Here is a 137,215-nt window from a genome sequence, read left to right on the forward strand (position 1 = left end):
TATCTATCTGGGGTTCTGAGCAGACGTCTGGGCTGAAGATAGAAATTTGGGAGCCTAAAGAATCTGCACTGTACAAAGAACTCCTACAAACTGATATGGAAAACAAGGTGAGATAAAGGGGCCAAGGATTCCAACTGGCAATTTTATAGGAAAAGAAGTGCAAATGGCCAATAAGCAAGAAACTTCATTGGTAGTCAGAAATGCAATTTCCTGGGAAAACGAGAACATTTTTTTCTGCCCTCAGATTTGCAACAAAATTAAAAGATTTTATCTATTGCTGGTAAGGGTGTGAGGAAAGTACACTCGCATATTGCTGATGATGATGTGAACTCTACATCCTTCTTGAGAAGTATTCGGGCAATATCAAAACTTTAAACCTGGTGTGCCTTTAACATAGTAATCCTACTTTGGAAATCTATGCTACAGAAAACTCACCAACAGGGACATTGGTATAAATTTATTTGTTGTAGCATTGTTCGTAGTAGCAAGCAATGAAAGCAACCTGAATGTTTATAAATAAGGGAATTAGGTATTGCCTTATGATGGAATATTATGTTGCTATTAAAAATAGTTCAGGGCTGGCCCGGTGGTGCAGCGGTTAAGTGCACACGTTCCGCTTTGGTGGCCTGGGGTTCACTGGTTCAGATCCCAGGTGCGGACATGGCACCACTTGACACGCCATGCTGTGGTAGGCGTCCCACATAGAAAGTAGAGGAAGATGGGCATGGATGTTAGCTCAGGGCCAATCTTCCTCAGCAAAAAAAGGAGGATTGGCAGCAGTTAGCTCACGGATCTTCCTCAAAAAAAAAAGTTCAGAATTTATTGATATGGAAGGATGACCATAATTTAAGACGGAAAAAATACAATGTAATTGTACGTTGTTACACCTTTCAAGCTATAGGGGTAAAAACCTTCCATATATGTGCATATGTTTTTTTCAGCATGGAGAAATAACATTGGTTACCTCAAGGGGGTGAGATGGGGGGTAATTTTTTTTATACTCTTCTATATCATTAGACTTTTAACAATGAGCTTCTAATTATTTTATAATTTTTTTACATTCTGTTTTAAGGAGGGAAAGAGGGGCACCACTTTGATACCACTTTGATATCTGCAAATCCAAGATGGGTGGGTATCAGCAGGCCCCTAGCCACCCAGTAAGCATAGCCATTTTAAAGGTATCATGGGGGCTGGCCCCGTGGCTGAGTTGTTAAGTTCGCGCGCTCCGCTGCAGGCGGCCCAGTGTTTCGTTGGTTCGAATCCTGGGCGCAGACATGGCACTGCTCATCAAACCACGCTGAGGCAGCGTCCCACATGCCACAACTAGAAGGACCCACAACGAAGAATATTCAACTATGTACCGGGGGGGCTTTGGGGAGAAAAAGGAAAAAAATAAAATCTTTTAAAATAAATAAATAAATAAAGGTATCGTGGCGGCAGTTCCACATTTGTTCCAATAATACTGGTAGGAGTTAGGGTCAAAACACTGCAACAAAAATATGATGTGAAACTCATGTGCTTTTAATTTTTCTGGTATCCACTTTAAAAGATGAAAAGAGACAAGATAATTTTAACAATGTATTTTATTTCACCCAGTATATGTAAAACACTGTAATTTCATCATGTAATCAATATAAAAATTATTACGATGTTTTACCTTCTTTTCCCCGCACTAAGTCTTTGAAATTCATTGTGTATCATACACTTACAGTACATCTCAATTTGGACTGGCCACATTTCAAGTGTTCAGTAGCCACATGGGGACAGTGGCTACCATATTGACTAGAGTGGGTCCTTCTCTCAAAATGGCCTTTAGATCCTGAAGAGACATCCTAAGAAAAGCAGAACTTCAACGTTGGGGATGCATCTGATTTTTTAAAATAGTCCCATGTTCTTCAGAGCCAAGTGTGGGGAATGAGAGTGAGCAGGAAGATCAAGCTCAGAAATACCCATCAACAAATAGTGTCAAAGCTGCAAAGCGTTCTGGGAAATGAGCTAAGCCAGGCCAGGCCAGCCAATTGATCACTTTACAGAGGAGAGACCCACTCAGAGCTGGAGAAGACAAAGGAGTTGCCCACCATCAAGCTGGTGGTAGAACTGACGTTGCTTTGGTGCTCTTTCCATGATCCCACGTCAAAGAGTTAGATTTATGTTCAAATCACGTTTTTCCAGCTGTGTGAACTTGAGCAAGATTCTTCCTATCTGTGAGCATCACCTCCTTTACTTATAAAATAACTTGGCCTTCCTACAAGGATTTTTGTGGGTTTTTTCTTTTTAAATAAGATTTTTTTGTATTATGGTGAAACATACATAGCATAAAATTTACCATTTTTACCGTGTTAGCATTTTTAAGGGTAGAGTTCTGTGGCATTAAGTACATTCACATTGTTGTGAAACTGCCACCACACTCCATCTCCAGAACTTTTTCTTCTTCGCCGGCTGAAAATCTGAACCCATTAAATACTAATTTCCCCATTCCTCCCTCCCCTCGGCTCCTAACACCCACCATTCTTCTTTCTGTCTGTATGAATTTGACTACTCTAGGTTCCCCTTCTCATATAAATGGAATCATACACATTTGTCCTTTTGTGACTAGCTTACTTCACTCAGCATAATGTCTTCAAGGTTCATTCGTGCTGTAGCATGTGTCAGAATTTCCTTCCTTTTTGAGGCTGAATAATATTCTGCTGTATGTATATAGTGTATTTTGTTCATTCATCTGACAATGGACATTGGTGTTGCTTCCACCTTTTGACTATTGTGAATAATGCAGCTATGAATATGGGTGTACGGGTATCTGTTTGAGTCCCTGCTTTCACTTCTTTTCAGTAGATACTCAGAAGTGAAATTGCTGGATTTTATTTATTTGGGTTTTTTTTTTAGGAAGATTAGCCCTAAGCTAACATCCACCGCTGATCCTCCTCTTTTTGCTGAGGAAGCCTGGCCCTGAGCTAACATCCGTGCCCATCTTCCTCTACTTTATACGTGGGACGCCCAGCACAGCATGGCTTGCCAAGTGGTGCCATGTCCGCACCCTGGATCCAAACCACCGAAGCGGAGCATGCGCACTTAACCACTGTGCCACCGGGCCGGCCCCTGAAAAATTTTCTTATGCTATTCTTTTGCAGTCATCCTTTTCCCGCCCCCAAGTCCCTGGCAAACACTGATCTGTTTTCTTTCACTATAGTTTTGTCTTTTGCCAAATGTCATCTAAATGGAGTCATACAGTATGTAGCTTTTTGAGTCTAGCTTCTTTCACTCAACATAACGCGTCTGATATTCATGAATGTCCTTGCCTGTATCAGCAGTTACTTCCTTTGCATCAATGATTTACCTTGTATGGATGTACCACAGTTTGTTTTCCCATTCCCCAGCTGAAGGACATCTGGATTGTTTCCACTTTGGGGCAGTCATGACTAAAGCTTGCATGTTTGTTTGAACAAAATTTTTCTTGGTAAATACCTGTGAACCACAAGGTGGTTTGAGCATTAAACAAATACAATAAAGTGTTTGCCACCATGTAAAGCGCATAGGAAGAAGCTCAATACACGGATCTATTAGAAAAGTTTGCTACAGAATTCTGTTGTAAGTCAAATAAAAAGAACCTATAGTATGTCAACTAGAATTTTATTAACACCTACTATCTGCCAGGCATTCTTCTAGTTTCAGGAACAACATTCAGTTAGAATTATAATGTCCTGTATGTGCTTAAAGACAAAAAATCTCTCTCTGTTTTCGCCATACCTCGTACCCACAGTTGGTCTGTTTCTCTCGTAGCGATGCTAGACTTCCCCTGTGCCTCACCTCTCCCCTTGTTGTAGTCCCGCGACATAGCCCATCTCGGCTGCTCCAAATGGCCTTTAACTGTAACAAAAAGCAGAACTAAGAGAAAAGGCATCTCTAATACAATAACATGTCATATGAAATATTTATAATGAAACATGTCTTCTGGTCAGCTACAAATGCAGACTGATCCAGGGCACTGCGTTGGCAACTCGAATAGGACCATTGCCATTACCACGGGCAACAGCACTCTCCAAAATAGGGAAGAACTCTCAGTAGCATTCCAAACCTAACAAGAAACAGGAAAATTCAGTGTCTATGAAAACTGCACCAAGAACATTTTGTTGTTTGTAAATAAAATAATAAATAAATAAAATGAATTAGGTTCTAGTTATAAACATGTTTTTCACCTGCAAGGCTATCTGGTGGGACATTTGAAAGGGGACAGTTCTTCATTGTGCTGGACCATCCTGCACATAGCAGCTTGGCAAGGATCCCTAGCCTCCCCCCCAATAAATGCCAAAGCATCCCCTACGTGGCATTGTCACAGCCAGAAAAATCTCCCTCACAAACTCCCGACAGTCCCCTAAGGGGCAGTAGCACCCCCATTGAGAACCACTGATCTAAACCAAATTTTGTAAATTTGAAGTTAACTTAACTTTGGGTGACTTTGAATTAACTCTGGGTAAAACCCAATTTCTGTAACAAAGCAATCCGATAGGAAAAGTCCTTATCTCTTTACAATGAATGGAAGAGAAACATTAGAAATTCTATCCTGTAAGCAAGAGAACAGAGCCCAGTCAAATTTACTTATAAGACCTTCGCCTCTGTTAATTACATTTGCGAACCCAAAGTTCTTTAATTGAATAGGTCACTGTCATAGGCCAAAGATATCAGGTCCTGATCCCTGGAACCTGGAAATGTTACCTTATTTGGGAAAAAAGGGTCTTTGCAGATGTTATTAAAGACTTTGAGACAGAGAGATTATCCTGGATTATTCGAGTGAGTCCTAAACGCAAGCACATGTATCCTTGTAAGAGGGAGGCAGAGGGATATTTGGCACAGAGAAACAGAGGAGAAGGTGATGGGAAGACAGAGCAGAGAGAGATTTGAAGATGTTGGCCTCGAAGATTAGAGTGACGTGGCCACAAGCCGAGGAATGCCAGCAGTCACCAGAAGCTGGAAGAGGCAAGGGATGGGTTTTTCCCTAGAGCCTCTGGAGAGAGCGTGGCCCTGCTGACACCTTGATTTCGGTGCAGTGATACTAATTTTGGACTTCTGGCCTCCAGAACTGTGAGAGAATAAAGTTCTGTTGTTTTAAGCCAATCAGTTTGTGGTAATTTGTTATAGCAGCCACAGAATACTAATACAGGGGCTGGCCCGGTGGTGCACTGGTTAAATTCACACATTCTGTTTCTTGGCAGCCCAGGGTTTACTGGTTCGGATCCCGGGTGCGGACATGGCATTGCTTGGCAAGCCATGCTGTGGTAGGCGTCCCACGTATAAAGTAGAGGAAGATGGACATGGACATTAGCTCAGAGCCAGTCTTCCTCAGCAAAAAGAGGATTGGCATAGTTAGCTCAGGGCTGATCTTCCTCAAAAAAAAAAAAGACAACTAATACAGTTATAAATTATGTTTTCTTAAAACACAGATGAGGACATTTTCACAGCATGGATTTATATGATTTTGTTCCATACATGTTCCTCCCTGATAAAGGGCAAGAGCTTTTCCCTTTTCAACCCCCTTCCTTCCTGCTCTCCAACCTGTTGTGTGTGAGCATGTGAGGAGGGGAGGTTTGGGGCTGCGGCAGCCACCCTGTGACCAAAAGAGGAGAGGGGTGCTAAGAGAAACACACAGAGCTAGGCCACAGATGGCCTGGCAGTTAAAGTGTAGCGCACACCGCTTCTGTGGCCCAGGTTCAGTTCCCAGCTACGGAACCACACCACTCGTCTTCAGTAGCCATGCCGTGGCGGCGGTTCTCACAGAAGACCTGGAAGGACTGACAACTAGAATATGCAGCTATGTGCTGGGGCTTTGGGGAGAAAAAAAAAAGACGAAGATTGGCAATAGATGTTAACTCAGAGTGAATCTTTTCCAGCAAAAAAACAAAAGAGAAACACATACTTCAGGGTGACACAGTGTCCTGACACCATCGAGCCACCGGACCTGCTCTGACTCCTCAAACTTCCAGACTGCTGACCTTATGAAATAATTCAATGTCTTAATTGCTTTGGCCACTATTAGTCAAGACTCTCGTTACTTGCAGCAGACTTCACCCTAATATAAAAACCAACAGACAACATCAAGACTGCACAGGGGCCGGCCCAGGGTGTAGTGGTTGGTTGCGCACATTCTGCTTCGGCGGCCTGGGGTTCACTGGTTCATATCCTGAGTGCAGACATGGCACCGCTTGGCAGGCCAGGCTGTGGCAGGCGTCCCACATGTAAAATGGAGGAAGATGGACATGGATGTTAGCTCAGGGCCAGTCTTCCTCAGCAAAAAAAAAAAAAAGAGAGAGAAGGATTGGCAGCAGATGTTAGCTTAGGGCTAATCTTCCTCAAAAAAAAAAAAAAAGACTGCACATAAGAAATGGCAATATAGTCATGTCTAAAAATATGGAGGTAATTCCCGGAAGGCTAAAGGAGTGGAAAGCTGTTGCCTCCAGGAAGTGGATTTCAGAAAAGATGCGACAGAGATTGCTGTTTTTCACTATAGTCTAATAGTACTATTTGACTTTTTAAGTTATGTACATATATTACTTAGATAAAAATAAAATGTAAAGTGCTTTGAACAGTCGGCAAAAATAAAAGAAAATCGATAGGATACAAAGGGTATTTGAAAAACCTTTGAATTTAAATTTTTGTGTGTATGTGTGAGGAAGATTGCCCCTGAGCCAATATCTGTGACAATCTTCCTCTATTTTTGTATGCGGGGTGCCATCACAGCATGGCTTGATGAGTGGTGCATAGGTCCACGCCCAGGATCCAAACCTGTGAACCCCAGCCCACTGAAGCAGAGCATGCGAATTTAACCACTATGCTGCCAGCTGGCCCCTGAATTTAATTTTTAAAGTACTCTACTAAGCACATTATCAAATGAGACAAGATTGGAGAATATTTACATTCTGCTCACCTAAGGGAGTAGCAGCCGGCTAGCACCTTAGGAATTACTAGCTCCTCATCAAGAAGTGGGTAAGGGGTTTTAAAGGTTTTGAGGAATGTTGCTGCTTGTAGGGAGGGGGAACCTGTGGCCTTGCTAGTTGGTGCTTTCCCACCAACCTGCATTTGGCCTTGTGAGGCTGCTTATAGACAAGAGGATGGCAACATAAGGGAATCTGTATGTAGATATCCTTGGTTGTCTGTCTCCCTGGTGGGTGGCGCATTCTGGTGCCAGGAAGCCAGGGAGGAAGCAGGAAAAGGGGATGAATGTTTTGATTTTAACCCCATACATGCTGGGTTTAATGTAGGGGAACCAATGTCAGGGCTGGTATCAGAACAGTGGTTGCCAGGGGCTGGGAAGAGGGGGAAATGGGGGGTTGGTGTTTAATGGGGACAGAGCTTCAGTTGGGGAAGATGAAAAGTTCTGGAAATGGATCTTGGTGTTGGTTGCACAACACTGTGAATGTACTTAATGCCACAGAAATGTACACTTAAAAATGGTTAAAATAGGGGCCGGCCAGTGGTGCAGCAGTTAAGTTCGCACGTTCGGCTTCTCGGCAGCCCGGGGTTTGCCGGTTCGGATCCTGGGTGCAGACATGGCACTACTTGGCATGCCATGCTGTGGTAGGCGTCCCACATATAAAATGTAGAGGAATATGGGCATGATGTTAGCTCAGGGCCAGGCTTCCTCAGCAAAAAGAGGAGGACTGGCAGTAGCTAGCTCAGGGCTAATCTTCCTAAAAAAAAAAAAAAAAAGGTTAAAATAGGGACTGGCCCTGTGGCCGAGTGGTTAAGCTCGCCCGCTCTGCTTCGGTGGCCCAGGGTTTTGTGGTTTCGAATCCTGGGCTGGGACATGGCACCACTCATGAGGCCATGCTGAGGAGGCATCCCACATGCCACAAGTAGAAGGACCCACAACTAAAAATACACAACTATGTACCGGGAGGCTTTGGGGAGAAAAAGGAAGAATAAAATCTTAAAAAAAAAAAAGGTTAAAATAGTAAATTTTATGTTATGGATATTTTGCCGCAATAAAAAAAAATTGATGTTTGATGCTAAAATCAGTGAGCAAAAGTTTGATGAGAAACAGGATATTTACACAGTCTCCCAGCAACTCCCCACAAGATATTTACTAATTGCAAAGGGAAAAGTCTTAAGGTTACAATGCAAAAACTCAGAAGACCCCATCATAACCACATGATCCCGGATACCAGTAATAAGATATGTCGACATGATGGACTGTAGAAGGCACAACGTCACTTCTGCGGTTTCAAGCCAAAAATACATAACCTCAACTTAATCACAAGAAAACACAGACAAATCCAATTGAAAAGCATTATACAAACTACTTGACCAGTACTCATCGAAGTGTCAAGACAAGGGAGGGAAGACAAGGGAAGTCTGAGGAACTGTCACAGATTGGAGGAGACCAGGGAGACACGACAGCTAAGAACAGCCGTCCAGAATTGGGTCCAGAAACAGAAAATGACCATTACTGGAAAAGCTGGCAAAAAGTGAATAAGGTCCGAAGTTCAGTTACTTGTATTGTCTTAATGTTAATTAACCGCTTTCGATAACGGCACTACTCTTACATAAATTAACATTAGGGGGAGCTGGTGAAGGGTACGGTGAACTCTCTACTGTTTTTTTCTATGTAAATGATTTTTTAAATATTGAGATATAATTCATATACCATAAAATTCACCGTTTTAGTGTACAATTCAGTGGTTTTTAGTATTTTCGCAGGGTTGTGAAACTATCACCATTCTCTAATTCCAGGACATTTTAATCACCGCCAAAAGGAAACCCTGTACTCATTAGCTGTCACTCCCGGTTCCCTCCTTCCCCCAGACCCTGGGGACCACTAATCTTTCTGACTCTGGATTTGGCTGTTCAAGACATTTCACATAAATGGAATCGTACAAATATATGGCTCTTGTGTCTGGCTTCTTTCACTTAGCATGTTTTCAAGATTCATCCACATTGCAACTTTTTCTGTTAATCTAAAATAATTTCAAAATAAAAAAGTCTTTAAAAATTGATTTTAGGGTTATGATTTTTAGCTAAAATGCATAATTTTTTTTAAGTTTGGTAAATGGTAGTTGAATAGTTTCACTGTATTTATAAGTTTAAGACTTACCAGCAAGTTTTTTGGGAAGTTTACATTCAGGCCAGGTACTGTGATATGTAAGAAAATTAAATATATTAAATATCCAAATGCAATTTTAAAAGTTTGAGGGAACTTGCGTTACAAATGGGTATCATCATTTAAGGGAGTTCAGTGTATCCAACCTGAGTTTTATCAAAGAAAAAGTAAAGATAATAGTTCTTATTTTACTAGATTGATAAATAGAACAAAAAATTTTGTAATTCGTACTTAAAGGCTTAAGGAAAACCAGGTTTGAAATGTACTACTTTAATAAAAGTGAATCATCATTGCATTCGTTTCTCGTGGCTGCTGTAGCAAATTACCACAAACCCGATGGCTTAAAATAACAAAACTTCATTCTCTCAGAATTCTGGAGGCCAGAAGTCCAAAATTAACAGCACTGGGCTGACATCAAAGTGTCCGCAGGGCCTTGCTCCCCCCCAAGATGCTAAGGGAGCATCCGTTCCTTGCCTCTTCCAGGCAGCTTCTGGTGGCTGCTGGCATTCCTGGGCTCGTGGCTGCATCTCTCCAGTCTTCCAGGTCAGCAGCATCTACTCTCTCTCTGCTGTCTTCCCATCACTTTCTCCGTGTAACCGTGTTGAAACTTCCTGTTTCCTTCTTATAAAGATACATGGGCTTGCGTTTAGGGCCCATCCGGATATTCCAGGATAATCTCCTCATCTCAGAAACCTTTAATTTAATCACATCTACAAAGACCCTTTTTTCCAAACAAGGTTAACATTTATAGCTCCCAGAGACTAGTATCCGGTAACTTTGGGGACCATTATCAGTCTATCACAGTAACTTTTTTTGTTTTGAATATTGGCCCTGAGCTAACATCTGTTGCCAATCTTTTCTTTTTTTCTTTTTTCTTCTTCTTCTCCCCAGAGCCCCCCAGTACATAGTTGTGTATTCAAGTTGTAGATCCTTCTAGTTCTACTGTGTGGGACGCTGCCTCAGCATGGCTTGCTGAGCGGTGCTAGGTCCGCGCCCAGGATCTGAACAGGCGAAACCCTGGACTGCCGAAGCAGAGGGCGTGAACTTAACCACTCGGCTACGGGGCAGGCCCTTATTACCATAATTTTTAAAAAATAATAATCATTAATTGTCTTTTTCAGTGCACCAGTACCATTAATGTGCATCAGAAACACATGACAGGATTCTTTCCTGCTGAAATTGTTAGTGGTATCATTAGGCAATGAGGCCAAGGGAACACAGAGCACTTTCCTCTTTGCCTTATGGTGCTTCCCTCGCCCAGGTTTTTAAGTATAATCTCTCCATCTCTGGCTAAGATACAGCAAGTCCTTTTTGGAAGTAGGGACATATACATGTTTAAGTTAGAGGGGAAGTTTCAGGGAGGAAGGTCCTGATCTCCACCTCAACCCCAGGATAGGGAGCGGTGGGCAGACACACTGCTCTGAGAGGATGGCGGGCCCTGAGCTAACCATTTTTTAAAACTTGAGACTTGTAGTTCTCAAAATTTAGCATGCTTCAAAATCACCGAGAAGGCTTTTAAAACAGACTTCTAGGCTTCACCCACAGTTTCTGACTCAGTAAGTCTGGAGTGAAGCCCCAGAATTTGCATTTTAATCGCTTCCAGGTGATGCTCACGCTGCTGGTCCAGGGACCACAAGCGCTCCCACTTGAGAGCCACTGGTGGCGGAAAAGTTAGAGGAGACAGACGAGGAACGGGAAGAAGGGTTTTCAGAAGCCGGAGCTGCACTTGCCATCACACCTGGGGCCATTTAGAAACATCCCCAGCTCTTTCAAGGACCCCCACCTGCTGCCAGGAGTCCTTGAGGAGAGCCTCTGCCACTGCTCCGAAGAGGGACCCCAACGGGGCCCCTCTGCTAGGATTCAGCTGGGGAGAAGCTCTCCTACTTGGGAAAACAGAATGTTCTTTCAATGTTCGCAGCACTGCAAACCCACCATGTGGCATCCCAGGCAGAACAGAGGATGGAGTGCCAGGAGGGGAAAACCCAAGGAGAAGAGGGCAGAAGAGATAGGAGGTCCCTAAGCATGAATAATGAGGCTGGGGGCCACTGAGAAAGAAGCTGCGGCAGAGGAAAGATAGTAAACGGTGGCTCAGAGAACAGGGGGCAAAACAAAGCGTCTGGGTTCCCTGAAATGCAGTGCAAAAACCACTGGAGGGGCGGGCCTGGTGGCACAGCAGTTAAGTTCGCACCTTCCGCTTCTCGGTGGCCCGGGGTTCGCTGGTTAGGATTCCGGGTGCGGACATGGCACTGCTTGGCAAAAGCCATGCTGTGGTAGGCGTCCCACCTATAAAGTAAAGGAAGATGGGCACGGATGTTAGCTCAGGGCCAGTCTTCCTCAGCAAAAAGAGGAGGATTGGTAGTAGTTAGCTCAGGGCTCATCTTCCTCAAAAAAAAACCACCACCACTGGAGTTACACACAATTTGGGGCAGTTAACGGACGAACAAATTTTATTTTAATAGCTATGCATGTTCTTTTTCTAGCAAACTTCTATTTATGACAAATGAATCTTGCTTTCTGTATTTTACAGTGAAGACCAATATAGTGTTTAAGAGCATAGACTTGGAACCAGACCGCCTGGGTCTGAATCTGGACTCAGCCATGTTACTAGCTGTGTGGCTTGTGGCAAGTTACATAACCACTCTGAGCTTCAGTTTCCTCATCTGTAACATGGGATAATAACAGAACCTACTCACAGCATTGTCACGAGGATTAAATGAATTACTGCACGTAAAGTGTTTAGAAATAGAGCCTGGCACTTAATAATCCCTATATCGGTATTAGCTGATATGATTAAAATTTCCTTTTTAAGCAAGTTTAAAAGTGAATCAATTTAAAGAGAAGTATTTGCTAAATGATAGTACAGATGGTTTGTGGACATGGCAGAAGTTGAGACGTAACACAAAAATGCCTGAATTTGCCAAGATTTTCCAACTGTGTTCCCTGGAGTACCAGGACTTCTGGGAAGCCCTTAGCAGGGTTAAGTGCCTTTGCCTGTGGTTCCACTTCTGCTTTACAGATGGGGCCTCCAGATGTTTGTGTTCTGTGATTTAAAAACAAAGTTTGAAAACCACATGGCTAAGAGTTTAGAAGAGAGAAAAACCAACGTGGATGTTGATCTCTTAAGAGTGGAAACAGAGTGGTAGCGGGTGGCAAGCAGCTTAGCCACAAAAGGGTTAAATCTGGCTATAATTCGAGAGCCAAGGTACGAGGAGGTCAGGGGCTGGTTGCGGGCAGAGTCCAAGGGGAGTTCCTGTAATGATCTGGAGGTGAGGAAAGACAGCCTGAGCTCCAGGCTTAAAAGGATTTGGTTCACCAGGAACCAAGTGGAGCTGGAAAACAACCAGTGAAGGTTTGGCTGAGCACAGGAATGATGAGCAGCGTCCAAGGGCTGGGGTGAGAGGCAGAGCCAACGGCCTCGAGAGGAAGCCGGCAGGGCCTGGGCAGTGGGAGCAGAGCCAGGCGCAAGCAAGCCAAGACCAACTCGCTGGAAAGCCATCAGCCTGGTTCCAAGCAGGCAGGGTAAGGGGCAAAGTCTGTACTCTGACAGGCCACCGCGTCATCAAAGCAGCTTTGTCATGGATGAGCAAGCCTGACACAGTCCAGTGGGGGAAGGGTGGGGGGCAAAACAGATGAGTGGGGAGGCCTAGAACCCCTGGCCCCAGACACGAGTCCCTGGATACTGGCCATCCTTGTGAGGGGAGCTTGGCTGCAGCTGCCTCCAGGGGCCCCGCTTGGCTTCAGACTCACAGCCACTGCTCCTTTAACTTACCATGTGCCAGGTCCTGTGCCAAGGACTTGACTTATTAGACTAATTATGAGGCTTTTACTTGTGAGTAAAGAAATCAACTCAAGCCAGACTAATTTTTAAAAAGTGGGGGGATGCATTGGGAGGATACAGGAATGTCTCTTGACCCCCAGGTCAGGAGGTAGCTGGCCTCAGGAAAGGCCCAGACTGGCGACTCTGGAGCATCTGGCATTCTCCAGCAACTCTTGGGTTCTCCCTGTGCATCTGCCTCATCCCGCCTCCTTGGCAGACAGGCTTTTTCTGATATTCAGTTGATAAGGCAGGGAGAAGAGGGCCACCCGCAGTCCCCATATTCCCACATTACAGATCCAGCCACAGGGAGAAACTAAAGTGGGATCTGCTCTGATTTCTCAGGGAAAGGAAGGCCCTGCCTGGGTCAGGTGTCCATGTTGGTTACAATCAGCCATAGTGACGGGGACAGGCCACAGACATAAATATGGCTGCTGTGGCCCTTCACTGTGACCCTGAGGAGGAGGACGTGGCCCTCATATGTGTATGGATTTGAATACAGTTTTGTTTGGCTCCAAGGCCAAGAGGTGGCCCTTGATGGGGATGACAGAGGCAGAAGGACTGTGTTCACCAAGCCCATTAACGGACATGAGACATGGACGAAACACAAAGTTCCATATGAAAATAAAACTTTAATTTGTCAAGGGAACGTCACAGCAGCCCCTATACACCCCTTACCCTATTTCTCCCAGGACGGGGCCAAGGAGGGCCTCCCTCTGCTCCCTCTGGAAGTGGACGGTGCTCAGCTGGGAGGACAGAAACAGACCCGAGGCTGAGGCTGTGCTCAGAGGTGGGCAGCGGGCTGGGCCGGCTCCTTTCGTCCCTTGCCAGCGATGGGCCGGCCTCGCTCCTCCCAGATGGTGAGGCCGTCGCAGGTGCAGAGCTGCTTGGGGTTCTGGAAAAGGCCAGCGGAGCGTGCGATGATGCCACAGGCCAACCTGTAGAAGGATACATAGTCAAGAGTGGGCACCCGTCCGGGCCCCTGGAGGGTTCCGTGTGCATTGCTGGCAGAGCACAGCTTCCTGCTGGGGCGGCATTCCTCACCTCTCTCCTGAGTTCCCCGTGATCTTGGATAAGGGATGGCCGCCCTGGCCCAGGTCGTCTTCGCCCTCATCGATGACCAGGCTTCGGCCAATCACATCCCACACCTTTAAGAGAAGACAACGGCCTCAGACAGTGGACCTGTTAGGAAAGGTGCCCGCCTTCCTCTCCACCTTACCTTCAGCTGCTCATCCTCTATCCTGAAGACGGCTCGGCCCTCAGCGTCAGCGTGGACATTCCCCAGGTCTCCACGGTGCTGCAATGAGGCCCAGGGAGAAAGGGGCACATGGGACACAGCTGCTAGCTTCTGGCTTCCCAGTATCTTATTCCCCAAAAGTACCAGTGTCCTCCTGTGGGTGCAGCCCAGTAGGACGAAGGGACAGCCCAGGACACAAGGAAGACAACTGGATGCTCCCTCCCTGGAACTGAAATCCTGGGCAGAATGACAGTGCTCTGAAAATAGCCAGTGACCCCCCTTCCTAGGAAGTCATGCCCACTGGACCACAGTGTTTCTCCTACGAGGCCGCTGCCCAGCCCTGCATCCTGGCCTCAGAAGCTAGCCCGGTTCCTCCTTCTTTCTAAGCCTAGTTCTCAGCCTCCTGATGACTCTATGAGCCCTTGGCAGTCTGCAGTCTCCCTGGCCTTAAGTTGGCCAAGCTTGGCTTCTTGACCATCAGAGGCAGCCAGCATCCTTTCCCTGACGTCCAGCCTCCAGGAGCAGAGAAAAGAAACACACAGGGCAAAGGCTCCTGTTGCCCCCCCCAGGGAGCTGGCTCTGCCCACCTTCTCCCTTGGAGATAGCGAATGTCATAACACATCTAGGAAGCACCTCCTACATCAAATACCCTCTGCCAGGCACAGTGGCGGGGGGAGGTGCATACGTGGCGACCACCCTCAACAGGCTTGCGGCATGGCGGGGAGCCAGATGTGGAACAGACTAGTGATTACAAAACACAGGGTCAGGACAACAGTGAGTGTGTTTTCTGGTGACAAGACCTTACTGGTGAGTCAGAAGCCCACGTCAGTGCATATAAATTATCCCAACCTGACACTTCAGGCAGAAGCCAGTGCCTGTGCCAATGTGGGCTGGTACACGTGGCCTTGCTGCAAAGCACACTCACAGAGCATGTCTCTGTGTGATGGGGCTGACAAGCAGCAAGAAGAGCCACTTCTGCTTTATCTCGTTTTCCACAGAGCCATCTGCTGCTTACACCTGGCACTGTTTGTTACGCCCTGTGTTGGGGGCTTTTATGGCAGAAAGTTCAAGGAGCGGGAGGCCACGATCCAGAGCCTTGAGGAGTGTTTTCAGGACTGGGCCGAGGGAGGGAGCAGCCTGGCAGTGTGGCTCGGAGGCAGGAGCCAGCAGCAGCGGCTCACGAGAAGCAGCATTTCCAGTTCCTCCCCTGCACATGGGTGGGTGGAACTGGGCTGGGTGGCCTTGAACGTCATACCAAGTAGCCAGGCAGGCCTTGTACCCTCGGGCACTGGGGAGCCAAGGAGGGTTTCAGGCAGGGGCATGACAAGGTTACTCCATGCTTTGGAGCAATCCCTCTAATACAGCATATGAAGAGAAAGGATTGGAGGGGGATGGGGAGAGATGGGAGGGGAGCTTAAAGACCAGTTAGGAGACGTGCAAAGGGACAACCAGGCCTGGATGTAAATTCTCACACTGAATTCACTTCCGTCTGGGCAAAACCAGAGCTGAAATTCAAAAGAAACTTGCTGGTCACCATGGTGGCCTTGGCCACACAGCTCTTCTCCAGTCTTCCTCTGTCTGTCTCAAGGGCTTGAGACAGCAGAGCAGCTGGCTCCAGCCTCTTTGGATTTCCTGCCAGAGAGGGGCCCGGGCCAGGGCACAGGTCGCCAGGTGGTCTCTTGCCCTTCAGAAACCTCCGCTTCATAAGAGCCACAGGGCCGCCAGTTAGCAGAGGCTCCGTGCTGGTTCAGGCCTTGAGGGCTTTGCTACGGGGCTTCCTCTGCTGAGCCCACCATTCCCACTCTTCCTTCTTCCCCTGCCTCATTCCTGCTCAGCACGTTTCAAGGCTCAAAGAGGAAGACAGCCTCTGAGATGCAGAGCTCCTGTATTCACAACCCTTTGTGCCCCATAGTGAGTGTGGGCTGGACCTAGTGTCACTTCTAGGATTAGGTTACAAAAGAGTGTGCCTTCAGTCTTGGATGCCCTCTCTCCCTCACTCTCCCACTTGCTCTGAGGGAAGCCGGCTGCTGTGTTGTGAGCTGCCCTGGGGAGAGGCCCATGTGGCAAGGGACTGATGTCTCTGGCCAACAGCCAGGGAGGCCCTGAGGGGCTTGCCAACAGCAACATGAGTGAGCGTGGAAGAGATTCTCCCCACGTGGGGCCTTGAGATGGCTGCAGCCCCAGCCAACACCTTGATGGCAGCCTGTGAGAGACCCCCAGCTAAGCTGTGCCCAGATTCCTGCCCCAGATAAACTGCGAGATGATATATGCTTGTTGTTCTAAACCCCTAAGTTTGGAGTAATTCCATTCACAGCAACAGACAACTGATCACCCTGAACACAAGTGTGGCACTGTGCAACGGGCCCACAGAAAGCCTTCTCCAACTTGCCGGGGGCGGGACAGGGAGTAAAAACTTTTGACCGTTAGAAATATGACAGAGCTGTCAAAAGTCCACAAAATCAGTTACATGAATTAAGAAATACATACCAAAAAAAGGGAAATACATACCAGATTTTCATTTGTTTCATGGTGGAAAGTTCCAAACTTTCATCAAGGTAGAAAATCAAAACCAAGAAAGCCTGAGAGTCCTGGGAGGGTGTAAGGAGGAGTCGCCAGTTCCTAGGACCAGGACCCTGGGCCTTCCTGGTACTGAACCTCCAAGGAGGAGGAACACACACCACCAGAAGCAGGGGAAATGGTCTTAGGTATGTGTCAACAGTGCTTTAGGAAACATTAAATCACTGAGAGAGAAGGCAGTCCTCCTGGGATGACATCCAGGACAAAGTTTCAGTTTGGTGTTAACAGGTCTTTAACACCCAACATTGGCTAATCACTTTAACAAAGATATAGCAGGCCTCAGTCCCTAGTGGGACTCTAACAACCCTTTCTAGGCCTGCACTGATTTATTTATTTATTTTTTTTTGCTGAAGAAGATTGGCCCTGAGCAAACATCTGCTATCAATTTTCCTTTTTTTTTTTTTTTTACTTGAGGAAGATTAGCCCTGAGCTAACATCTGTGACAATCTTTCTCCATTTTATATGTGGGTTGCCACCACAGCATGGCTGACAAGTGGTGTAGGTCTGTGCCCAGGATCCAAACCCACAAACCCAGGCTGCTGAAGCGGAGTACATCAAACTTAACTACTACGCCACAGGGCTGGCCCCCATTGATTTATTTTTACAATGATCCGATCCTCCTCTTATGGCTGCAAGGACTGGTTTTCCAGTCTCTGTGGCAATATCAAGTTTCTTGTTAAAAATAAATCTACCTTAATTATATGAAATGATATCTTGATTTGCTTCAAAACAACAGTGGAGAAGGGCCAGGGGCGCAGATGAAACAGGACCGGCCATGAGCTGGTAACTGTTAAAGCCGGGTGAAGCGGACAAGGAGGTTCAGGACACCAGTTTCTCTACTTTGGAATATGTTTGAAAGCTTCTGTGATAGATGAAAACGTTAAAAATAACTAAATTTACCTAAGGAAAAGAAGTGAGTCCATTTAAATCAAAATATCGAGTAACTAACAGAAGAAATAGTACTGAGATAAGGCGAAAATCACTAAGGCAGGATGTGACTCACTGCTGTTGGGGAAACAATTCTCTGGTGAAAAATGAAACCAGGACCAGGAGTTGGAGCATCAGCAACAGCCTTGTTAGTATAGGTAAATCTTTCGACTTCCACACCGTCACCTTCTCCAGGGAGCTTCCTCCCGCTGCCCGTGCCCCTGGGGCTGGATCAGGTGCCTGCTGGGCTCCCGGGCCTCCCACAGGCTCCTCTGACTGTCCCGCAGCCACAGAGTCCTCAGTGGTCTCTCTCACGGGACTGCGAGCTCCTAGCGGGCAGGCCTTGGTCACAGAGAGTGTCAATAAATGTTTCTAAACTGAACCAAATAAAGTGAGGAGACAAGACGCCACCAAAAAGTGTCTCGGACTCGGAGGCCCCCAGAGCTACCTGTCCTGTCTCTGAGACCCTGGGTCCTCTCTCAGCCCAGGCCTTGCTCAGATGGACACTTACCCGCTCAGAGTCCTGGGGGCCCCCGTGAGACGTTCCATCAGGGTTAAAGTGGTCCCCACAGCTAAGAAGAAAAGGCAGCCAGCGGTCAGCGAAATAAGAGCCCCTGGCCCGGTGATCTATCCTCTTACGTAAAGTACATTTGTTTCATTCTCTCACTCATTCGTTTACTCACTCATTCATTCACTCACTCATTTGTTTACTCACTCACTCATTCATTCAACAAACAGGCCCACTATGTGCCAGGCTTTGGATTGAGGGCACTAAGAATTGGACGTGGGTCCTGCCCCCAGTAAGCTTCCAGGGGAGTCACAGATGCGTAAACAACTAATTGCATCACAGTGTGACAAACACCATGACACGGGGACCTGCCCTTCCTGTGTCCAGCAGTCAGCTTCCATCTCAGGCAGTAAGGTGGCTAAGAGCAGGAGCATCAAAGTAAGATTTGGGTTCAAAACTCCACTCTACCATTTATGCGCTCTGGGGCCTCTGACAAGTCATTTCATGTCTTTGTGCCTCAGTTTCCTCATCTATAGACTGGGTCTGTGTCTATGTGACTCAAGGGTACCTGCGAGAACCAAGTGTGTGTGTGTGTGTGTGTGTGTGTGTAAAGGGCTGAATACAGTCCCCTGCACATAGTGGGGACACAACTGGGGTGATGAGGATGCCAAAAGGGAGGGTCTAGATGATTTACCTGTTGCAGTTCCTTGTGAGGTCCCCGAACTGGTGGACGTGGAGCCCGTGCGGCCCAGGCTCCAGGCCGTCAATGGTCCCCTCGATGAGGCAGCGCTCTGGGGTCAGCTGTAGGAAGCGCACCACCCCCTGCACAGGGCCAGGCCCCCCGAGAATGGCCACTGCTGCCCCCAGATTCTCTGCAAGGCATCAGACACCCGGGCTGGCTCACCAACTCACCCAGCCCCACCTCCTGCATCAGCTCAGGAAGGGCACGGAGAGAGCCCCACAGAACTTTCACGCCTTGCCCAACCCAAAGCCCCCAAAGCCTATGGTTAGATTTGCAGTAGCCCCAGGCCACCACCCCCACAGAGAGGCCAAGGCCAGGGCCACAGTGGTTACTTACCCAATATGCCACTGCCCATGCCCTTGAGTACTGCCTGCCGCCCCGTGCCTTCAAGGATGGCCTGCACCTCCTGGCTGGGCAGTGTGGTCTGCACCACAACCATCTGGTTCTCCAACTGCACCTCCACACTCTGGACACCTGGGAGAGGAAGTGGGCAGAGGGCAGCAGAGGGCTAGCACCCCTGTGCTGGGAGCAGGGAAGAGAGAAACAGATGGCGATCCCCCATCCCCACCTTCATCCATCTTCCCACGGCCGGAGGCAAGCTAGGGAGCTGCCTTCTAGCTGTGTGAGGCTCTTAACCTCTCTGGGTCTGTTTCTTTATATATAAAGCGGGGATAATACCACCTCACCCCCACGATAGCTGTGCGTCCTGATTACATGCCAGGCATTATTTGTAACTTTTGAAACACAGATAATTCTTTTAAAATGTTTTTACGAAAATGGGCTATCAATCACTGCATTATACATGATAGCCAAAAGGTGATGCCCGTCACGTGACAAATGGAAAAAAAAACCTGTGTAGCCACACAATGGAGCACTACTCAGCCATAAAAAGGAACAGAGCACTGACACCTGCTACAACATGGGTGAACCTTGAAAACTAAGTTAAGCGAAAGCAAGTCACAAAAGACTACATATTAGATGATGCCATTCTGGATGAAACGTCCAGAACAGGTAAATCTCAAGACAGAAAGCAGATTAGGAGGTGGGACAAAAGGAAGGTGATAGCTAAAGGGTACAATTAAAATTGATAGTGGTGATGGTTGCACAACTCTAAGAACATACTAACAACTAAGAATACACGAAAAATGACTGAATGACTGGAATTGAAATTCCAAGCCTTTTAAGAGAATTCTCGAATCCTTAGCCAGCACACAGGGGATAGGTTGGGAGCTATAATGCTGCTCTCCCCTGGAGGGCTTACACCATCCTGCTTTGATCTTAGTGTGTTTGTTGCCGTGCAGGGCAAACCCAAGGGAGCCACGGGCGTCCAGAAGACACAGGCTACGTGAGGAATTTCACCCTCTGTTAAGCTGGTGCTCTGTGAACGGATGGTTACGCTGACTGTCGGCTTCATCCTTGGCTTCCCTCCTCCATATTCTTACGACAAATGCGTGCTGGGTGTAGAGGAGGCCAGAGTCAGGAAAAGCACCAGCCCTTGTCCAAGGGAGCTCACAGGCTGCGGGAGAACCCAGACTGTGCCCGGATCAACCATCAGGCAGAGAACGGCATAAGAGCCCCCGAGGTACAGACAAGGTCCCTCAGCTGTTCAGATTCCTTCCAGCTCAAAGGAGGCAAAACCGGGACTTCCTACTGGGAGGAGGGAGCACTGAGACAGGAATATTTGGTCTGTGGTTACAGAGGTCTCATCGGCTTGCTTCTTCAGCTCCCCTGTGGCACTGGGGACACCGTTGGGGGAGGGGCGCAATTTGTAACAGATCAAACAGACACACCTATCTCCTCCCCTGCAAGTACAGGGCGGGCGATGCTGTGAGAAGAAAACCCTGCAAATAACCAAACTGCCCCTCACTTCACAGAACATCTCATCCGGGGCCACCCGGCAGCCTGCGAAGCCTTGGGGCTCCAGGTCGACCTGGAGGAGCCAATGGCCGCAAAAGGAATGTAGGCAGGACGGCAGGGAACTCTTGTGGCCTGAGCCTCCAGACTATGCCAAGAACTGCGTGCTCCGCTTTGCACACATCAGGACAGTGATACTGTCCTCAGCTGGAAACAAGACTAGAAGGTTACACAACTGGCTCAAGGTCACAAAGGCTGGAAGGCAGCCTGTCCAAGCCCCAAACTGATGCCTGTTCCCCTTGCCCCACAGGAAGTAGGGTTGGGCCCCAAAGGACTGATTGAGTTCCCAGGCCTCGGATAAGCATGCAGTGTGGGAGGTTTCAGTTATGCACCTGTCTATCCTTCATTTAACAAACGTACACTAAGCACCTATCATGGGCCACGTTCCAGGCAGTGGGGACACAGCAAGGAACAAATCAGGTGATGTCTCTGCCCCATGCAGAGCACGTGTTCCAGGGCAGGGATGTAGATATCAAATACACGCACAAGAGAGATTCAGAGAGTGAAAAGTGTGACCAATGAATCAGGTGTCAGGAACAACGGTGGGGTGACCACTTAGGCTGGTCAAGGAAGGTCTCTCTGAGCCTTTAAGCAAAGGCCTAAATGTAGCTAGGGAAGGGCATTCCAGTAGAGGGAACAACATGGGCAAAGACCCTGGGGAGGAATGACATCGATGTGTTCTAGAAAGAGAAAAGAAGGCCAATGTGGCTGGAGCTGGGAGTCAAGAGAATGGGAAGATACGAAGCTGTAAGTGGAGATCAATCAAGCAAAGCCCTGTAGGCAACAGGGAAGAATTTGGACTTTAACTTTAACGCAATGGGAGGCCATCGGGAGAGGCCATGAGTGTAGTGCTTGAGTGTGTGGGCTCTGAAATTGAAATCCTGAGTCTGCCACATACTAGCTGTGTGGTCTTAGACAAGTTATTCAACCTTTCTGTTGAGTTTTCTATTCAGTTTCTTCAGAGGGTTACTGAAGGTCTAAATGAGTTATCTCATACATAGCACTTAGAGCAGTGCCCAGCCCACGGGAAGCTCTCAACGCTGTTACTACAAGACTTAAGCATGGGAATGACATTATCCAGTGTACGATTTTAAAAATCACTCTAGCTTTTATATGGAAAAGCTATTGGAGGGGGCAAGAGAGGCAACAGGGAGCCCAAAGATGAGGACCTTGTGTGGGTCAAGGAGAGGTGAGGTGGCTTGAACCGGTGTGAGGGCTGAAGTATGGAAAAAGAGACGCTGGATTCTGAGTACGTTTTAGACAGAGCAGACAAGACTTTCTGATGGACGGGCTTGGGCACAGGTGGGTTCCTGCTCTGGGGTCTCCTAACAAGAGCTGATTCTCTGCTCCTGAAGTGGGAGGGCCCCGAGTGAGAAGCTCCCGGTGACTATGAACTTCCTGAACTCTGGAGCTGCGTCTGAACCAAGAAGAAGGCCGGCTCTCCAGTTGAACAGTTCACTTCCGCTGGGTTGGTGGAGCGTGGCCAGGTCAGCCTTTGTTTAGCTCAGAGTCCAGCGAGGGAGAAAAGATAAGGCCACAGGGAACTCTAGGGTACGTGTTAAGGGTTCAAGGAAGCGAGGCTTGGGCTGGGAGCTCCTCCCACCCACCCCTAGGAGGAGAGCTGAGCCCTCTTCCCCAAAGGCCCAGGCCTCCTGGAGAGGGCAAATCACTCACTCATTCAATCTCTGTCTGTCTCTCTCTCTCCCCGCATTCTTGGAAAGTACAACTTCCCTGCCAGCCCCCGAGAAAGCCAAGCTGGTTCCAGTTACCCAGACCAGAAAACCCGGAGTCACCAGAAGTCTTCATCTGTGCCTATCTAGCCTGCCGAGGGCTAAAAACAGAAAGCCCAGCTGTCTGCTCTCCCAGCAAGAACGTTTTATGGGAAGTGGAGAGCCCAACATCCTCGAAGGCTTTGGTCAGAACACTCCACTCTCAGAGGAATGGCTCAATCTTCTCAGACCCTCACCCACCATCCCCAAACACATAGTCTAAGCACACCCAGCTTCGAGATCTGTCCGCTCATGCCCCGGGCCAACCACGTTACCACCTGTAAACCCTTCGTCTCATAACTCCTAAGATTTAGCGGGCTCTCACTACACGCTAAAGACCTCCCCTCCCCCGCTCTGTCTTTCTTTTAAATATTTTAAGCACCGTGTGGGAGCTCCTGCCCCGCCTGGTTCCCTCCCACCCAAGGCGGCTGCAGAGGTGGGGTCCTGGACTCCGCTTGCCCACGTTCCTGGCACCTGCAGCCAACAAGCGCTGGAGAGCTTGCACGAGACTTTTCTAAAGCGCTTTATACGTATTAACTAATCTACTCTTCACGGCTATCCTCCAGAGTAGCTTCTGTTATCACACCCACTTAAACGCTGAAGAAACAGAGGCACAAAATGTCACATGCATGAGGTTTCAGTGCCTTTAAGTGGCAAAGAGGGGATCTGAAACCTAACGGTCTAACTCCACAGCACATACCACTAACGACTACGACACACTGCTGCCCTGTACAGAGCCAAGCGGGACCACTGTCCCAGCCTCAGAACCCACCTCATCTCGTCTCCTCCCAGAACTGCTTCCAAGAGCAATGCTTGCGGGCTTATCTTCACCTGAGGGCAGGGTCTGTGCCTGAAACACCTGTGAACCCTTCTCCCTAAAAAGCCCCCAGTGTCTGGTCCATTCCTGCTGGATGACTAGAGGGATATTTAACAGAACCAAAGGAAGGCAGTTCCCAGTGCCATGCTGCTAGCTCTGCCTACTCAGATCTTTCCAACTTTGCCAGGTCGCCTCCAGACCAGCTAGGTGGCTAAGAATCAGGACCTGCTTAGGATGGAACTTGGCCAGGGCTGCCATTTGCTTTGTCAAGATTATGCTGTTTCCCAAGCAAGAATTGCCTGCTTTCCAGGGAACTCCCTCTGCAGGTGGGGCCGTACTCTCCCTTGCCCCACATTTTCTGGGCCCCTGGGGTTTAAGACACCAGGACAGGCAGTTAGAGCCAGGAGAGGGTTCTGACAGGGCAGACTTGAGACCCGTCCTCTAGGCTCTGCCTCTGGGTCTCCGCGTGGCTCTGAGAACATTCCTTCCTCTCTCTGGGCCTCAATTCCTGCGTCTGTAAAATCGGAGTAGGGTTGGTCTGAGAGATTTGCCTGCCCCTCCCAGAGGCCTCTGGACTATCCGCAGAAAAGTTTATCTGGCTCTTACCTGCCACCCCTTGCAGGGACGTGCGCACCGCGTCCACGCAGCTCTGACAGGTCATCTGCACCGCGAACTCCAGCTGCAAGGGCGGCAGGGACGGGCCGATGAAAGCTGGGGACCCCTCTTGCTTGTGGCCCTATTTCACTACCTCCCCTTGTGACCACCCCAAACACCTGGGGAAACGCCCCACGTGACCCCTCCTCAAGCGCCTTCTTCATTATCACTCATGATCATTCCAGGTCCAACACCCCTCAACATTAACGCCCAGGGCCCTGCTACTGTCGCACCCCACTTTCACGCCCCCGCCCCAGGCCCCGCCCCGGGTGCCCGCTTCTCCCCCACTTCCCGAGTTGATGATCACCCCAGGGCCCGAGGCTCTCTGCCGGCGAGACTCCCACACGAGGCCTCGACCCTCACAGTGCAGGCGGTCCCGCTGTCCCCTGACTCCGACGCCATCTCGGACCCAGTCACCGGCCGGAGGACCTCTGCTGCTCGGGTCCAGAAGCGCAAACCCGGAGCAGCGTCGCGGGAAGGCGGAGCGCCGGAAGGCACACCTTGCCCCGCCTCCTGGTGCGTGAGCACGCAAGGCCCCGCCCCCAACACCCTCCGACTCGTGAGCACGGACCGCGCAGGCGCACTCCGGCTGTCCGGGCCTGGTTGCCTTAGTAACCGTTCGGCTTCCTCTGCGCTGTCTGACCGCGCCGCCGGCGCTGAGATGGAGCCCTACAAGCCGGAATCCGAGCTTCAGCGGTTTTACCACCGGTTGCTGCGTCCGCTATCGCTCTTCCCACCCCCGGCGACGCGCCCAGAGTCTCAGAAGCGCCTCCCGCAGGAGGCCCCGTTGCTGCTGCCCCTGCCGGTCTCGCGGCTGACCGTGGCGTCGCTCTGCCGCCAGGTGGCCCAGCGGCTGGCGAGCAGCGGGCTAGCGGCGCAGCTGCCTCCTGAGGGCCGACTCCGTTTCACTGAGGTCATCCTGGACGAGCTAAAGTGCAGCTGGCAGGAGCCTCCCGCCGAACCTAGTCTGAGCCATTTGAACAACCAGAGGCTGCGGAAGCGGCTTCAGGTCTACGTGCTGCTCAGCAGCGAGCAGCTCTTCTTACGCTACCTGCACCTGCTGCAGACCATGTCGACCTCCCGAGGTGTCTTTACGGAATCAGCCACGCTCACCCGGTTGGCCGCCAGCCTCGCCAGGGACTGCACGGTCTTCCTCACCAGCCCCGAGGTCTACCGTGGCCTGCTCGCTGACTTCCGCGCGCTGCTGAAAGCGGAGCAGGCCCAGGGCGGCGTGCACACACTGCGTGCCCTCGGTCGCGGCGGGGCTTTCAAGCTCTCCCCGAGCCTATGGCCTCACAGCACCGGCTTCGCCCAAGTGCCATGCTCCAGCCTCAATCTGAACTACCTCATCCAACTCAGCCGCCCGCCAGAGTTTCTCAGTAGGCCTGGGTCGGATCCAGTGAAGGAATTGATGTCTATCCCCCAGCTGAAGAGGACAAAGCCTGTCCTCTGGCTGCCCTCCTTGCAAAAGAAGAGAGAAAGCGACTTCAGTTCCTCACAGGTTGTGAAGTACTCTGTGGCTCCCACCAGCGGGCCCCCGCCCACCTCCCACTTGCCCCTCTCTTCCCAGCCCCGGAGGGGCCAGTCCATGCCCTCTTTGCGTGAGGGCTGGAAGCTAGCAGATGAGCTGGGCCTTCCTCCTCTCCCCCCTCGCCCCTTAACCCCGTTGGTCCTGGTTGCAGAGAGCAAACCAGAGCTGGCAGGGGACACGGTGGCTGAGGACCTGAAGCAGCTGATAAAGAACATGAAATTGGAGTGGACTGGCTACTCGCCGCTGGACTCAGGCCTGCCCCCGCTCCTGGGGGCCCTGACCCGCCGCCCAGCTGCAGCATATCGCATGGAAGAGCTGCAGAGAATGTTGAAGGGCCTCAAGGAGGAAGAAGCCTTGGGGCAGTGGGGCCTCCAGTCCCCCAAAAGCCCTCCACTTCAACCACAGCCAATGACTGTTCCTTTGAAGCTAAGAAATCAGGCCGTGGTCCAGGCAGCTGCTGTCCGGGTCTCTGAGAGGAACTTTTTGGACTCCTTCCATGTTGATGGGGCTGGAGTCCTATACAACCACCTGGCTGGTGAACTGGAACCCAAACTTATTGAAGAAATGGATATTGATCTCTTTGTTGGCAGTAGCATCAGGGAAATCTACAAGGAGTTGATGAGCCGTGTCTCTACTAACCACTTATCTTTTAACCAGGGACCCCTGGTTGAGCCTGCAGCAGAGAAAGACTGGTCGAGCTTCCTGACCTCAGCCTTTCTACGTCAAGAAAAACAGTATCGTATGATCAACCCCAACCTGGCCGGACTTTATTCCCAGAGAGAAAACACTGCACAGCCCAGCTCTGATAGGATGGTCTCCATTACGTCACTCCACGGAGGGAAAAGCTCGGAAAAGCGGTTAAACAGGGCGTCGTGGATGAACTGGTGCAAAACCACCACGACTGTGGATGATTACTTCAAGTACCTCACCAACCAGGACACAGATTTCCTCCACGTCATCTTCCAGATGTATGAAGAGGAGGTGCCTGTGGAGATCGTGGCCCCCGTCAGAGAATCCCTAAAGATTCAGCACCCACCTCCCTTGCTAGAAGATGAAGAGCCAGACTTTGTGCCAGGAGAGTGGAATTGGGACACGGTGCTGGGGCAGAGGCTAGGAGCTAGGAAGACCAGCCTCCCGAGAGAACCCCACAAAATCCTGAGCCTGCAGGAGCGTCTGGAGCGGTTGTGGTCCATGCTTGAGGTCCCCGACAAGGACCGGCTGGACATGGCTATCAAATACAGCTCTAGTGCCCGTCTGAGGCAGCTGCCTTCGTTGGTGAATGCCTGGGAGCAGGTCCTGCAGCCCATTCAGTTGCGGGAGGGACTGCTGGGGAGACTGGAGTGGTTTGAGCGACATGCCTCCGACCCCAACCGCTTCTTCCAAAAGACTGACCCGGGTCTGAGTCGCTTCCTGGAGGAGAGTCAGTTCCGCAGCCGTCTACACAGGAAGCTCAATCAAGTGGAGGCTCCTTTGGCTTCCCTCCTGGAGGAGATCGAGTTAATCTTTGGCGAGCCAGTGACCTTCAAGGGGCGGCACTACCTGGACAAGATGAAGCGCGACAAAGTGGAGATGCTCTACTGGCTGCAGCAGTGGCGGCGGGCCCGCCACCTGGTCCGGGCCCAGAAGGCATCTCGCCAGTCGGCCCTGTTCAGGAGGCTCAGCAGCCAGTCTTTGGTAGCTCCTGGAAATAGTCCCAGTAACCTTTGACCGGGCCAAATGCCCTCAGATCCCTCCCTCACCCCCCAATACCCAGCAGCTCATCCAGACCTCTTGAGTGCTTTGGAAGAAGAAATATCTGGGAGTGCAGGGTGCAGGAACCTTGTGCTTCCGACTAGAGTAGGACTGAGATGAACACTTTGTTTTGACTGTGAAGTTCTCATAAGAGAACCCCCAAGCTCAGAATTTCCATTTATGTCAAGCCATGCACAATACAGCCAAAAATCTCATACGTCAAAAGAACTGAGGTGGTCCCTTGGAGTTCAGTGTAACGGGAAATGTCAAACAGAAGGAACCGTCACCTTGGGAATCTCTCAGGTTCGCATCTCTGTCACACGACATTAAATTGGCTGATTCGAGCCCCAAATCAAGAGGCTCTCTGGCGTCATGATTACGAGCTAGGGCTGTGAAGGTAAGATGTGGGTTTAGATCCTGGCTGTGTAACCTTGGGCAAGTTACCTAACCATTCTGCACCTGGACCATCAAATGTCAGCTGCACGGCTTGGGTCCAGGTTGTCACTTCTTGCAGTTCTAGCAGACTGTTGGTAGAACTGAAAAGATTTATTAAATTTTTACCAGTTTCTACCAGCACGTGGTAGGAAGTACAGAAGGGTATGTACTGAAAAGTAAGCTGCCTGCACATCCCTGCCTGCACCACTTCAGTTCCCCTCCCCGGGGTCACAGCTGTTACCAGTTTCTTGTGTATCTCTTGACTCCCTCATTCAGCAAATATTTGAGCACTTACCAGATGTTACATGCTTGGTCTACAGCTCGGAACACAACGAAACTCCTTTGTAGCGTTTACATCCTGCTGAGGAGACAGACCAGAAACCATAAACATAGTGCCAAAGCACACTTAGGGAACGGAATGTTGGGGGGTCATAGATACTGTGGGAAAAGGAAAGAGTAGAGTAGGGTAAGAGGAAATAAGGGGTGAGGGAAGCAGTTTTAATTAGGGGAGTCAGCGTAGGCCTCACTGGGAAGGTAAGCTTTGAGCCAAGGCTTGAAGGAAGGGAAGAAGTGAGCCCCGTGGACATCTGGGACAACTTTCCTGACAGCCATTGCAAAGCCCCGAGTGCTGGAGTGTTCCAGAAAGCCAGTGGGGGTGGAGCAGAGCAAGGAGGAGAGATGAGTCCGAGGGGTCATAGTGAGGTGCCAGAGACAGGTTAGATTACATCAGGCCTCATAGGCCATTGTATGAACTTCTGAGGTAGCCTATGCATATACGAGCATACATGTATATATCATCTATGCATATGTTTATAACTACACCAATGGTAGCACACTCTAGCCCTCTTTTGCCCTTTTCTTTTTTCACTTAACATTCCTCAAGCTCATTCCACATCAATACACATGGAGCCTCCTTGTTCTTTTTGATAGCTGTATAGTATTCCACTATGTGTATTTTTATTTTATTTAACTAGTCCTTTATTATTGCCCTTTATTACATTCACAAACAAAAACAATGTTCTAGAAAACATCCCTGTTCTTCTATTTAGGATGTGCAACTTTCTATAGTGTAAATTCCTGGAAGAGGAATTATGTCTAAGCATAAGCATTTGTAATTTTGACAGATTATTGATTACCTTCCACAAAGGTTGTAATAATTGACATTATCAACCACATTTCATGAGTATACTTGTTTCCCCACTCTCACCAATAGAGCGTTGTCAAATTCTTTGATCTTTACCATCTGGTAGTGAAAAATAGTATCTCATTTGGCTTGTGTTCTTATTTCTCTTATGAGGGAAGTTGAATCTTTCATATGTTTAAAAGCTATTTGCTTTTCCTTTTCTGTAAAATGCCCATGCCCTTTGCCCACTTTTCGATTGGTTTTGACTATATTCTTGATTTTTCAGAGCTCTTTATATATTCAGGAAATTTAGCTAATATGTTAGCAGTTAACACTTGTTAAGTTCTTACCTTCTGCTTGATTTCTTGACTCCTCACAACCACCTTAAGAAGTATGTATTTTAATCGCTGTCTTACAGATGAGCAAATGAAGGTTCAGATAGGTAAAGCAACTTACCCAGGGTCATAAAGGCAGTGAGTGGGAGATCCAGGATCTGAGCCCAGGTCTGTCTGACCCGGAATCCTGCATGTGTCTTCTTGGTGCACTGATTCTCAGAGAGATGGTAAGAGAGCTCTTAGACACAGCCCCCCTTGCCCGTCTACGTGGGTAACGTGAAAGCCCCAGGTCTCCTCCACTCACCATTTGCTGGCACACAATCTTCCACTTTGTTTTGTTTTCCCAATAAAACAGCACTTCTCAAACTTTTCCACCAGTGCCCCTTAGAATGGAGGAACGGAAATAAGCATCTTGGTCAGGTGTGAGGGATTGGGGTGGGTAGGGGCTGGCTGGGGGATGGAGGAAAGTAGTTCTAGCCTGCCTGAGAAATTTCTTTAAAGTCTTTTACTTTTGAAATTTATGCAAAATTTGCTTTCTACTCCATAATATGTCCATGTTTGTTTTAATATAAAAATGATACTTGAAATGACTTACCTTCAAATTAAACTGGCCCTCCAGGCAGATATGCCACATTTAGCATTTAGAGTGCGGCTTCCCGTCTCTCCTGGCATACTACCGAATTCCCCAGAAGTCACACCGAACCCAGGTGAGAGACGCTGCAGCAGGGGTTGAAACTTTCTGTAAAGGGCAACAGGTAGTAAATATTTTAGGCTTTGTGAGTGATATGGTCTCTGTCACAAGGCTCAACTTCGCTTTTGTTGTGTGAAAGCAATTATAGACAAGAAATGGGCAGGGCTGTGTTCCAATAAAACTTTATTTACACAAACAGGCAGCTGGCCAGATTTGGCCTCCAGGCTGTGGTTTGCTAACCCAGGTGCTACCACATCAGCCCCTTTAAAAAGCAAACACACGCAGGAGGAGTACTACAGGAAGCTTGGTGCAGCGTTTCCCAAAGTGTGTTGCATGGTAAATTAATTCTGGGTGTTAGCCCTGGAAAAAGGGTTCCATGGCCAAATAACTTTGGGGAACATTGCACACTGCATTCCCTTAGCATATTGAAAGCCCTGCTGGGTCTTGCAAAAAATACGCCTGTTTGACTTTGACCAAGAACCCTTTTATTCCTTCATAGCCATTATGGTTAGTGGGCAGTAAGCTTTGGGGGACAGTATCTCGCTGTGAATTAGTCCGTTGGAATCCCCGCTGACAGTTCTGGATGAGGTTAGTGCACAGAGACAGGACAGGGAGGGTACGTTCCTAAACGCACAGGCCTAGTTGGGGTATCTGGGCCTCAGGTGGCATGAAAGGGCATCATGAAACCCAGGACAGGCTCGAGAAGGGAAGCCACAGGAAACATGGAGACTCAACACACTGCCTCAGTGGGTCCAGGTCTGGGGACTTCAAATCCTTTGCCCTGGATGTCTGGCTGCGGCGGGGGCCCCCGCTTCGTGCCAAGCCTCCGTGCAGCCAGAGGCCCCTGGGCCCATCCCAGCAAACTCAGCCGTGCTGAGAACCATCTGTCTGCTGGGTGTCATGCTCAGGTGCTTTAAGGATATTATTTCATTTAATCTTCACAACAGTCTTGCAAGAAAGAGAAGGCATTGTTACCTCCCTCTGGGGAAATTGGACTCTAGGATAATGGGACAAAAATCAATTCTCTAAATTACTGAGGATTTTTGTAGACACTTTAGTTTTGTGCCTGCCCTAGATCCAGAGGCCACCCGACATATACTTTATATCCGGGCTGGGGTGACTTGCTCAGCCCTTGTGCTACCCAGGCAGGGGCAGGGCCCCACCCCTAAAAGTCCCATATGTTCTCCATCTGCTAGGATATGACAGGGATGGCTCGTTCATTTGCATACTCAAATATATATTTATTAGTTATTTAAATTAATATTAATCCCATTATGTGTTAACAGAAATAATGTATTTTTATGAAAAATAACTGTTTCCCAAAACAAACAGATGTAGTGAAGAGTAGCCATGTTACGCTTGGGCAAATCTAGCGTCTAGCTTACGAGGAGAAGCTGGATTCTCCTGTCTGTCTCTGCGGGCGTCTGTGCAGTATTGCAGTCCCACAGCCTCTGGAAAACACTCTACTCAGGATAGAGTGCGTTAAAAAAGGCAAATAATGTCTTAGCAGGATTGTGAGAGTAGCTTTGACACCGTGAAACCCCAGAAAGGGTCTGGGGGACTCTCTATTTTCTTTAAGTAGAGGAAGGGGCAGAGATAGGGGTGAGGGCAGAAGAGAGAGTTGTGGGAGGGGCAGTGGGACATGTTGGGTCAGAGGACAGGGCAGTTGCTGGGGCAGCAGCAGTAAAGCGGGGGAAGGGATGGTTGACCAAGGACACATGTTTGCTCATAAAATGTCAAGGGCAAGGCCAGAGGTAAAACTACAACTTTAAAGAAAACAATTGACAATTCTGGAAATTGGGCATCTAGCTACTGGACAAGCAGATTGGCCTTTGGTGATCTGGCCGTTCTGAGCAGCTGAGACCTGTGGAGCTGAAGCCAAGTGCCCCCAGGCTCACAGGTGCCGGCGGACCGGATTTGAGCCCAGGTGTTTCTGACGCCACTGAGCCTGCAGCCCCCATCCTCTTGGCCTTGGGATTCCTTTTTTTTCAGGAAGATTAGCCCTGAACTAACTGCTGCCAATCCTTCTCTTTTTGCTGAGGAAGACTGGCCCTGAGCTAACATCCATGCCCATCTTCCTCTACTTTATATGTGGGACGCCTACCACAGCATGGTGTGCCAAGTGGTGCCACGTCCGCACCCGGGATCCGAACTGGTGAACCCCGGGCCACAGAAGCGGAATGTGCTCACTTAACTGCTGCGCCACCGGGCAGGCCCCATGCTTTGGGGTTTCTGTGTTTGACCCACCTTTTCCTCACACTATCGTTTACCACACGCTTTTCTTTATATTGATTCACTTTTTTTTCTTTTGAGGAATATTAGCCCTTAGCTAACATCTGTGCCAATCCTCCTCTTTTTGCTGAGGAATACTGGCCCTGAGCTAACATCCGTGCCCATCTTCCTCTACTTTATATGTGGGATGCCTGTCACAGCATGGCTTGCCAAGCGGTGCATAGGGCCGCGCTTGGGATCTGAACCGGTGAACTCTGGGCCACCGAAGCAGAGTGCACAAACTCAGCTGCTACACCACCCAGCTGGCCCCATATATTGATTCAATTTTTTTTAATTTTTCCTTTTTCTCCCCAAAAGCCCCCCGGTACGTAGTTGCATATTTTTAGTTGTGGGTCCTTCTAGTTGTGGCATGTGGGATGCCACCTCAGCATGGCTTGATGAGCAGTGCTGTGTCCGGGCCCAGGATCTGAACCAGCAAAACCCTGGGCTGCCGAAGTGGAGCGCACAAACTTAACCACTCAGCCATAGGGCCGGCCCCTTGATTCACTTTTTAAACTTATTCTAAAAGGCAATTTTAATCATATTGTCCAGTTTATGTTTAAGGAGGTCCCTCTAGCTGCTGCGTGGAGAGGGAATTATTGGAAGCAAGAGTGGATCCAGTCCGGCAAGCAAGGATGGTGTGGCCATGAGCGGTGGCCAAGGGAATGGAGATAAGTGGACGAATTTGGGCGATGTTGGGACATGTAACGCAGAGCACCTGATGACGGGTTCGACGTGGGACATGGAGGAAAGGGAAGAATCAAGGACACTTCAGGTCTCTGGACTGAACAGCTGGAGGAATAGTGATGCCATATGCTGAGATGGGGGATTCCTGAAGTGTGCTGGGGATGAAAACTGTATGCACTTTTGGCTGAGTCTGAGATCCAAGAGTTGATGTCAAGTAGGTGGTGTGAAGCTCAGAGGCCTGATCTCTGCTTTAATTTTTAGCTGCACGTAGGGGATGTAGATTAGGGCTGATTTTCGTCCAGTGATGCCGGACTCTTCTCTGGATCTGACCTCTGGCCCAGCGGTCGTGCTTTGGAGGGCAGTGTCTGCATGGGAGGTGAGGGCACAGTCAGCACGCCCCTCAACTTCCGTCCAGGGCTCACGACACTCGGAATGTCCAGGACCAGACTCAACAGCGCCACCGTGTGTCGGGAGAAGTCATAACAGCAGTGGGCTCCCAGGCTCGCGCACCCCGCGTGGTAAGAGAGCTCAGACCACAGCCAGCGCCCTTAGAATCCAGTTCCCACCCCTCGCTCTTTCGGACTAAATAAATCACTGAAGATTCTGGACAACTTAGAGGTAGGAGAGCAAGGAAGAGCCTCAAAAGAAAAAAGGTAACTAGGCAATGGAGTTTGAGGAATTATTTAAAAAAGGTAAAGCAGTGTTATTGTACCTGTGCCAAAAAGGAATCAATCAACATAATAAAAATGTCCACCGCTACCTTTCAGTGAGCAGATGTGAGAGGCCGCGTGATCTTATGCAATCTACAAGGAAGCTGAGGTTCAGGAAGGGAAAAGATGTGTCCCAGGTCACGGTGGAGTTAGGATGAAAACCCGGGTGAGCCTACCAGTGAATCGCCAACTGTGTCAGATCCAACACGCCATTTAACGACAAATATTTTACAAGGCCCTCTTGACATCCCCAGCATCTAGATTGTGCCTGATGCATAGTATGCACTTGGTGAGTATTTGTAAAAGAATGAAATGAAATTCGTAGCTAATATCCTACCTAACCACATAATTTTAAAAATCAAGGAAAGGGGCCGGCCCTGTGGCCGAGTGGTTAAGTTCGCGTGCTCTGCTTCGGCGGCCCAGGGTTTCGCTGGTTCGGATCCTGGGCGCGGACATGGCACTGCTCATCAAGCCATGCTGAGGTGGCATCCTACAGGCCACAACTAGAAGGACCTACAACTAAAAATATACAACTATGTACTGGGGGGATTTGGGGAGAAAAAGCGGGAAAAAAAAAGAAGATTGGCAACACTTGTTAGCTCAGGTACCAATCTTAAAAAAAAAATAATCAAGGGAAAATAAAATGAAAGTAATTTGTGCAAAAGAAATCTGCATTTCCACATGTACATGCTGGGTCAAAAGACATAATGAACTGATCCTTGTGATCACTGACACCGCTCCAAATACAGACTGACCCGGCATGCTGAGACCTGACCTTCCGAAATGGTGAACGCCCTTTGTAAAGATCTGAACTCATGCAAGGAAAATTCTCCCCTTGATTTATACTCCAGTAGTGTTTCTGGAAAATTCACCAAAACCGTGAACATGATATCATGTATTTACATAGACAACAGAGTTAGGATTCTCGGTGCAGAGAGTTATAAACAGGTTTTTCCACTTAGGTAGATGACCAGCAGGACATTAGAAAGTTTGGCAGGACATGGAACCACTCTTGGTAGTGTGGGGCTGTCCCAAACACTGAAGGATGTCTAGCATCTCTGGCCCTGTCTGCTAAGGACCAAAAGAGCCCCTATTAATGTGATAACCACAAATGCCCCTCCAAGTTCAAATCCAAATTTCCAGGAACAGTAGGTCTCCCTTTGAGATCTCCGGTGTATGTGGTGTGTGTTAAAGCCCAGCCACCTACGCTTTGCTCTATTGGCCTTTCCTTCCTTCAGGGCCCTCCCAAAGCCCTGGGCTTCTATACTCTCACTTCTCATCCCTCCCTTTAGGACTCTCTCTGCAAGGGTTTTGTTTTGTTTTGGTTTGGTTTTTTGCCAGAAGGCTAGAACTGATGTGATAAATGAGGTACATTTCTGACCTCTCCTTATTTCTACCAAAAGGCTCAGAGGGGTGAAGTAACTTGCTCATAGTCACACAGCCAATTTGAAGTGGCAGAACCAGAATTAGAACCGAGGCCAGTCAGTCGGACTCTAAAGCCTGTGATTTTGCCATCTTTTCTAATCTATCCCATCTCCCAGCCCCAGAAGAAGATTTCTGTTATCTTGAGGAACCGAGGCTTAGAAAACAGAAGTATCTTACTTACCGGGTAAAATTTGTATTAGTTGTCCGCCATTCTCAAAAGTCAACAGGTGAGTCAGAGTTGTCTGGAATGGATTCAGACCATACAGTTGTTAACCGTCATTCTCATCCATCAGGTGAGCGTTCCCAGGCAAACCTTCTGCCATTTGCCCCACCTTGTCCCAGGCAGGTCATTTCCATCTGGCCATGTGCTAGGTTTGGGGCCATCCCCTAGACGTTTTCATTTCTAGGCAGCATTTACCTCCATGTAAATGGCACAGGCCTTCTCAAACCCTAGTGGCAGAAGAGGATGAAATCAACCCATTACCCTGGGACCTGAGGGTGAGCTGCAAGCAACTGCCATCTCATTGGAAACAGGTCTTAAAAGTGTAGCAAATTTTGCACACCATCCCGATTACTCTGGGGGCATATTCCAGTAGAAAATAAATTTCAAATAAACTTCATCCCAGCGTAGAAATTGATGTATAAGGGCATATTTTTCAAACACAGGTGCTCATCTTCCACGTTCCTCACCCAGACCTCCTGAACCAGAAGCCGGGACTATGCATTGTCGCCCACTCCCCACCCGTCACAACCCCCAGGCCACTGGGAGACTCATCTATTTAGTCCATTGCATGTGCTTGGAGAAACAATGCTCTCTTTATCATTTGGCTTTAAATGGCATGCCTTGTGTACCCCCGGGGGGTCTGCAGAGGCCAGTTTGAGACGCAAAATCTTTACCACTATTGGAACTGGATTCAAATCCTGCTTCTATCCTTCACCGCTTCTGCAATTTGTGCAGGTGACTGACTCTCTTCTTGCTTTAGTTTCCTCCTCTGCGTCACACCTGTCTCATGAGGTTGTTGTGGGGCTAAATGGGCTGATACATGGACATGCTGAGAACACGGAGTGCCTAGCATGTAGTTAGTGCTCATTAAATGTTAGCCGCTAATCTTGCTGTGGTTAATATTTTTGTGTGCTGGGCACTCTTCTGGGGAGCAGCAGGGGCAGACACACACGAAAGCAGCCCCCATGATCCCCACCTCCTGGTATTCACATCTTTGTGTAAGCCCCTCCCCTCGAGTGTGGAAGGGACCTCTGATTGCTTCTAACCAACAGATCACAGCAGAAGTGATCCATACATGGGATTATGTGTACGTGATTCTATTGTATGAGATTGTAATATCTTCACTTTCCTTTACTGGCTTTGAGAAAGCAAGTGGCGATGTTGGGAAGGCCCACATGGCAAAAAACTGAGGCCCAAGTCCGGCAGCCCACCAGGAGCTGAATGCTGCCAACAACCATGTGAGCTTGGAAGCGGATCCTTCCCCAGGCCAGCCTCTGATGAGACTGCAGCCCTGGCCAGCACCTTGATTGCTAAGCTGGGCCTGACCCCTGACCCACAGAAACTGATTTAATAGATATGTATTGTTTTAAGCCATTCAGTTTGTGGTAGTGTTTTACACAGCAGTAGATAACTAGTATACCATCCCTGATCTTTCAAGCTCTTTGTTCTTGCCATTCTTCCCTCTCTCTCCTGAATCATCACTATCTCCCTTTCTATTTGGTCATTCCCATCAACCCGTAGGCATGTAGTGTCTCCCTCTTAAAAACACTATTTTTTTTTATTTTTAATTTTTTTTGGTGAGGAAGATTGTCGCTGATCTAACATCTGTGCCAATCTTCCTCTATTCTGTATGTGGGATGCCGCCACAGCGTGGCTTGATGAGCAGTGCTAGGTCAGTGCCTGAGATCCAAACCCACGAACCCTGGCCGCCAAAGTGGAGTGTGTGAACTTAACCACTACACCACTGGGCCAGCCCCTTAAAAACGCTCTTTAGATGCCCACACCCCACAGTTATCACTTTGTTTTCTATTCTCCTCCGTGGCAAAACTTCTTGAAATCTTTGTCCCCATTGTCCACACTTCTCACATTCTCTCCTTAACCCAACACTCTTAATGAGGTCCCCAGTGACATACTTGTTGCCCAATCCAAATGTCACTTCTCTCTCCTCATCTTACTTGCCTCCTCCATGGCATTCAACACGGCCAACCACTCCTGCTTCTTGAAATGCACTCTTTTCTTCCACTTTCTTGGCATCACCCTCTCGTAGTCTTCCGCCTCCTCAGCGTCCATTTCTTCCCAGTCTCCTCTGCTGCCTCTCTCTTTTCAGCTCAGCTTCTGAATGTTGGCATGCCCCTGGTTTCAGCGTACTCGTTTGTAATTGTACAATTTCTCTCTCGAAGGTTGTTGTGAGAATTGCCCAAGGTAACGTGTGGCTTTAAAAAATATTCCTCCTCGGGGCCAGCCCTGTGGCCTAGCGGTTAAGTTCCGTGCATTCCACTTCAGCAGCCCAGGTTCGCAGGCCCAGACCCGGGCACGGACATACACCACTCGTCAGCCATGCTGTGGCAGCAACCCACATATGAAGTAGAGGAAGATTGGCACAAATTAGCTCAGGGCTAGTCTTCCTCCAGCAAAAAAAGGAGGAGGATTAACAACAGATGTTAGCTCAGGGCTAATCCTCCTCACCAAAAAAGAAATATATATATAAATATATTCCTCTTCCCCCACTCCATTAAATATAACTACGCTCTCATGCCTCACTCTGATGAGAAGGTGAGCCACCCTTTTCCCCAGACACTTGTCAGGTGGCTCCAGTGCCCAGGAGACAGACTTTGGGAAAGATGACCGTTTCCCACAAAGGGCAAATATGACACTAATGGGGATCTCTGGAAACCTGGATCTAAGAAAAGTCTTGCTGCCTCTGCTGGGGCCTTAGAAAGTCCTATTTTTAATTCATTCATAATTCATTTCATTCATTCAGACCTTTCAGGAGACGAAGTGTACTGTGTGGCTAGGTAGCCTTCCACAGACACGAGTAGGGGTCCTGGGTCAATGATGGAATGATGGCAGGCTTTTCGGAGATTCTTCTGCCAGGACAGTGAGAGCCATAGTCACAGCCTTCATCCTTCTAGAAGGTGAAACTACACATTAAACAATAGTTGGGTAACATTACGCCAACTCCAGGGCATGCCAAGGGAGTCACTAATTCATTCAACAAATGGTCATTAAGCAGGTACAAGTGGGTCAGGCACTGTGCTAGGTGCTAAGGAAACAGCAGTGAGCAGAATAACAAGGAGTCTGCCCTAGCAAGCTCCGGACTTGGCGGAGGACACCCACAAGTGAACAGGAAATTGCAGTCCAGTGTGAGAGGAAGTTCCTGGGGCTAGGGGTCTGGGAGTACAGAGGCAGTGGCATCGAGCCTAGACAGGGACCGTGGGGATGGGCCAGGGACACATTCCTGAGATGGTGACCTCTAAACTGAGAGCTGAAAGGTGTGTGGGAGTTAGGCCAAGGGAAAAGTAGTGTGAAGCTTCTGAGGTGTGCAAGAGCTTGAACTTCTGAGGAGCTGCAAAGAGAGCGAGGCTGGAGTGTCAAGTGCATAGCACCGGGTGAGGACCGAGTTGAGACTGGACCTCGAGCGGGTGAGGGAGCCTCATTAAGGACTTGGGACTGTGTCCTGTAAGAGAGACAAAGGGTGCCCCAAAGAGCTTAGACTGGGGAGAGCCCCAGCAGGGAGGGGTCAGCATCTGCTGGACTCCCTCGGGGCCTCTCCTCTCACACCTCAGCCGGGAGCTGAGCTGGCTCTGCTCTGGCTTCAGCACGAATTTCCAGGCAGCTGGAAAGTCATTTCATATTTTCAGACCTCTTCTGGGGTAAGAAGTGAGCTTTGGACTAATATCAGTTCTCTCCACTCTCCATCCCCAAACCAACCCTCCACCCTCCTCTGTGATTTCCCCAAATCCCTGAAACTCTCTCTGCCCTGTTTCCTCTCTGCCAGCTGCTAACATCTTGCAGAAACACGTCTTTTTCTCATCTGTCTCCCTAGACTGTGAGCTCCGAGGAGGCAGCGCTGTCCTCGTGCATCTGTTTGTGCCTCTTCCTGCTAGGCGCTGGAACACAGCAGTGAACGCTTGAAAGAACACAAGCACAGTCCCAACCCTCTGCACATTGCTTTAGCGATTACCTAATGCTTGCGTGTTTGCCTTTGGTCCTCACAACAGCAGCTTGAGGCGCCGCCAGTCCAGGGAATATTATCTGCCGTTTTGCAGATGAGAAGAGGGGCCTCAAAGAGACAATCGAGCTGTGAACTCAGGCTCTGAAGCCAACTCCCAGGGTTCAAGTCCAGCTCTGTCACTTACCAGATTTCTGGTAAACCACTTAATCTCGCTAAGCCTCTATTTCCTCAATTATAAAACGGGGATAACACTCACTTCACGGGGTTGCGCTGACGATTAAAGGGAGACGGCATATAATGCGTAATATATAATAAGGATGCAATAAGTGTTAGTTATTATTTTTATTCTCCGCCCAGCGCCCTTTCCCCTCCCCAAACAGCAGCTCCAAGATCTAAGAGGATTACTCAAGGTCGGAGTCATCCCATGGGCCGCGCCCCGCCTGCCCGCGGGGCTGGCGCCGTCCCGCCTGCGCCGCCTGTGCGCCCCACGTGCCTCCCGTAAATAAGCGAGTGCGCAGGCGCCCCCGGCCGGCGCCCATTGGCCGCTCCCCGCGGCCAGGAGCCGTGAGAGGGACGCGGGTCCCCCCGCCGCCGCCGGCTCCGCCCCATCGGTTGGTCACCGCGTCGGGCGGTCAGTGCGTGCGGGCCGCGGCTTCGCCCTCGCCATGGCGCCCTGGCTGCAGCTGCTGTGGCTGCTGGGGCTGCTCCCGGGCGCTGCCCCCGCCCCGCCCCGCCGAGTGGCCGGCGCTCAGGCCTGGGAACCGGCGCCCCCGGAGCTGCTGGGGCCCGCCCGCTTCGCGCTGGAGATGTACAACCGCGGCCGGGCTGCCGGCATGCGGGCGGCGCTGGGGGCCGTGCGCGGTCGCGTCCGCCGGGTGAGGACGCGCCGGGGACGGACCCTTCCCGGTTCGGGGTGCGCGGGGCCCTGATCCGAGGGATGTGGGAAGTTTGGCCTTGACTTGGGGTAGGGGGTGCTGGATTCCTGAGAGAATCGAACCTCTGCTGATTGGGGAGGGGTGGGGACACGGGAGGATTGTGGGCCCAAAGAAGGACGGGCTGAGGAGGGAGTGGCTGTGCCCGCCTTACCCGCCCTTCCATCCAGGCGGGCCGGGGGTCGCTGTACTCCCTGAAGGTGACGCTAGAGGAGCCGCCCTGCAACGACCCCACGGTGTGCCAACTCCCTGTGTCCAAGAAAACCCTGGTGAGTGATGGGACTGCTGCGATTCCCCGCCCCCAGGCTGTGTCTGGCAGCAGTTGGGATGATGGGTCAAGCCAAGAGGAAGGGGTGGGAGGAGCAGCTACCCCACCGAGTCATTTCCCAGGCCCTGAGGGCCAGAGACACTGTGGTTAAAGGGGCCTCACTCTCCACTATGGGGGTGATTGCCTTAGGGGTAATCTTAGAGGCTCTGAGGAGCCAGCCTCCAGCTCCATCTTGCCAAGGCCCCCAGACTGGCTACCTCCTCTCCCTCCAGCTCTGCAGCTTCGAAGTCCTTGATGAGCTAGGAAAACATATGCTTCTGAGGCGGGACTGTGGCCCAGTGGATACCAAGATTACAGGTGCTGGGATAGCCCAAGGATGCTGGGATAGCCCAGATCAGACTTCACTCGGGTTCAGCCGTGATTTCTTTGTTCTAACCCTATCCAGATGACAAAAGCGAGTCTTTCAGTTCAGTCTTTCCGCTGTTGAACAAGTCCCAGACCCAGGTGAGGAGGCTGTCTGTCTCTGGGGAGCAGGCTGCTGCCTTATTTCCCCTTCCTTCCTCTCACCCTAGCCTGGGGCTCCCTTGTCAGTCTGAGAAGGACCCCTTGTAAAGACCCCTCTGCCTTTCCAGGACTTTTCTGTGAAGATGGCTTCAATCTTCAAGCACTTTGTCACCACCTATAACCGGACCTATGAGACGAAGGAGGGTGAGGACCCAGCCTTGGCTGTACCTGTCCCAATCAGATCAGGGCCTTCCCTCCAACTTGGCACCTTGGTGTTGGGGAGGGAAAGGACGCAAAAGGCAGTGCGTCCTTTCAAGGACTCCTGAATCCCCAAGTTCTTGCCCAGCCACCCAGGACTGGGCAGCCACTTCAGGTACCTGGCCCCTTCTCACATCTGATTTTCCTGGTCAGAAGCCATGGGCCTCCATCATTCTGGGTAGAGTGGGATGGGACACAGGCCAGATTTTCTCTGCTGGAGGCCTCCCCACCACCTCCTGTCTGGGGATGCCCGTTGGAGCCCATTTTGGTTCTGCCATCACACCTGGAAAGTCATCACCTCAGTTTAGCCACAAAAGTTGATCATACTTCCCACTGTTATCGCGTGCAGGTCTGGCCCCCCACCCCTCCCCATCCCAGGGTTCTATCCTTCTTGAAAAGCGCTTCAGGCCTGATCCAGAGCCCACCTACTCCCCAGGAAAACCTCTGCCTGTTAGCCCCAAGCCCCTCTTGTGATCTGCCTGGGGTCCAAGCCCCCCTTCTCCTGCTCCTTGGTCCTCAGAAGCCCAGTGGCGCATGTCCATCTTTGCCAGTAACATGGTACGAGCGCAGAAGATCCAGGCCTTGGACCGTGGCACAGCTCAGTACGGCGTCACCAAGTTCAGTGACCTCACAGGTAGGGGTGGTGGCCAGAGCCCTCATGGATCCTGGAAGAGACGGGACCTGCTCCCAAGGCCCCTGGTCAGGGCTGGCTTAGAACATTCTTCCCCACATGCCCTGCCCACCTTTGCCCACAGAGGAGGAGTTCCGCACCATCTACCTGAATCCCCTCCTGAAAGAAGAACCAGGTGTGAAGATGCGCCGAGCCAAGTCTGTCGGCGACTCCGCCCCACCTGAGTGGGACTGGAGGAGTAAGGGGGCTGTCACCGAAGTCAAGGACCAGGTTGGACCCCTAAGAAGTGAGGGTGGGACATAAGGACTGCCCTGGGGTTGTTGAGAGGACCCAGCCCTGACTTTGCCATCTCTCTGCAGGGCATGTGCGGCTCCTGCTGGGCCTTCTCAGTCACAGGCAATGTGGAAGGCCAGTGGTTCCTGAATCGGGGTGCCCTGCTCTCCCTCTCTGAGCAGGGTGAGCATCCCGCTCCACCTCCCTGTCCCCAGCCCAGCCCCTCCAGAGGGCTCCTCGGGACTGGCCTTCTGTCTCCTAGAGCTCTTGGACTGTGACAAGGTGGACAAGGCCTGCATGGGCGGCTTGCCCTCCAACGCCTACTCAGCCATAAAGACTCTGGGTATGCATTAGTGGGGTCAGGAGGGGCATCGGGAGCCACTGCTCCCTCCACAGGAAGTCACCGTGTGAGGGAGAGAGACAGAAGCCTGGGAATCGTGTGAACTGGGTTGACGTCTTAACGCTGACCGTGGTTGCCTGAAGACCCTGGGCAAGTCAGCTCTCTCAGGGCGGTCGTTGCCTCCTCTGTGAAATCACGCCCACCTCATAGGATTGCCTTGAGTAGCAAGTGAGGACAGAAATGTGTCAGGTTCCTGGTGCAGGGCAGGGGGGTCTTAGTATTTTCGCTGCTCTGAGGTCTGTGTTTCTGTAACGCTGCTAAACCAGGTAGTGACACGCCTCGCCCTTGAGGGGAGGTATTGACCTAAACTGGCAATTCAGTTCAGCAGCGGGCTGCAGTGGCAGAAGGCCGAAGGGCTGAGGGACTCAGATAGCTGTACAGAGACTGGTCCGGGAGCCTGGCAGGGGTCTGGGCCAGATGGGGAGCAGACTGTCAGAGCAGGACGAGCAAGCCAAGGTCAAAATCCCAGGAATGCTGGGACGAGCGAGGAGTCAGAAGTTGGGACTTGAGTTCCATCTCTGCCACATTTCTCGCCGGTTCCTCCCCCGTCCTTCTCAGCCTCAGTTGTGTCACCCCTAGAATGAGGCTGACCCTCTGAGGGGGTGGCCTGTGGCCTGGGGTGGATGAGGAACATGAGACTTCGTGTATAAGGGGCTTAGCACAGCCCCTGGCTGGGAGAAGACGAGTGTATGGTAAATGGGTCCGTGTTTTCGCTAACCCCCATCCGCCCCACCATTCCCTAGGAGGGCTGGAGACAGAGGACGACTACAGCTACCATGGCCACTTGCAGGCTTGCAGCTTCTCTGCAGAGAAGGCCAAGGTCTACATCAACGATTCAGTGGAGCTCACCAAAAATGAGCAAAGTGAGTGAGGGATGGGGTGAGGACAAGCCAAGGGGGTGGGCCTGGGGCCTGGGTGTCCCTGATGCTGCCCCTCCCCTGTCTCAGAGCTGGCGGCCTGGCTGGCCAAGAAGGGCCCCATCTCCGTCGCCATCAATGCCTTTGGCATGCAGGTAAGGCCCCCACCCCGCTGCCCCTGCTCCGTCTCTGGGTGCCTCCTCCCCCACTTCTCCTTGGAGTTGGCTCCCCACTCCTTTATTCTCCCCCCACCCAGTTCTACCGCCACGGGATCTCTCACCCCTTGCGGCCCCTCTGCAGCCCTTGGCTCATTGATCATGCTGTGCTGCTCGTGGGCTATGGCAACCGTGAGTTCTGCTGACCCCCTTTCCCATCCACCCCAGGTCACAGGCAGAGGTTAGACCACAGCATCTCAGGATCTCTGGAAGGGGACATCAGAGGAATGCCTAGGGACCCTGTCCTTACCCTGCCTTGGGCTCTGGGAAAGCTGAGGCGGTGGAAGGTTGACCTTTTAGGGGCGAATAACCTGCTAGAGGTAGGGGGTGGGTGCCGTCCGCAAACCCCAGATCTGCACCAGGTCTCCGGGAAGGTGGCGGGTGGGCCTGTCTCGCTTTCTGCTCTTTTCCTAGCACCTGTCCCCCGGTAGGCCCCCAGCAGATATTTGCAGAGTGCCTGGGGCCCTGACTCCGCGCACTCTGCACCCCCCCCAGGCTCTGCAGTCCCCTTCTGGGCCATCAAGAACAGCTGGGGCACTGACTGGGGTGAGGAGGTGAGTCTTGCCCCCTCGGCCCCCGGCCCTCCAGCCCGCGTCCCGCCCTAGGGCCCTCACCACCCCCCTCTCTCCCAGGGTTACTACTACTTGTATCGTGGGTCCGGGGCCTGTGGGGTGAACACTATGGCCAGCTCGGCGGTGGTGAACTGAGGAGCGCCAGCTCAGGACGTGGTGCTGACCAGAGCGGCCCCTTCCCCAGCCTACCCTGCATGTCCAGGCCCCTCCCCAGGAGGCACAGCTGGCTGGGGGACAGGGTACCTCAGGGTGAGCAAAGGGCACTGGGCTAGGGGCACGGCCCCTATGCCCTCCACCCAGCTCCTACCCTGAAGTTCCCCAGCTGCACCTTGGCTGAATTGTGGTAGCTAGGAGGATCCTGGGAGAAGGATGATGTCTTGGCAGCCGAAGCTGGGCAAGGACGCTGCGCTCCAGTAAGGAGCAGGTGGGAAGAAATCATTCTGGTCTTAAACCCAGCTCTGTCCTTAGCAGGGTCTGGCTTCCCGCCCCGGCTTCCCTCTGTGTGATGCTCTAAATTTTCTGGTCCCCCTGGATCTGGGGACAGTGTTCCCTTCCACGGTGTAAGCACCCTTTTCTAACAGCAATAAAGTGGTGTCCTGGGACCTAGTGTAGTGTGAATGCTCAATCCCTGAGGGCAAGGAGAGGTGGTGGGAGCCGCTTGAGGGTCAAAGTCGGGTAGCTGGTCCTGCCCCGGAACCTGAGGGCCCACCTTCTGCTCCAGGAACCAAAAGGAGATGGAGAGAGGCCCCTCGATGGATCTTTATTCATAAGCACTTGGCTGGTCATTCTCTGGGGCCCTTGCTCTGAGGGATGGATGGGATCAGCCAGAGGGAGCAACCTCGCTCCTACTTGTGTGGAGAACCTCAGGGGTCGAGGTCAGAGGTCAGAGGTCGCTCTCCCCGTAGAGGGCACTGGAGAAGGCCACATAATCCAGGGCCCCAGCCGGAGCCCCAGGCCCCTTGTAGGGTGCCATCCGGCGGATGCAGTACTCAGCCTGCTCGGCCGGGAGCTCCCTCCGCAGCTCCTCAGGGGTGATGTAGTTCTGGGGGAGAAGAGGCATTGAGGGCCACAGGTTCTGTTCCCTGCCCCGGCCCCCCAGCCCCCTCCGCCGCCAGGGACTCACCTTGTCTCCCGCCAGGATCTTGAAGGAGGCCACAACTTGCTCAGCCGTGTCAGTCTCGGCTGTCTCTCGGGTCATGAAGTCGATGAAGGCCTGGAAGGTCACGACCCCGGCTGCGTTGGGGTCCACCATGGTCATGATGCGAGCAAACTCCACTTCCCCCTGCAGGGACAGAGGGCAGGCACCATGCCCATGGGTGCTAGAGCCAGGAGGGCTCCTGATGTCCCCTCCTGGGGACTGTCCAGCCTTGGCTTGACAACCCCGGTGACAAGGTGCTTCCTTTCTCCATAGACCGTCTGCTGCAGCCTTAGTCAGCTCTGGCTTCAGCAAGTCCTTTCTACTAGGCTGAGATCTGCTTCCTGCCCGTGACAATGCCCCCTGTGGCCCATTGGTTCTGATCTTTTTTCTGGGGCTTTCTGTAGTGCCCTTTCTCTGAGGTAAAAATGTTGCAAGCTCAGGCTTTGGAGTCACACAGAACTGGGTCCAAATCCTAGCTGTGTGTCTTTGAGCAGGTTAATTTCTCTCCCTCAGCCTTTGACAGCCCCTATGTGAAATGGGGTAATTCTACCCAGCCCCAGTGGGCGTGATGAGGAGGAAGTGAGATCATGTATGTGAAGGTGGGAAGGACACAGTAGGTGGTCAGTATGTAGGAGGGAGGCACTGAAGGGACTCCTGGGATGGGACTGGGGGACACTCACCAGGTCGTAGCCCATGGAGATGAGGCAAGCCCGGAAGTCATCGGGCTCCATCATACCGTTCCGCTTCTGTGATGGGTGAGCAGATGTCAGGCTGGGTCCCAAACCCCACCAGCCCCCAAGTCCACCCCGCAGGCCTGGGCCCCTGCTGACCCGGTCAAAGTGGTTGAAGGATGCCCGGAACTCGTTGAGCTGCTCCTGGCTCAGGCCCTTGGCGTCTCGGGTCAGTACCTGGTTCTCCACCTCGTTGATGGTGCGGGCGATGGAGGTGAGCAGCTGCTCCCAGCCCACGCGGATGTGCTGGCAGAGCAGGAGACAGGCCAAGTCAGTGGGCGGCCAGTGCCTGGCCCCTAGCTCTAGCTCCCGGCCAACCCACTGTGTGACCCTGGGCAAGTCCTCCCCCTGTCTGGGCCTCTGTCCGCATCTGGAGGTTCCACTGAGTGACCTCCAGCAGCCCTCCCTGCCTTAAAGTTTGATGATTTATTATGTATTAAGTATTGATCAAGCAGCCACGGCCAATCCTGGCCTGGTTTTAGACTGCTCTGTGACCGGATGGGTCACTTCCACTTGCTAGGTCTCAGTAGCCCCATGGTTACAATGGGGGACCCTCCTAGAGCAGACGTGCTGTGTCCAGCGGCGGTGCCCCGGGCTCCCCCAGCCAGTGCCGCCTCCCCTGCCCTCTGCGCGGGCGTGGCCCCACCTCCATGCTGTAGACGGTGTGCTTATTGTCAAACACGAGGCTCTCCTGCAGCAGCTGGTGGTCGCCCTCCAGCCGGTCGATGTTGCTCTTGTAGTTGATGATGTTCTGCTCCTGCTGCCGCAGCCCGGCCATCTGCTCCTCCAGAGAGCCCACCATCCCTGCTGCCAGGCGTCCCACCTCCTGCAGGGGGACCCGGGTGGGATGAGGGCCCCCAGCTCGCCACGGTCCAGCCCTGGCCGCACTCCCCCGGGGTGGCCCCTCCACCCAGGCCTTACCTCCACCTTCCCCTGGATCCAGGGCCCGACGGCATTGGCCTGGGCTGCAAACTGTCGCCGGAGCCTCTCGTTCACCTGCTGCCGTGTCAGCTCCTCCTGCAGTGTCTGGTCACGGCTGGGTACCAGCTTTCGGACCTGCGAAGGAGGGTGGTTGCGCCAGGGGCAGCTCTGGGGGCCGGGAGATGGCTCTCAGGGGAGATGGGCTCCAGTGCCTCGAACCTGCTGCTCTGAGCCGCATTGTCTGGGCTATATGGACAAGCTCCTGGGCAAGTTATTCAACCTCTCTAGGCTCGTTTCCTCATCTGTGAGATGGGATCAGTGCACCATTTACAACTAATTTAGGCTGTTTTGTAAAGGATGTCCACACGCCAGATTTAATTCTACTTCACGTGAGGCCTGATAGGAAAATGCTGCTGTTACGGCCATTTTACAGATGAGGCCAAGACAGGCAAGGAGACTTGTCTGACGCCACGTGGAGGCTGTGGCAGACTCCAGATCCGAAGGTGGACGTGATTCTCCACATCTGGGGACACCTGAGGTTTCAGGGTGGCTAGAATGCACAGGAGTGGCTGGGAGGCAGGGAAGGCCGCAGGCGGCACTGACCGTGTCCCACTTGGTGTTGATGTCCTGTGGACTGAGGTTGATGTAGGGGTTGGTGGTGCTGGGCCGCAGCCCGTACGTCTGGCAGATCTTCTGGATCTCAGCCTGGATGCCCAGGATGGCGCCTCGCTCTCGGTCAGCCTCGGGCAGCGTTGCCTTGAACTGCTCATGTGCTGTCAGCAGGCTCTGCGAGGCAACAGGCAGGAAGCATCAGCCAGTGCCCCCACACTTCCCACAGGCAACAGAAAGGGCAGCAACGTGCTCCAGGCCATGCAGCTGGTCCAGGGCGGGGCTGGCTTAAGAACCCAGGCCTCTTGTCTCCCAGCCCAGCACTCAAGAACTGGCGCTTTCCTCCCGTCCCCATTCCCCAGGAGCCCAAAGGAGTGGCTGATAGGATTTTAGGCCAGCTTCCCTGTCATCCCATCCAGTCCCCCCACACCTGGAACCCCCGCGGCCACCTGGGTCTCCTCCACCGAGTGCACCAGCCACACGTCCTGCAGGTCCTCCACAGCACCATCCAGCCAGTTGTTGAAGGGCGCTGCCCGCCGGGCAAACTCCAGCTGCAGCTGGTCGATGGTTTCCAGGAGCTTCTCCATCCTCTAGGGGTGGTGGGGATGGTGAGTCAGCAGCCTGCCCAGTGGGCCCCCCTCACCCACCTACAGTCCCCAGCCCCCAGCTCCTGGCTCCCAGCCTCACCTCAAGCGCATCCCGCCTCTTCTGGGTCAGCGTGCCCAGGTTGTCCCACTGGTCGCAGATAGCCTGGCAGCGGCTGTTCACCGACGCTGCCTCGTGGTAGTCCAGTTCACTGGGAGCGAGAAGCAGGGTGGCTGTGGGCCAGACCCCAGCCCAGATTTCCTCCTTGCCTGCCCTCCCGGGGCTGGCACCCTTGCCCCGGGTGGTGGTGAAGGCATGAGACAGCCAGGGTAGGTAGGGGTTAAGCAGGGCTTTCCTGGGGAGGAGGGGTCCCAGCCCCCCACTGGTCCTCAACTCCAATCCCTCAAGGAGCTTGGAGGGAGGGGGTGGGGCTTTGAGTTTTGGGGGCCGGGTTATGCAAAAAAGGGCGGCTTTACAGGAGGAGGTGGCGAGGCCAAAGCTGATGGAGAGGATTTGGGGGAGTAGACCTGGCCTGGAGCTGAAGGGAGCGGGCAGGCCACGGAGGTGGGACAGGCCGAGCGCAGGTGGGGAAGAGTATGCCTAGCAGAGCGGGGTCGGGAGATGGAGACAGGGTTACGGGAGGAGGGGCGCGGGACAAGTGATGATGGGGAACGACCTGGGTACCAAGGCAGGGTTACCAAACCGGGGAGAAGGAAGGCTCTTGAGGGCATGGGAGTGAGGCGGGGATTGACGCCGAGGGGCGGGGCCAGGGAGGGGCGTTGTCGCTGGGGGCGGGCCCTGTAGTGGGTCACGCCTACTTGAGCTCCTGGGCCAGCGCCGCGATGTGCTCCACGCGGTCCTGGTGCGCCGCCAGGTCGCTCTCAAAGGCCTCGTGGCGCCGCAGCAACGCCCGCACCTCCTGTAGCGACGCGGACTCGTAGTCGCGCTGGCTCAGCATCTCTTCCTTCCCTGCTCGGAGAGAGGCCCGGCTCTGGTCACGCAGCGGCGGCCGCCGCAGGAGCAGGGGGTTCGAGCCGGGCTGTGTGACCACGGAAATTCCTCCTCTGTGAAATGCAGGTGCCCACACCTGCCCAGTCTACCCTAGGGATTTGGCCTGAGGCGCTAGTGTGATAAAGTTAAGTGAAGCTCCCGTTCCAGGGCATTGCCCATAAATGACGTCAGCATCCCCTCCACGCTCAGGGTGGTCCTTCGGACAGTTTTGGTAACTGCCTCCCCACGACTCCATGAGCCCCATGAGCCCCTGAGCCAGTTTCCCTTGCTCACCAGTGTCCCCAGGGCCTGGCACGGTGCCTGGTACTTAATAGACCTTCAATGACTATTTGTTGGATGAATCAATGATGAATGTAAAAGTGTTTTGAGAATAACAATTACCATAATTATGCAAATAAAACCCATAATTATAATAATTGCACAACGACCATTTGTTGAGTGCCTCCGCATTATGCAGAGGCAGTAACTGAGTTTTAGAGGCTCAGAGACCTCCACAGGGTCCCATCAGTGGCTGTATATGTAAAGAATTGTTATTATATCAAACCATTGATACTCATTATGCCCATAATCCATTATTAATGGTTGTTAGTATTTTTAGGCAGGACTCATTCATTTGTAGGATTAAAACCCCTGATGAGATACAGAATGAGTGTTTTCATACAGCATGCTATATTTGACTCACGCAATATTTTGGCATCGGTAAACTTTGAGTCAAACTTTGAGTGTTGGAGACTCACCTTTGGACACCTGCTATGCATACAAACAAAACGCTAAATGACAAATTAATCAGAGTAGACTTGCCGAAGGCCAGAGCCAGGAGAGAGTTAGGGGCCTGAGTTTACGATAAAGAGACTGTGGCCCAAAGACGGCCAGTGACCTGGTTGCGCGGCAAGTCCGGGTGGGACTAGAAAATGGGTCTCTAGCTAACTGGCAGAACACCTTGACCTGTGCATTTTGCCAGGACCACCCCCTCCTCCCAGTCTTCACCCCAGGACAGAATCCAGCCCCATGAGGGGTACCTACCCCGGGTCCAGGCCTCATGCAGGGAGGCCTTCTGCTGGAACTTCTCAGCCAGGTGCTGGAGCCGCTGCAGGCGCCGGATCTCCGAGAGCAGCCAGTCCTCATAGCCCTTCTCCACTTGCTCCAGCCCCCGCCATGCGTTGGCGATGTCCTGTGGGACAGGCAGAGGTGCCCTCCATCACGGTTCACCCATTGTACAGACGGGGACACAGAGCCCAAGGTCACCCAGGGAACATGGGCAGAGCTGGAGTCACCCCCATCCCCACCCTGGCTCACCGAGACCAGCTTGCCCTCAGAGGGCATGAAGGCCGGCCGGTGGCTCAGCCGCAGCTTGGTCTGCAGCGTGTTGAAGTTGATCTCCAGCTGGCACTTCTCCTGCACGCGGGGTGGCTTGTGCAGGCGCCGGTAGTCCCGAAAGTCCTCCAGCTTGCGCTGCATGGCACTCATGCTGGGCTCGCCCACACGGTTCTCCAGCCACGGTATGGTGCGGTGGATCCATTCCAGCAGCTGCCAGGGCCAGGCAGGGGGAGAGCAGAGAGCTCTGAGCTGGCCTGCTCACCTCATCCACCCATCTCCACCCACACCCAGCCTGTGGCCCAAAGGCTGGGCCTCAAGCAGAGGGGGAGGGGGGGTACTGGAGGACAGAATGGGGGGGGGTCCCCCCTAGTCAGGGAAGGAATAGGATCGTTAATTTCTGAGTCCAGGGACCAGTAGAGGTCGGCACAGAGCAAAGGGCCATGAGACTGCCTAAATATGAGTGAATGGATAAATGAATGAATGACGAGTGAATCACTGAATGACCAGGAGCTTGGATGGGCAGAAAGGGGCAAGAGATGGGTGAAGATGGCAGGAGAAGGCTGGGGAAGGCCAAGGCTGCTCCGAGGAGGGGGGGCGCTCTGCAGACCTGGGGTTAGCCGGGCCTGGGAGAGCCCAGGTCGGGGAAGGGGAAAGGCCCTCTGGCCCATCTCACCTCACTGGCAAGCTTCTCGTACTCCTCCATCAGCTTCTCGTTTTCCTGGTTCACCGCCAGCACTTTGCAGATCCTGTTGGCAGCTGTCTCCGCCTGCGGTGGGAGTGGGCAGAAGGGCTGGCGTTAGAACAAGCTGCCGCAGACACCCCAACCCAGCCTCCCTGTGTGATGCCCTTAAAACCTGGACCCATGCAAAGCGGGGAAGGGATGAGGGGAGCACATCTTTTAGGATGAGGACGGAGCTTCGAGGCCAGACGCCTCCGCTCCTGAGCTCCCCAAGGACCGAGGATGTGCAGGTGGGGCCGTAGCACTCCCATCCACGTGGGGCCTGGCACCTCCAACTGTCGGGATGCGGCCCAGGTTGGGCCCCTGGGTGCACGAGCCCAGCCCAGCAGATGAGTGCCTTTACCTGCTCGGCCCCGGCGAAGGCATGGTAGAAGCAGGAAACGTAGGTCATGATGGCCTTCTCATCGGGCTTTGGGGTGTTCACGATGTCTGGGGGATGGCAGTGAGGTGTTTATTAGCCAAAGCCAGGGCTGGGGAATGGACTCATGTCCCCACCCAGGCAAAGAGCTCCCCTGGGACAGAAGGGGGCAGAGACATTTAGTCACAGCCACTAGCTTCCAGCTACCCCAAACCCAGTGTCTTCTTCCCTGAAGCCCTCTGGTCATCCCAGGGCCCAGCAACCTCCCCCTCTGTGTGGTGAGGAAAGCACGAGGGAGTGGGTGCATCAGCGGACACTGTGGCCCTCATGAGGTACCAGTCCACACTGCCTGATGTCTCTAACCCTCCCATGACTCCATCTGTCTGTCTGTTTCTTCCCCAAGTCCACGAACTCCTCAGAGGCCAGACCAAGTTCTCGTCCATCAGTGCCCACACACCCCAGGCACAGGAGGTGCTCAGAAAGTGTTTGCTCCCTCAACTGACTAAACACCCTGTTTGGGCAAAGGGGCCAGAGGCAGCATCTTTCCCAGAGGAGCTCCCAATCTTGAGGGACCAATATGCTCCCAGAGGGTGGAGCCATTAGGTAAGGGGAGAGGCAGGGAGGCTGCTTCCTCTGGGTGGAGAGGGGCAGGGGGATGAGAGAGAGGGGGCCTGGAGACAGGGGCCTGTGGCAGGAAGGATTCTGACCAGGGAGTGGGGTGAGGGGCCGAGCGTTCCAGGAGGAGCATTCCAGGTGTGGCGGTTGGACCCTGCAGACAGGTAAGTGGAGTCCTCGCCCGGGCTGGGCTTCCTCTCACCTTCCGCATCCAACATCTTGGGGATGTCCAGGTATTTCTCTGCCACCTCGAAGGCAGTGTTCAGGTTGCCAATGGGGTCATCCTAGATGGGTGTGAGGAGGAGAGGTGAAAGGTCAGCTGAGGGCAGAGGTTGGGGTGTTGGGGCTGGGGGCGGCGGAGGCCTACCTTGCGCAGTTTGGCGTAGTCGATGAGGTCAGGGCGGTGTCGGTGGATGAGAGCACAGAGGGCCAGGCCATCCTTCCAGCTGGGCAGAGAGAAGGGAGGTCAGCCCAGGTTCAAGCTGGGGCCCTCTTCTGCCCTCCTCGCAGGAGCACCCCCATCAAGACAATGTCATGTGTACAAGGGGGTAAAGTCCAGACTCCTCAGCTTGGCATGTGAGGCCCTTCATTAGCAGACTTGCGCCATCCCCCCCGAGCTCATCACAATTCCTTCACCTCCCCTAGGCTTGGGCCACACCAATTTCTAGATGTGTTTGGCCTCCAAGTCTTTGCTCAGGAGGTTCCACCTGGCTGGAATGCCCTTCCAGGGATGTCTCCCCTCCTCCCTCCTCATGGATTCTCTCTCACCCTCCTGGATTCAGTTCAACATTGACTCAGTCCTCCTATTTCCAGTCACTGTTCTGGGAACTTGGTGGTGACCTCTCCTCCCCTGTGGCTTGTGACAGGGGCCCTAGGGCCCGGCAGAGGCCCGTGCGCATGCGCTGATCAGCTGACAGACCTGGTGTGGAAGTTCTGCACGTTGACATTGCGGTACGGCGCCGTCTTCCGCTGGCACCACAGGAGCAAGCCCTCCTTGGCCGAGGTTTCTGGGTGGAGATGGGGGGAGCGTTGGTTGGGGCGGGGTCTGGGCCAGCCCTCTCACTCTACCTGCTTCCCCACTGCTCACCCTCCACAGAGATGTCCTGGATGGCAAAGCGAAGGATGATGGTCCAGATCATGCCCAAGGTCATCTTCAGGTTCCCGTCGACGATCTCTGCGGGCCAGAGGGTGAGGACAGATTCCACCTGGCGTTCAAGGTCTGTACTACCAGGCCTCAGCTACCTTCCGCCCTGCTCCACCCTCTGGCCCTTATCGCCCATCCCTGGGCTGGCGCCTAGTAGTTGCTCAATCTTTTTACTTAAAAATGATTCATCAAGGGGCCAGCCCCGTGGTGTAGTGGTTAAGTTTGGTGCACTCCGCTTTGGCAGTCCAGCTTCACGGGTTCAGATCCCAGGCATGGACCTACACCACTTGTCAGCCATGCTGTGATGGTGACCCACATATAAAGTAGAGGAAGACTGGCACAGACGTTAGCTCAGGGCTAATTTTCCTCAGGGAAAAAAAAAGATTCACTCAACATCTACTAGGTGTCAGGTCCCATGTCGGCACTTTGGGTACATTTGGTCCCTACACTCCCTCCTGTGAGGCATGGGTGGTTATCCCCATGGAGGTGACTTGTTGATGTCAGGAATTCCCCCCCACCCCCTGACCAGGCCTCCTCCTACCACCTCCTCACCTTCAGCACCGATGGACACCAGCTTAACCCCCTTGCTGGCAATGAAGTCCAGGGCCTTGTTGACATTGGCAATTTTGTGGAAGCGCATCTTGCCTTTGTCTGGCCTGGGCAGCCTCTCTCCTGGGTGTAAGAGGAGAGGTCAAGGGGTCAAAGGTCATGAGAGGAAGCTGAAGACATTGTCCTCAAACTTCCCCCTCCCCCACCAAGTCCCCTTCCAACTCTCTGCTGCCATATTTCCCCAGCCCTCTGGACTCCTCTAGGTCCTGGGGTCCCTGTGCTCTGATTTGCACCCCTCACCTGAAATGACCTCCAGGAGCAACATGAGTTTGAGGCCATTGCGGAAATCCTCCTCGATGTTTTCGATCTGGGTGCCGGCCTTGCGCAGGTGTGAGTTGCACCAGGCAGTGAAGGTCTGGGGGCAGAGAATGCTTAGATTCTAGGCTGAGGACAGTGTTCAGGCCTCTCGGTCAAGGTAGGTCTCAGAGCCCGAAGGCCGGGATTCAAGTCCCGGGGCTGGCTGTGCATCTGGGGCCAGGCCCTTTCCCTCCCTGAGCTCTAGTCCTCCTGGAAGAGGAGAAATGGGGTCTGGGGCCCATGCAGGTCCCAGTTTGGATGAGGGGCACCTTGCTGCCAGGACTCCAGCTTCAGCCAGTCTCAAGCACTGGAGGGGGACTTCGAAAATGGTAAAGGAGACACTCCAAAGTGTTGGACCCTCTGAGGCACAAGGGCTAATGCAGGCTGAAATGGCCTTTCTAAAATCTGAAAAACTCTGGGTTGAAGCACATTTGGCTCTGAGGGTTTTGCCCAAGGCACTGTGCCCCTGTGTTATTATCTCACGGGCCTCCCAGGGCTGCTGTGAACCGGCCTCCAAGTAGACTATGCGGGTGCGAGAGCTTTGCAGGCCGTGGAGGATCAGGCCCGGCCTGACCTGGTTTCTGGAGGTGACTGCCTTCCCTCTCTCCCCAGAATCAGCCTCAGCCTCAGCCTCCATCTGGGACGGGAGGGCTGGTATACAGCTGTTTGTCTTTTGGGGATGGGCATGACCCGGAGCCTGGTGCACAAGATTCCACCAACCTCCCAAGCTTCCAGGCCCTGGATTCTGCCATCGGCTGTAGAGCCCTTGGTAGAATTCATACTTGGGCCCTAACCCAGCTGAGCTACTCCCTCTCTGTGACCTTGGGTGTGCCCCTTGCCCTCTCTTGAGCTCAGTCTCGCCAGTTGTACAATTAAGGGGTCAGACTCCATGACGTCTCAGCTCCTTCTTCCTCCGACCTCGCAGGATTCTAGCATTCAGAGCATTCCCCCACTGCAAAGCAGATACTCCAGGGAGGTGGCCCTGAAAGTAATTTGGAATTATTTCCTTCAGCCAGCTTCCTTTCCACAGATCAGCTTTTAAGATGCCCTAGGAGCTGGACATGGAAGGTGATGCTTTAAATAGTTGAGAGGCTGTCACTGCTCAGGGAAGGGAGTGAGCTTCCTATCACCAGTGGTGTGTAAGTGGGTGCTGAGCACTAACTGATGGGGCCTCACGCAGGAGAGAGCAGTTGGATTCTCTGTAGTTCCTTCCAACCCTGGAGTCGGAGATGCTCTGGGTCTGGATGGGGCAGGGGAAAGGCAGGTCTGGGTGGGGCCTCCATGGCAGAGGAAGGGACATTATTTCATTTGTCAAACATGACGTTTAATGAGACGGGGTCCCGGCCCTAAAGGAGGTCACAGTCAATCAAAGAGTCATGTTCGTCTGAAAAGTGCTGGGAAAGACTAGTGTTGAGGAGTCAAGGGGCGGAGTTCTCCAAATCAGGTGGGGGACGTCTTGGCGAAGGCTAATATTTGATCAATGGAAGGACAGGAGGCACTCAGGCAGAGAAGGGCAGGCAAGGGCATTCCAGGCAGCGACAGCCACGCGGATGAGTGTCAGCGGCGAGAAACAGTTGCTAGGACTGTGGAGCTACAGCTCGCTGGGCACTGCCGGAATGAAGCTGGGGGTGTTGGGGTGTGACTGGTGAGAGGCAGGCCGGAGGGGCAGCAGGGGCCAGGTCATGCACCATCTTGGGTGCTAAGCCAGGGAGTTTGAACTTGATCCCGAGGGCAACAGGGAGTGAGGAAAGCTCATTCCCTCGGGATCCTGAAAGCTTTCAGACAGAGGAGAGAGGTGGGCAGAACTGTGTTGTAGAAAGTTCATCCTGGTTGCAGAGGGGAGACAAACGGCTTGGCAGAGCAGAAGGGAGAAGTGAGGAGTTGGCGCCTGGGACCAGCGTGAGAGAGGGAGGGGGCCAGTGAGGGGAACGGGGCAGGACCAGCTGGATGAGATAGAAACATTTGCTCCTGGCTGGAATATAAGCTCCCTGACTCAGGAGCTTTATTTTGCCCCGTGCTGAATTCCTGGGACCTAAAACAGTGCCTGGCACATAGTAGGACCTCCTAAAAAAATACTGAATGAATGTTTTGGAGGTTGAATGAAGAGGACTAAGGCATCAAGCGGAAGGAGGTGGGAGTGCTCCAAGACATGGAGGAGGAGCAGGGAAGGGGTGGGGCTAAAGCCGAGCGCAGAGATGTTCACTACATTGTAATAAACACGAGAAAAAAATGACCAGAATGTCCAACTCCAGGGGATGCTGATTAATTTACAGAGCATCTATGCTGTGCGGCTGTTGAATGAATGGATGAGGTGGGTGGCTTTAAATTGGGTTGGAAAGATATTACGGATATCTTTTTAAGTGATGAAAGCAAGTTACAGAGTAGCCTGTGTCTTAAGCGGGGCATGTGGACCTGGATCTGGGAGAGGCCTGGGTGGGTGGGAGTGGGCAGAGGAGTGGTTGCAGAACAGATGGCAGCTGGAGGCAGGGGCAGGGATGACATCACCAGGAGACTGCTGGACCAGAGGACCGCAGCCCTGCTTGGAGACAGGTGCAGGAGGAGCTTGCGGGGAGGCGCGTCACCGGGGGCACCCCAGCCGAGTCAGCTAAGCCTCCTGGCCCTGGGGGTCATCTCCTGTCTCTAACCCAGCGGAAGTGCTCTGATTCTAAGTCCTGGAATTCTCAGATCCACCTCTCTTCCCTGACCTTTCCTAGAGTCCTACCATTGGCATGGCAATTGTATTACTGGCAAATGCTGAGCAGGGTCCAATGACCTCATGGTGTCCTCCCTACCCCTGGCCTGCCGCTCCCCAGTTTACCCACTCCAGCCCGGATCATTTTCTCTTTTGGGAACCCAGGTGTCCTGCCCCCTCCACTTGGGAAAGTCGGGGAGTGAAAATAGATCGAGGAGGGGGGCCAAGGGCCCTACAAGGCTGGGCCTGGGCAGCAGCTGCCCGTGTGCCCCTCTCCAGCCTCCCTCAAGGCGCTGCCTCAGCACAAAGTGTCCATCTGGCCAGAGGGTCAGGTTACTGCGTAAGGGGACCCAGGGCTCCCCTCCTCCCGACCTCGTGGCCTTTTCAGCAGACTCAGGGCCTCTGGGGTGGGGAGGGGTATCTTGGGAAACAGTGGGGGGTGGGGCAAGCAAAGAGCAAAGACCCTCAGGTTGGGGGGGTCCTTTTTCTGGCAGTATATGATTTGGGTCCTATGTCTGCCCCTTTCTAGGCCTGTTTCCTCATTTGACAATTGGGACAGAGTGACTATGGACGCCAGGATGGAGAGAATCCAGAGGGGATGTGGGAGTGGGGGGTCTAGGATGGTTCCCCCTCCCCCACACTCCCAAGTCACCCGGTTGCCTGGCTGCAAGCCCTCGAGGCGGGCCAGGAATATTAAACTAGAGAGTGGGGGTGTGGGGAGAAAGATTAGTCTACCCAAACCCCTCAAACTTGCATCTCTCAATCCATTTTCGCCAGCAGAAGTGGGGCGGTGAGCCCAGGGGAATGAACCCTGGGGATGGGGACCCCAGAAACTCCCCTTGTCACCCTAAACCCCTCATAAAGGCTCCCAGTCCTCTCTTCCAGCCCTGGGGGACAGCAGAGGACGGATGGGCAGAGCCTGGGCGAGGGAGAGACACTCTGGGTCAAGACAGGCTCTGCCCTTGACCTGCTGAGATGCCAAGGACAAACCGCCCGGCTTCTCAGGCCTCAGTTTTGCCATCTGGAAATGGGTGAGCACTCACTTTCCGCTGCTGCTTCTCCCAGGCCGGGTCCAACAGCAGGTCGCGGTCCCAGTCCTCCTCCTGTTCCATATACTCGCCGCCCCCGCCGCCGCCGCCCACGAAGTGCCCCTCCCCGACCCCCAGACCCTCGGGCTGCATAACCATCATCATCTTGCTCAGGCTCCTGGCTCCAGCTCCGCGCTCTCCAGAACACGGGGGCCTCGTTAAGTAGCGCCCGGCCCAGCCCCGGATCGGATTCGCGCTAAATATGGGGGAGGAGGGAGGGGCCGGATGGGGGCGAGGGCGCTCGGGTCTGGACCAGGAGAGAGGTTGCCCAGGGGCCAGAGGACTGCAGAATCTGGGGGCACTGGAATGGATCCCGTGGCGGAGATTCGGGGTTCGCGTTCCGGCTCCGCCTCTGGGCGCTGTGTGACCTTGGGAAAGCCACCGGCCCTCTCTGAGTCTGTTTCCTCATGTCTACAACGGAGATGATGATAATAATAGTGGCTGCAGACCTCTCTAGAAGCTGCCCTTTGGACCTCCTCCTGTCCCTATTACTGCGCTTCGCTGGTGGGAAACAGGGAGCCCAATCCCCATTTCACAGAAACCCCAGGCGCCCAGCTCTTTTGAATGTTTTCTGGGGAGATGAAGGGAGACACTCGAGAGTGGGAGGGGCTCTAGGCCAGCTGGATGGGCGATGCAGGGCTATTAATATCGGGGCGGCCGGGGGGGTGAGGGGGAATGTGCTGAGCCGGGAAACCCCGACGCCACGGAGACTGCAACTCAACTCGTGGCGCCCGCCAGCGGCTGGGCGTGCAGGGCTCCCTCGAGCGGGGCGGGGCCTCCGCGGGCGGGCGGGGCTATGACGTCGCGGCCCTACCGGGCGCTGGCGCCAACAGGATTCCGAGCATCTCGTTGGCTCATTCGGCCGTCCAATCACATCTCTGCATCTGCCGGCCGCTCCGTGTGAGGCAGAAGGCGCCCCGCATCCCTTCGGCGCTCCTATTGGTCGTAGCAGACGTCCGTCTGCCACTATTCCCGCCCCAATACGGAAGCGGCGGGGAGCCGGGAGCCGACCGCGGGTGGGTCCAAGCCATGGGGCAGCCTTGGGCGGCCGGGAGCGCGGAGTGGGCGCCCGCGCGGCTGCCCCTCGTGCTCACCGCGCTGTGGGCGGCGGCAGTGGGCCTGGAGCTGGCCTACGTGCTGGTGCTGGGTCCCGGGCCGCCCCCCCTGGGACCCCTGGCCCGGACCTTGCAGCTCGCGCTGGCCGCCTTCCAGCTGCTCAACCTGCTGGGCAACGTGGGGCTCTTCCTGCGCTCGGATCCCAGCATCCGGGGCGTGATGCTGGCCGGCCGCGGTCTGGGCCAGGGCTGGGCGTGAGTGGGGTGGGGGATCTGGCGGGGGCGGGGGGAGGAAGAAGCGGGAGTCTTGGACAAGAGGAGGGGCCCTAGGACCTGAGGATGTTAGAACCAGATTACAATAGGATCCGCTTAGAGCCAGTGAACTCCTTTTGAACCTAGGGTGGTGGGGCCAGAAGGAGTATCATTCATTCACTTACACATATTTACTGAGCACCCACCACGTGCAAGGTACTGTTCCAGGTACTGGAGGTACAATAAAACAGATTCCTGACCTCCTGGAAGGAGGCGTCTGAGCAAAGACTTGAAGGAGGTGGGGGAGTTAGCCATGTGGGAATCTGGGGGAAGAGTGTTACAGGCAGAGGGAACAGATAGTGCAAAGGCCCTGAAGCAGTTGTGTGTCTAGATTGTTCCAGGAATATCAAGAAAGCCAGTGTGGCTGGCATGGAGTGAGAGACGGGGAGGAGAGATGTAAAGACCTTGTAGGACATTGAAGGCTTTGCTTTTTACTAGAAGTGAAATGGAGAGCCACGGGAGGGTTTTGAGCAGAGGAGGGACTGACTTCCATTTTAAAAGGATCAGTCTGGCTGCTGGTGAGACTATATAGGAGGGGACAAAGGTGCAGTCAGGGAGAGCAGTCAAGAGGCTGTTGCAATAATTCAGGGGGGAGTGCGTAGTGACTTGAACCAAGGTGGTGGCCGTGGAGGAAGTGAGAAGTTTGCTCCTGGATGTTAGAGGCCAGACAAAGGCCTTAGGACTGGGGATGTCAGCGCTGGAAGTGACCTCAGAGCTTCAGGGCTAGACCTGGAAGGGCCTGGGCAGTGGGGTCCAGCCTTCGTTGACCCCTGACGACCCTGAGGCTTAGTGAGGGTGGGTGTGCTCAGGGGCTGCCCGGGGCATGATGTGGGGCACTCAGAGCCGCTGGAGGATCTGACCCTCTGCTTCCTTCCCTGCAGTTACTGCTACCAGTGCCAAAGCCAGGTGCCGCCACGCAGCGGGCATTGCTCCGCCTGCCGCGTCTGCATCCTGCGTCGGGACCACCACTGCCGCCTGCTGGGCCGCTGCGTGGGCTTCCGCAACTACCGGCCCTTCCTGTGCCTGCTGCTGCATGCCGCTGGCGTCTTGCTCCACGTCTCTGTGCTGCTGGGCCCTGCCCTGTCAGCCCTGCTGCGCGCGCACGCGCCCCTGCACACCGCCGCGCTCCTCCTGCTGCCCTGGCTCATGCTGCTCACAGGTGGGGAGCTGGGATGCCTCCACGGGGTGGCGGAGGCCCTGTAGTGGGCCATTCTGGTGGGAGATGGGATTCCCGCTGGTTCTCCTGGCAACACCCTGGGACCCAGTCCCAGTGTCATTTATCGGGGTGAGGGCAGCTGGCATTCAGCTGAGTGCGCAGTACAGTAAAATACGGGGGCTCAACACAGGGACAGAGTTCTGGCTGGGAGAATCAGTGTGAACCAGCGCTTAGGGGTTGGGCAGGGAGTAGCAAAGGCAATTTGATGGGAATGTGAGAACTAAGGCTGGGAGGTGGGTTAGGACTGGCTGGTGGAGGGCCTTGATGCTGGCATAAGGAGATGGCCCCTGCTCTGCTGGGCAGTGGGGAGCCAGTGAAAGTTGCAGGCAGGAAATGTCCAGTCTGTGGCAGCTGGGAGGGGAAGACTTGCATCAGGAGGCTGGTTGCGAGGCTATGTTTTAGATGACACATTTATTCCTCTTTCCACTGATACCACCCAAGATAAACGCCCACTGGTCTTTTAAACTCTGTTCTCTCCCCCCTGGAAACTCTTTGGGCTTTCTCTCCTGACCTCTCCACGGTCCCCTCTGTAACCTTGTCCTGCACTTACTTAACTCCCTGACCACTCTGAGTGGTCACTGCGTCTCCTCATCTGATCCAGGCTCAGCTCTGTCCCAAGGCCCCCCTCCCTGCAGCCCTGGGGAGGCCCAGTGGGACTGTCAGTGTCTTCTGCCCACACCGGCTTCCTGAGCAGCCCTCCTCCAGGACCCCCGGCCTCCACAGAAAGTCAAGCCCCTCCCTGCCCCCCAGCCCCTGTGGTCATCCATGGCCTTCCGCTCACGCCCCTCGGTCACTGAAGACTTGGGCTCGGGTGCCCAGTCTCTGTGAGCCCTGGACGCTGTTGAGATCGCGGGTATCTGAAAGTCTGGGCAGATGGCCCAGTCGGTGCCCAATGGCCCAGCCTCTTGACCTCCTCCTCCATTTTATTTCCTTCTCCTACTGTCAGAATCCAAAATGTTTCACCTCCCAAACCACCCCATCAGTCGCCCCTCTCTGCTCCCCGCCTCCTCTCCTTCTGTCTCTCTCTCCTCTTTTACCCCATGACACCTGTTCCCTGAGCTCCTGGCCCTCGCCTTTCTGTCCGTCAGCATCTTCCCTCTCATCGCCCCCACATCCAGCTCACTTCTACCATTCTCCTACCAATACCTCAAACCTCTTCTCTCCATCTCCTGCTGTGCCTTCCTGGCTTCTCTGTGTCTCCCTGGCTGCTGACAGCTGCCAGACACATGGTACTTTGTGACAGGTTGGTCCCATGCCACATTTCATGGCTGCTGACCTCCACAGGCCCTCAGCCGTGCCTGGCTGTCCTGGCTTCTCAGAAGCTTGCTCCCCAGAGTGATTGTAGCTCAAACCTTCCCACTTTCCTGGCCTCCAAGCCCCTACCCCTCTTGAAAGTCCGTCACAGAGAAAACAAGACATCAGATGGGCCGCCCTGAATTGTCTTGCCCTCAGATCTCCGAGCCAGGCTGCCTGCCCCCAGCTTCTCCGGGCGTCTGGCCCCTCCCTGCTCCGAGGCCTCTCCTGACTCCCCAGGCTCCCTCTACTGGCTGCCTTTGCGTTTTCCCACCTGATACAAACCTCTTCACCCCACAGCCGCCTCCTCTTGCTCTTCTGTCAGCTGCCAAGCTTCCTGAAGGACTTGCCCGGGCTCACGGGCTGCTTTTCCTCACCTCCCACCCATCCTCCACCTGCTCCAAACTGGCTTCTTTCTCACCACTCCCCTGAGACTGCTGTGGTCCCCAGGCGTCTGTCTCCACAAAACCCAAAGGACCCTTCTGAGTTCTCTCCTTGCTTCACAACACCTTTCACCCTCCTGGAAGGGCTCTACCCCGGGCGTCACCGACAGCCCTTCCTCTCTGGTTCCCTTTCTCTTCTTTATCTGGTCCCTAAGGACCTGGTTTCCTGGTGCTGAGGTCGAAGCGCCGTTCTCATCTCACTCTGCATGCTCGCGGGGGTCTCGGAACCGCCTGTGTACTGACTGCCCGCAGATCTGCATGTCCAGCCTGGGCTTCTCTCCTGAGCTTCCAGAACTGTCCTCTCACTCGTCTTGCAGGCAACTCTCTGTCCTGTCTCGGGACCTTCAAGCAGAATATTTTCTCCCCTCTTCACCTAGCAAATACCTCCTTAACCTTCTTCAGGCACCACTCAAAATGTCACTTTATCAAAATAGATGAGGTCCACTTCCCTTAGTTAGCCCTTAGTAAGCGTGCATGGCATTTCCCTCCCCATAGGCTCTCTTTTTTATGGACGTAAAATTCACATAACATGAAATTCATCATGTTAACCATTTGCAAGTGTACAATTCAGTGGCATTTAGTACATTCACAACGTTGTGCAACCATCACCACCATCTAATTCTAGAACGTTCTCATTATGCCAATAAGACACCCCGTACCTGTTAAGCAGTCACTCCCCATTCCCCCAGCTCCTGGCAACCACTCCTCTACTCTCTGTGGATTTGCCTGTTTGGGGCATTTCATATAAAGAGCATCATACTATACGTGTCCTTTTGGATAACGTTCCATGGCATCTTGTAGTTCATTAGTTCAGCAGATACTTATTACCCACTGTGGGCCAGGATGGTAGAAGACACTGTACTTTTCCATTGTAACACACATCACAGCTGTAATTAAGTAACTGAGAAATGGTCTCTTGACTGTCTGTCTGTGAGCTCCGAGGTCAGAGATGCTATCTACTGTTCATCCTGGTATTCACCAGTGCCTGGCACTGTGTCCAGCGCTTGGGAGGTGCTCGCAAATTTGTGATGCATGAATTAAAGTCATATCTAGGGCAGCGGGCTGTGTCTGCCCGGTCCACCAGTGTGTTCTCACCACCCAGCCCGGGCTGACCAGGGAGTAGTGACTTGGTGTTTGCTGAGTGGAGGAATGGGGCCTGCTTCGTGGTGGAGGGTAGGGATGGGTGGAAGGAGGCAGGAGCTGGGCGTTGGGAGGGCTGGGCCTGCTGCTGCACCCTGACCCTCTCTGCTCTTTCCTCGCAGGCAGAGTGTCTCTGGCGCAGTTCGCCCTGGCCTTCGTGACCGACACGTGTGTCGCGGGTGCGCTGTTGTGCGGGGCTGGCCTGCTCTTCCATGGGATGCTGCTGCTGCGGGGCCAGACCACATGGGAGTGGGCTCGGGGCCAGCACTCTTATGACCTGGGCCCCTACCACAACCTGCAGGCGGCCCTGGGGCCCCGCTGGGTCCTCGTCTGGCTCTGGCCCTTCCTGGCCTCCCCATTGCCTGGGGACGGGATCACCTTCCAGACCACAGCTGATGTGGGACTCATGGCTTCCTGACTCCAGGGAGAGCCAGAGCTGTAGAGGGAGCGGGGAAAGCAGGAGAGGGGGCTCATAACTCATTTCAGGCCCAGCCCCAGCCTTAGGAGAGGAGAGGGTTGGTATGTAACACCTGCTTTCGGCAACTCCAGCCCCATCCTTCCCCTTGCCCCTGTCCAGCTTGGACTCCTGGTGTCCAGGGCTTGGACCCTGTGACTCTGCCTCTGTTGGTGGCCCCCAAGTACAGTGGAGGCTCTGGCAAGGGGCTGCTCAGCCAGCCTAGCTGCCCCTTTGCCAAGTTAATAAAGCGCCCACTTGGTTCTTGGACTCCCTGCATCTTTGTGGGTCTCTCGTCCCTCACTGTTGCCTGTGCTGCTGTTTTGGTCCCTCTGATTGTCAGGCCTGGGAACCACACAATGCCTGAGGGTGTGAGGGGCCAGGGCTCTGCCTCCTGGGGCCGTGGCGGGGTGGGGTCGGGGACACCAGTGGGCCAAGGTGGCGGGTAGCGATCCAGGGTTTGAGAATCCAAATGCTTTCCCAGGTTCAGTGCTTTATAGTTACAAGCATTTCTAGAACAACAATGTTCTGGAACCTCCTCTAGCTAGCCTGCTGTACTGGGCAGCAGTTAGGCGGGTGAAGAACTGAAAGGTCTGAGAGTAGATGTGATAAGATCATGGGGCAGTAAGTGGAGGCGCAGGATCTGAACCCAGACCTTTGTGCTTTCCTTCACCCCTGCATAGCCGAGGGAAGTGAGCAGAAGAATCGAGGCGGAGAAAGCAAGCGGGGTGCTCAGGCATCTGTGAAGGAGGGTGCTGAAGGGCTAAGCTCCTCTTCCTGGACTCTTCAAGAGCCACTCATTAGTCATTTTAACTGAAATCTAGTAAACAGAACTCCAGTTAAATGTGGCAGGTTAAACACATGGGTTTCTGCTTCCTCTTAAAATCAAAAATGACAGTAAAGAAATAAAAAAAGATATAAATTTACAAAGAAAAAGAAAATAGGAGGGAGATAGCAGTCGATCAAAGAGCCTGACATCTTGAAAGATGGAATGTGGACAGAGGCTCACTTCCTCTCTTAGCAGAGAATTGGAATTGAAAACAAGCGTTCCCAGAGGGAGGGGCCCAGGCAGCCAGATTGCCCCCCAGAGCCCTGAGAGGCTCAGGAGTCCCACCAGCACCAGGAAGGCCAGGTTCCGGGCTGACAGTAGGGACAGACCCAAAGATAGGAGCAGCCAGGCTGCCCCTCCCCCGGGGGCCACCCCACCCCTTGCAGCCAAACAGCTGCGCCTCTGAGGTAGAGGCGGGGCTATTCAAAGAAGCTGTGGGTCTCGGGGCCACTGGCGAGGGTGGAGGTGAGGGGCTGGACCAAAAATGGGGTTAAGTGAAAGTCTACAATGCTGCTGGTGGGGAGGGCCTTACAGTGACGTGGCAGGCTTGCCCTTCAAGAACCCTTGGAGAAGCTCACCCTTCTCACAGGCCCTGCCCAGGCCCACAGAGGTTTGAGCCGCTAGGACTTTTTTGTTTTTCCAAATGGCACGCTCTATTACTATTTTTTGGCTCCATCAGGAACTTGGTGTGCCTGGGGCTTTGTGTCGTACATCAGCATCGGCAGACTTCCTGTTTCCTCCTTGGCTTTACCTCACCCTCCAGAATATCTTTTCTTGTTTCTTTATTAAATAGTGGGAAGAAGAAAGAAAGTATTTATAAAATAAAGAGAAACAACACCCTCCCCAGCCCCACTGAAGAAATTCCTTTGAAGTCTCTGCTGTGCTCCTCCCTGGTAGAGGGAACAGGTGCTGTCTTAATCATCCCCTTGCTTTGTCATTTTATTACATATGTTTGTATTAGTTTTGCATGTTTTTGAATTTTGTATAAATGGAACCATACTGTGTTTATTCTTCTGTGATTGCTTTTTTACTCAATATTATGTTTCTGAGATTTATCTAAATTAATGTGTGTAGCTGTAGGGCATTCCTTTTCCTTGCTGTATAGTGATCCATCAAATACATCACAATTTATTTTTCTATTTTGTTCCACTGGTCATTTTATCTACCCCGTGTATGATCCCCTAAGATCTATTCTTGGCCTTTGCTTTTCCATATAAATTTTAGAATCAGCTTGTCAAGTTCCACCAATAAAAACCCCTTTGAGATTGTGCATGGAACCCAACTGAATCTATAGATCAGTCTGGGGAAAATTGACATCTACATGAAATAGAATTTCCCAGTTCATGAACATGGTATATCTTTCCATTTAACATTTTCAATAGTTATATACTTTTTCTCATAAAGATAATACCTTTTTTCTTGGTTAGATTTATTCTTAAGTATTTGACATTGTTATGCTATTGTACATGGTTTATGAAAATAGCTTTTTGTGTCCAGCAAATCTAAAACTTATAATTTAGTTGTAAATTCTTCTGAGTTTTCTGTATTGTATATAATCTATGGAAAGACAGTTTTGTTTTCCCTTTTTAATTGTTTATATCTCTTATTTTTCTTGCCCCTGCTGTACGGGTGGAGGAATGATAGTGGCCACCCTTGACTTGTTTCTGACCTTAGAGGGAATAATTTCAATATTTCACCATAAAATATGTTTGTGGGTTTTAAAAATATAGAGAGAGAGATGCCCTTTACTAGGCTGAGAAAGGTCCCTTCTAATCCAAATATGTTAACCGTTTTTATCCTTGTAGTTTCAGTCAATTTCTGTCTCTTAAGAACAGCCTATAGATGGATTTCTAAAATCTAGATAACACTTTGTCTTCTAATTGAAGCATTTAGTCATTTCTATTTATTGTAGTTAACGTACTTGGATATATTTCTACCACCTTATTTTGTGCTTTCTAAAATTTGTCCCACCTTTTCTAGTTTTTTGTTGTTTTTACCCTTTTTATTTAAAGCTATTGTTTGTTGGGTACAGAATTCTAGGTTAATAGTTATTTCCTCTCAATATATTGAAAATATTATTCTTTTGGTCTCCATTGTTGCTGTTAGCTGTCATCTATTTTTTGTTGTTATTGTTCCTTTGAAGATACTTTCTGTCTCCAGCTGCTTTTAAGATATTTTGTCTTTGGTTTTCTGCAGTTTTACTGTGATGTGATTAAGTGTGGTTTTCTTTGTATTTATCCTAATAATATTTCTTAGGTTTCCTAATTCTATGAATTGGTGTCTTTCATCAGTTCTAGAAAATTCTCAGTCATATCTTCAGATATTTTCTTTGTCCCTAATGGAACTCTGTAGACCTCCCTACTCCCTCCTCCTTGTGTTTTAATAGCTCGTATCCCTATTTCCGGCATTCTGGAGAATTTCTGCAGATCTATCTTCCAGTCTTTCTTCAGCTGCTACATCAATCTATTGAGCTGTGCTTTTTTTTTTAAGTGGTTGTACCAACTCATCCATTGAATTTTACATGTCAAATATTTATTCTTCATTTCGAGAAGTTCTATGACAAATTTGCTTGATCATTTTATATACTCTCCTGCTCTCTACTTATATTTTATTTCTTTAAATATATTGAAAACATATTTTATATTCCGTTTGGTAATTCCAGTACCTCAAGTCTTTGAGGCCTGACTCTGCAGGCTATTGTTTATGTTGGCCTTTGCTCACAATGCCTTATTTTCTTGCAATTTTTAAGTTGTGACTGTGAGTTCATATTTCTCAGAATTTTATCAATGCAGATTTTTTGAGATTGGGTTAAAAGTAATTTCCTCCAGAGAGGAAATGTGCTTATCAGCTGCCTGAGGAGCAACCAATCCTGCAACACTTTAAACTTTCAGCTAGGAGTCTTTGGGACCACCTAGGTGTTGTTAATTCAGGCTGCAAACTTATTCAGGCTGGCTTGTGGTTAAAAATTCTCAGGAGAGGTTTTTCCCCCTTCTGCCCAGCTTGGAGTAGGCTTAGAGTTAGGCAATTGCTATTGCTGGTTCTGGTGAGATTTCAAAGAACCAGCTTTTGGTTTTGTTGATTTTCTCTACTGATTTCCTCTTTTCAGTTTCATTGACTTCTGCTCTAATTCTTTTTATTTCTTTTCTTCCACTTATTTTGGATTTAATTTGCTCTTCTTTTTCTAGTTTCGTAAGGTGGAAACCTAGATTATTGATTTTAGATCTTCCTTCCTTTCTAATATATGAGTTCACTGCTGTAAATTTCCCTCTAAGCGCTACTTTCAATACATCCCACAAATTTTGATAAGTTGTGTTTTCATTTTCATTTAGTTCAAAATATTCTTTAAATTTCTCTTGAGATTTCTTCTTTGACCCATGTGTTGTTTAATCTCGAAGTATTTTGGACTTTTCCCAATTATCTGTTACTGATTTCTAGTTTAATTCCATTTTGGTCTGAGAGCATACACTGTAAGATTTCTGTTCTGTTAAGGTGTTTCCTATGGCCCAAGTGGTCTATCTTGGTGAATGTTCCATGTGAGCTTGGGAAAAATGTGTATTGTGTTGTTGTTGAAACAGTCTATAGATGTCAGTCATATCCAGTTGATTGATAGTGTTGTTGAACTCAACTATGTCCTTGAAAAGATACCATAATTAAACATTGAACAGAAACCAAAAAAGAGTTGAGAATTAAAATAATGGAATTTTTAAAACAATTTCAGAGAAGAGGTGAAAGATAAAAATCTCTTAGAAAATAGAAGAAAAAGACAAAATGAGAGAAGAGAGAAGAAGAGAGAAGAAAATCAGAGGATCAATCCTGTTCTCTCTGGAATTTATCAGATGCTGGTCCTTAATTAGAATTTCAGAGAGAAGAGAGAAAATAGGAGGAAATCACTTAAGAAACAAAATCTTCTGGAACTGAAGGATGAACATCTCCACCCCACAGCACAACACATAATGACACGTGAAAGGCATGACCTGACATTTCAGAACCTCAGAGAAAGAGAAGGAGGGAAGCAAAATGGCATGGAACTTCTCAAGAGCATTACCAAAAATTAGAATACAGGGAGCACTGCCTTAAAAATGATTTTCTTTCATAAAAATGATTTTCAACTTCACATTTTATGACCCAAACTAGCATATATATGTATGAATTGAATAAAGAAATTTTCAGACAAACACTGTCTTAAAAATTTTAACTCTAGTGACTTTTTTTTTGTGAGGAAGATTGGCCCTGAGCTAACATCTGTTGCCAATCTTCCTCTTTTTGCTTGAGGAACATTGTCACTGAGCTAACATCTGTGCCACTCTTCCTCCATTTTGTATGTGGGATGCCGCCACAGCATGGCTTGATGAGCGGTGTGTAGGTCTGCGCCCAGGACCTGAACCAGTGAACCCTGGGTTGCCAGAGTGGAGTGTGCGAACTTAACCACTATGCCACCAGGCCGGCCCCTCTAGTGACTTTGTAAAGAAAGTACATGTGGATCTGCTTCACCAAGTGAGGAGGAGAAGAAGTGTGAAAGAGGAAGACATGGGGCTCAGGAGTCAGGGCATCCAGCCAGGGACAGGGCAAAGGGAAGCCCCAGAAGTGCCCTGCAGCCGTTCTAGAGAGCAGACAGGCCTCACTGAAGCAGGGGGTGCAGGGAAGTGAACTGTCTAGAAAAAAGAACTGTCAGACCGGGTTGGGGAAGAATTACCAATTGGTCTATCTAGAAAACTAAGCAAATGGAAAAACAGGGCAATTATTAACTCCGTGAAAAAGTACAAAAAAAGGTAATTTAATTATAGCCCAATTCTTGGCTCTGCAGTGAGTAACTTTTCCACAGTAATATAAATAGTAATCCAAACAGTGAGCATCTATTTACCTAAGCATTGGGGAGGGAAAGAGGGGGCTGGGTGCTGTCACAAGAGAGCAGGGGCCTCTCTATTACACCAGGGAGCCAACAGATGTGTCTAAGACTGGTAAATCAGGCAAGAGTAGTACAAGCATATTTTAAAAAGAAACAGCTACAAGAACTGAAACTGACTGTAGCAGGGGAGCAGGACTGGGGAATGGGGAGAGGCTTGGCCTTGTTATAAACTAATGCCATAGTACTAAGCAGGCGCATGTTTTTAGATAGATGCTTTGGAAAAAAAGACACCAACTCTCCTCATCCTTAATGTACACAATTTCCTGGAGCTCTGACTAGTGAGGGCACTGGGTGCCAGGCGCTGTTCCTTGTTCTGTGCTGCTCTATGTACATTTGTCCACATCGGTGCAGTTCATACGTTCTTTACTAACAGGTCCATAGTACCACATCATATAAACTCACGTTCGGTGCTGGGCCTACGAACAGTTTCTCCACTTTTATTATCATGAATAGCTATGAACAGAGCCCACATCAGACTTTTTTGTTCGGAGTTCACACAGTTCATCACTTGACTGGGGTGAAAGGGAAAGTAAGGTCATCTGGCCCAACACACAACCCTGCAAAGTGGTAGGCCAGCCCCAGTGACACCGCTCGCTCCAGTCACGAGGGACTCATCAGCTCCTAGGGCAGGCCCTCCCATCTCTGATGCGCTCTCTGAGAAAGCTCTTCAGTTTAAGTTGAAATCTCTCTGACTGACAGCCATACTTCCTCTACCCATCTTTCCATCTCCAGGCTAAACCTCCTGCTTGTTCCAACTGTGCCTCAGCTGGCTTGATCTAGAAACCCTTCACCATCCTGACCCCGTTGGTCTATGTCTGCAAGTGGCTGGACTTTGTAGAGAGGAGGAGCCTAGGAGGGGGATGGGCTCCTTCTTTGGTCCAGGCTCCATGCTTCTCTTAACCTGGCCCCAGAATGCATTCCTTGGGATGGATAGAGGGTTGGCTGTGGGGGGTGTCACCCCACTCCCTCACTGTGTCTTGGGCACAGAGGCTGTTGCCTGGCAGTGGCAGTCAGCTTGAGGCCCTTGGTCTCAAGGGCAAAAGCTCTGCAGTTACTCCTGTCAAGTATCCCCTTTCGGAGTTGACTCCTCGTTTCTTCTAGAGGGGCTGCCAAGCTCATAGGATGGTAAGAGCTGAATCTGGTCAATCCTCCTCACATGGGGAAACTGAAGCCCAGAAAGATCTGGTTACTTCCCACAAGCCTCAGCCGTCTGCCAGACGCTAGGCTGCACCTGGTCAGAGGGGGGAAGATATACATCCTCAGGCAGCAGGGTTCCTGGTTCACAAGTGGCTCAGAGCGGCCCTGGTAGCAGCAGCCCAACAGAGGGCTCTGAGGTGGGCCAGGCATACTGGCCGGGGGCCCCCGGAGGCACCAAGGGCAGGGACTGTGGGTCTCTGGCCCTTGTGGTCTAAACATGTGCCTTTGGTCAGTCTTCAGACTCACTCACTGCCTCTGGTCCACGCCTTTCCAGCTAACTGTCTCACACTGTGGCTCACGCTGCCTGGTGAACTTTCCACTCGCATGACTGATCTGGGCTCCAGGGTGCAGAAGAGCATCTTGACTGGCAGTTCTGGGCTTCTGCCTCCTGTGCCAGCTCCCCCAAAACACCCCACCTACGTGCCTGGACCCCACCTGTGGTCTGTCTAGCTTAGCCTTCTTCTCCTGGGATGCTCTTTCTGGGCAGGAGCATCCAAGTCAGGAGGCTGGTGGGGGCGGGGCCACTAGCTCCCTGCACCCTATGCCCTCGCGTATCAGCTCCTCCTTGGTAATCTTAAGGAGCATCATAGGCCTGAGACCTTGGCTGAGACCAAGATTTCAGAAAAGCCCCCTGAGAGGAGGCAGCTATTCCCTGGGCCCCTTGCTCAGCTCCTGAGGGGAGATCAGAGCGTGCGTTTTACCTGCAAGCTGAGCTGGCAGCAGCCAAGTCTGTGGAACCCCAGGGAGCAACAGGGGGCTCAGTCTCACCCAAGAAAAGCTTCTGAGTGTCCCAGGCCAGGCCCCAGCCAATTCTGGCCCAGGCCTGCAGAGGCAGGTGAGCGATGTGCCTGAGGGAGGTGGCAAAGGAGAAGGCTGGGCCTGTGCCCCTCGTCTCGCCTTGACCACTTCGGGGCTCCTCTGGACCTGGCTGTGGTTTTTGGAGAAGAGTGGGGAGGATGGAGGCGCAGCAGGGGCCCTGGGGGCCAGTGCCTGCGTCTTCCTGAGGAGGGGAGGAGCTCAACCTCCCGGCTACTCAGGACCTGCAGCGATAGGTCACCCAGTGGTTGGGGTGGTGAGAAAGGGGGTGCTTGGGAGAGAAGGAAGCTGTCGCCCCAGCACGCTGCCGTGTAGAGTGGGCCTGGGGCCACTGACTGCCCAGCTCAGAGGAAGGGGCAGGATCTTCCGGGGCCTGACTGCGCAGGGGCTCTACCACCGGCCCAGGGCTCAGGCTGCTGCCAGCCCCTCACTCACGGGCATGTTGATATGGGCACTCAGCAGGGGTGCGCTCTGGCCTTCTCGAAGCACCAGCACCTAAGGAGGAGGTGCCTGTGGCATTAGGGGGCATGTCCCCTTCCCCCTGCTCCCTGCAAAGGCCAAGCCTGGCCTAATCGGCACTGGCCCTAGTGACAGGCCACCAGGGCTGTGTCAAAGGGGACAGGGAGGCTGGGAGGCCTCCACTGTGTGGATACCCACCCCGACCTGGCAGCCACCTGGGGGCCCTGTCCACACTCAGTCTCATTGTCCTTCCCAAGAAGTACCAAAGGGTGACCTACCTTGATGATGTCTGAGATGCCCTTGTCACTGAGACTCTCCACAAAGGTCTCCAGGGGATAGTTGAGCCCTGGCACCAGCAAGGGGACCTAAGTTTGGGGACAAAGAGGTAAGGAAATCAGCCCTCATGCCCAGAAAGTGTTTGGCAGATTGCAAAGCACTCTCACACCTGCTGTCGCAGCTGAATTTCAGCATGCCCTAACCCTAAGCCTAAGCCTAACGCTTGCAGGGGGCCAGAGATGACCAGCCTGTCAAGGAGGACATGGGCTCAGTTGGGGGGTGAATGCCTGAAGGCCACATGTGTGTCCATGATTAAACCTAGACCTCTTGACCCCCAACCAAGTCCAGGGCTATTTCTTTCACATCTCAGAGTCTTTCTCATTTCTGGTCCCCTCAACTTAGGGTCAGATCTGGACCTGGTGGAACCCAGCCCTTCACTCCTTGAGGCAGAGAGAGGCTCCCATTCCTGCTGCAGGAGTGGCTGTGAAGCAGGGTGGGCTCTGGGACCCCGAGCATCAACAGGCTTCTGAGAGAGGCACAGGTGGGATCCAGAACCTTCTATGTGGCTCCCTGAGACCTCTCACAGGCTGGGAGAAAAGGAGCTGAGACAGGTCTTGGGTGCTCTCCCCTGAGGCCCCTGAGACACCCTAGCCTGGTCTGTGGCTGCAGCCACCTGCCAGCACCCTCACCTCCGACCCGGTGGGGGCTCTGTGGGCATCTAACCAGGCTCGCCCCACCCTTCCTCACTCCACGTCTCAGCGAGGGGGTCCAGTACCTTGAAGAAGGCCCGGGGCAGGGCATAGAGCACCTCGTTATACAGGAAGCAGACCAGCAGCCCCAGGATGGGTCGGGCTGTCGAGGTGTTCTGCAGGTGAAGTGTGAGCTTAAAGGTGGGGCCCAGGCCCTGAACCTGTGGAGAGGTGGGGTGGGTGGAAAAAGCCCTCAGGACCTGGTGATCTTGGGTGCTGAACACGATGTGCCCTGGCCCTGCCTGCCGGCTTCCTCATCAGTGTCCTTGAGTCACCCTCCAACTGCTCACATTGTCCGTCTGCCCCTCAAAAGGCACAGAAGCCCAGAAGGCTGGCTCCAGTGTGTACAGGGATCAGCAGAGGCCCAGAGATGGGAAGAGAGGGGGAGGGGCTTGATGGAGGCCACTCAGCAAGTTGGTCGGAGGCAGAGCTGGCCTGGGGAGGCAGAGCTGGCCTGGGGACGCAGGCCCTAACTCCCACCTATGTCTTCAGCACTGTCCCTGCCCGCTCTTTCCAGGGCCTGGCCCACCTCCCACTCTTATCACTTGTGTCTGAGTGTGTGGGCTCCTCCTCCTTGTACTTGTGCAAGTCTCAGGATGGCTCCTTCCCTGTACTGGGTGCTCCTGACACCTTGGGCTGCCTGCAGCTACTGAAACGAGCAGCTTTCTTCCCTGTACCAGAGCCGCAAGAGTCCTTCCAGGCTCCTGGGAAGAAACGTCCCAAGGTGACTACTTGTGTGCCTGGGGGCTTGTCTGAGGCACAGCCCCGAACAAGGGAGCTGCAGAGGGTGCCCCACTCTGTTGCCAGCCGAGGGGAGAGGCAGCACAGGAGAGAGAAGGTGAGACTGCTCTCGCAAAGGAGGACAGGAGACTTAGTCCCTGGGCCTTGGGAAGGTGAGAAGGAGGCATGGGGCCTAGCTGGCTTGGAACTGGCTCTGGGGCTGAGGGGTTCTCACTCACCCCTGACTTCTGCCTCTCTGGCCCTGAGGTGGCCTGACTCCCCTGACACCTAGGTGCTCACCACAGCGTGCAGCTTGAGTGGCTCCCGGGCTGTTGCAGAGACGGGGTTCAGGCTGGACTCGAGGGCCCGCACGTAGGCGCGGGCGGCCCGGAGGCGCAGCAGGTAGAGGTCGGTCTGGAAGGTCCGGTGCATGGCTGAGGAGGGGCACAAAGGGCTGATGCTGAAGGTGGCGAGGGGAGGGGGGGATGTGGGGGGTGTACTCCTGCTCAGGCTGCCGTGGGGGCGTCCCAGAGGAAGGCACAGCGGGCAGGGTCTGCAGAGCCTGGGCCCGTGAGGACTGAGCTCTAGCAGCCCAGCCTTCTGGTGACACTGGATGCCGTGGACCACTCCCTGCTTCCTCCTTCCTGGTTCTCCTGCCACCTCTCTGCCCACACAATCTGTCTCCTTCACTGGCTCCTTCTACTCTGCCTTAAGGACAGGCGTCCCCTTGAGTCTTGTCCCTGGTCCTCTTCTCATCCTCCGTCTTCCTCCTCTGGACAACCTATGTCCTGCCCCAGCTGTGACCACCCTCAGAGAGGAACAACCTTGAGCTCCTGCGGGCAGGGACTCGTCACTGACGAGGCCTCAATGCCCAGCTCAGGGCCTAGCCCATGTCCACACTCCATACTGTGCATCGCATCTCCAGTAGCTCGGCGCCTGGGCCTGCCTCTTGCTTCTAACTGTCTACTGGTCACCTCCACCTGGACGTCCCATCAACCCCTCAGATTCAACACTGCGGAAACCCACCTCACCTCCCTACCTCCATCCTCGCATCCCCTTCATCAAGTTACCTAGGCTCACCCCGCACATCTAATCATGTGACTCTTCTTTAAAGCCATCTCCAGAGGCCACTCCCTCCCCTCCATTCCCGCTGCCACTCCTTTCCAGACTCAGCACCTGGATCTGCCAGTCTGTCCTTGCCCTGTTATTTGTGTGAGGTGCCTCTTGCCATTCAGAAGGTTTTCATCTTTATGCTGTCCCATCTATTAATCCTTCCTTTTCCTCTAGTCCTTTTACAGTTTGTTTTTAATTTACCTGGAATTAATTTTTGTGTTTGGTATGAGGTAGAGTTCTAACCTTTTCTTTCTAGAAGCAAGTTGTCCTAATTACATTTTTTGGACAGTCTCTCCTTTCCCCACTAATTTGAAAGGGCATCTTTAACATACACTGACTTTCCACATAAAAGGGTCTGTTTCTGGACTTCCTGAACGGGCCGCTGATCTGCATCAATTCCCGGAGCGATCCCAAAGCTAATTCCCACGGCTTCACAGTGCATCCTGCTATCTGACAGGCTAAGCCCCCTCATTCTGATTTCCCCGATTTCTTAGCTTTACTCTTAGAATCATCTGGTCAAGTTCTCAAAATGAACCCCACTGAGATCTTCACTGCAATTTTGCTAGGCTTCTGGATTCATTTTAGCAGCTGTTAACCAACGGCTTTACAACTGCTTTAGGTCTTGCTACCCTGAGGCCTGGTAAGTCTCATAATTTAAATATTCAGCTGTTCTTTTATGTTCTTGCGAGCAGTTTTATAATTTTCTTTACTAGACTTTGTACATTTTCGTGCTCAGTTTATTTCTAGGGATTTCCTTGCTATCGTGAATGGACGCTTTCCATTATATTTTCTAACAGGTTACTTTTGTAATATACAAAAGCTGTTGATTTTTGCATAGTTTACATTTGGTCATTTTAGATAACTTCCTACTTATTTCTCTAATATATCAATTGCTTCTCTTGGATTCTCTAGGCTACAATAGGCTGCTAGCTATTTACTTTATCCTCTAATTTATCCTTTAAACAGCAAGCAAGGTCCCCTTTTAAACAGAGCTGGTTGAATTACTGTATTTTTCTGCTGAACATCTTTCCTGGTTCCCCACTACCGAGAATAACCCGAAACTTCTTAGCTTTGCATTCCAGGCCCTTTCGGAACTCGCTCTCACCTCCCTTCTGGCTGCTCGGCCTTCCTGCACTGCCCCCGCAGCTACATGGCAGATGCTGCCTGAATCCAGGAGGGCCCTGTGCCCCCACGCACCTCTGCCTGAATGGCCCTTCCCTACTCCTCTCTGGCTGGTAGCCTTGTGATCATCTTTTGGGGTGAAGGCCAACGTCACCTGTCTCTGAAGCCTTTCCCTGTCTCCCAGGTAAACTTACTCTCTCCTGTGTGCCTCAAGAGCCCTTTGCAGAGACCTCTTCTATGCCTGTCATGCAACATGAGGTCAGCAAGGTAGACTGAGCTCCTGAGGTAGGGACTAAGCTAATTCAAGGCATCTGACACAAGGCCTGGCATAATCACAGCTAACGAAGGAATGAAGTAATGAATGAGCAGGAAAAATTGAATAGGAAAAGCAGAATTGGTCAAATTCTACTTCTCTCATGAGAATTCCTGCATCTAGAAGTGGCCACTCCCTCCTCCAAGTTCTAGAGCTCCCCGCTCACCCCCAGCACCTTCCACCTTGAGGCGAGATTATCTGTAGGCAGGCGTACCTTCTACACTGTCCCTGGACTCATCCCAGAGGCACGAGACCCGCCCAGTTCACCCAGGTCTCCACCCGCTGCTCAGGGCACCCAGGGGCATTCACCCAGTTCTTGCTCCTTTGGAGCAGTGGCGGAAGAAGAGGAAGGACCCAGCCTGAGTCTCACCGGTGCCAGCCTCCCGCTCTCGCAGGGTCTGATCGACATAAAGCCGGGTCTTTCGGGGCACGTTGAGTTTCATGGCCTGGGCTGGTGGGGGGCCCACCTCCCCTGCCCCCTCCGCAAACACTGCTGTGCGCTTCAGGATCTTGATAATCAGGCCACCACCTAGGGGAGAGGACAAACAGATCTGTCCTCTCCAGTTCTACCCTACATTCCCGTTCTTTCTCCCCAGTCTGCCTCATATAGGCCCATTTCTGCACATGTCTGTCTTCCCGCCGAGTCTCTGAATTTCTGGAAGGAGTGAAGTATGTCTGAATAGTCTCCTGCCATTATTTAATTCATTCATTTAGCAGTTATTTATTGACTACTATGATATTCCTGGCATTGTGGCAGGCGCTGGGGATACTGGGGTGAACTGGAGACACAGCCCAGGGCAGGGCTGGCCCCTGGGTATGATATCAAACTGCCGAGGAGTGTCCTCAGTGGAGGCCCAGCCCCAGATAGGACACGTGTCTGTAGGCCTTGCTTTCTATACCCAGGCCCACCCATGCTTCACACCCACCTCTTCTTTGTTCCCGGGATCTGTCCCCTCTACTCCCAACTCTAAAACCCTCGCCAGGTCTGAGCCCCTACCTCGCGTAGTCACGATGAGGGTGTTATCTTCCCGCCCGTAGCGGCCGAAGCAAAGGCTGGTCACTGCATCCTATGGTGGAAACACCAGAGTTTCGCTGGGAAAATACCTTAGAGAGGAGAGCAAGACTAGGGGTGGGGATAAGATTGGGAGACCCCAGACATGACATAATAGGTGAGATGTGAGGCGAGGCCTGGGGCAATGCTGCCTCTGAAATATCTCCTGTTTTGCTAAATCTCCCCTCCAACCTCACTACCACGGCCACAGTTCCCAACTAAACAGCCCTGGGCTGTTGGGGTCAGCTTCCTAACAGCAGGTCTCCCAGGCTAGTCTTTCTTCCCAGATTGCCCTTCACACTGCTGCCTCTGCTGCCTTTCAAAAACAAATAGGATCATGTCTATTCTCTGCTAAAAACCCTCCAACGGCTTCCATACTCCATGTTGGGACATTTCAGGCCTTCCACATCTCACTCCAACCTGCCTTTCCATCAGTTCTCTCCTCTCCCTTCCCCCAGCCTGCACCCCGCCTGCCCTCCCAGCAGCCTGTGGTCCAAACTGGTTGCTTGCAAATTTTATGCTGTGACACAGGACACTTTAAACACACATAAACACAAAAGTTTCAGGTGTGACGTACTCTAGCTTTCTTCTTTTTTTTTTTTACATTGCTAGTTGTGGCCCACTAAATTGATTTAATGACTCACAACCTACTGTTTGAAAAACTCTGGTCCAAACCCCTCTAACTCTCTGGATGCCTTGACTGAGAACACTCATGCCTCTCAGCCTTTGTTCATGCTGTTTCCAGTCTGGAACCTTCTTCCTCCATTTACCCACTTGGCAAACTGTTTCACGGCCCAGTTGAACTGTCACTTGCTCTGTGAAACAGCTCGAGTTCCATCCCCATTTATCCTTTACCACCACCCTCAGTCACTTGGCGCCCACTGTGCTTTTTCAGTACTTTGCTCTGCTTCGGACTGCCTTGTATTTGAATTTGCTGTCTTTGGCTGGCTGTCACCTTAGATTGTCAGCTCCCTGAAGGCAAGGATTTAGTCATCATTGTTTTATGGCCCCCAGTGCAGTGAGTTGTGCGTATGAGGTGCTCGACAAACATTTGTGAAATGCATCAGAAGTCAAGGGCAGCAGGTGGAGCCAGGTCAGGAGAGACAGCTAAGAAGGCCCAGAGGTGGGAGAGAGGCAGGGGAGTCGCCAGCTCACCGGGGTGCGGATGACGTTGAGCAGGGCCTTGTCGTGGTAAATGCGGACCTCTCCATTGGCCAGCCCAGCCATGACGGCCTGCAGGCCCCGGGAGCGCTGCTCCAGGAGGTTCATGGTCAGGATGGCTGCTGGCATGTGCACTGTCCACAGCCTCTTACCCTGGGAGGGAGCAGCCAAGTGTCTGCAGGGGGCTCAGGGTTTAGAGTGGACAGAGGGGTGGCAGGAGTGGCTGGGAAGGGGACACAAGAAGGGCTCGCCTGCTAAGGGGGACTGGGGAGACATGCATGGACAGGCTGGGGGTGGTGCTTGCCCAGAGGCCACACCTTGTGGGTGAAGCCATGCAGGTTGTCTTGGGTGCTGCCCACCACCAGGACCTTGTGTGCCAGGACAAGCCCCACAGGCTGGGTGCTCAGCTCGATGCAGTACTTGGGGCGCTTGCAGTCTCTGTGGAATAAAGACACACTCTGCAGCCCCAGAGAAACCCTCTCTCCTTCCCTTGGGTGACCCTCCTCTTTCTAGGCCCCACACACTATCCTGGAAGGAACCTTGGTCCAAAAGCAAATGGCTGTGGCATTATTTCCACCTCTAGCACTTAGCAGCTGCAGGACCTTGGATGACATCAAGCGTGCTTCCCTTCCCGCGTCCCTCCTGCCTTTACTAGGGACTTGTACAATAACCTGGCACTTAGCAGGGCACAGTGAGTGCACCTTAGACTAGACCAAGAGCTAGTGGACTGAGGGAGTTTAGTGAGTTATCAGAAAAGCACGAGGAGCGTGCTCTGTGAAACGCACTGTTTTCAACTGCCCGCCCTCCAAATCTTAGCTTCCCTTATCCAGAAGGCAGGGGTAATTCCTGCCCACCGACCACGGGCTATGGCCCACCTTTCTTCATTACCAAGCCTGGGCCAACATCACATCCCATCTGATGACTCATCTGAGAGCCTCCCACTGGTCTCTGGGCCTCCTTCCAATCTACCCTCCACTCAGCAGAGTAATCTTTTAAAATGTAAATGAATCATGTCATTCTTCTGATTAAAACCCCATAATAGTTTTCCACTGCACTTCAGACAAAATCCAAAATCTTTACCATGTCCTACTAGGTCCTTCTGGAGCCAACCCTGGTCTCCACATCATCTCTCCACCCTCCTCCTTGCCCACCAAGCTCGGGTAGCACATGCCAATGTCTTTTCCACTTGAGTTTACTTAAGTCCTCTCTGCCTACAACACTCTTTCTTTGTTGTTTTTTGTTTTATTGTTTTTTTTTTTTTGGTGAGGAAGATTGGCCCTGAGCTAACATCTGTGCCAATCTTCCTCTACTTTGTATGTGGGTTGCTGCCACAGCATGGCTGATGAGTGGTGTAGGTCTGTGCCTGGGATCCAAATCTGCAAACCTGGGCCGCTGAAGTAGAGTGTACAAACTTAACCACTACACCACAGGGCCAGCCCCTCTCCACTGTTTTAACAACTGCCTCCTTCTTAACCTTCAAGTTATCTCAACAGACAGGCACTCACTGATCACCCTCACCCCATTATTTTTTCCCATTAAGCCTGTATTTTTCTTCCACAGCATGCATCCGATTTGCAACACTGTTTTGGTTTATTGATTTTAATATCTGTCTTCCTATGAGAGCAGGGACTATGTTTATTTTGTTCATCAATATATCCCTAATACCTTATACAATGCTTAACACACAGTAGGTGCTTAAAAATATTTCTTGAATTAAAAAATGAACGTTGTAAGGAACATCAAACTAATGCATTAGGAAGTATCACACACTTATAAAGCAATATAATAAATATGAGAGACTATTTTTATTTCTTCCAATTTCTGATTGCATTGCTCCTGTGTCACGGCACCCAACCCGGTCTCTCACTTTGCCAGCCCTCATCGCCCAAGCCTCCAGACGTCCCCCTGTGCTGGTGGGCGCAGCCCCCTATAAGAAGTTCTCAGCTCTTTCCAATCCCAAATTCCATGCCCAAAGCCCCCTGCTCATCTTGCAAGCCCCCGAAACCACCAGGGTTTTGAGATGCTCCTTCTGGCCCCACGGACGGCCCCAGAGACACGGATGTGGCTACCTTCTGAGGATATAGATGTTCCCGTTGCGGCAGGCAGCGGCAAGGCGGAACGCTACATCGAACTGGCCAGAAACCTCCAGGAAGACGGGGACGCCGGGGAGGCTCATCTGCAAAGAAGAGGCTCAAACACCCCGCTTTCCCTGGAGCCCCAGCCCTTCCCTGCCCTGAAGCAGCTCCTCTGAGCTTGCTCCTTGTCTGAAGTCCCAATCTTCTCACTCACCCTGCTGGTCAGTTTAAACTTGTACAGTTTTTCTGGAGGGAAACTTGGCAACATGTAGCAAAAGCCTTTAAATCTACACCCTTTGACTAAACCATACCACTTCTAGGAACACATCCTGAGGTAGTATTTAGATAAGCATGCAAAGACGTTTGGGCAAGGAAGCCTATTGCAGTGGTGTTAATAATAGTGAAAAACCGAAAACAACTTAGACCTACAATAGGTGACAGGGTAAACAAATTACGGTACATCCAGATGATGAATATTGTGTGGACTTTGAAAAGGCTGGTGTGGTTTTGTATAGATACAGAAAGACATTAATGAGCCACTGCTATGTGAAAAGAGCAGGTTACGCAATCCTGTACCACGAAGCTGTTTTTATGAAAAAAAAAATTTTTAAGTTATATATTTGTGTTTAAATATGAAAATGCCTGGAAAGACATATGCCAAAACTTTAATAGTAGATATCTGTGGATAGTGAGATTTTTGGATATCTTTTTCTTTATGCTTATCTACATTTTATAATTTTTCTACAATGAATGTGTATGAACAAGAACTAACTGGAGGCAGGAAGGGGGCGGGGGCGATGCAGCCTGGGCCTCAGTGTGCCCAGAGCCAGGTCCCACACTGACCTTGGCCAAGATGGTGAAGGCCTCCGGGTCCAGCACCAGGAGCTCCTTGTTCTCGGTGCCCAGCACCAGGCAGGACATGGCGTCCTCGTCAGCCATGTTCTTCTTTAAGGTGGTCATGGTGGTGATGACTGCCTGCAGAAGGACTCCAGGGTCACCCAGGGGATCGCCACACACCACCCCAGACATTCCCAGGATGCCACAGGAGGGAACAAAGAGGGCAAAGGAGGAAGAGCATCAGAGATGGGACAGAAGATTTGTATACAAAGATCTTTAGTGCAACAAAGCTGCCTTTCTAACAAAAGAGGATTGTCTAAGTTAATTACAAATCATCCATATGATCAAAAACCATGCAGCTACTAAAAAAAAAAATCACATTTTAAAAAAAGATTCAGTGACAGGAAGAATGCTTCTAATGTATCAAGAGAAAAAAAATAGGGAAAAGGTGATGTTAGTGTAATCCTAGCTTAAAAATGCTATGAATAGGAAAACAGGCTGGAGGGCTAAACCCTTAAATCCAAACATTGCTTGTCTGGGGACAATGAAATCATAGGCGATGTTTAAGTTCTTCATTGCGCTTTTCTATAATTCCTATGGTTTCTTTGTAACTGTGACTGGAGAGAAAACAAAGGAGAAGGGGATGACCCCCTTTTCAGGAATTTCTCCTATGGAAATAATTTGGTAGGACCAAAATCTTTCTCTGGATAAAGCTGCTCATTATGTGATTATCCTCAAGATTAAAAAAAAAGGAAGCATTCTCAATGTCTGGTGGAAGAGGGAAGGTCACAGAAACGCGCACGTTAGCGGTTCCCAATCATGTAACCACGACACATACTCAGAAAGACTGCCCATTCCGCGAAACTGCATCTCTGGAGCAATAATCAATTCATTTCCTGATTCTAAAAGTACTCAAAGACGTTGACGACTGTGGACCCGAACTGCTAATCGGCAGGAGAGAACGATCCTCCTCACAGGACTGGTCTGGGCCTGGCCAAAGCCGAGGCATGTGTTGGTCAATGCGTTAGGCTCAAGTGGCCTCTGCAGGAAGTGGACGGTCCCCATGAGGCTTTCTAAATACAGAGAACAGCTCAGGGAGCCTGTCCCTGGACTGAGGGTCAGCCCCTAGGTCAGGAACCACTAGAGCTCCTCAGTGAATAAACTCATCAATCACGTCATTAAAATGATAACTAAGAAAAATATCAAGTGAATAGAAGGGAAATGTTTCCTGTCTAATGACCGGCATGTGAATAGTGACATCAACTATGAATGAAATCATGAATGATCAATGAAATAATCAAGGGGCCACTAAAAATGGCATTCTTAAAGACTATTTAATGCTCAAGATATAATGTTATGCACCCAAGGGAAGCAGGATGGAAAGCATATTTATGAAGGAAATGTGCCAAAATGGTGAGAACGAGGACCTCTAGGTAGTGAGCTTGTAGTCATTTATATTTCTCCTTTATACTTCTCTTTATTTTCCAAATTTTCTCTAATGAAAGTCTATTACCTCAAGACAATAAAAGTTATGTAAAGTGATATATGCATATATCCCTTCAAAGCTGCCGCTGTTAACTGGAAGGGAAGAAGGCCCGCAGCTTTGGGACCACGTCCGTGTATGTGGCATGGGCTGGAAGGGAAACTGCAAAATCAGACTAGTCGGGTTTGGTTATAGACTCGACCACTCCTGTTACACGGGTCTTTTAAAACAACTGTCCATATTTTTATTGGGAAATAAGCAGGGAAGGGGCATTACCTGCCGCTTGATGGGTTTGGACTTGTGCTGGTTCACAAATGCCTCCATTTCGCTCAGCTCCAGCTGCAGAAACCTGGATACAGAGAGAACTGGCCTCTGCATGCCCTGGGCCTGGCTGCCCTCCACAGGCCACTCCACAGCCACTCCCTTCCCCCTGGAGCTTCTGGAGCCCTGGCCCTCCGGAGGGTCCTTACCTGAGGGACTGTACAGACAAAGGCACCTCTGCCTTCTCCCTGCAACGAGAGGGACCATCACAGCAGTTTTAGTTGAGGAACAGGGCCCTGGGGGTCAGACCGAGAGCTCCGGGATGAAGGGGACGTGGTGGGGGAGTGAGGGAAGGGTGGGAGGCGTATGAAGGGGAAGGTGGGCTCTCACCGGATACCCTCCAGCATCTCCTTCAGGGTCAAGTGGTCGATCTGGTCCTGTGACAGCATGAGAAGAAGGTAGAGCCTGTGAGTTCCCGAGCCAGGCAGGGAATGAGGGCCACCCAGTGGCTGCCATCTTTGCCTTCTTGTTCTCACCCCCCACATCACTTACCTCTTTGGCCTGGTTCCAAAGGTCTTGCTCCAGGGGGTTTGGAGGCAACTGGGGCAGGCTGAACTTGAAGTAGGGCCTGAGATTCTTATATACATAGACACAAGGGCCTGAAGCGAGGGCCAGAGCTGGGGTCCGCGGCTCATGCTGTCCCATGAGGAAGGCGGCGGCGGCGGCCGGCAGGGCAGGTAGCGCGCTTTCAGCCAGCACTGTGGGTCCTTTAAGCACCTTCAGGCAGGGCTGCCGCCCACTGGGGCCGAGGTCCCCCACCGCCAGCTGTAGAGAGAGGCTGCCTTACTCCAGGCTCAGAGTCTAAAGACCCCCCACTGACCCTCTCCTTGGGCTTGGCCTTTTTGCTGGTGCACATTCATTCGTCCCCACACCAGTGTACACAGGGAGGGGGGCAAAGGCTTTACAGTTAAATCTTACAAGCTGTGTGACCTTGGGAAAGTTGATTAAACTTCCTGAGCTCCAATATTCCCACCTGCAAAATGGGTATATCTAGCTTATCACACTTGTAGTGAAAAACCAAATGTCAGAATAAATTACAGAATCTGGTGAGTTCTCGTGAGGAGGAGGTGGCAGCTGATGTTTTCATGATTCATTCGGTAAACATTTCTTCAGGGCCTGCTCTGTGCCAGGCACTGTTCTAGACACTGGGACAGTGGCTGAGGTCAGTAAGGGGCTGGAAACTCCTATCTGAGGCTTCTGAGGCCTGGCTTGCAAGTGGGAACAGAGCCAAAGAAGCAGACCCAAGCCTGCAGAGCAGCACGTGCCCTGAGGACCCACAGAGGAGAACCAAGCTCCTCAGTCTCTGTTTTCCACTCTCGAAGCTGCTGCAGCTGCCATGCAAGCCCATTCTCCTGAGGGAGGCCTTCAAGGCCCCTCTGATCTAGTTCCCAACTTGCTTTCCAGCACCTTCTCATCCATGCTGCTCCAGCCAGAATGGGGGCTGCCACAGAGTGTCCGGATTCTGTGCCCGTACAAGGTGCCAGGAGCCCCACCAGGAACAACCGCATCCTTTCATTTAATCCTCTCTCAACAACCTATGAGGTAGGTACCATTATTAGCCCCATTTCACAAATGAGGAAGCTGTGCGGTAGAGATGTTAGGTAAAAGTCACATAGCTAGTAAACGGTAGAGCTGGGGCTGGAACCTAGGTCCGTCGAAATCCAGAGCACGTGGTCTTAACTACCATTTTATATTGACCTCGACTTTCTAACTCCAAATTTACTCTTTCCAAATATGCTATGAACTTCCAAACCTCTGTGCCTCCACTTGTGCTGTTCCCTCTGCCTGGAATGCCTTCCCCCTCCCCTCCTCTCTTCTGTGCCTTTTTTTTTTTTTAAAGATTTTTTTTTTTCCTTTTTCTCCCCAAAGCCCCCCGGTACATAGTTGTGTATTCTTCGTTGTGGGTTCCTCTAGTTGTGGCAGGTGGGACGCTGCCTCAGCGTGGTCTGACGAGCAGTGCCATGTCCGCGCCCAGGATTCGAACCGACGAAACACTGGGCCGCCTGCAGCGGAGCACGCGAACTTAACCACTTGGCCACGGGGCCAGCCCCTCTTCTGTGCCTTCTTGATACACTTCATTCATCCTTCAACACCCAGTTCATGTTACTGCCTCCTGGTGCCTCCAGACAGATTTCACCATTCTCTCACTGCTGCTCCCATAACACTTTCTATATATTCAATTTTAACATCCACTCATTTACCCCACAAGTATTTATTGAGTACCTAATGTGTGCCAGGCACTGGGCTAAATGCTGGGAACCAATGGTAAACTAGCCATTAAACACACTGCTACATGAAAGAATTTAACATTTCCCAATAGTTATTGGTCTGTGATTTCTACACCCTTCGCTACTGTAAATGCAGCACCCAGCACACTCAGTGTTCAGTCAATATCACGGATGAATTAAGAACCGTGTCTGTTATCTCCTCCTGTGTACTGATTCGTTTCTGAATTTAGTGTCTGCACAACACCTGACACACGTCAGTAGTCAGCAGAGGCCCAGTGAATGCTTGCCGACTTGCTGAACGCTTTAAGGATAGGAATTTGGAGGTGAAACCCAGTGAGCCCCACTGCACTCTCGGTGTAGGGTACGATTGCAGGGCTAGCTTCTAGCTGACCACGCAATACACCCTTTGTGGGTTCACTGCCCCCGGTGAGGGCAGAGCCACAATGGAACATACGACGTAGAATCTGTCAGACCCAGGTCTGCCACTTAAAAACTCAGTAACCTTAACCTCTCTGAATCTATTTTCCCATTAACAAAACGGGAATAAATCATATCTATGTACGTCAAAGTGCCTGGAAGAGAGTCTAGTCCAGAAACGGATATTCAATTCATGTTAACTTCATTTCTTTAGCACAATATGTTTCTCAACCTTCCATATGCCTTTAAAACTTTTATTTATTTAATTTTATTTATCTTTATATTTAAAATTAAGTTTAAAATTTACTTTTTAGTATGGAAAACTTCCAGTCATATACAAGAGAGATTCATATAATGAACCTCCGCATACCCATCATCCAGCTTCAATAATTATCAGCTCATGGCTAATCTTAAAATCCACACCCTTTTGATAAACATAAAACTCTCACTTCTCTCCCTGCTTTCTCTCCAGATTCCAACGCTCCGCCTCCAACCAAGGGATGTGCCCATCCAGCAAAGAATTATGTCAAATTAACTAAATTAAGAGGCTTTTTCTTAGTAGAATCTCCACCAGCATTTGGTTCTGCGTTACTTTCTGCAGTCTGTATTAAGGAATCAATAGGTTTTCTTCACCTTCCACATAAAAATAAAATTTAACACTAAATGTACTTTTTCACAGTACACACGAACTCCAGATTATGCTAAGCCTCTCTGGAGTCATTGGGAAATCTCACTTCGAGTATTTTCCTGCCCCCTAATTCTCTCTCTGCTGGGGTGATATGCTTACCTTGTATTCCCCGTCCCCATGCAAATCTGCCAGCACTGGAAAACACAAAAGGGCCATAAGCCAGGGTCTCAGAATCCTAGAGGCTTCCCTACCATTATCTGACTCCTCCATCCCCCCAGAACCCGGGGCTCCCGGTAACAAAGACTCACCCAGGCATGCGGAAAAGGTGTGAATGTTGGCCATGGGGTCGTAGTGCGCGTCGAGCCATTTCGAACTGGCCTCACTGCTGGGAGAGGCGGGAAGGAGTTGGAGAGTGAGGCGCAAGGCGGGGAGCTGGTCTCCGAGAGTGAGGGAGTGGGGAGCTCTGAACAGAGCGTCTGCGTCCAAGTCCAGGGTGCCCCACTGGCGCCCTGACTGACGCTGAGTCTCACTCTCACACTCAGACACGCACACGCACACACACACTCCTTGGGCCTCAGTTTCCCTATTTGATTTCTAAGAGCTCTTCAAGGACTGCCAGGAGAACCACAGGAGTCCAGATCCCAGGGTCCAGGGCACCCCCTTTACATCTGTACGAAAGGAGGCCTTGAGGACCCGGTCCTTCACCTCTCAGCTCGGCCGCCCTCGGAATCCGACGAAGACGCAGCAGCCATCTTCGCGGCCGTCGCCCTGGCAACCGGCCCCGCCCCCGCCGCCGTGCAACGCCCAATTGCGCCCGGGCTCCCGGAAGCGCGCGTACAAAGAGTCCGGGCGAGCAGCTTTCTGGCCCGGGCCTAAGAGGCGCTGCGCGGGATGCGCGGTCTTTGCTGGGCTTCCGCCTGCTGAGGCGCCGTCCCTCATCCCAGCTCATTTGCTTTATCTTTGCTCCTTCCCAGCCAGAGCTTCTGGATACTGCAAACCTCGAGGCCTGGAAAGGGGCCCTTCTAGTGTTTAACAGCAGCAAAACTAACTCCTCTTCTCTTCCATCTTCACAGTTAATGGGGTCGTAAAAGGGCCCTGTCCTTTCTTCCCGCCTTACTGTAGGGGTCCGGGCTTAGAGGCATAAAACACAAGTCTTAAGAGATTAAATCCTAGGATTCTGACAAAGTGGAGGGTTTCCAGTTTTTAGGCTCCCGGAATATTTTAAAATACAAGAAATACCACAAAGGAGGATTGCAAAAATTGTGTCGTGTTCATCTCTGTGACTGTGTATCTTCATTTAGAGGTGATGTCAAAATCACCGCCCCTTGTTGTGGATGAGAGCCTAAAAATGACCCTCCTGTCCCCTCCCCGGGCCTTGATCCCACCACCCTGCCGGGAGCAAGTAAGAAGTGAGACGGAGGCAAGGAGGAATCGAACCAATCACAAAGATGGTGGTTGTTTCTATATTTATTTTTCTGGTTATAAAAGTAATGTGAGGAGCACTGGATTGGAGAGAAGGTTTGAGTCCTGCGGGGTCTAGACAGGTCACTTCTCAGAACTTCCATTTCCTCATCTGGAAAGCAGGATCAGAAGCCCTGCATTGTCCACTCCAATGCGGGGAGCGCCCATCAAATGAGATAACACAGGGAAGCGCTTGGTAGACTGAAAAGTGCTGGCAAATGCAAAGAGTTAGTGTCGCCACCCTCGGCCCAGGTAGCACCAAAGTCCACGCTGCTGGGCCTCCCCTAGCCTCTGATACACACACAAATCTTCCTCAAGCCTGGCCAGATGGGGCCTCACTGGGGCCCTTCCAGAACCGCGCATCAGCTGTGGCCAGCTGGGTGAGGACCTCTTCCAACTCGGGCCCATCCTCCGGGAAGCGCTCAGAGAAGGATTGGATGAGGCCGGCCGCCGAGGCCTCGTACTCAAGAAGCTGCACTTCGGAGCCTGGGGAGGAGATGGAGAGAACACAGCGGCAGGGAAAGGTGTTAAAAGGGAAGTGGAATCATAATCATAATCGTAATTCTAGGAGCAGCTAGTTCTTCCTGAGCTCTTACCATGTTACAAAAATTGTGTGCAATGTTTTGGGTTAATTATCTAATTTAATTCTTACAATAACTCTATGAGGAAGGAAATATTAAAGGGGGAGTATTTGATGAATTGGTGCATTCCTTCATTCCTTCCTTCACTCAGTTAATAAAGATTTACACCAGGTGCCACAGGAGGTGAAGCAGACAGTCCTTGGCCTCCTGAATTACAGTCCAGCAATTGCTTCATCTCTGTCTACTTGTGGGACCTTGGGCAAGTTTCTCAACCTCTCTAAGCCTTAGTTTCCTCATCTGTAAAGTGGGGGTGAGCACAGCACCTCTTCTCTCAAGAAGCAGTGGTGATTAAATACAATAATGCATCGAGTGGGTGCCCAACAAAGGCCAGCTACCAGCAGCATCATTATCTCTGAGCCCATTTACTCATCTGTCAAATGGGACTGTTCCAAGGGCATCCATTGAACTCATGGGCTGTTGCGAAGGTCCCCTGAATACTCACGGGGAGCATGTCCCTCTAACACACTTCCACTGCTCTGCCCACTCACGGCGCCTTGTGCTCTGTGCACTGGGAGGGGTACGTAGCTAAGAGCACAGGTGCTGGGTTTAGACAGCCCAAGTCCAAATCCTGGTTCTGCTACCCACTCGCTGTGTGATCTCAGGCAGATACACAGCCCCTCTGTGCCTTGGTTTCCACAAAATGGGGATAATAACTTCCTCGTTGGATTCTTGGGAGTTAATCCATGGAAAGCTTTTACCCAGTTCCTGGCACGTGGAAGTCCCAAGAAGTCAGTGACCAACGTCATCAACATCATCACCACCATGACCTTTGAAAATCCAGCCTGTTCTTCAGGCCTAGTTTAACCCTCACTTTCCTCCCAGAACCTTCCCTGATTCCCTCGAAAGTGGATGTGATCTCCCCTCCTCTAAGTGTGCAGACCACTTCTGTGTGTCTCTTGGGCACTCATGAACACTTCTCATTTCTCTCCATGTTTTATCATTCCTAATGGGTGGTGAATTAATGAGGGGAGGGCCTGGGTCCGATTCATCTCTTGATCCCCAGTGGCCCGCACAAGGCTGGACAGTGAAAGCAATGTTGATATTGTCCATGTAAGAAGCACTTACTATGTGCCTGGCGTGATTCGTTCATTCACACATTTGACAGACACTGAGAAGCTGCTGTGTGCCAGGCCCTGCACTGGTGCTGGGGAGATGCCTGTTGCCATGGAGACGAGGCACCCAGGAAAATGGCAGAGTGATGGGCACATGACGAAAATGAAGCTGAATGACAGATTAGAGAGACTGACTCGTTCTTTAGGTAGAGGGGTCAGGGACAGCTTCTCCCAGGAGGTGCCAATGAACAGAGACTCGAATGACAAGAAGGACCAGCCAGCCAAAGATCTGGGGGAGGACCGTGCCAAGCAGAGGGAATAGTGAATGCAAAAACTACAGGGCTGGAGCGAGCTCAGGGGGCTGGACAAACAGAAAGGCTGGTGTGCCTGCAGGGCAGCAAGGCAGGGAAGAGGGGTCACTGAGGCCAGGAACGGGTCGGGGCCACTTCCCAAGGAGCCTCTGGAGCGCAGGGCAAAGAGTCTGGAAAAAGCCTCTTAAATGCTTTTTCCTCACCAGTAGGAGGTAATTATTTCATTTAACCCTGACAGCTGCAAGCCTTGAGCAAGTTACTCTCTATGCCTCAGTTTCCTTATCTGTAAAATGGGGATGATAAAAATACCTACTTCATTGGGTTACTGTGAGGATTTAAAGGTTAATCCATGGAAACCACTCAGAACTCGAAGTACTTAATTCAGGTTCACTATTAGCATCAGCACACTGTCAACACTGGCTTTACAAATGAAGACACTGAAGCCCAGAGAGGTTAAGTGATTAGGCCAAGGTCACAGGGCAGTTCTGAAGCTCATGCTCTAACCACCACACGGCACCACCTGTTCTCAGGTGCCTCATGTGACAGGTGTCGGGAAAGATGAGTCAAGGCGTGACAGGAAAGTGAATGCAGTGAGGTGCTGGGACCCCAAGGGCTTCTAATACAAAAGGTACAAGTGCAACGCAGACGGGGTCAGGGCTTCTGAAAATGGAATCATCACTTAAGGAAGAGGGATGACGGACGGGGATGCTGATCCTGTCCTGTTCTCTGCCAAGTTGCATTGTCCCCTGGGTTCCATTCATCCTCCTGAGTCCCAACTCACAGCGTGACCTGACCTCGCTCCTGGGCCCCCTGATTCTCCAGTAGCCTGCCTGGTCTCCCCATAAGCGTGGCATCTGTCTGTTCCACTAGCCCCTGCTCTGCTGGCCTTCCTCAAACCTTCTGTTGTCCTCTTACGACCAGTGTGACCCTGGGTGTGCGGGGTGGTGGTGGTAGAAGCCAAGGTTTGGGCCTGAGTTGTGGCATGGCGAGGACTGTGGCTCGGAGGGAGGAGCCACCCCAGGCAGCCTTCCCTGAGCCCCACACCGGGTCCGTTCCAGGCCTCCTTGTGCCCCCATAGGGCTTGTAGGGCCCCCATCCGAGGGGGCTCAGGAGTCCATTACCTTCGAGGCGAGTGTTAGGCTGAACAATGAGCTTTCGAGATTCCTTGCGGAGCAGCACCGTGTCCCTGAGGGTAAGGAAGCACTCAGGGGGCGCATCGGTGACCGCCGCATACCCCTCGTACAGGGCCCGGCCTCCGGCCACATCCCCTGTGGACTTCAGCACCTGTGGGAGGGCAGATGGAGTTGGTGCCTGTGATGGGCGCCCACCCCGCGTCCACAGGGCTCTGCCAGGGGCCACAGCCCTGGACCGTGTCTGCTCTCCTATAGTGCTCCTGTGCTGAATATGCGAGAAACACAGATCGAGTGCCCCTCACAGGCCTCCACTTACCTGGAGTCTCCGCAGGAACCGCTCCAGGGCAGGCTTGCCCACAGACCGGATCTTGCTGCGGTCAAGACGGACCCGGGCATCTGGGCGCCCATCGGAGCCTGTGGTGGGAGTGACGGTCACGAGTCCCTCGCCAGCCTCCAGCAAGACCCTCAGGATCACAAACCGGGCCTGCATGTGGGCCTGCCGGGGCCAAGGAGAAGGAATCATTTGCAGCCCTGAGATAAGACGTACCAAGAGCTTGTTCCAAGGCCGAATACAGTCTGCGCTCATTAATCGTCAATTACTATTATTGTTTTATTCTCCCCCACCCTGTGGGTCCTTTTCTGCCTATTCCTCTCCCCTCAAATGCTTCCTCCCTCCTCTACTCACAAGGGAGGGCGGGCTGCCTGAGGGATTGGGAGGCCATTTCCAGGCAGGACCTGGAGCCCTCTGCTCCCCCTTGTCACCCACCCTTTGCTGCTCCAAACCCCACCCTGATGACAGCAGTCCCCCAGAGGGTCCCTCGCCACCAGGACCCCGAGCACTTTCTCCTCCAAAATCTTGTTAGCATTCAACAGTGGGACCAAGTAGGCATCAATATCCCTAGTTTACAGATGAGAAAACAGATGCCCAGAGAAGTGAAGTGACTTGCTCAGGGTCACACAGCTGGTAAGGGAGAGCAAGGACTCAGACCCAAGCTTCCTGACACTAAAATGTGTATTCTTTTGGTGATATATTACCTCCTCAAAACATACTTTGGCTTTTTACAACATTTCTATTGCTTCCCCTATTTCCAAATACATCTCATAATCGAGCGCTGCAGCCTGATGGGTCTGCCGGCAGGCTGCTTGGATTTGAATCTTGGCTCTGTTACTTACCAGTCTGTTAGTTAATCTCTTTGTGCCTCAATTTCCTCATCTCTAAAATGAAGGTAATGATAGTGTACCTGCCTCCTGGGTTGATAATGGGAGCAAACGAGCTGATTCACGTAAAGTGCTTAGAACTGTGTGTGGCACAGAGTAAGTCCTACGCAAGTCACCTATTAGTAGTCGTAGTAAAATCTTCTCATCTGATTCGCCCTGAAAGATGGGCAGGGAGATGATCGCTCCTGCTCCACAGACAGGGACACTCAGGCTCACAGCAGTGCGTGACCTGCCCCCACATGCAGCGGATCTGGGATTAAACCCAGTTCATGTGCCTCGTGGGTATGTCCCCTCCCTACGCTCACTGATCTTGGCCCCCACGGCAGGCTCCCCTGCTCCCGAGGGCTCCCCCCGGCCCCACCTGTCTCCAGCTGGCGGTCTCAGGGGTATAGAACTCCAGCGCGAGCAGCCCGGCCCGAACCATGTTGAGCCAGTTCACGTAGATGACATCTTCGGCATCAGCCCCCTCAAAGCCAAAGATCCTGAGGGAGAGGAAGGTGTGTGTGTGGGGGGGTGTCTGAGGCTGCCTGGGCCCTGCCCTCTCTGCCGGCACCCCTCCTCCCGCAGGACACCCCCCCCCCCCACGCCTGCTGTTCGTACTCCAGCACTTGGGGGTTGAGGCAGAGATAGAGGCCCACGCTCTCCGCCCGGCACTCTTCGTAGCTGGAGGCGATGGTGCTGAACTTGCTGTCCCACGTCTCCCCGCTCCGGTACCAGCTCTGAATCTGGAGGGGAGGCCCAAGAAGCAGGTTTAGGGGCGGCTGCCACCCCACCCGTGCCCACCCTCCCAGCATCCTGGGGCTCCGCCGAGGCCACCCTCACCTGCTCCCCGGTCTCGGGGTTGATCACCGTGTCCTGGTCAAAGTTGAATGCTCCTTTCTCATCCTGCAGGAGAAGGGTCATGAACATGGGGCGGCTGAGGGAAAGGAGGCCCTGCCCTAGTCTGGGCCTGCAGCTCCAGGATCCCAGGGCCTGACGCGTAGCTCCGAAAGGTGAGCCCGGGAGCAGCAGGCCGACCCGCAGGAACACGGGGTCTAGTGACAAACTGCTGCCTCCGCACCTGAGGCCTGTGACACTGGCTGCCCTCTTAGAGCCCCCAGGAGGTGGAGGAAGTAGAGCCACTGCCCCACCGCACAGAGAGGGACACTGAGGGCCAGAGAGCAGAAGGACCTGCCCAGAGTCAGGCGAAGACCCCGCGTATCTCAGGAGCCTAGCTGGAGATGTCCCAGGGGGTGGGCCAGAGAGCTGGGCTGCTCGCGCCCTACGTGCCTCCTTGTCCCTCTCCCAGTGCTGGCAGGAGGGCACAGCATGTGATTCTCTACCTCGAACAAGCACCACCCTCACCATCCTCTCCTTGCGCCAAGTATCTTTTCTGCATCATCCATTTAATCCTCACAATCACCCTGAGGAAGGTTCCATCATTAGCCCACTTCTCAGATGAGGAAACTGAGGCTCAGAGACTAAGAGCCCCAAAGTGGAATCAGAGCACATAACCTCCATGCACTGTCTCTTAACAACATCCATTTCCAGAGTGCCTACTGCGTGTCAAGCAAACCTCAGGGCTTACTATCCGGCTTCGCTTTTATTCCTTACGTGAGCCCATACAGTAAGGGTCAGGAACTCCATTTTACAGACAGGCCAACTGAGGCTCGGTGAGGGGAACTGACTTATCCTAGGCCACAGAGTGGCCACATTTGTCCCCACTTCCCTGTGACTTCCAAGCCTGAACGGGCCCAAGGCCAGGCTGCTGCGCCCAGCAGTTGTGCTCTGAATCCTCCTGACATCCAGGCGCACCTCCAGCCCCTCCTCATTCAGGGAAGCAGCCCCACCCCACAGGGAGCAGGCCCCATCCAGAACTCCACTCCCTCTGAGGTCCTCGCCCCGCCCGCCTCCGGTCATCTCATCTGTTGTGGCTCCGTGCTGGGGGTCCATATGGGCTCTCCTCAGCCTGCCAGAAAGGCCATCTGTCTTTCTCATATTCCCTGAGTGTATGTCGAGGGGGCTCCAGCCACTCTGGCCAGATGGCAGGAAGGTGCTGCCCTCAGGAGACCTGGCTCCCTACACTGGCTAGAAAGGTACAGCTCCAGGGAACAGCAGTGCAAAGCCAGACAGTGTTGAAGACTCAGGACTGGGAGCACCCAGAGATGGCCCCTCCCAGCCTCTCTGTCCCGGGGGCTGCCTGAGTCACACCCTCAGGGCAGGCTTCCTTGGCTTGGGCCAAGCAATTCCTCTGGAAGACTCTGGGCAGAAAACTCTGTGGTGGTGGACCTCAGTGGGACTGTCCTGCAGGTCACACTCAATCCTTGCACCCACTCAGTCCTTGGAGGTCCTGGGACATCTTGGGAGAGGGCAAGACAGGGACTTCTCTGCTTAAGGGGCCATTTCCCCCACCTGACCCAAAGCCCCTGAGGGAAGGCCTGATCACAGGGAGGGGAGCTGCAGGCCTGGGCACCAGGGGCTGAATGGCCATGTTCTTACCTGCACGAAGAGCTTGCCACTGCCATGGCCCAGCAGCTCGTGCAGTCCCACCTGCACGTCAAAGGAGGGACCCTTCCAGCGGATGTACAGGTCCTGCCAAGACAAGCAGAGGCCCACGCTGTCCACTGTCCCACCATGGCCACATAGCCTGCCAACGGCCCCTCTGCCAAGCTGAGGGCCCAGCCTGATGCACGTTTGGTAAAGACCTACTACACGCCAGGCTCCACACTGCGTACCACAGGGCCCATCTCATCCTTGCACAACAGGGAGAAAGGGACTGCCTCCACTGATTGACAGGTGAGGAAACCGGTTCTGAAGTCACAAGGCCACACGGCTAAGAAGTGGGAGAGCCTTTCTTCTCCACTGCACTGGGCTGTCTGCCCTCCTGCGTCAGCTAAGTCAGGCCAGGCCCAGCCCTGACCCTCGGGCTGCCAGTGCCCACCTTGTCATCCTCCTCCAGGAAGGTGAGCTTCTCCCGCTGCGTGGTGTAGGACACAGCCAGCACGTTCCCCAGTGACACGTTCTTAAAGCCTTCCGTCTGCCTCAGGTCGTCGTCTGGAGAAGGCGGGGAGGAGACCAGGGAGAAGGGGCAAAGGTCAAGGGTCACGGACAAGAAGTCTAGACAAGAGGACAGGCTGGGATGGGGAACTGAGCAGGTAATTTGTGGCCAGAGTGAGTGTGTGGAGGGGGAGGGGGCGATTCTCAATGGAGGCTCCTGGGGACTTGGGGTGACTGTCCTGGTTCCAGGGGCTCGGTTAGAGGAAGCTCACAGTTGGGGATGTTGATGCCAGCGGGGATGCCAGAGCCAGCGAAGGTGAGAACATCCAGGGAGGTGAAGTCGGGGGTGAGGAACTTGTCCTTCTCGAAGGCTGGGGGCCAGGGCAGCTCCTTCAGCAGCTGCTCTGCGCTTGCCACCAGCCATTCAAACTTGGCACTCATGGCCTTGTTCACCATGGCCACGAAGCCTGCAGGGGAGGAAGGGGGGCCGGGGGTTGGCAGGGTGTAGGAGGGATCCCACCCCCTACTCAACTCCTCTACCGCTCCAGCCATCACAAATTTATTGACTCGGGCTGTGTGTAATGACCCTGTACTGGCCACTGGGGAGAGCAGTGACCCAGGCCTGGGCTCTGCCTTCATGGAGGGTGGCGGTGAGGGGTGTGGAGAGATGGCTTCACCAGGTAACGTCTGAGATGGATCTTAAAAGGGAGCATGTAGGGGGTGCTGGGGAAAGCATCAGATTCCCAGTGGAAGGGACTGCACAAGCAAAGAAAAATGCTCTCCTTGGGGGACCTGTGAGCTGTCCTGCATGGCTAGAGCCTCTGGCTTGTGAGCGCGGCTGCTGCACAGAGGACTGGGACTGATCCTTTTAAACTTAATGCAGTGAGAGTTCCTGGCTCAAAGTAGTGTTTCCAAAATTACACTCTACAGAACACGTTTTCTATGAGATCCTTCATAAAGAAAGAGCTCCCTTGTCAAATAAGTTTGGGCAATGCTATATACTCTATTTCCAACTTCTTGGAGGTTCCTAATGCACATTTGCATCTTAAAAGTACTTAAGAGCCTGCAGGCAAGACCCCTTGCTGCTTAGCACTGAACCTTCCTGGATGTAATTCTCGTTAACACCGCATGGACTAAACCTTGGGAAGGCCTGGCCTAGACTGTTGGCTGGTCAGGCTCTTGAGAAGAATGAGTTAACCTGGCCAAGACTCAGGCTTGGCAAAGCCCCCCTGTCTGGATCCCGTCTGTCAGGTGGAATCGTCACACCAGGCCAGGAAGACAGGAGGATTAAAATAGCAAAGAAAGAAAAGCAACCTAAATGTCCAACAATTGGGGATTGGCTAAATAAATTAGGGAGCAGCTATATGACAGCACACCATGCAACTGTTAGACATACAGGACAAGATCAAATGTTGTGGGAAATTATTTAATATATACTGTGAATACTATGCAGCTATTAAAAGGAATGTGGCAAGTCTATATGTACTGATATGAAAAGATATCCAAGATATACTGTTAAGTGAAAAAAGTGAGTAGCAGAACAATACAGAGAGTATAATCTCATTCACTTGGATGAATTAAAAGTAATGTGTGTGTGCGTGAATCCTTAAACAAAGGTCTGGAAGGATCTGTACTCAACTGTGAACTGTGGTGACCTCTGAAGGAGAGTGACATAGGGGAGGGTGGTAAAGGAGGGACTTCAATATTGTTCCCATTACTTACAACAAACGTGGATTTTTAAATTATATACACACACACACACACACATATACACACACTTTTATAAACATTTATAGCTCTATACAAAAACAAAAGACAAGACTTACACTCCAAATTTTAACCTTGGGGTAGGTGCAATTACAGTTCTTTTTTTTTCTGTGTATTTTCAAAAATTTTGACCATGAACATGGAATCTTTCTAATAATCACAATAAGTTACATGAGAAGGGAAACCTCTGAGATGGAGGCTGCTGAGGAGGCCCTGGGGTCTCAGCCCCCAGAGTAGGCCTGGCTAAGCTGCTGTGGGTGAATCAGGAAAGCTGCAGGTGTGTATGCCTTTCTCCTCGTCAGGCCCCAGGACCGCCTGCCCCCTTATGCTTCGTCCCTGGGCCTGGATCTATGGACTCAGATCCAAGGCCCCTGGATGGCTGTTGAGGATCTCCTCCTCTCTCCTTCCAGGCTAATCTCTCTGGCTTCTAGCAGTTAGATGCTCCTGCCTCTGCACCCAAGGTCTGGGGAGGGTAAGGCCTGGCAGAGACGAGTCTAAATCCTCAGGCTGGATGCCCTGCCTTGCACAGGTAGGTCCCACGGGGGCGTGAGCATGGAGGCCAAGGCAGCCTGCCACCTGCCCTGGGATAACAGCAGCTGAGACCATTCACAGATATAATGTTAATTGTGCTCCCATTCATCCGGGGCTTTTTAGGTGCCTAGCCTTGTGCTGAGCAGTCTGCATACAATACCTCACTTCCCACACACCTGAAAGGGAGTGACTGATGCTCAGTGGTGGGGTTAACTGACCCAAGGTCACATAGTCGCGGAGCTTGGAAAGGATGGAGCCTGTGCCCAGACCAGACACCAGAGGCAGCACAGCAAAGTGGCTCAGAGACAGGGCGTCTGTGCCTCAGTTCCCACATCTGTAAAGTGAGGACAGAAATCCTCATGGGATGATGGTGTCTAAACGAGCTAATATAGGTAAGTGCCCAGGTAATACAGACAACTCATCAACGCCGGCTGCTGTTACTATTATTACCACTGCCAAGGGGGAAGGCAGCAGCCTTAGGGGACATGGGATAAAGGTTCCAACCTGACCGCCCTCCTCCCAGAAGTTACCTTCAAACTCTCCTCGGGAACCAAAAGGGTCGCGGTAGCTCTCGATGAACCCGATGTAACTGGGGGAGAGAAGGGCAGAGATGGAGGAGCGGCGCGCAGGAGCAGACGGGGTGGGGGTGAAGGCTGGGCACCTCACCTCTCCACGATGGGGCCTTTGTCCTGGATCCAGAAGCGGGAGCCCCTCTTGTGGGCCTCAATGGAGCCCTGGGTGAAGCTTTCTATGTACTGGGCCAGCATCTGCTCCTGGTGGCTATTGGCTGCATACGCCTGGGGGTGAGCAGTGGTCCATCAGCCTCGGGGCACCCACCCAGCCCAGAGCCCCGCCTTTGCTGCCTGAGGGATCCAGCCTCCACTCCCCCCCCTCCCACCCCCCACACACCTCAGCCCCCAGCCAGCGCTACCTTGGCTTTCTCCAGGTGCTCCACCACCTTCTGGAGGATGGGTGCATAGTCCCCCCGGGTCACCTGGAAATGGCTCCCCCGGAATGTGTAGCTCTTCAGCTTGGAAGTCATTTCGGAGTCCAGAGCAGGCTCTGAGCGGGGAGGGCTCACTCAGGGAAAAGGCTAGTGCAAGACACCCCAGCAGCCCTCCACGACACTCTTTCATCTAAGATCTCACGCATGTATAAAGCCCTAAGAACATTTCATGTTACATAATATATAAATTTTTAAAGATGTAAGTGTATACCCATTTCTGTAACATTTCTTACATTAAAGATGTAAGTGTATACTAATATTATGTAACATGAAATGTTCCAAGTGCTTTACATGTGTTCATTTAAGCCTCACAGCAACTCTGGGGAGAGAAGGAAATTATTATCTCCACTTCATAGATGAAGAAACTAAGGCACCGAGAGGTTAAGTAACTTTTCAAAGGTCACACAGCAGCAAGTGGCAATGACAGAGCAGGATTGAAACCCAGTGCAGCAGACTGCATCTTACAAGACAGCCATACCCTAAACGTAATGACAATGGGCCTTACAAGGAGACAAGAGGGTGAATGGGAAGTGGGAGATGTGACGACAGGAGAAAGGGGTTGCAGAAATGTGAGGAAGGAGCCATGAGCAAAGGAACGCAGGCGGCCTCTAGCAGCCCAAAGAGGCAAAGAAACAGACTGCCCCCCGCAGACCCCAGAAGGGACTGGAGTCCTGTTTTAGACTGGACCTCCAGAACTATAACAGAATAAATGTATGTTGCTTTATGCCACTAAATTTGTAGTGATTTTGTTACAGAAGCAATGGGATACCAACATACTGCTGTATTTTGTTTGTTGGCTCTGAAGAATATAATATACTTCTAGGTTACGTAAAAAGAATTTTAAAAAGACAGCCACGGTATCTGCCATCTCCCAGTGTGACTTCTTCCATTAGGGCATGGCGGCTATATTCCCTCCTTTTGATGGGGGGAGGGTTTGTGACGACACAGAAGTGAAGCCATGCGACTGCCAAGGCAAGGTTGTAAAAGGCAACACAGCTTCTGCCTGGCTCTCTTGGGACGCTTGCTCTCGGAGGCCAGCCACCATGAGCAATATGCAGAAGCCACGTGAGGCGTTTGGGTTGACAGTCCCAGCTGAGGTCCCAGCAAACAGACAGCTAGCATCTCCCACTAGATGTGTGAGCCTGCAGATGATTCCAGCCCCTGGCTGTCAAGTCACCCCAGCCTCCAGGTCTTCCTAGCTGAGGCCTCAGATATCGTCAACCAGACATGAGCTGTTCCTACCATGCCCCGTCCAAATGCTTGACCCACAGAGTCCGTGATCATGAAAAGGTGGGTTTACATCACTAAATTTTGGGGGCGTTTGTTACACAGCAATAGGTAATTGATACACTCAAGCTGCCAGGCTCCAGAGCCACACTCTTAACCACTGTCCCAGGCTGCATCCTATCCTACGAGTATAGGCTGAGTTTGTATGCTGGTGTGACCTACTCCTATTTGCTGGAACCCAATATCCTTTTCTCTAGTCAAACCGAACGACTGGCTAATCCCTAAACTCTCCCTCACACTGCTTTTGCTCCTGCTGTTCCCTCCACCAGGGACGCAGTGCCCTCCCATCTTCATTTAGTCCGACACTGAGTATTTGAGTATCTACAAGTGCCAGCTGCTGGGGAGACAATGGTGAACGGAACACACAGTTCCTCCTCTCGAGGAGCTGGTGGTCAACAGGAAAATCACGGGGAAATTACCGGGCATGCTGATGGGAAAAGGGAAGGGCCTGGACTCAGTTATGGGAAGGCAGGGAAAGGTCCTGGAGGTGATGTCCAAGTACACCCTAAAGGATGAGCAGATCGTCACCAGGTGAACACCTCAAGGGGATGGATGACATTCCAGGCGGAAAGGGGGAACAGACTGTGCAAAGGCCCAGGGAGGGTACATGAGAACATGGCGTTTTCAGGGAACTGGAAGCTGCTGAGCATGGCTGGGGTACAGAGTCTAAGTGGGAGGCTGGGGACATATGAGGGTGGGGCTGAGAGGTGGGATTTGGATGGGGAAGGGAGAACCAGGTTGCAAAGAGGGGTCTGGACGTCTCTGTCCACACTGCATTCATTTCCTCCTCATCTGGTAACAGACCCCAGTTTTCTTTTGAGAATCCCCCGCCCCACTACTGTCTCCAGTTCAGGTGGTGGGAGGGGCTGACCTCATTGCCTGGCTCTGAGGTAGGCTTGGGACCAGGTCTAGCTAATCAGAGACCTGGCCCTTGACCACAGGGATTGGTTCACAGATAAATATGGGACCCAAAATAGAGAAACCAGAGTCACTTCCAGGCCTTATGAAGAAACTCCTGGGAGAAAAGCGTCTCTTTCTGCTGGAATGACCATGCTACTGGCCACCAGGCCCTGTGTGGGGAGCAGCTTTCCATGGACAAGGTCAAAGAGACGGCCAAGACAAGAGACAGAGAGAGAAATTTCTGAGAATACTGTCTGAGCAGCTGGATCCAGCGGTGCCTGAAGCCATCCTATTCTGGGCTTTTCAATTACCCAAGCCTGTAAAGTCCCCTTTTGGTTTAGGGAAATTTGAAATAGGTTTCTTCACTTGTAACCAAAGAGTTCTGAATGACAGAGCCCTTGGAGGTAGATTTAGGCTTTAGTCTGAGGGTACTCTGAGAGATATTTAGGAAGCAGAATTTAATAAGTTCACCGTCTTCACCTTTTTATATTCCCCCCAACCTCCAAGACAGATATGGTCACCTCTTCCATTAAGCCTTCACTGTGTGAGGTTTGGATTTCTCTCCTAGGCTGTTATGGGACGTATGGTGCAGCCTCTCTCCCTGCTGTTTACGTAGTTTGTTATCTTCGGGGCCACTGCCTGGAGAATGGGGACCACGCCCAACACACAGCCCCCTCAGAGGCTTGCAGCCGTGACACTGGCCAAGTTGAACAGAACCCCTCCCCCTACTGCATACCTTTACTGTCACCGCCAATACCGGGCTAGCCGTGCTCACCTCACAGGAACCACGGGATGCTGAGCATGGCCCGGAGCTGGGCACCCAGTAAGTCTTCGATCAACATCTGCCATAACTCTTATGAATGTTATTCCCACACCTACCCCATAACCTGCTAAGCCCTGTCCTCAGTTCTGGCGCCCTCCACCACGGTCCACGTTAAAGAGGGAGGAGAAGGGTGTGCGCAAGGCTCACCTGCGCCAAGCACGGAAGCCAACCGCACCTCGTAGCGGGGCTGCCCATCCTGGCCGACCTCCTTGAAGAGCCGTGTGTTGTAGGCACTGAGGTTCTGGAAAAGACCAGGGCAGAGGTTTGGGGGAGAGTATGTCCAGAGGGGGCTGTGGGGAGGGAAAATGAGTCACACCAGGGAAAGGAGATACAGCAGCAAAGCAGGCCGGGGCCTGCGGGGGACCCACCTGAGTCGGCTGGGAGGGGAGACAGGGTGGGCAGACTCTGCTGCTCTGCTCAGCCCACTGAGCACTAACTTTTACTAAGCGTTGACTCGACCGTGCCAGGCACTGCATGGCCTCAGCGAACCCAGGGCTACAGGAGGCAGGCAGGCCCCGTTTCAGACAAGGAAACGGGTCATGCAGAGCTGGGAGGTGAAACCGACGCGTGGACTCCAGAGCCCAGTGGGAAGTGGCTCTGATGGTCTGTGTCGCCAGCCCTGAGACCGTCCTAAGGCCCTTCAGCCTGGGGTGGAGCAGGGGCAGCTCCATCAGGGTCCCCCTGGGGATGGCTACCTCATTCGAGCCAGGCTGACTCTTAGACAAGGATTCCCAAGTCTTCTCCACCTGGGGGACCCAAGATGCCCCTGTCTCTGGGCCCAAGCTGAGACTCAGGAGTGGGTGCCGGAGGTGAGGGGGCCCCATCAAACCACTGCCCGAGTGCCCAACCCGCAAACCTGTGAGTCCAGAAAGTCTTGGGCCAGTTTGGCATCTTCCATGGTACAATCCCCAGAGAAATAGGTGGTGATCCCCTGTCGGGGAAGAATGATGGGAAAGAGGATTTCCGGAGGTCAGGGTGCTGCAGGGGCGGCTGGCGAATCCCTTCCCAGTGCACTCTCCAGCCCCAGGCTTCCTATATGTCCTCTCAGCAGCCTCCACCCCGTCCCCCTCCATCTCTTTGCAGGGGAAAAAACTCTAACACAAGCACCAGAGGCCCATCTCCAGCCTTCCTGCAGCTCTGCTGCAGCCTCGCACAGGCTGGCCTGCCCCTAAGGCTTGCCGTGTCCCTCACCCCACGCAGCTCCCAAGCAGCCTCCAGAGGCAGGAAGCCTGGGCCCAATCCTTCCCCATTCACCCCTCCTCAGCTCCCTCCAGCTCTCAATGCTTCTCTCCTCCCCTCTTCCTGCACACAGCATCCCAGGATGTCAGAATCAGGAGGGTGTTCAGAAAGCATTTCATCCGCCCTGCTTCCCATTTTACAGATGACAAAACTGAGGCCAGCAGTGGGGAGCAGTTTTGCCTCAAGAGTGTGAGGCAAAGCCCACTGCCTTTCCATCAGGTACCTGTCCCTCCCTACCAGGTGTCCTCAAAGGACACCCTCCACTCCTCTGTACGCTTGGGGGGCCTCACCTCCTTTCCCAGCCCGAGGTGTCGAAGCCTGGACTCCAGAGAGAACATGAGCTCCCCGCAGGTCTGCCAGAGGCCCCTGACTTCTTCTGGATGCTGCTGAGCAGCCTTACTCCCTAGGATCACACGTTCCAGCTTCTCCTGCAGGGGAAGAGAGGCCATTGGCCCAGCCACACCACCCAAGCCTGCCTTCTGGAGCCTCCACATCCACCCCAAGCTCTTCTCCCACAGCGCAAGACCTTCCGGGTCAAAGTGCAGTCGATGGACCAGCAGTATCAGCATTGCTGAGAAATGTCAAACCTCGAGCCCCGTCACAGACCTGCTCAATCAGCAGGTGCATTTCAGCAGGACTGCCAGGCAACTCAAGTGTGCAGCAAGGGCTGAGAGCCCCGGTGTAGGAGCTGCCTCTGCCTGTCACAGCGAGGGACTCCCTGTGCCCAGGCTTCTCCACTGTCCCCAACAGTGATGACCAACAGGCTCCCTTTTTGCAAGCACCTAACAGTTCACAGAGCACTTCCACATCCTCCCCTTGTTCACCCCTCGGGTCAGCATGGTCGCAGGAACCACTGCTTTTCTTTATATACGAAGAGGCTGCAGCATCCAGGGTGGCTGGGTGGCTTACCCAAGGTCATGCGGAATGGCAGCAACAGGGTCAAGGCTCCGCTCGGGGCCCCACTGCCACACCACAGGCCCCGACTTCCCCACCTTCCCCAGCCTTCCCTCAGCTCACCTTGGGCAGGTTGGGCACAAACTTGGTGTCGCCGAAGGACTTGTAGTTGCCCATGTTGGAGTAGACACCCGCGGCATAGACCAGGAACGCCTGGGGGGAGGGGAGCATCAGAAACCTGGAAGCACAGCCTCCCACACGCCAGGGAAGTTCCCTCCTGAGATGTGAACACCCCGGAGGAGCCAGTAGGGGTGAGGCTGGGAAATCTGGGGGCAGGACCCAGATCCCGGGAAGCCCCAGTCTGGCCCCAACATACTTTCACACACCCATCTTCACACACCCGTTGTTCAGTCAAACTAGTCTTCTCAGGAGCTCCCAAACACATCTAAAGGCTCACACATCTTTGTTCCTGCTATGGCTAGCTCCCTATCAGCCACCTGTGGCCATCCCATATGACCTTTAAGGCCCAGTTCAAGCACGACCTCCTTCTGCAAAAAGCCTGTCCTCTGCCCCCAACCTGTCAGGCAGCTGACGTTGGAAGCATCAAATGTTCGAGCTAGAGGGCCTTGGCCATCTATTCCACAGCTTTTGCTGGCCCCAAATCTAGTCTCCTTTCCTGCAGCAATAAGAGCTCCATCTTCCTTTCACGGGGGGAGGAATCTTCCTTCTCCGACTCCTGTGGTAGGCACAGGCTCAGGCTAGCCAGGAAGAGCCATACCCAGGCAATTTCCCAGCGGCAAAAAGCCTGTTTTAGGGGCCGGCCCGGTGGCGCAGTGGTTAAGTTCACACATTCCACTTCGGCAGCCTGGGGTTCGCCAGTTCGGATCCCAGGTGCAGACATGGCACCGCCTGGCAAAAGCCATGATGTGGTAGGCATCCCACATATTAAAAAAAAGTAGAGGAAGATGGGCACAGATGGTAGCTTCGGGTCAGTCTTCCTCAGCAAAAAGAGGAGGATTGGCAGCAGATGTTAGCTCAGGGCTAATCTTCCTTAAAAAAAAAATAAAAAGCCTATCTTATACTAGGGATCATCAAGCCTGGAGCCCCTGGAGCCCCCCTATGGAATGAGGAAACAAAGTAAAGCTGAGAGAGGAAGACTGCATCGCAATGGTAGCACTGAGCCCCTGAATCGAGCCATACCTGAAGCCTCCCCTAGCCCTGGAACCAATAACTCTCCCTTTTTTTAAAAAAAAATAGACTTTATTTTTTAGAGCAGTCTTAAAAACTGAAAAACTGTGTTTAAAACACAGCAAAACTGAGCAGAAGGTACAGAGATTTCCCATGTATCCCCTGCACCTAAACATGCACAGCATCCCCCATTATTAACATCTCCCACTAGAGTGGTACATTTGTTATAATTGATGAACCTACTCTGCCACATCACCACCCAAAGACCATAGTTTACATTAGGGTTCATTCTTGGTGATCTACATTCTATAGGTTTGGACAGATGTATGACACATATCCACCATGATGTATGATACATTTTTCTGTATCATACAGAGTAGTTTCACTGCTCTAAAAATCCTCTGTGCTCCACCTCCCCTCCCCCAATGCCTGGCAACCACTGATCTTTTTACTGTCTCCACAGGAAAGCGATTGGCTTTTGTATATTAACTTTGTATCCTGCAACCTTGCTATAATCGCTTATTAGTTCCAGGAGTTTTTTTGTTGATTCTTTCTGATTTTCTACACAGATGATCACTTTATCTGTGAAGAAAGGTGGTTTTATGTCTTCCTTCTCAATCTGTATATCCTTTTTCCCTTTTCTTCCCTTATTACACTAGCTAGGATTTCCAGCACCATGTTGAAAAGCAGCAGTGAGAGGGGCATCCTTGCCTTGTTTCTGATCTTAGTGGGAAGGCTTTGAGTTTTTCACCATTAAATATGATGCCAGCTGTAGGTTTTCTGTAGTAGTCTTTATCAAGTTGAGGAAGTGCCCCTCTATTCCTAGTTTACTGACAGTTATCACAAAAGGGTGTTGGATTTTGTCAAATGCTTTTTCTGCATCTATTGATATGACGATGTGATTTTTCTTCTTTAGCCTGTTGATACGAATCAAAAAACTTAATGATTTTCAAATGTTTAACCAGATCTTCATACCAGGATAAATCCTACTTGGTTGTGGTGTATAATTCTTTTTATACATTGTTGGATTCGGTTTGCTATATATGTTGAGCATTTCTGTATCTATGTTCATGAAAAACATTGATCTGTTGTTTTCTTTTCTTGTAATGTCTTTGTCTGGTTTTGGTATTAGGGTAATGCCAGCCTCATAAAATTAGGAAGTATTCCCTCTGCTTCTCTCTTCTGAAAGAGATTATACAGAATTGGTATAATGTCAACCTTAAATGTTTGGTAGAATTCACCAGTGAACCCATCTAAGCCCAGTGTTTTCTGTTTGAGAGGATTATTAATTACGGACTCAATTTCTTCAATGCCCATGGGATCTGTAGTGATGTCCCTTCTTTCATTTCTGATATTAGCAGTTTGTGACCTCTCTCTTTTTTTCTTAGTTAGACTGTCTAGAGGCTTATTGATTGTTATGGTCTGGATGTTTGTCTTCCCCCACTACACCCATATGTTGAAATCGAACCCCCACAGTGATGCTATTAGAAGGTAGGGCCCTTGGCAGGTGATTAGGCCATGAGGGCAGAGCCTTCATCATTGGGATTAGTGCTCTTACAAAAGAGAACCCAGAGAGCCAGCTCGCCCATTTCACCATGTGAGGACACAGTCAGCAGCCTGCAACCTGGAAGAAAGCTTTCACCAGAATCTGACCATGCTGGCACCCCAAGACTTCCAGCCTCCAAAACTCTCAGAAATAAATTTCTGTTGTTTATACCCCACCCAGTCTGCAGTATTTTGTGATAGCAGCCCAAGAGAACAAAAGACATCAATTTTATTGATCCTTTCAAAGAACTAGCTTCTGGTTTCATTGATTTTTCTTTACTAATTTCCTGTTCTCATTTTTATTGATCTCTGATCTAATTTTTACTATTTATTTTCTTCTGCTTACTCTGCATTTAATTTGCTCTTCTTTTTCTTGTTTCCTAAGGTGGAAACTTAGATTATTGATTTTAGATATTTCTTCTTTTCTAATAGATGCATTCAGTGCTATAAATTTTCCTCTAAGCACTGCTTTCCCTGCATCCCACAAATTTCGATAAGTTGTACTTTCACTTTCATTTAGCTCAAAATATTTTTTAACTGCGCCTGAGAGTTCTTTTTTGGCCGATGTGTTATTTACAGGTGTGTTGTTTAATCTCTAAGTATTTTGGGATTTTCCAGCTATCTTTTTTTATTGATTTCTAGTTTAACTCCATTTTGATCTGAGAGCATGATTTCTATTCCTTTAAATTTGTTAAGTTGTTTTTTGTGGCCCAGAAGGTGGTCTATCTTGGTGAATGTTCCATGTGAACTCGATAAGAATGTGTATCCTGCTGTTAAATGAAGGACTCTATAGATGTCATAACCAGTGGATTGATGGAGTTGTTGAGTTCAACCATGTCTGTACTGATTTTCTGCCTGTTGGATCTGTCCATTTCTGAGAGAGGTGTTAAAGTCTCCAACTATAATATTGGATTAATCTATTTCTCCTTGCAGTTCTATCAGTTTTTGCCTCACATATTTTGATGCTCTGTTGTTAGACACACACACGTTAAAGACTGTCCTTCTTTAGTTGTGGCATGTGGGACGCCACCTCAGCGTGGCCTGATGAGTGGTGCCATGTCCGCACCCAGGATCCAAACCAGTGAAACCCTAGGCTACCACAGTGGAGCACGCAAACTTAACCACTCGGCCACAGGGCCAGCCCCTTGTTTTTGCTTCTCTATAGGTAAGATTATTTTTTCCCTCTGGCTTCTTTTAAGAATTTTTTTAATCTTTGATTTTCTGTAGTTTGAAAATGGTCTGCCCAGGTACAGGGTTTGTGGGGGTTTTTGCATTTAATATCCCACTTGGTGTTCTCTGAGATTCCTGCATCTGCGATTTGGTATCTGACATCAATTTGGGGAAATTCTCAGTCATTATGGTTTCAGATATTTCTTCTGTTTCTTTCTCTTTTTCTTTTTCTCCTGGTATTACCACTACATATATGTTACATCCTCTGTCCCACAATTCCAGGATACTCTGTTCTGCTTTTTTCAGTCCTTTTTCTCCTTGCTTTTCAGTTTTGGAGGTTTCTATTTGAGACATCCTCCAGTTCAGAGATTCTTTCCTCAGCTGTGTCAAGTCTGCTACTAAGCCCATTCTGGGTATTCTTCATTTCTGTAGTGTTTTTTGATCTCTAGCATTCTTGGTTCTCTCTTAGAATTTCCATCTCTCTGCTCACCGTGCCCGTCTGTTCTTGCACACTGTCTGTTTGATCCATCAGAGCCCTTAGCATATTAGTCACAGGTGTTTTAACTCCTAGCCCAGTACGTCCATCATCCCTGCCACATCTGAATCTGGTTCTGATGCAGCTCTGTCTTTTCAAACTGTGTTTTTTGACATTTAGAATGTTTCATGGTTTTTTTTCTTGCTAGCCAGACATGATGTCCTGGGTAAAAGGAACTGCTGTAAGTAGGCCTTCAGTCACATGGTGAGTCTCCTAGGGAGCCTTTGCCTCTGGACTGTGAACTTCACATGTGCTTCTCAGTCCCATGTCCCCCCCACCTCCCTTAGGTGGGACAGGATGGTTAGAGCAAGCTGGAGTTGGGTATTTCCTCAGGCTCCGAGAAAACCCTGGCAGGTGATGTTCTGGCTGAATAGTTTCTCCTGAGAGCAGACCATGTTAACAACAGAATGTTCCAGTGTGTTTCAAAAACGGTTCCTTTTCCCCGCCCCCTGCCGAAAGCACAAGGAGCTTTTTCTCTGAAATTCCTTCTGAGAATCCAGTCAGGCTCTCGGAGGCAAAATCCCCACAAGTGTGGGAGCCCCCTTAAGATTGGGTCACCCCGGAGTTTTTAACTCTTGCGTTGTCCACACTGAGCCTCCAGCAATTGGTCAATCATGGTTCAGGTTTTCCTACCCCAGCACTGGTTGCGGGGCAGGCTCCAGCTCAGACCTTTTGCTCTGGTGAGCTGTGATTCTCTGTTGACCTGCCTGTCTGTCCCTCCAGCCGTGGGGGCAGCCGTCTGCCCTGAGACCTCACTTCTCTTAGAGATCTAAGAAGAGTTGTTGGTTTTTCCAGTTTGTCCAAGTTTTTTGTTGTCGTTAGGACAAACTGGAGTCTTCTAACCTCCTCACATGCCAGACCAGAAACTGGAAGTCAGAATTTTTTTTCATTTAAGCCCATTCGAGGTGGGTTTCTGCTACTTACAAACAACAGAATCCCACTGAAAATGGTCATACTTGGGCAGCACTTTTCCATTTATGAGCAGTCCCCCAGCTATTAGCTCTTCTAACGAGTACATCAAGGCCTAGAGATGAGATGTGATCACCAAAGTTCAAAAAAGGAGGAAAAAACAGCCTGGGCCTCAGCTCAGAGATAAGCAATCCAATCCCTTTATTTTACATGTAGAAAAACAAGCCCATATTCTCATACATTCTTGGTGAAGCTTTTTTAGAAGATGATTTAACAGCACCAATCAGTTGTCAATGTACAGAGCCTCTGACCCAGCAATTCTACTTCTAGAAAGAGATGCTACTCACACATGGGCACCAGTCTGCTCATTGTGGTACTATCTCTAAGAAGAACCAGGAACAATCTGCCCAGCAATAAATTGAAGATTAAATTGCTTATTGTGTACACTGCTCCAGAAAGCTTCACAGCCAATAAATAAGAATGAGGTGGACTTATATGTACCCTATGGAAGTTCTCTAAGACATGGTGTTTGGTGAAAAAAGAAGGTCTCATAAGAACATGGAGAGCATGATCTCATTTATGTAAAAGAAAAAATAAGGAACTGATACATGGGCAGGTGTGCATGTGTCGGTACACAATACAGACAGAGGATTGAAAGGGCTGTACACCCGGCAGCCTCAGAGGTTACCTCTGGCAAGGGCATTGAGAATGAACAATTTTCGTGTTTCGTTTTGTGTCTGTCTGCATTGCTGCAATACTTAAGAATGCGTTCCTGTATTATTTGGCCAGTAGACCCACAAACAAATAAAAACCAGGCGACGGGCAGAACACCCTGCCCAGGAACGCACACTGTGATCGAGGATGATCAGGTCCAGAACTCAGACTTCCTGATTCCTCCCCTGGACTCATTCCTCCACCGTCTCTGAACCTCCACAGCTGTTTCCTTTACTCACAGTCCTTGTAATCCCAGCAGCCACCATTTATCTTGGCGTCAGGTCACTACAACCCTGAGACGTACAGACAACCCTCATGCATATTTTGCAGATGAGAAGACTGAGGTCCCAGGAGGGGAACCTTTGTATTTGGATTTGTAACTTTTGCTCTAATCCACAGAGAAAGACCTTTGTACTCCTGCTTCCTGATCCCTCACACCCAGAAGCCACTCAAGAAACGCAGGTTGACCTGAGAGAACTGACCTGATACTCCTCCTCTGTAAGGCCCTCAGCCAGGGCATGCTGGCGCAGCTGGTCGGGGTCCTGGGCACGGAAGAGGCGGCTGAGCAGGGCATAAATGTAGGGGGCCTCAGGGGAGGTCTGCAGCAGAACAGCCAGGCCTCCGTACCAGGCGGCCCGTGACAGGTGGTGGGCATAGAGGCGCTCTGTGGGCGACAGCAGGCGGAAGGCCTCACGACAGTCCAGGCAAGACACGCCGATGTCATTGGGCAGGATGTACTGGGTGTCCGCCATGGGCCCTGCTGAGAACCATCACCATCATCACAGCCATGATTTACACACACCAACTGCACACCTGGCTCTGCACTCTCATGATCTCATTTAATCCTCCCACAAGCCCATGAGAAAGGGAAAATACCATCGTACCCATTCACCAGACATGCTAACTGAGGCTCAGAGAACGTCAGGTGACTCACCCAGGGAGATTACAAAATACACTGGTAGGCCATATTTGACCTGAGCCACGCAACCTTAAAGATTGAATCCAATTACCTGGTATTACAGATGGGGAAACTGAGGCTCAGAGAGGCCAGGAGCTTTGCCTAATCACGCAGTGGAGGAGTCAGAAGCAAAGACCCGTATCTCTAGACTCCCAGCCCAGCCACCTCTCGGTCTCACCTTCTCCTCCTCTGAATTCTCCTGCACGTTCTTCAATTCCACCCACCACTGTGTTCATAAGCACAGAGACCCGGGCTCCCAGCTGGAAGACCCAGGTTCCAATCCTGGCTCAATTCAGACTCCTAAAATCAAGTCAATTGTCTCTGTCCCTCAGTTTCTGCCTCTGTAAAATGGGGGTGATAACCCCAAACTCACCAGGTCGGTGTGCAAATTAGATGAGGTCACACCGGATGGAATGCACCTATAGCAGTAAATGATTTTCCTTGTACTCTTTTCCTCTCTCATTGCTCCTAGGATCTGTCCCACTCTTATCCCTCTAACGGTCTTTTCTTCGGCCCTCCATACTCCTACCCTCTCCCTGTGCTCGGCCACAGGGAGCTACAGAGCCACAGAAGTTCAGAGCTGGAAGAAAACTCATTTTACAGATAGGGAGATTGAGGTTTAGAGAGGCCAAGCAACTTACGACGGTCTCACAGCCCCGCTGGAATCCGGGGATCTCCCGACCCAGAGCATCTTCCACACTGCCTTCCCTTGCTGGGGACGAGTTTCCAGCCTCCCCCGCCACTCCCGATGCTCCGCCCCGACAGCACAAACCCCCGGGTTCTGAAAGGGATGTTAACCCTTCGCTGCCCGGAGCATTTCTTGGCCTCCAGGCCGCGATGAATTTGGAAGGGGTACCGGATGGGGGGCAGAAAGAGAATGATTTTGTGCGCGGTCCAGACTCGCCCTGTCCCCCGAGTGTGACACACTGTGACCCCGAAACCCGGGCGCCGGGCCTCACCTGCTGCAGCTGCTCCGATTGCAAACTCACTTCCTGCTTCCGGCTCCCCCATTCATTGGGGCTCGGCGAGCTCCGCCCTGCCGTCCAATAGTCGGGCCTCGGAGCCCTGATGGGCGTCGGCTACAGCCAATAGGCGCGCCGAGTAGAGCTTCGTCGGCCCACCCACTCCCCGCCCCTAAGAGCTGCGAGGTCAGATACGTAATGGCCTCGGCGGCCTTGGCCTTTTGTCCACGGGCCGAGGTCGCGCGGCGGCCAGGAACCTACGCGGACGGCCTGGCCGTGGCCTAGTCTTGGCAGACCGGGCTGACAAGATCCCCCGAGTCCAGGTGGGGCAGCGTTGATGTCAGGGACGGAGCATCAGGGATTCCCACCCACCCCGCTAGCCCCGACCCCGCTCTCCTTTGGGGTGTTTCTGAGTTCCTCCAGCTTGGGTTTTGCAGGTGGGAACCTGCATCATGGGCGTGATGTGGCTCCCCCTTCCTCACTGGATTCAGGAGCCGGGAGGTGAAGACTGCAAAGTGCTCAGTGCAAGGGATGGAGGCTACAGGCGAGCGGGCTGTAGATGCCAGGACCTATAGATGGTCCCACCCATGTGGGGCGCGGAGAAATGCTCTGAGTGCATCACTGCATCGCCACTTCTCACCTCGCCGTGGGCCTGGAGGGCAGCCGCTAGACATCTCTGAGCCTCGGTTTTCTCAGCACAAAGGGGCGAGGGGCCTGGCAGTTTCTTGGTGCTGGCACCGTGTGCCTGATGGATGAGAAAGCTGCCTGGGCTGCCCAGGTCAGAGCCGGGCCTGAGGTCCACTGTCGCATGTCTGCACAGACTCAGAAGAAGACAGCCTGGCTCCGGCACTGCGTCTGCAAGTGCCTGACGCCACGCGTGGGGAGCATTGTGAGGGCCCCAGGTGAGAGTCAGGGCGAAGGCAAGCCTTGTAGAGAATCAGGCCTCTACTGCCTACTGGCTGTGTGTCCTTGGGTGGGTCCCTCTACCTGAGTCTTGACTTCTTCAGCCAGAAAGCCAGTCTAATAATCCCTCTACTCCGAGGGATGTTGTAGGCTTGAGTGAAGCGCTGACTAGGCAGTGCCACCCCCTAGAGTTGTGCAGAGACACGTGTGGGAAGAGGGGATGCCTGAAATCCACACACCCTCCTTGCCAGCCTTTGCCACACCTGTGTCTAGGCCCAGAGCATCATCTGCCCACCGTGCGCACCAGTTTCTCATTCACGAAGGTGCCCAAGGACCTACTTGACACAACAGTGCCACTAACTGTTGGCTCTGATGATGATTATCATTATAGAGAGGAGCTCAACTGATTGGTCTATGTCCTTAGGAAAGTTACTCTTCTTCTTCCCTGTGCCTCAGTTTTCATTGTCTTTTAAATGGGTATAAAGTCTTCCTTGACTTGCGTGAAGTTGAAATGCACACTGGTAAAGGAGGTAGTGCTGTCCATTGCTACCAGTGGCAGCTCAGGCCAGCAGAAGATCCCAGTACTTCTGAGACCCCCCCCCCCCCCAACCCGCCCCAACCACGCTGCATCACTCACGGAAATCCTGTGCCAGCAGCTTGACATGGAGGCTCTCATTTAATTCTCGTAAAAACCCTGAGATAGGATATCATCATTGTGCCCATTGTACAGATGGAGAAACTGAGGCTAATAGGTTCACTGATTTCCTTAAGGCCACTCAGCATGTCCTCAGGTATCCTTGAACTGGGGTCTAGCCTTACTCAGACCTTCCACCACAGTTGCCTTCACCTGCCCCGATACACTCACACACAAACACACACACATACACACACTATCAGAGACAGCAGTTCGCTCACTGGCGTCACAACTGTCCCCAGCTTTGGCTCTTTCCCATGGGACTGAAGAAAGGGTAGGTGAATTAATATTAAGGACATACTACGTTACAGGTGCCCTCCATACATTCACAACCATTTGGTGACATAGGGACTGTTACTCCACTTAGTTAAGGAGACTGAGGCTCCAGGAGCTGGAAAGGGGCGGAGCTGGGCCAAGACCAGGCTGTCTGACCCGCTCCACCACGACCTCCGAGTTCCCCCTCGGGTGGTGACTGTGCCCTTTGCTTGTCTCTCCTCCCAGAGTCTGGGATTCCTTACTAGAAATGGGATCAGAATGTTCCCGTCTGGTTTCCAACCAGATCAGAAGAGAGAAGAGTTGGATCCTAGTGCTGTGTGTGTGTGGGTGGAGGAGTTGCAATGCTCCCACACCCCTCACAGCATCCCCATCTGGGCTCCCCCACTGTGGCAGTGTGAGGCTCTGGAAGCAAGGATCCGATCACATGCTCCTCTTGTCACCTGCAGGTGCCCTCTGTCCTCTCAATAGCCCCAGGTCTGGTCTCTGTGGTCCCAGCCAGCTGTGTGGTTTAGGGCAGGTCTCTCCCCTTGGAATCTACTCCCTAAGGCTCCGGTGGCTGTCTTCCACTGGGAACGATGCCCAGGTTAGGACTGTACTCAGAGTCTCTTCTTCAGATGTTTCTATCTCCGGAACCTCCATCTACCTGTCTTCCTAGCTCCCTGCCCCCAGGAACAGTCTGGGGGCAACCCCAGCAGCACCCCAAGCTTGCCTTGGCTCTCAGGGAGAGGTGACACTTAGCCACAATGAACAGGGGTCCAGTTCAGTCTTGGCCTCCATGGCAACCGCGGCCCACCAGGCCCCAGCCAGGTGTCCACCCCTCATTCCTCTTTTCTGTCCCTGTCACACCTTTGCCCATGCTGTTCTCCTTACCTGGGCTTCCCTCCCAACTCCTCCCAACCCTGTCCAAGGAAAGCAGCATGGCGTCATGGAGAAGAGGGCAGGCTCTGAGGCCAGACTGGCAGCCGTGGATTTGAATCTGGCTTGGTCACTCTCTAACTCTGTGACTTGGAGCATGTGCCTTAATCTCCCCGTGCACAGAAAGGCTGACACCTCCCCCCCTGGGTTACTGTGAGGATTAAATAAAATCTCCAAGAAGCAGAGCCTGGTGCCTGGTGAGTGCTCAATGAACGTAGTTATTATTCTCATTAGCACAGTGCAGGGCACACAGTGGGCCTTGTGTCGCACAGTCATGGTAGACCTTCTGTCACAGCCAATGCTCTGGATCCATGAGTCCTCTCTCCTCCCTCAACTCCTGACTGTGCACAAGTGAGGTTCTAAATCCTCCATCCAGCATCTTCCCTGTCAGCACGGTCCTAACCTCTTGTTCCAGCCTCCTTTCTGTCCCCCCGCAGCCCTGTTCCAGCCACTCTGAACCCCTCACTCAGCTCCCTGCTTACTTAACCTGAGCCTGTGCTTGGCCTCCCTTCTGGCCAGAGCAACCCCCCCTGCCTGTGGATCCTTCCTGCAGGGGATTCCCACGCAGCCATGGAGGCTGAGCTCCTATGTGCCTCCTCGGCAAAGCCTCCCTCCCTTTTCCACCCGCCAGAGACACCTGCTCCACAGCCGCTGATAATTCTCTGATCCTGGCACACAGGAAGTCGTGCTGTCATTCAGCAATTTGGACTGTTGTCCATTAGACTGTGAACTTCACTGGACAGGGAACCAGGTCTGATTGTCTCTGTGTCCCCAGAGAACCTTGGCATGGAATCCAGCCCACAGTGGGAATCAGCAGATGCCAGCCCCAGCCTGCCACCCACCCATCACTCGCATGGGGGCCGGAGGCACTGCACGCATGCGGGACACGTGGGATTTGTGAGGGCAGCTGAACAGCAAGGTTTATAGAGGAACCCAGGGCAGCAGCAAGGTGAATATCCGGAACTGGGTCGGCAGGCTCAGGGCGCAGCCAGCCTAAGCTGGGGGTCAGGGGCCCACGGCCCCTTCACTCCCCCAGGGGCACAGTGTAGGCGGCATGATGTGGGATGCCCCAGGAAGGGCTGGGGCGTAGAGGTGGGCTTCCCTCCATCAGCCCGCGACGGAGCTGGTGCTGAGGGCCCCGTCATTCTGACTGGGGTAGGGGTCTCGGGGACCCCGTTAGGGGCCAGAGTTAAGAGGGGAGGGGCACAGCCCATCCAACGCGTCCATCTGGTGTGGCTATGTGCCAGCAGACAGAGTCCCACATGCAGAGCTCCCTCTGGGCTGCAGGAGGTGGGGGACCTGGGTGGGCAGGCGGACACAGCAGCAGAAGACCACAGGTAGTCTAGTCCAGTGGCCCCTGGAAAATGAGGCGGACGCAGCCATGCTCGCCAGTGAGCCAGGCCCCACAAAAGGGGCAGGCAGCATGGAAAGCGTGGGTGCCATGGGGCAGTGGTGTCTGGGCCCAGTAGCGGGCAGTCTTCTCAGAGCAGACATGGCCACAGGGCGCAAAGGCATGGCTGGGTGGCCCAGGGTCCAGGCAGAGGCCAGCCTCCTGGCCGAGCCACAGGGGCACATAGGGCCCCACGAGGCGGCAGAGAGGACATTCGCGCTCCTGGGGGCCCCGTTCTCGCCGGCAGCCCCAGCCGTGGTAGCCGTGGACGTGGCCGCAACGGACGTAGACCCAGGGCTGCTGCTTGTCGGGGGCCGTACGGCCACGGGCTGGACTGGGGAAGGCCAGAGTGCTGAGGCCCACGGGACACTGGGGCCGCGCCGCGTTCGCCTCCTGCCGCTGGGCCTCCAGCTGCTTCAGCGTGGGTGCCCGCAGCAGCCCCGCCGGTGTGCGCCACAGTAGCGTGGCCCCACACAGGTCGATGAGGGAGCCATCCTGCAGCACGTTGGACTCATTTTCCACCTGCCAGGGGCAGCAGAAGGGCCTTACTGCCCAAGAAACTCCCAAACCCCCTGCCATCGGGCAGCCATCACCCCAGCCAAGCCACCAATCCACCCTACCAACCCTCCCTGGAGAGGGTACCTTGGACCAGGAAGGCAGGCTGGGGCAGAGGAGTGGGGAGAGCTGGGGCAGAAGAGTGGGGATCAGTGAGAAGCCATGTGGGAGGGCCGGCAGGTGCTTCCAGGGAGGCACTGTCCCTCACTTTCTGAGGGATATGGGCCTTGGTCACCTGATCTGTCAAATCAGGAAGTCTGGACCAAAATGGGGGTTTTCTAAAATGTTTTCCCAGGCTCTCCCCGAATGGCAGAGGCAGGAAACTCCTCTATCCAAAACACTGGGGACCTAGCCCAAGCAGCTGTCCTAAGGGGGCTGTGGTTGGAAGCAAGGACTCTGGCAGTAAAGACTGGGTGTGAACTCTGGCTTCACTGTTTACTAACTCTGCGTCTCTGGTCAAGTAACTCAACCTCTCTGTGTCTTAATTTCCTAATCCTCAAGATGGAGTTCACGTCTCCATGTATCAGGTGGTTCTTATCAATGACTCACTGTAAACACTTGGGACGGTGCCTGGACCAGAGCGGGTGCTCAGCGAGCATATGCTAGTGAAACAGTCATGTGCATGATTTAAAAAATAAGTGTTGCCCCAAGTCTCCCAGTAGAAGTGATGCTCTGGAAAGATAAACTATGCCTTCCTTTGAGGTTCTGCATCTCTCTGCCCGACGTGCTCACATCCAGGAAGAGCTCTGCATGGCCCATTTGAGGAGCTTGGCCACATGACCTTGGACAAGTTCCTTCCTCTCTCTAGGACTCTCTCAGCTCCTAACCTGAGTTCTCGGATCTGTACCACGTGGAGTGTTACTGTCACCTGTGTCAGAACTACTCCAAGGCCCTTTCCCACTGGGAGATGATAATAAAGCTAAACCCATCTGAACGTGACAGACGCGTTACAAACTGCCAACACTTTTGATTATAAACTGTTCACACACAGGCCAAGTGTCACCCTCATAAGAGGGTGTGATTTTTTAAGCTGCGGGCATCCTCAATGCCACTTGGCACTGCATGGTGTGTCTGTGTGTGCTCCGCTTCACGTCACCCATGGACCTCCAGCAGTCTGTGGGCTACACTTGGGGACGCTGGTCTCGTCCTCTCTGTGGGGCAAGTGGCACCTTCCCCCAGATGGAACCTGTTGGGGCTCCCTGGTGCAGGAGGACTGGAGATGCTCTCCTGGCTTGGGCAGGGGGAAGGGCAGGTTGGGAGGGCCTGGGAAGAAAGATGGGGTGAGGCAGGGATGGAGCGGGTCACCTACCAGCTTCCCCCGCTGCTGTGCCGAGCGGCTGTCCCTCAGAGTATACACGTTCCCACAGACAGAGATCTCCCGCCAGACACCCGGGGCTGAGTCCTCAGAGAAGCCGCCTGCTGGGTGCATCACCAGGACCCCATTGGTGGTTAAGCCGTCCATCAGGCCGTCGGGGGTCCGCCATTTGGCCGCCCGCTCCTGGGACCACATGTGGGATCAGATCACATCTCCAAGTGGCCCCCAGCAGGCTGCAAGCCAGGGGTGCTGCCCCTCTACCCTCAAGGTCAGAGGTGGCCTGGACTGGACTGGAATTGGTGCTGCATGACTTTGGGTATCTCCTGACCTCTCTGAGCCTCATTTCGCTCATTTGTTAAGTGGGCTTGCTAATCCCTGCATAGGTCATGGTTATGATGATTACCGGAGGCTGGTCCATCACCCCAGGATGCTGCCCCTCCCAGCCTACCCCTCTGCTCACTCTCAGATGAACTGCTGGTCCCTGCCTGGGGGGTTCACTCACTCCAAGGAAGATGTTGCTGGAGGCATCGAAGCCAGCGGCATAGATGCGGGCGGTATAGGGCGGCCGGCGGTCACAGAGGATGCGGCAGGCGTAGCGGGAGATGGTGCTCTGGGCAGACGGCCCCTCAGCAGCCCCTCCTCCAGGGGACGTGTCTGTTACCACAAAGTCGATCATGTTTTCTGTGGAGCGGCCGATCTGTGAGGAAGGAGAGGGCAAGCACAGGGATGCTGTGTGCACAGGTCTATCCCACGGGCTTCCCACCCCAGGGTTCCCGGCAGTTACTCTGCATGCAGGGTCATCAACAATGAGGCAGCACCATCCCAAGTCCTGGGGTCTCTAAATCCAATCGCCTGGGTCTGGGGCTTCTCCTTCTCTGTCTCCCCAACAACTGTGGGGAGCACCACACTCAATAAAAATCAGTTGATTAGCTGATAGAACCATGAAAGGAGTGCTCAAATATTAGCAGCAAATAGTGACTTTTTAGGAAGTATTTATTGTATACCATCCTAAGCATTTTATGTGCAATATCTCAGTTAGTCTTCCCAAGAATTCCTTGGGGTGGGTATTATTAAGGGCCCACCTTACAGATGAGGAAACCAAGGCCCAGAGAAGTTAAGTGACTCTTGTCCAAAGTCGCCCAGCTACTAAGTGACGGAGCTGGGATCTGAAGCCTGGCAGTATGACTCTCACACCACACTCTGAACCCCTGAACTGGATGGCTTCCCGTAGCCTGGGAGTCTGGTCTTGGGTTTGAATCTTGATACAACCACCGACTTGCGGTGTGACTCTGGGAAGTCAACAGCCCTCTCTGGGATGTCCTGCTTCCTCATCTGATGACGACTGCGCTGAGTGCCCCCAAAGCACTTTCCCATGGCCTCTGGTCCTCCAGCCTCACCCTGGAACACCTGCAGAGCTAAGTGTGGAGGCCTGGTGGCCCAGTGGCCAGGAGGCTTGTGGAGGGGCCCAAGCATACCTGGAACATGTCTGTGTCACTGTCATGTGTGTACTCGACTATGACCGAGTGGCTCCGGGACAGTGTGTACGAGATGCTGTGCTGGCCACGATTACTCAGCGCCTGGTGGGGAGAAAGGAGAAGTCACTTCCCAGAGCATGTGGCCATGAGAATTGTGAGCCACTAAGCCAGAAGCTGGAGCCCAAGGCCCAGCGGCCACTCCCAGAGAAGGGGCAGTACCACCCTTTGCAAAGAGTGCAGCTGGCTCTTTACACAGGTTACCTCCTTTGATCGCTACAGCCACCCCAAGAAGGAGGCATGATTGTTATTCCCATTTTGCAGTTGAGCAAACTGCAATTCAGAGACGAGAACAAACTGGCCTAAAGTCACACAGCTGGAAACAGCAGAGCCCAAATTCTAACCCAAATCCTCTGAAGCCAAAGGCTTTTCCTTTGCCATTGCTGTGTGACTGTCACATCCTCTCTGAGCCTCGGCTGCCTCTAAAATGATTCTGATCAATCCCATCCAATGGATGGGATCTCGTGGTCAAGGAAACACTTTGCAAACTGTAAAGGACCGTGCATACTACAAGGGATCTCCCATCAGCACCACTTCGCTGGTAGCCCAAGGCAGGGAGTGAAGACACAGGGGGCTCCCCTGTGCCAGCGGGGCTGGGCGCAAGCAGGGCTGGGAAGGCTGAAGACCTGGACTTGGGCAGGGAGGGCAGGCCCAGCGCCCAGGTCTGCCGGGGCAAGCTGCTTGCCTTGGAGACGAGCGGTGTGGAGATGTGGTGCATGACGTCTGGCTTCACTCCATTAGCATGCGGCCGGCGGCTCAGTGCCAGGCGGCTTCGCCGGCGGCCCTTGTCCCCACTTGCCAGACACCCATTGTAGCTGCGGATGTGGGGGGTTAAGAAGAAAGGGTTGCAGGGAGAGAGAGAGAAAGTGAGCCCCTGAGAGACTAGGAGGAACTGCTAACTTCTGGGCAGATCCTACCTTCAGAAACAAGTCCTAGAACCCGAAACTAGAACACCCTACTATGTCAAATCAGTGCCTTTGGGAGAGGGGTCGGGCTTAGAACATCTGCAAAAGGCCTTTCATTCAATTAACCAATTCTGGATGCCTGAGCCATGTCTGGCCAGGTGCTAGGCGCTGGGGTGGCATAGATAACAAATGATGGGTCAGTTCTGTGCCCTCAGTGCCAGGGGAGGGGGACCCTCAGCTTTTCAAGGAACCCAGGTGCTGCCTGAAATGACCCAGGCACAAACCAAGTGTGCCACAGGCCCAGAGGCAGGAGAAGGCAATTCTGGCCTGGGGATCAGGTTTCTGGGAGACGGAACACCTATACTAGGCCTTGAAGAACTGGAAAGGATTCACCCTTAGCAAACTGTCGTTTATTATACCACAAGTACTACCGGAAACCAGAATGAAAAAAAAAAAAAACCAGACCCACAATGCCACCACCTCCATATATCCATACACGTCAAATCTCTACCTTCCTTTCCAGCTCTTGTCTGGAGGGAATGATTGTGGAAGGCAAAGACGGGGTGAGTCATGGTCTTGATCGCTGCCATATACTGGAGCCTCCTGTGTTCCCGGGGCTTCGCGTTATTAATTACCTAATGGAATCTGTGCAATGTCCTGCCAGGCAAGTATCCTTCCCATTTTACAAATGAGGACAATTGAGGCTCAGGGAGGCGAAATGACTTGTCTGAGGTCCCAGGTTCGTAAGTGGAAAACTCTAGACTTCAACTTGGGTCTGTCTGACTCCGGCCTCTCTGACAGAAGCGCTTTTAGATGGAGGGCTCACCCTGAGCAAAGGCCCTGAGGCTGGGTTTGGGGAAGTCAGGGAGTGGTGACTTGGGTGGTAAAGTGCAACAGGGGAAAAGCCCTGAACAGCAGGCTGAGGGATCTGCACTTTATTCTGTAGGCACTGGGGAGCCACAGAAGGTTCTGCAGCAGGGAATGACAGGATGAAGAGCTGCCAAATACAGCCAAGGACCACCTGGATCAGAATCTTCTAGTGAGCTTGTTAAAATGCAGATTCCCTGGCCCCACTCATGGAGATTCTGATTCTGTGGGTTTGGGATGGGCCCGTCAATGGGTATTTTCAATGCACTCTCCAGGCAGCTCTGGGGTACAGCCCGTGTGGGGCTTCACTGCTCTGCAGAAGACAAACAGCTGTCAAGAGGGCCTGTAACTTGGGGTCTACACTCTCCCCCATCAGTGGCCTTGCTCTTAGCTGCAAAGCCAGCTCTTCCTTTGGGACACCAAGCAGCTGCTTTTGAGGTCACTTTTGCCCTCGCAAGCTCTTCCCACGTATGGGGGTTGGGAGAGTTCAGGAGTCAGGCTTGGGCCTCAGATGGGCCTGACTTAAATCCTGGCTCTTCCACTTATCACATGACCTCTGTAAAACGGTGCTAATTTATCAGGACCTACCTCGCAGGTTCGTCGTGAGAACTAAATGAGATAAAGCATTTAAAAATGCTTGGCACAGAGCTTGGCGTATATACAGTAAGCCCTTGATAAAAGTTAGCTATTATCATTAAAAAAATGAAAGCACATGGCATGTACATGTCAACAAACAGTAGCCATTATTATTTCTAAATCATCAGCCTTATGATAACATTATGTATCCAATATTTTCTTCAGGGCAGACAGCAGAGAGAGAGGCCGAAAGGAGGTCCGGATGCGGGAGGAGGAAGAGGGATCCATGCCTGGGGGAAGAGATAAGTGGGTGGTGCAGGCAAAGGTCTGGTCAGGCACAGACCAGGAAGGGATGAGGTCTACCCTGTCACCAACTCATGTCGCTTCCTCTGTCCTGGCCTCAGTTTTCTCATCTGTAGCGTGAGGGTCAGCTGTGGCTTAGTGAAAGTGCACTAGGCCTAGATTAAGAAAGCCCTGGGTCCAAATCCCAGCCCTGCCACTTACCAGCTGTGTGCCCTTGGGCCAGTCACTTCCCCTCTCTGAGCCTTGGTTTCCTCACCTCCTTCCTCACAGCATCTTTGTGAAGATCGAAATGAAATAATGTCCATGAAAGGGCTTGGCACAGGCCTGCCTCCCAGAACACATGACACGTGCCAGGCACTGTTCTACGTGCTTTACAGAAATCACCTCATTCATTCCTTTCGACAACCCTCTGAGGTATTATCATCATCCCTATTTGTAAAATGGGAAAACAGAGGCACAGGGAAGTTAAGCAACTTGCAGAGGTAGGATTTGAACCAAGCAGTTTTGCTGGAGAACCAGAGTCCTTCACCCTAGACTACACAGTCGGTGCTCTATGAAAGGCAGCTGATATTACTTTTTTCTGATCTAAGTTTTTTCTGAAACTTATGTGGGCAGTTAGAGTTGTCTCAATAATTTATGACAAGTGGGAAGACAAAACTCTTACGAATTGAGGTGGGTTTGGTCAACTTTGTCTCTCTCTCTCTCGGGGAACTTGAGGAGGGACCAACAGCAAAAAGGCCACACTGGGGAGAGCTGGGGCCCTTGATCTGGCTGCCCTGGGGGATGCCTGGTGCCCCACCCCACCCAGACCAGGGATGCTCACCCCAGGACGATGAGTTCACCATACTTGATGGGCTCCTCGCCTGGCTGCGCATCTTCACCAGGAGGAGAGAGGACGCAAGAGCCCTGGTTTCCAGGGCGCCGGAGGTCTGAGGTTCTGGGGGACCCCACTTCAGGGTTTCCTTCCAGCACCATCCTGGGCATAGTGGGAGAAAAAACAGCTTTGCAGCCTTCTACCCCAACCTCTCTCAATGCCAGCTTTTGCCTGCTGCAGGATCACCTAAGCTAAGATCAGTGACCTTTCACCCCCTCTGTTGCTATGGTGACCACTTCACCTCTGCCTCCCCTAAAAACTGCTCCGGGGTTGCTGGCATATCAGGGAAGGGAGATGGATGAGATGGAACCAAGAGGGAGGGGCAGCACAATCAGGAGGTCAAGATATTTGGTAGGGTCACAGGCATGGACCAACTTGGGGGTAGCCAGGACCCCAGTCTGGGACACGCTTGAAAGAGGGGGCAGCTCAAGAGTTGGGGCCCTTACTCCTCATCTTAGACTCAGTTCTTGGGTTTAGCTCTCAGCCCGGAAACCTCTGAGTAGTCTTCTGCCAGGTTCTTGGAATTTATCTGTCCATCAATCTTTCTGCCCCTTGGCAGGTCTAGGCCTGTCTGTCTGTTTTCTCAATGACTCTCTGTCCTCCTCGCCGCTGTCCTTTTCACCGTCTCTCTTCCACCCTCCTCCCCATCTCTGCCTGTCTGGCCACCTCCACCTCCCCATCCACCTGCCTCAGTCTCCCCATCTTGGCCTTGCCCTGCAGACAGGCCTCTAGACCCCTCCCCGATGCGCGCCCCCTCCCTCCCTCAGGTGTCTGTCTGCAGTCCCCCGGCCGCCCGGTCTCCGGAGGCCTGCGGGGGCGGCTCTCCCCCCTCCTCCGGCTCCGGCTGCAGCAGAGCCCGTCTCCGCAGGAAGCCTGTTTGGAAAACATCCCCGCGCAGGAGGGACTGCGCCGGGGCAGGCCCGCGCCCCGCGCCCGGGGCAGGCACAATGACGGCCCAGCGCATACGCAGATACACACCCGGCGGCCCTCCACACAAACACGCGCGCGCACGCACACAGTCCCTCACAGCCCGAGCCCCGCGGGCACTGCCCGGACGGGCGCACAGCCCACCCGGGCCCGCGACCGCAGGCGCCAGCGCGCAAACTGCCACAGGCGCCCGCCCTCGGACCCACTCCCCCTGCCTCCCCCAGGCACGCTAACACGCCCCCAGCGCCCGCCGGGGCCGCCTGGCGCAGCCCCCGCCCCCTCCGCCCCGGCCGCCTCACCTGGCCTCGCCCCGGGCCCCGCTCGGCGCCGCTCCTTCCGCGCCTCGCCCCTGCTCGGCCCCGGGGCCGCTGCGGCGGGATGGGCCCGGCCCGCGGCGGCTCCGCGCTGCCTCGTCACGGGGACACCCGCGGCCCGGGGAGGGGGACGAGCGCGAAGCGCCACGCCCCGCCCCCTGTCTCGATGCCCCGCCCAATATGCCCCGCCCCGAGGAGAGCTCCCGCCCCATCCTAGACTCCGCCCCTTGCGGCGAAGCTTAGCCTTAGTCGGCGGAGTCCCGCCCCTTCCCAAGAGACCACGCCCCCTCAGGGCCCCGCCCCGGGCCATGGGACGCCCCACCCACCACTCTGTCTCAGGGACTCCCTCCACCGTTTTCCTTGGCTCAGGGACTCCCCGTAGTCTACAAGACCCCTCCCCCATTGGGGGCTCCCCAAACCCCGCCCTCATTTCTGGGGACTCCGGGGATCTCCCGGAGATCCGGGTGCCGGCTCACCCACCGAATGCGAGGGCCTTCGCAGTGGGCGGGAGGCCCCTTTCCCCACATTAGCCCTGGGACTCTCCACCTCCCGTCTGAGACCCCGCCTCCCAGCTGGGGAAGCCTCAGGATTAGAAAAGGAGCGGGGGCGAGAAGGAGAGAGAAAGAAAATACCAGATGAGGCGGAAGAGGGGGTGTGCGTCAGCAGGGAAGTCGAGGAAAGCCGCTGCGTTTGACTCGAATCGCAGACCTGTCTTCCAGCCCAGCTCAGCCAGTTTCTCGCTGGGTGACCTCCGGCTGGCTCTGGGTCCCCGGGTGTCCAGAAACACCCCCCTCCTGCCCTCAGCATGCACACACCACCCGATATCCCGCAAAGGGGATGGAGACCTTTGGGGGTGCACAGTCCCTTACGGGCCTGGGCTTGCAAGAGATCTCGTCTCTCAGTCTCTTCTAGGTGCTGTACGCTGTGCTTTGAGCAAAATAAGCCCTTTAATTCCTGGAGGCGGGAATTGTTGTTACGACTAGAGATGGCAGGATGGGGCTCCCAGGTGCAGAGCAGGAGAGACCAGAGGTGCATCAGATAAGATCCCTACAGCTCATTATCTCTGGGACTATAACCAAGGCCTGGGGGAAGGCCAGGGGCTAGACCCTTAACCTGCGTCTTTGGTGTGCGTGTTTTATTGAGGAAATCAAGGAAGGCTACACAGAGGAGGTGGCCTTTGGCCCCAGTCATGAAAAATAAGAGAAAGTTTGCCCTCACCTTCCTGAGAGAGAGCATCCCACCCACCCAACTTGTTGTTTGTGAAGCTCCCAGTCTCCGAGACTCCCCCGGGGCCCCACCACATCTGCACACCCCACTAACTCCCCCACCTAAAAATAGTCCAGGATACCAACTGCTTTGCCAACTGTTCTGGGGCCCCAGCAACCAGATGAAACAAGAAAGCAGCCGGCAGCATGTCCTTTAGGGACAAAGGCACTCATTAATCAAAGAGAAACTCCCAGAGAGGCCACCGCCGAGCAGGCTGGACTGCTGGGCTGTTGGCAGCAGGTCCTACAAATCCTGCACCACAGAATAGCTCCCATCGCTGAACGCCTACAGTATGCCCACTTTCATGCCAGGTATGCACAGCCACCATAGGACGTGGGAACACTGAGACAGTCTCCTCCCCTTTGCACTCCCAGCTTCCAGCACATTGCCTGCCAGAGCAGACCCTCGGTGAACAGGTGCTGAATTACTATTAGAATCCTCAATTTACAAATGTGGAAACTGAGGCTGGGGGGCGGGGATACTTGCCCCAGGTCATACAGCCAGACAGGTATGGAGCTGAAGTTTGAGCAGAGCTCTAATGCTACCACCTGACACCAGACTGCAGGGAGGAAGGGCTGAGAGAAATTGCCTGGATTCACTGCAGGAGGCAGAGACTCCTCCTGGGGTAGAGCGCTGGGATCAGAGCCACGTGGTGGGCATGCCCAGACCACAACGGGCCTCTGGGAGCCTGGGGTTGGCCTGATCCCAGCATTGGTCAGGTGGGGGAAAGGAAGGGCGAGCTGGGACACCACCAACAGACGCAGATGCCCAAGTTCCATTCATGGCTTCTGGATCTAATATAGAGTCCCATGCTCTATTCTCAGAACTCCAGCTTCTTAATCTCTCTAGGCCTCAGTTTCCTAATTTGAAATGTGGGAATAATAATTGCACCTACCTGTGGTGGGATAAAAATTGGCAGTATTGTTCTGAAATCCCTTTGTTCAACCCCTCCCTTCTTTCTCCTCAATCTAGATCTTGACCCTACTGCTTCAAAAGAAGGGACAAAGGAAGGAAGAAGATACCACTTTTGTTTCTTTAATTCTTGGTTTCAAGTGCTCAAAGTTGAGGGGCTGGCATAAACAGTTTGGAAGAATATTTGTGTATCTAGTTGAGAAGGAATGTTGAAAAAAACAAAACAAACAAAAAGCAATAACAATAAGCTTTTTCTGTGCTGGGAGATTTGGAGAGGAGAGGAGAAGGAAGAGCTAAGATGCTGGGCTCTGCCCTTGAGGCCTTATTGTAGGTGGGGGGTGGGGTTGGGAAAAGAAAGAACCCTCGGATAGACTTGGGGATCCAGAGCAGAGGGGGCCTGGGCCTCATTGCTGAGGCTGAGCTTTGGAGGGGAGCCCTGGGAGCACAGTCAGGGGAGCAGTGGGTGGGGTTTGTGCCTGTGCCTGCAGGATGCGTAAGTGACACAGGAAAACCTTGAAATTTCTGTCCCCAAGAAGGGCAAAGCTCAGAGAGGTTGTTGGGAAGGGGTGTCATACCTGACAGGAGGTAGGGTCAGCCTACCTGGATTGACAACCAGAGGCCAGACGATGCAAGTACCTCAGTAGATGCTAGTCAGATTCCAGAATCACTGGTCCACAGGCCTCTGGATCTTTCCAGTGCCATGATGCTAGGGAAGTCTTCTTGGATCTGAGAAGCCATTCCAAGTAGAAGAGAGGTGAGGAGGCTGAAAGACTCAGAGTTTAAATCTGGAATGACTGAGGAAAGCTGAAACCTACTAGATGACACTGTCCCCCAACTGGTGCAATGGGGACTGGAGAGAGACGATGTTTAGTTCTGGAACAGGGGTGAACAAACTGCAGTCCACAGGCCAAATCCAGGCCGATGCCTGTTTTTGTAAACTATCTTTTCTTGGGGAACAGCCACACCCACTTGCATATGTATTGTTTATGGCTTCTCTCATGCTACAACAGCAGAGTTAAATCATGAGAGAGACTGTATGGCCAGTACAGTGTAAATATTTACTGCCTGACTCCTTACCAAAAAAGTTTGCTGACTTCCATTCTGGAAGGTGATAGAAGTTATAATTTATGCTCCCTTTTATAATGAAAGGACTGATGGCTTAAATATATACACTTGACACCCCACGTGGGGTCATTGTAAGGATTAAACCAAATGGTGCTTGTAGATAGCTCATCTCAGTGCCTGGCTGTATTAGTTAGCTATTGCTGCATAGCAAATTATCCCAAAACTTAATGACTTAGAATAATAAACATTTATTGTCTCACGCAGTTTCTGGCAGACAGAAATTTGGGAGCGGCTTAGCTGGGTAGTTCTAGCTTGGGGTCACTCATGAGGTTGCAGTCCAGTGCCAGCTGGAGCTCTAGTCATCTGAGAGCTTACCTGGGGCTGAAGCATCCGATTTCTATAAGATTCACTCAGTTACCTGGCAAGTGAGTGCTGGTTGTTGGCAAGAGGTCAACCATTCCTTTCCATTTGACTTCTTAAGGATGCTTGAGTGTCCCCACATCATGACAGCTGCCTTTCTTCACAGTGAGTGACCCAAGAGAGCAAGGCAGAAGTCACAATGTCTTCTATTTTTTACCTAGCCTCTAAAGCCACACGCCGTCATTTCTGTAATATCCTGTTGGCTACACAGATCAGCCCTATTCAGTGTGGGAGAGGACCACACAAGGGTGTGAGTATCAGGAGGCAGCGATCGTTGGGGGGCATCTTGGAGGCTGGCATCACAGACTGCCCTCTGACTCTCCTTCCATATTAAAAATGCACTCCCTCCCCAACCGCCCATGCCATCTCACCCCATGACCGCATCAGCTGGAAGACCAAAATCTCTTCCACTTAATCCAGGTCCGGGTATGCATAAGGCTCCCCAGGCATGCTTCCTTGGATACAGTCCCTCAAATACAGTTCTCCACCTGAAGACCTGTGAACTAAAGAGAGAAGTTATCTTCTTCTTACACATCCAACAGACGATGGTGGGACAGGCATAGAATCGTTGCCATAGATGCCCTCCTGGCCAAAAAAGGGGAATACGGGAGGCACACAGGAGTCACTGGTACATGGTAATTTTGAAACCTAGCAGGACACAAACTGGCATTTCTTTGATTAAAACTCAAAAACCTGGGAAGAATTATCCATGGCTCTTGGCTCCACCCTCTGGGCTCTTAGCTCCATCCCCTGAGTCATCCTTCCTTTTCTATGACAGGTAGCCTGATAACTGAGTAGTTTTCTCAGCCTGGTTCCTATCTATAGAAGTTTGGAGGGGGCTGGCCCATGGCCGAGTGGTTAAGTTTATGCGCTCTGCTTCGGCAGCCCAGGGTTTCACACGTTCGGATCCTGGGCACAGACATGGCACCACTCATCAGGCCATGCTGAGGCAACATCCCACATGCCACGACTAGAAGGACCCACAACTAGAAATATACAACTATGTACTGGAGGGCTTTGGGGAGAAGAAGAAAAAAATTAAAATTAATTAAAAAAAAGAAGTTTGAGGGATCCAAGTGCCTGTTTTTCATTTATAATATTTCTGTCCTTTACACTCCAAGTTGGCAGTATTTCTGCCAATACAATTCTAAAAACTTTGTAGATTTCTATGAATCTTATTGGGGTTCACTCCATTAAATTTGGCCCACAAATCTTTTTGAGATAAGTCCCTCTTGACCTTGGGCTTATGCTGATAGACAATGCCTGTAAGCTTCCTGAAAGACTTACTGGTTGGCTGAAAGGTTCTATTGCCTTAGACCTTTCTGGAGCCTTAACAAGGGATTTCACAGCCATACCTGGGGCTTCCACCTTGTGCCGTATTTTCCTGACAGTGCTCTGTATTTGCTCTTTTCCCAGAAGCCCTTTCTTATTTTTAGTGTGGTTGCTGTCCGGAGAGGCTGGGAACTCTCAAAATCTTCAAGTCCTAACTCCGTTTTGTTTAAAGTGCTTCTATCAGTTTATATCTCTCCTCTCACATTTTACTCTAAGCAGCAAGAAGAAATGAGGTGGTACCTTCAACATTTTGCCTGGAAACCTCCTTAGCTGGATCACGCAGTTCATCAGGTACGCTTTCTACTTTCCACATTACCACAGGTGACAGTGTTGCTAAATGTCCTGCCCCTGTATAACAAGGGTCTCCTTGCCTTGAGTATCCGATAACATTTTCCTCACTTCCTTCAGCCTTTACTGTCAGTTTATCAAAGGCTGTTAGGCTTCTACTGAAAGTATCCTTGGGGCTGTGGTGCACAGAGTCTTAAAGTGGCCCCCTACGATCCCCACTTCCTGGTATTCACACCTTTGTGTAATCCTCTCCCCTTGAGTGTAGCCAGGACGTATGACTTGCTCCTAACCAATAGAATATTAAAGGTGGCAGGATGTACATGACTACATGTACATGATTATGTTACATAAGTTCGTAGCACCTGTCTTCCTGGAGTCTTTCTTACTCCTTCACTGGCTTTGAAAAAGCGAGCTGCCATTTTGTGGGCTGCCCCACAGGGCCCCCTCCATTGGGAGGCCCACATGTCACGGAACTGCAGGCAATCTCTCGGAGCTGAAGATGGCCTCTGGCTAGCAGCCAGCAGAAAACTAAAGTTCTCAGTCCTAGAGCTGCAAGGAACTGAACTCTGCCACTGAAAGAGGACCCTTCCCCAGTCGAGTCTTAGATGAGACCACAACCAAAGCCAACACCTTGATCAAAGCCATGTGAGACCCTAAGCAGAGGACCCAGATAAGCCATGCCCAGACTCCTGACTCCACAGAAACTGTGAGGAAATAAATGTGTGTTGTGCTAAGCTGCTACGTTTGTGCTAATATTTTTATACAGCAATAGATAACTAACACAAGATTTTCTGATTTTCACTAACACTATCTCAGAATCTTTCTAGCCTCTGCTTACTACCCAGTTCCAAAGCCACTTCCATATTTTTAGGTATTTGTTATTGACCCCACTCCTGGCATCAAATCCGCATTAGTTATCTATTGCTGAGTGACAAATTACCCCAAACTAAATAGCTTAAAACAATAAACATTTATAGTTTTACACAGTTTCTGAGGATCAGGAATTTGAGAGCAGTTTAACTGAGTGGTTCTGGCTCAGAGTCTCTCACAGGGTCGCAGTTAAGAGATCAGCTGGGGGGGCTGGCCCCGTGGCCGAGTGGTTAAGTTTGCACGTTCCGCTGCAGGCGGCCCAGTGTTTCGTTGGTTCGAATCCTGGGCGCGGACATGGCACTGCTCATCAGACCACGCTGAGGCAGCGTCCCACATGCCACAACTAGAAGAACCCACAACGAAGAATATACAACTATGTACCGGGGGCTTTGGGGAGAAAAAGGAAATAATAAAATCTTTAAAAAAAAAAAAAAAGAGATCAGCTGGGGCTTAACTCACAACAAAGCCTGAGTGGGGCTGGTGGATCCACTTCCAAGCATTCTTGTTCAGATGCCTGTAAAGTTGCTGCTGGCTGTTGGCAGGAGGCCTCAGTTCTTCTCCACGTGAACCCTTCCAGAGGATTTCTTGAGTGTTCTCACAACATGGCAGCTGGCTTCCCCAAAACAAGTGACCAAAGAGTGTAAGACAGAAACCGTAATACCACATAGTGTTGCTTCTGCTCTACTCTGTTGATCGAAGTAATCGTGTGCTGCCCAGATTCAAGGGGAGGAAGTTAGATCCTACTCCTTGATGAGAGGAATATCTAAGAATTTTCAGCCACATCTTACAACCGCCGTACCCAACCAAACCATCTGCTGAAGTTTAGGACCCTTCTCCCCTTCCCTCACATCTGACTGGACCATAGATGGGATCCTGATTTAAAGACAGGCCAGCTATAGGCTATAAGGCATCCAATGCCCTTACCAGTTGGGAAAAGACAAGTCACAAATAAATTGTGTATATTGATATAATGAACCAGTGAGGATGGATGAACTATAGCCATATACAAGAATATGAATTAACCTTAAAACATAACATTGGGGTTTCACTTCTGGAAGGACAGAGTGAGGAGCCCTGCAGATGCCACCCCCCACCCCCACCATCAGTGAAACTGGTGCAAATTGAGAAAACAACAACAACCATGTAAAGTCTCTGGAAATGGTCTTAAGAGCATAAAGCAAATGAAGAAACATTTACTCAAGAAAATCTACTATATTTTCAATTATACCTCAATAAAGCTGAAATTTTAAAAACTTTTAAAAAGAAAATCTACTAAAACTCAGTAGGAAAAGAAGAGTCTGTGGTATTTAAACCAAGGCCTGCTCCCTCCCTACTGCTCCCACTTCAGTAAGACCAAAACTCCACTCCACACTGGAGAAGCCAAGAACACAGGGCTCCCTGCCCCCTCAGGTCCCAGTTGGAGGGCTATCTTCCCAGGAGCAGCAGGATGTCACTGACCCAGCTACCTTTGGTTGAAGCTAACTTCTGAGTGAGTGTGGCTGTGAGGTGGAGCTTCTTTTTTCCACTTAGACCCCTCTCGTGGGGTGGAAGCTCAACCTTGGACATGCCAGTACCAGAGCCAAGGGGCAGAAGCAGGTAGCAAAAGTGAGAGCTCCAAATCCCTCCCCAAAGGAACTGACTTCATTTGCAACAGGGCGCGGAGAAATTTCAAGTTCAAGCCTAAAGGCACTCTCAAAAACAATGGCAGTTGCAGTGATAACCAGTTGGGGAGAGATAGATAGACTCTGGAAATATAAGGTAAACTGTAGGTTGCTAATTTGCTGGAGAGAAATGGGGAAAGAAACCAGTAGGAGGAAGACACCGCCCCTCCACCCCCCGCTGCCCCGTACCAGAGTCAGAACAAATCTGAAACACTAGTCTTGGCAACTATTCCTTCAAAGAGTCCGAATTTGATTGGATCAATTTGCGGAGCAATTTATGTCCCAAGACATTCTTGAAGACAATAGAGAACTCAGCTGTCCATGAATGGAGCTTAACAGCTGGATGTGGCCAGGGAAAGAGTCAGTCAAGGAAAACCCTCCCCAAACTGCTGTTATCCTGGGGTGACGGTGGGCATACTCAAGGCGGCACCCGCTGCAGACCTACAACAGAGGCTTTATACTCAAGCTGCGTGAAGGGGGAGATGGACTTTACTAAAATAATCCAGCCAGTGACTAAACAAGCAGGTAACAATAACAGGCCCTGGAGGAGGTGTACCAGTACTAATTTGCTACAATATATTATTTAAAATCTTATATTTCCAACAAAAAAATTATGTCATGCAAAGAAACAGAAAAGGATAAGCCATAGACTGGGGAAAAAGTAGGCAGTTGTTGTGAGGATATGGGGAAATTGGCACCCTCACACACTGCTGGTGGGATTGTAAAATGGTGCAGCCACTTAGGAAAACAGTCCAATAGTTCCTGAAACAGTTAAACATAGAGTTACCATTTGACCCAGCAATTCCCTCCTAGGTGTATACCAAGAGAAAGGAAGACGTGTATGGACAAAAAGTTGTGTGCAAATGTTTGTGACAGCATTATTCATAATAGCCAAAAGGTGGAAGCAATCCAAGTGTTCATCAATTGTTGAATGGATAAACAAAATGTAATATACCTATACAATGGAATATTATTCAGCCGTAAAAAGGAACAAAGTACTGACATGTGCTACAACTTTGAAAACATTATGGATGGACCTTGAAAACGTGCTAAGTGAAAGAAACCAGTCACAAAAAGCCACATATTATATGATTCCGTTTATAGGACATGTAAAAATAGGAAAATCTATAGAGATAGGAAGTGGATTAGCAGTTGCTTAGGGCAGAGAAGGATGGTGGAATGAGTGGTGATAGCTAAAGGGTACGAGTTTCTGTTTGAGGAGGTGAAAATGCTCCAAAATCGACTGTGGTGATGGTTACATATATCTGTGAATATGGTAAAACCCACTAAACTTTAAATTTTAAGTGAGCGAATTGTATAATATGTGAATTATATCTCTGTATAGCACTTACAAGAAAAAAAAAAAACCAGAAAAACAATGTTGTGCAAAAGAAGCCAAATAGTATTCATTCTCTATGATTCTATTGATATAAAGCTCAAAAATAGCCCAAACTAAGCTATGTCAGTTCAGGATGCACACTTAAGTGGTAAAAATAAAGGCAAGGAAGCATAGCATAGCGTAAAAATCAGGACGGTGGTTATAATTGGGAAGGAGCACACAGGGAACGTCGGGGTGCTGTCCAGGGTGCTGCTCAATTTCTTGACTGAGTGGTTCTTACCTGGGTTCTTGTTTTATAATAGTTTGTTAAGTTGTACATTTATGTTGTATGAGCTTTTTGTTTGTTTATGATATATTTTTAATAAAAATGTTAAAAATAAGATAAGCTGGTTCAATCAAACCCTCACGGTCTGCAGTTTGAATGAGTAGAGACTCTTTCCAGGTTAGGAGGTAGAGGAAACTGGTGAGGCTGTGACAGCCATGACCAGAGTGAGTGAAGAGGGCAGAACTTGAGGGAGCCGAGGAAGTCAGTGAGAGCACATAGGATGGCAGTGCAGGTACAAAGAAAGAAGGAAGTGAGAACCATGGGAGGGGCTAGGAAGGGTCCCTAGAGTGTCAAATCCTGATAATCTTCTGGTTTGTTCATTTATTTACCCATTCATCAACAATGTTATTAAAAATCTACTTTGTGGCATCCCGGTGAACTTGCTTCTCCCTAATCCCGAATGATACATCCCCAGCAATCATGTTTATTTCTGTGACATCAGCCCCTGGCAACAGCCAAACGGAGAGGGGTGCCATCTTGACCCAGGATGGGCCAATCACATTCCGTCTGCTGGGAATTTGGAATGGAAATTCAGATAGTCATTTTCTACCATAGAGTTGAAGAATCATGGAAACCTGATTTTGCTATGCCAAAGCTTCACCCTTGGTGGGCACTTGACCCAAGTCTCAAAACACAATGGGGGATAAGTGAATTAACTGCTTTCCCACCTGATACAAGAACTGCCACTTCCTTCCTATGACATGAGACTCATCCATACCTACCACTTGGCTTCTATTTGGACAGCTCCATAGTTTTTATGTCTGTTACTTTCAAATCCCACTTCCGGCACCAATTTCTGCATTATTTATGGGTTACATAAGGAGGAAAAAAAGACAGAGACTAAAATTAGACACAAGATGGTATTGTAGAATCCTACTGTAATAGATATTTGATATACCTTTTGACTGTCTATAATCTGAAAATTTTTCCTCTGTGTGTGTGTGTGTGTGTGTGTGTGTGTGTGTGTATGTGTAATCCCAACTTGATGAGACAGCCATAAAGCTTGAAAATACCAGATACTCCCTTTCCCAGCATCCCTTGCATCTAGGGTACAGGCACATGTGTTAGATTCTTCCAATCAGAGGCATTGGGTCCATTCAGTCTGCTTCAGACTGAATTATTAGAGGCTAGTTCCAAAGGAGCAGGGGTGATAGAGGTAGCAGTGGCTACATCCAATTTCAGAAGTAGCAGTGAAAGTGGTTCCAACTGCAGAGTCTGCAGCCCTCTGTCCATGGTGCCAGAGGTGTCAGTGCTGGGTCTGTGTCCAGTGGGGGCTGTGGTTTGTTCGTAGGACCAGTTCTGTAGCATCTATTTGGGTGGTGTTCCTACTTGCCTAGCTACCGAGCCTACTTCCCTAGGCAGCCTGGAGATTCTGTGATTTCCTCAATATCCTTTCATGATTTTTTTTTCTGCTTAGGTTGTCCAGAATTGGCTTCTGTGCTTGAAATTAAGTGCTTGAAATTGACTGACACCCCTGCAAACCTGAACACAGTCCTTCCTGAGGAGTGGTGATAGACGGTGGGAAGCTTAAGGCATCACCTCTTCTCCTTTCTTATCTCTTTATCTCTCTGTATGTTGGCATCGTTCTTCCCTCTCTGCAGACCAACATACTTGGCCTGAGGTAGGAAACGGCTGCCTCGCATCCCCCAAATTTTGATACCTCCTCCTTTCAAGAAGCCAGTGCAGACTGAGAATAGAATTGCTAACTTTTAATTAAAAGTTACAAAGGGAAGAACCGTGATCCAGCTTGGGTGAGATGCTTGCTCCTGGCCAGTCAACTACAGACAGGCAGGGTCATGGCATACAAAAGTGGTTGCTGGGGTACAACCCCGTGGATTGAGGGTGCAGTTTTAGAGAATGGGGAAGCTCCAGGTCATGGATTGGACTCAGTGGTGTCCACTACAAAAAGCAGTTAAGTGTAGTGAGGTGAAGAGGGCCCAGGAGGGTATGAGGCTGGAAGATGAGTTCAACCTAACGTCCAGCGACCCTTGAGAGGCAAGCTGAGAAGTTAGGATTTTACCTCCTGGATGACGTGGATCTACTCAGAAGCTTCTGCTGATTGAAGTTTTAGATATTCGAGGTAGGAAACTTTTAATGTACAGAAAAATAGAAAGAGGAAAAAGTCATTCTCAATTTTACTACCCACAACCACTATTACCATTTGGGTATATTTTCTGTCCAGTTTTTTTTCTAAGTGTGTACACACACACACACACACACACAATTGTAATCATACTCTGTATACACAATTCTTCTTTGAGCATCTAAAATTATATCATAAGTATATTTCCACGTTATTAAGTATTCCTCCTACATACGGCTAGGATGGCTACAGATGGCCTCTTTGAAGAGGAGGCATTAGACTTGAGATCAGAAAGATAAGGAACCAGTCTTCCAAGCAGAAGTAATAGCTTGATGGGTTTGAGGATGAATGTAAAGAAAAACTCCTCTCGTTTTTCTTCTCTACTGACACTCAATCCATTTTCTAACTCTGGCAGACACCAGGTTGGTGCCCCACAAATTAACTCAATTCTGACATTGGAGATTTGTACCTGAAGATAGTGCAGACTCCACAGATTAAGGACCCAGTCCCACAAGACTGCTCCCACTTCAGATGCCAATTGCAGGTCCAGGTTGTCACCTGTGCTTCTGACCAATTGGCTGTAAATCAGAAGTTCCCATGACTTCCTCCTCAGGTTCCATGATTTGCTGGAAAGGCTCATAGAACTCAGGAAAACAGTTTACTCACTAATGCTGATTTATTACAAAGAATATTTCAGGAGCCAGCCCGGTGGCATAGTGGTTAAGTTCGCATACTTCGCTTCAGTGGCCCAGAGTTCATGGGTCTGGATCCTGGGCACAAACCTATGCAACTCTCATCAAGCCATGCTGTGGCAGCATCCCACATACAAAATAGAGGAAGATTGGCACTGATGTTAGCTCAGCAACAATCTTCCTCAAACAAAAAGAGGAAGATCGGTAACTGATGTTAGCTCAGGGCCAGTCTTCCTCACACACACACACGCAAAAATAATGTTTCAAAGAGTACAAATGAACAGCCAGATGGAAGAGATGCAGAGAGCAAGGTATGGGGAAGGGGCATGGAGTTTCCAAGCCCACTTTGGGAGTATCACCCTCCCAGCACTTCCACATGTTCACCAACCAGGAAGCTCTCAGAACCTTGCCCTTTTGGGTTTCTAAGAAGGATTCAGGGGTTGGCCCGGTGGTGCAGCAGTTAAGTTCGCACATTCCACTTTGGTGGCCCATGGTTCGCCAGTTCGGATCCCGGGTGCGGACACTGCACCACTTGGCACGCCATGCTGTGGTAGGCATCCCACATATAAAGTAGAGGAAGATGGGCACGGATGTTAGCTCAGGGCCAGTCTTCCTCAGCAAAAAGAGGAGGATTGGCAGCAGTTATCTCAGGGCTAATCTTCCTCAAAAAAAAAAAAAGATTCATTAAGGAGGCATGATTGATTAAATTATTGGTCACTGGTGATTAATTCAATCTTCAGCTCCCTCTCCATTCCCTGGAGGTCAGGGAGTGGGGACTAAAAGTTCCAACCCTCTGTTCACATAGTTGGTTCCCGTGGCAACCAGTCCCATCCTTTGGTTATCTAGAGGCTTTC

General features: G+C 51.7%; 8 protein-coding genes across 14 annotated transcripts; 3 read left to right on the forward strand and 5 right to left on the reverse strand.

The window, feature by feature from the left end:
- Window positions 1–13,514: 13,514 nt before the first annotated feature.
- On the reverse strand, window positions 13,515–24,546 carry CCS (copper chaperone for superoxide dismutase). Its single transcript, XM_046644623.1, has 8 exons — window positions 24,411–24,546; window positions 24,000–24,072; window positions 19,230–19,367; window positions 18,846–19,023; window positions 18,155–18,215; window positions 14,122–14,199; window positions 13,947–14,050; window positions 13,515–13,840 (listed from the first exon to the last, which is right to left on the reverse strand). Exons 1-8 carry the CDS (start codon window positions 24,447–24,449, stop codon window positions 13,687–13,689), a joined length of 825 nt encoding a protein of 274 aa, XP_046500579.1. The 5' UTR covers window positions 24,450–24,546; the 3' UTR covers window positions 13,515–13,686.
- Window positions 24,547–24,683: 137 nt separating this feature from the next.
- CCDC87 (coiled-coil domain containing 87) lies at window positions 24,684–27,936 on the forward strand. The gene has a single exon (XM_046644622.1). The coding sequence runs from the start codon at window positions 24,709–24,711 to the stop codon at window positions 27,283–27,285; it is 2,577 nt and encodes an 858-aa protein (XP_046500578.1). The 5' UTR covers window positions 24,684–24,708; the 3' UTR covers window positions 27,286–27,936.
- Window positions 27,937–39,742: 11,806 nt separating this feature from the next.
- Window positions 39,743–44,676, forward strand: CTSF (cathepsin F). 2 transcript variants are annotated; one of them, XM_046644895.1, is made up of 14 exons: window positions 39,745–40,039; window positions 40,267–40,365; window positions 40,637–40,721; window positions 40,810–40,868; window positions 40,997–41,072; window positions 41,647–41,760; window positions 41,882–42,027; window positions 42,117–42,213; window positions 42,293–42,373; window positions 43,174–43,293; window positions 43,378–43,442; window positions 43,544–43,634; window positions 43,998–44,056; window positions 44,135–44,676. In XM_046644895.1, exons 1-14 carry the CDS (start codon window positions 39,830–39,832, stop codon window positions 44,207–44,209), a joined length of 1,377 nt encoding a protein of 458 aa, XP_046500851.1. In that variant the 5' UTR covers window positions 39,745–39,829; the 3' UTR covers window positions 44,210–44,676. The 2 variants fall into 2 exon arrangements, with proteins under 2 accessions (XP_046500852.1, XP_046500851.1); XM_046644896.1 differs by lacking the exon at window positions 42,293–42,373 and having other exon boundaries at window positions 39,743–40,039.
- Window positions 44,677–44,809: 133 nt separating this feature from the next.
- ACTN3 (actinin alpha 3) lies at window positions 44,810–58,048 on the reverse strand. 2 transcript variants are annotated; one of them, XM_046642848.1, is made up of 21 exons: window positions 57,884–58,048; window positions 54,092–54,206; window positions 53,795–53,914; window positions 53,186–53,272; window positions 53,018–53,105; window positions 52,466–52,544; window positions 52,301–52,382; window positions 51,469–51,554; window positions 51,060–51,152; window positions 50,366–50,596; window positions 50,093–50,240; window positions 48,877–49,027; window positions 48,161–48,269; window positions 47,923–48,063; window positions 47,468–47,650; window positions 46,865–46,999; window positions 46,590–46,769; window positions 46,043–46,189; window positions 45,893–45,958; window positions 45,198–45,356; window positions 44,810–45,116 (listed from the first exon to the last, which is right to left on the reverse strand). In XM_046642848.1, the coding sequence occupies exons 1-21, from the start codon at window positions 58,031–58,033 to the stop codon at window positions 44,958–44,960; spliced, it is 2,709 nt and encodes a 902-aa protein (XP_046498804.1). In that variant the 5' UTR covers window positions 58,034–58,048; the 3' UTR covers window positions 44,810–44,957. The 2 variants fall into 2 exon arrangements, with proteins under 2 accessions (XP_046498804.1, XP_046498803.1); XM_046642847.1 differs by having other exon boundaries at window positions 45,893–46,189.
- Window positions 58,049–58,933: 885 nt separating this feature from the next.
- ZDHHC24 (zinc finger DHHC-type containing 24) lies at window positions 58,934–65,809 on the forward strand. Its single transcript, XM_046643704.1, has 3 exons — window positions 58,934–59,238; window positions 60,177–60,454; window positions 63,510–65,809. Exons 1-3 carry the CDS (start codon window positions 58,958–58,960, stop codon window positions 63,803–63,805), a joined length of 855 nt encoding a protein of 284 aa, XP_046499660.1. The 5' UTR covers window positions 58,934–58,957; the 3' UTR covers window positions 63,806–65,809.
- A 4,170-nt stretch (window positions 65,810–69,979) lies between these two features.
- On the reverse strand, window positions 69,980–87,309 carry BBS1 (Bardet-Biedl syndrome 1). The gene is made up of 17 exons (XM_046643702.1): window positions 87,248–87,309; window positions 86,851–86,927; window positions 86,702–86,736; window positions 83,762–84,034; window positions 83,600–83,646; window positions 83,419–83,457; window positions 83,225–83,297; window positions 81,472–81,603; window positions 80,623–80,729; window positions 78,871–78,991; window positions 78,548–78,706; window positions 77,339–77,408; window positions 76,712–76,870; window positions 74,094–74,227; window positions 73,100–73,234; window positions 72,327–72,413; window positions 69,980–72,084 (listed from the first exon to the last, which is right to left on the reverse strand). The coding sequence occupies exons 1-17, from the start codon at window positions 87,292–87,294 to the stop codon at window positions 71,998–72,000; spliced, it is 1,782 nt and encodes a 593-aa protein (XP_046499658.1). The 5' UTR covers window positions 87,295–87,309; the 3' UTR covers window positions 69,980–71,997.
- A 684-nt stretch (window positions 87,310–87,993) lies between these two features.
- DPP3 (dipeptidyl peptidase 3) lies at window positions 87,994–111,796 on the reverse strand. Of its 4 annotated transcripts, none has more exons than XM_046644480.1 (18): window positions 111,760–111,796; window positions 110,325–110,602; window positions 103,905–103,994; window positions 103,178–103,315; window positions 102,505–102,579; window positions 101,796–101,889; window positions 98,564–98,694; window positions 98,299–98,429; window positions 98,163–98,221; window positions 95,607–95,801; window positions 95,279–95,391; window positions 94,837–94,929; window positions 93,181–93,243; window positions 92,959–93,083; window positions 92,720–92,840; window positions 91,457–91,636; window positions 91,129–91,291; window positions 87,994–88,489 (listed from the first exon to the last, which is right to left on the reverse strand). In XM_046644480.1, exons 2-18 carry the CDS (start codon window positions 110,592–110,594, stop codon window positions 88,317–88,319), a joined length of 2,214 nt encoding a protein of 737 aa, XP_046500436.1. In that variant the 5' UTR covers window positions 110,595–110,602; window positions 111,760–111,796; the 3' UTR covers window positions 87,994–88,316. The 4 variants fall into 4 exon arrangements, with proteins under 4 accessions (XP_046500436.1, XP_046500437.1, XP_046500435.1 ...); XM_046644481.1 differs by having other exon boundaries at window positions 110,325–110,599; window positions 111,760–111,792; XM_046644479.1 differs by lacking the exon at window positions 111,760–111,796 and adding an exon at window positions 111,442–111,690 and having other exon boundaries at window positions 110,325–110,599.
- A 2,759-nt stretch (window positions 111,797–114,555) lies between these two features.
- On the reverse strand, window positions 114,556–124,248 carry PELI3 (pellino E3 ubiquitin protein ligase family member 3). 2 transcript variants are annotated; one of them, XM_046642913.1, is made up of 8 exons: window positions 124,094–124,248; window positions 122,817–122,969; window positions 122,195–122,266; window positions 120,028–120,157; window positions 119,286–119,387; window positions 118,313–118,507; window positions 117,805–117,993; window positions 114,556–116,462 (listed from the first exon to the last, which is right to left on the reverse strand). In XM_046642913.1, exons 2-8 carry the CDS (start codon window positions 122,966–122,968, stop codon window positions 115,893–115,895), a joined length of 1,410 nt encoding a protein of 469 aa, XP_046498869.1. In that variant the 5' UTR covers window position 122,969; window positions 124,094–124,248; the 3' UTR covers window positions 114,556–115,892. The 2 variants fall into 2 exon arrangements, with proteins under 2 accessions (XP_046498869.1, XP_046498870.1); XM_046642914.1 differs by lacking the exon at window positions 122,195–122,266 and having other exon boundaries at window positions 114,559–116,462; window positions 124,094–124,245.
- Between the last annotated feature and the right edge of the window lie 12,967 nt (window positions 124,249–137,215).

This window comes from Equus quagga, chromosome 17 (assembly GCF_021613505.1).
Source record: "Equus quagga isolate Etosha38 chromosome 17, UCLA_HA_Equagga_1.0, whole genome shotgun sequence".
Taxonomy (NCBI): Eukaryota; Metazoa; Chordata; class Mammalia; order Perissodactyla; family Equidae; genus Equus; species Equus quagga.

Coding starts and splice junctions, on each gene's coding strand:
- CCDC87 (XM_046644622.1), top strand. CDS start 24,709: ATGGAGCCCTACAAGCCGGAATCCGAGCTTCAGCGGTTTTACCACCGG.
- PELI3 (XM_046642913.1), bottom strand. CDS start 122,968: ATGGTGCTGGAAGGAAACCCTGAAGTGGGGTCCCCCAGAACCTCAGAC. Junction 120,158..122,194: donor GGCCCAAGGGCACACAGCTG/GTAAGTGGCAGG, acceptor CCACATCCGCAG/CTACAATGGGTGTCTGGCAA. Junction 116,463..117,804: donor CACAGCAGCGGGGGAAGCTG/GTAGGTGACCCG, acceptor TGCCCCTGGCAG/GTGGAAAATGAGTCCAACGT.
- CCS (XM_046644623.1), bottom strand. CDS start 24,449: ATGGCGTCGGAGTCAGGGGACAGCGGGACCGCCTGCACT. Junction 24,073..24,410: donor ACAGCGGGACCGCCTGCACT/GTGAGGGTCGAG, acceptor CCGCCCTTGCAG/CTGGAGTTCGCGGTGCAGAT. Junction 13,841..13,946: donor ACGGGGAACTCAGGAGAGAG/GTGAGGAATGCC, acceptor ATCCTTCTACAG/GTTGGCCTGTGGCATCATCG.
- CTSF (XM_046644895.1), top strand. CDS start 39,830: ATGGCGCCCTGGCTGCAGCTGCTGTGGCTGCTGGGGCTGCTCCCGGGC. Junction 42,374..43,173: donor CTCAGCCATAAAGACTCTGG/GTATGCATTAGT, acceptor ACCATTCCCTAG/GAGGGCTGGAGACAGAGGAC. Junction 44,057..44,134: donor GCACTGACTGGGGTGAGGAG/GTGAGTCTTGCC, acceptor CCTCTCTCCCAG/GGTTACTACTACTTGTATCG.
- ZDHHC24 (XM_046643704.1), top strand. CDS start 58,958: ATGGGGCAGCCTTGGGCGGCCGGGAGCGCGGAGTGGGCGCCCGCGCGG. Junction 59,239..60,176: donor GGTCTGGGCCAGGGCTGGGC/GTGAGTGGGGTG, acceptor CCTTCCCTGCAG/TTACTGCTACCAGTGCCAAA. Junction 60,455..63,509: donor CTGGCTCATGCTGCTCACAG/GTGGGGAGCTGG, acceptor CTTTCCTCGCAG/GCAGAGTGTCTCTGGCGCAG.
- BBS1 (XM_046643702.1), bottom strand. CDS start 87,294: ATGGCTGCTGCGTCTTCGTCGGATTCCGAGGGCGGCCGAGCTGAGAG. Junction 74,228..76,711: donor AGAGCGGGAGGCTGGCACCG/GTGAGACTCAGG, acceptor GCCCCTCCTCAG/CCATGCACCGGACCTTCCAG. Junction 73,235..74,093: donor CACTCAAGCTGCACGCTGTG/GTGAGCACCTAG, acceptor ACCTCTCCACAG/GTTCAGGGCCTGGGCCCCAC.
- DPP3 (XM_046644480.1), bottom strand. CDS start 110,594: ATGGCGGACACCCAGTACATCCTGCCCAATGACATCGGCGTGTCTTGC. Junction 103,995..110,324: donor TTACAGAGGAGGAGTATCAG/GTCAGTTCTCTC, acceptor CCCTCCCCCCAG/GCGTTCCTGGTCTATGCCGC. Junction 95,392..95,606: donor TGGCATCAACATCCCCAACT/GTGAGCTTCCTC, acceptor CGCCTTCTCCAG/ACGACGACCTGAGGCAGACG.
- ACTN3 (XM_046642847.1), bottom strand. CDS start 58,033: ATGATGATGGTTATGCAGCCCGAGGGTCTGGGGGTCGGGGAGGGGCAC. Junction 50,597..51,059: donor ACGAGAAGCTTGCCAGTGAG/GTGAGATGGGCC, acceptor TGGCCCTGGCAG/CTGCTGGAATGGATCCACCG. Junction 47,000..47,467: donor TCAACACCAAGTGGGACACG/GTCAGTGCCGCC, acceptor CCTCCTTCGCAG/GTCCGAAAGCTGGTACCCAG.